This window comes from Macrosteles quadrilineatus, unplaced genomic scaffold (genome assembly GCF_028750875.1).
Source record: "Macrosteles quadrilineatus isolate MER2022 unplaced genomic scaffold, UCM_ALF_1.0 Scaffold_6__1_contigs__length_79288215, whole genome shotgun sequence".
NCBI lineage: Eukaryota > Metazoa > Arthropoda > Insecta > Hemiptera > Cicadellidae > Macrosteles > Macrosteles quadrilineatus.
In genome coordinates, this window is record NW_026542599.1 from 47568208 (window position 1) to 47712386 (window position 144179).

At 32.6% G+C, this 144179-nt stretch overlaps 2 protein-coding genes and 1 long non-coding RNA gene across 3 annotated transcripts; 1 reads left to right on the forward strand and 2 right to left on the reverse strand.

The window, feature by feature from the left end:
* The first annotated feature begins 34764 nt into the window (after nt 1-34764).
* On the forward strand, nt 34765-39267 carry LOC128997509 (uncharacterized protein K02A2.6-like). The gene is made up of 4 exons (XM_054423148.1): nt 34765-34868; nt 36021-36255; nt 37162-38569; nt 39254-39267. The coding sequence occupies exons 1-4, from the start codon at nt 34765-34767 to the stop codon at nt 39265-39267; spliced, it is 1761 nt and encodes a 586-aa protein (XP_054279123.1).
* A 12065-nt stretch (nt 39268-51332) lies between these two features.
* Nucleotides 51333-63054, reverse strand: LOC128997510 (uncharacterized). Its single transcript, XM_054423150.1, has 9 exons — nt 62967-63054; nt 62505-62609; nt 62043-62147; nt 61735-61839; nt 61350-61531; nt 60758-60919; nt 54550-54684; nt 53295-53508; nt 51333-51466 (listed from the first exon to the last, which is right to left on the reverse strand). Exons 1-9 carry the CDS (start codon nt 63052-63054, stop codon nt 51339-51341), a joined length of 1224 nt encoding a protein of 407 aa, XP_054279125.1. The 3' UTR covers nt 51333-51338.
* A 3101-nt stretch (nt 63055-66155) lies between these two features.
* LOC128997053 (uncharacterized) lies at nt 66156-79092 on the reverse strand. The gene is made up of 3 exons (XR_008491084.1): nt 78980-79092; nt 67206-67282; nt 66156-66304 (listed from the first exon to the last, which is right to left on the reverse strand). It is a non-coding gene; the product is annotated as an uncharacterized LOC128997053 (long non-coding RNA).
* Nucleotides 79093-144179: the final 65087 nt, after the last annotated feature.

The window sequence follows — 144179 nt, forward strand, 5'->3', positions numbered from 1 at the left end:
TCATTTTCTACAAATATTTAAAATACTAACAATGACAGTTCACCAGCCCACTTGCAGCATGCTCACAAAACAAGTACTTTAATATAATATGTTATTATCAGTGCAAAGTATAATTAGATTATTTCTTCTCAAGTAAGAAGTAACCATTAACTTGTTATTTACAGTAATTTTATTCAAAGCTAATAATTTAAGTTTGACATTTCAAAACTGTATAAATAACTTAAATGACTAAGTTTACAGTGAAAGTTTTACAAACTTGTTATAATTGAGAAGAACATTAAAAACGAAAAGGATTATTCAATTCAATTGCTTTATGAGAAGTAACTGATGAAGCATCACTATCACTACTGTTTTCAAAATCATGAACATTTGTCAATTGACTACACATACTAAGATCTAGATACTGAAACAAGGGTTTGAAAATACACCTATCACACCAACTGTTTGGATGTTTCATTATGTGACTTACAAAACGGTCACAGCTCATTTCATAATGTCTGGTAATATTGTAAAATTTCCAATGTCTCTGCTCCCAGTAGGAACGGTAATCAAATTCAAAGTAATCATGAGGTTCTGAAGGAATACTAGTTAGTTCGAAACAACTTTGACACAATAGGAAAGTGTTTTTGCTACACAAATTTCCATAACTAAATTCATAGTAATTAAAACTTACATGAACAGATTCCATTTCAAATGGTAAAAACTCTGGGGTTCGATCAATTGGGTGATTTATCAACATCAAAAACATGTCTCGACTTAAAGAATAAATATCAACAAATCGATAGTCAAAGTGTTCAGGACTTGCAGGAAGGCTTGTCACTGAGAATAGTATAGACTTTAACGTCTTTTTTACATCACGTTGGATACTAAAAGGAAGAGCTGATATTGCAAGGATAAAGTCCTCACTTCCATATTTTATGCTACTGTCTAGATATTGGCTAAAAGCCAATAGGGATTTTTCATACAATGTATTCATGTTATTCATTCACTGAGGATTGTGACGAGCTAGACCTCCGATGCTCGATGTCTTTTAGTTGTTTGATCCTGTAGTGTCCGTGGGCGAGTGTAGAGTATCCATTTTCTAGTATGTATCGTTTGTCATCGTTGAATGACAGCGATCTTTTGTGGACAGTTGCCAAAGTTAGTGCAAACCTTTTACATTTTATCAGGTTAAATGTAGCTGAAAAGTCTCTCTTGTTGAACAACGCTGATTTGTAATCCGCGAAGAGCATCTTCTTGTCCACAAATGAGGTTTTTATCCCTTTACATTTTTTTACTTCATCCTTTTTGGTGGTTGTCTGCGAACTAAAACGATGACTGTACATCTTACTCTTGAGCCCAACATGTTCAAATAGTGCTCTGCCTCTGCACTCGTCTTTGAATTTACCTGCAACCTGCTTGTTCAAATCATTCTTCAAGGGGTGTCCTTCGGGATAGTTTGAAAGATCGAGATGTTCTTCTGTAATGACCTTTAGAATTTCATATACATTATCTTGAGTTTCCACGAGGAATATCAAACAATCGGTGTCAGTGTAGCATAGGTAGATACGACAGTTTGGTGGTCTGAACAAAACCAACAGGACGTTGTACCAAAAATGGTACATTAGAACTTTTGAAAGATCCAGTGTTACACTTCCAACAAAAATAGGTCTATCCATTAGAATTGAATTCTTTCTTAGAAAAACCAAGACGATACCTTCTTCATCACCATGTTTTAGGATGGTTCTGTCTACGAAGCGCGCTTGTCTCACATATTTCTCAAACTCCTCCTTTGTCGTCACAAGACGGACATCCATATGCCTCCTATTATTCTGTAGGCTTTTGCCAAAACAGGCATTATTCATTAACTTAAAAAAAGATTTTGAAAAATTATCCGTAGCCTTGCTTCTTAAATCAGAGTTGAAGTCGATGTATTTCTTCATCCAGGGGGACTGGGCAAATTTCAGGATCCTATAAACTCTTGTCACTCGGCATCCAAGTTTTTGCGCTTGCTTTAATATCGTATAGTGAGCGATGTACCGTTCCTTCTTGTAGAGGGTGGCCATAAGTTTTTCAACCTTACTACCTGGTGGTTTCCTTCGTTCGGGTAGTGGAGGGAAGTCATTTTATCTATCATGCACGCTATCAGGAACCTCAATATCACATTCAATGATATATCCAAAGGGTGAGTCTGATGGAAGGTTTGACCAGTCTACGTTGTTTGGATTTTCTTCCCACTTGTATGAGGAAACTGGTAGGTACTGGGATAAAGCCCACCCATAGAGATTATTTGCGTCGTAGTAAAGTAACCATGATTTCATTTTGTCTGGATCATAGTCTTCAGGATGTTCCAACAGCTCGTTGTTTGCCTGGGCCCATCGTCTGGAACTTTGCACGAGTCCTCCTCTGATAGACGCCTCCACTAACAGTACCATGTCATAGTCACACATTAACTCCAAAACAATACCAGTATGCTTGAGCATAGCTTGCCATGTTAAGGATGGGGCGGTCCAGAAATGCGCAACATCCAATCCGTAGTGAGTATAGCATAGGTCTCTGAAGGAGTTCAAGACATCGGTGAGTAGACAAACATCGAGTGATAGGTAAAAATCATGGTAGCAACCAAAGTTTGTAAATTTCAATTTCGTCCAAACCTCTTGAGCGTATTTATAGTCTTCTTCGCTCACTTCAGAATCATTTAGTTTGTTAGCAAAAGCCTCTCTGGGAGGTAGACTGGTTTCTTCAAACCTGGATTCAGAGTTGACATAGTCGTACGGATAACATCCTTTGCGATGCACAAGAGATATATGCTCTTCGGGTACAAGCTTAGCACTTTGAATAAATTTACTATGGGGGAGATTTTTAACTAGTTCATCAAGGCTGGCTGACATCATGCGGTAGCTGTCGAGAAATCGTAGCCATATATCTCCAATTTTCACCGATATAGCTATCATCTTTTCTTTGTTGGAGGGAATCATACGAACTTCACAGCCCTTCAGTACATTTAAGTTGCTAATTATATAGGCTTGGTCATAGTTGGATAGGTTATGAATCCAAACCGGAATAAAATTAGGGATTTTACATCTCAAGTTACATTTGTTACACAGTGAGTGTCTAAATTTTGAGGTAAAGTGATCATGATCGGCACATTTTACAGTCTCTGGGGATGCATCGTCAAACATTCTAGAACATAGTTCACACTCTGTAGCCTCTTCATGTTTTTTACGCTCTTCATCAGTCATAATCAATGGTTTGTTACACGAGTAAACAGTTTTGATTTTAGTGGCTACATCTTTCAAGTGTTCAAGAAACTTCACTCCTGCGTTTGGTCCTCTATAAATATAGGGATTTAGTGAAATTTCGTATTCTTCTAACATTGAACTATCGTAAATTGAGGTTATTTGAGTTGCAAAACTATTTGCCTCATGTTTCTGATAAGTACTTCCATCACTGTCCAAATCATCTTCATCAACTTGTCTTAAATTGGATTCAAAATCTGCAGTAATAAAAAAGGGGAGTTTGATCTTAGTTTCAACTTGTTGGAATTTCAAAAGGTTGTTCTCAGGCGAAGGTAGTTTGATTTCCGTCGGTTTATGTTGACCACACAAAGTCAGATGATCTCTTAACCACGCACTTGCATTTGGCTTACAGTTTCTCACTTCTTTATATTGGGAACATCTTTTACAAACTACCACTTTATTGGAGCCCTTCGCAATTTGTTTGTGTATCAGCTTTTCAAAACTTTGAATAAAACAATAATGTGAAGTATTGTTTTTTCCTCTAAGTAAGAGAAGATCACAGTGGTCTTGTAGCTCGTCAACAATCCTAAGTGGGGCGATTTTGTTTTCAGTGTTAATTTCAAAAACATTTACCGAAGCTGATGGGTTATTTCTCTCAAAATATTTAATTTGTTTTATATCTACAGGAAAGCTCAAGTTTTCAAAATTGTACAAATGCATCAAGTTACTGAACGATTCTTCTGTTAAAATTGAATTTGGGTGAACATTGGCGACATGTTTGGTCAAAACCGCATAGGCAAAACATTTATCGTCTGTATTTTGGACATTTACTACGGCTTTACGTTTAGCTATTGATTTAGGCAAAGGCACGTAGCTTGAACCACTAGGTTCCTTATATGTAAATTTACTTATGCGTAAAGTTAACCATTTGATATTTAATAGAATCCAACCTGATTTTTCATCGCTGGCTTCGTCTTCCTCTTGGAGCAGCTTGGCACCATCACTGTGGAGCAGCTCGTCCAGGTCGTCTGATTCAGGAAACAGCATACGGGAGCGGGTCTTGAAGTTTCTCGTTGCAATCGTTCCATCTTCGGGATGTTCGTAACGAGCTTCCAAAACCAGGTTGTACTTGAGTGATCTCGAGATGTCCAGCTCTCTGGTGAGGATCCAATGTCGTAGAGTTTTAGTAGATACAGTACTCATATGTATGTGTTAGAATTTAATATTACATTTGGATTTGTACTGAAAATTAAATGTTGTTATTTTTCTATCTTTTACACACTTGTTTTAAGTTGAGTGAACATATCACACTATTTTTATACTGAATATTTATGATTTTTGTACACATATCTTCGGTTTATAATAGCTATATGTAAATTTTTATTTACTACGATGATTTTATATTATATGAATATAATTTATGAGATAATACTTACTGCTTTTCATCAGTTGGTCTTTGCAAGGCATTGGCCCTGCCCCATACATAAGAGCCAGGATAAAAGCTGTATCCTCAGCTTCCTCCACCTTCATAGGCCCGGCTGTAAAGTTGATGTAGACTACTGGTGAAGGTGAAGTCATGCTGCTGGATTGACTGACTTGGTGTTTGGTCCAGCGGCTTTTATATTCATCGTTGAAGGGAAAAGTGTTGCAGAGAACTAACATTCACTCACAGTGTTTAGCAACAGATTGATGTTGATTACTATCATAAAAGGGTGGAGTTTGTAGTCCCAGTTGCGACATGTAATCACCGGTGTCAAGTATCATTATGGCTGGAGATTGAAATCACGGTTGAAGCATTATTCTTCGCTGCAGAATGCCATTACGTGCACCTTTCACTTTTGGCACAGAATAATACGCTATCAACTTCAAATTGATAGCTTGTGCAATAACTACGTAAAGGTCTACAGACTGCTAGTTTTTGATAAAGCTTGGAACTTGTGATCAGTACTCGGTTTACCATTATTTAATACTTTAATATAATTAATTGATGATATAAGACTTTGTAAACTCTGATTTCACTCAATATACACTTAAACTAAAAGAAAGGATCATAGATACAATTCATAAGATAAATTTTTTCATATATTTGTACACTGACAAAACTTTACTATTAAATTTTTAGCTAGATTATTATTTGATATGTTTTATTGCTTGATAATATTTTCTCTTGTTGCTTTAAACTGTTGAGCTACACAGGTATATTGTATTGTACATATATTTAATACACCACATAAGTATTTTTATTTTCACTTTCTGCTCTAAAAAACTGCTAGGAATAATCAAAATCTTTTAAACTCGTATCTGGTATTATTTTTATCTCAAAATCTTTTAAACTTTGATCTGGTATTATATTTATCTAGTATAAAATTGTTTCCATAACATATTGGTCCATTATCATTTGTTAGGTAAGAATCCCAAATTACTTGTAAAACGATATTTTTACTCTCACTAAATGAGCAAGGTCATGAGCGGGCCGCTGCCGAATACACTTTCTCTCGTCACCGTTACTTTAGCGGTACAGCCAGTAGCCAGTCTCGCTATAGGAGCCTCGGCGCTCGGGCGGCTGGTGATGTCTCGCGCTGTTACAAGGTATGTTGAACTTATAATTTTGTCTATATCTAGCTTGTTCTATTATCTAGTCACGTGATAATATCAGGATCCCCCTACTACTAATATCACTTTGTTTATATAATATTTTTATCTGTTATATATTTATTGAGAGTAAAAATCGAACATCGGCTTCAATGACTAGAGGGGAGAAAAATTCTATGTGAATAGTCCTTAAACGAAAGATCATGAAAATGTATCTTATTTTTGTTTAATTGCATGCTTTAACATAACAGTTATTATTTCAGCGATTAAATGTCTGTATGTGGTGTGTAATAAAGATTTTGTTCGTCAATTATAAAATTTCTGTTTACAATATTGTTTTATTTTAATCCCGATTAACTACAACCGAGCAAGGCTCGGTCCCCTTGTACTAAATTTTAACTGGCGAATTCAAGTAGTATATATAAACGAAGGGGAAGTACTAAGAAATGTGTTAATATCAATATTATGATACATGTAAATTCTATTAAATGATAGATGCTCTAATTAATTATTTTCAAATTCATTAACACCTAAAGTGGGTTTACTCGATACCGATGCAAAGTGTCAACTAACAATTAGTCAGTTTAAAATATTCTAATTTATTGAAATGAAAAATCAATCTTGGATCACTTTATTTTTACAAACCTAATGATCTTGCTTGGTTGGTATGCAATTGCTCTTAACAATTTATTACTAGGTCACACGTTATTAGTATTGATGGATTGTCATCTCACCATGCTCATAAATCCAATACAATCAGCTTTATTTCCCTAAAACATGTCCCACTTAGTATGGTAAACACGTCATTTCCATATTGATCCATGCTAAAACTTGAATGGCAATGAATCATTGTACCACTACTTTGTCATATTTACTCTCCAATTATTGTATGATTGAAGAGCTGAAATTTACCTTTTGCTACAATACAAGCAAATTGCTTCTACGTACAAATTATTTATGATTTTAGTTACGTGACGTTTGAAAAGAAAATGTTAACTATTGGGATTTTTGACCAGAGGTAGTAGGCCTACGGATTTTTATTTGTTATATTGTTTATCTGAAACTATTTCGAGGCCTGAAATCGTAGATCAAGATTATGTAAAGTTTTAAGATAAATGTAAAAGTATTTAGATTATTCTTGACCAAATAAAACTATGATAACAATTATTTGATGAAATATGTATTTAAAATAAGGTTTTAACATTTTTGGGTTCTTAATTATTTAGTACTCATTTAAGACAGACTTTATGTTAGGGAAAATTTTAAAATCAGTAATGTACGAGTAATACTAAATCTTAAGGTTTAAGGTCAATAATAATTTTGAAAAAAATATGACGGCTTAACATGCTAATGTTCCTGGACATGTCTCTACGGTACAAGCTCTCAACATTCTAAAACCAATTTGTTTCCAATGATTGTTTGCTTGTTGTGCTCTTAACGTATCAGCTTACAGTGGGTGGAGCAAAAATGATATTTAACTATTTTAAGAAGTTAAAGTTGCATTTAAAAAAGACTAATTTACGGATTTTCTAAATGATTTTGTACACACTTAAAGAAACAATTACAAGGTTTCAGTTCAGTCAGTGCTTAGTTTGGATCTTTCTGAATTTTTTACAGTTCATCTCAACATGTCAAACACTTAAATAATGACAGGATGTTCTTTTTTGTAGGACCATATTTACGTGCTAAACAGCTGTTGGGTGGAACCCTCTTGACTTGTAGTTGGATTTATTAAAACAGATACACAATATGTATTTTTATGTTTTAGATAAAACCAAACAGATGTCAATATCCACCAGATTGTGAATTGTGATGGTCGTTGTTCACCAGTGTTATTATAGATTGCTGTAAATAATTCAGAGGTTATGTCTATTTTTTCACATTTTTGAATGGTGTTTTACATATTTTTATTTATAAAACACTTTTTCATTTATTTCACCTTAGTAAAAGATAGTTTAGTTGTAGTAAAAATATTCAAGTTGTTTCAATGTGGTGTGACATCAGAGTATGCATATTGATTTATAAATATATGCGTTCGCTATATGGCTTAGTTTTATTTGCCATCCGTGTACGCATTAATTTTCCTATTTTTACACATTTTTTATACGTGTTTAAAATTTGATCTTTATGATATGATGACAGCAGTGTAATTTCCAAGTAGGTAGAGAAGAGCTCCTAAGGCTCTATAATACAAGGAGATATTACAAGTAAGGAGATAGAGCGAACGTGTAAATTGGCATGTTGACGAGTAGGCCTACTACATAAAACTCCCGCTATATTTAACTAAAGGCTCCTTCATCATCAATGATAATCCCACTTGTCTCTTGTTAACAAGTGTGAGTTCCATTGGAGAGATTTACGATTTATTTGCTCAAATTTGTGTAGTGGTGTGTAAAGGCAGGGCAGAGTAAGGAATTTCAAGAAATGATTAAAAGTAGACATGGAATGAGTGCAGCTGGTATACTGAGCCGAATGTGAAAAAAAAAACAGCTAGTAAACTATCCTTGTACAACCGATCCTGCCGACAAAGACTACACAATAACTACACGATAAATATTACTTCAGCTGCACAACATTTTAATATTACAATAATCAAATCTGTCTTAAATTTATCATTCACGTAAACAAATTTTTAAACACAAATCAATAACTTTCAAATACAACTTCCTTTGATATTATTACATGCAAACAAAACATCATAATCAAGTATTATAATTACAAACCAAGTAAAATATTAATACGAATTATATGTATAGGCCGACTTAAGCACTTCTTAAGTAATTTATTTTTATTTAAGTTTTTTTGGTACTGAAGAAAAAAAAGTCAAACACAAAAGGTCTGCATCAGGAGTTAGGTTTGCTGGCTTGTCTATTTCTCATTCGATTAGTCCTTTAAAAACACAAAAATCCCAATGCATTGACTTTGATTATTTTTACATTTGTAATGACAAAACAAGTAACTCAAAACAATTCAGTGGATCCTACATTGAATGCACGACAAAATAGGTCAGTGTTGTGTAGGAAGTTTAGTGTTTGTAAACTGTCAAACTACACGTAAACAATGTCAATGACATTGCAGAACATGTCCCATCCTCGACAGAGTCGACAAACCACTTGCATGCCTAACAGCTATGTAAAAAAATATGAATTCGAGTAGATATCAGCTTTATCTTCACGTAGCTTTACAAAGATATCATATAGCACTTATAATGTAGTACGTTCATTGGTTTTATCCTAACAAGTAGGGTAAATATAGGGATTCTATCGCATCAGCTGATCTGACCATATGGAAATAATTGCTTTAAAAAGGCGGAAATGACGTAGAGTTGGGTTTTATGCGGGTGGTTGGGGTCCTACGTCACTTGTGACGTATGTGGGTAGTGACGTAGGTTGTTGAGATCATTTGTGTGTTTAAAAGAATGGGAAACTACTTTACACTTATAAGTGTAGGATAGCTTCTTTCTTTTGTTTATTGGTTATTTATAGAAAACACAGAACCTTGCAGGAAAAAGTATCAAAGATACGATTTGGATTAGTTTCTCGTAATACACTGTACTAGTAGAAAAGGATTATGCAAGACTTGTAACATATACTTTGGTGAGATTGTAATTACAAGTCAAAACTGCAGACTTTGAATGTATGCTCAACCCAGTGCAGTCTAACAGCAGTGAAGAGGACCATACAGGAAAATAAGATTTCGATTAGTTTCTCGTGATTTTGTTGTCAGCTCATGACGACAAAAGATTCGTTTGTAATGGTGGCATTAGGACTTTGCTGTGGGGACATTACAAAACACCTGAGAATTAAAAGATGTAGAACGAGGTTAAGTTTGACTAAACTCGAGTGTAAATGGAATAAGTCAGAAATAGAGACTTGAGTGTAAGATTGGAAATAGCTGAAAAATTGATTGCCAAACCAAACTTTATAGATCGAACAGTGTACAATGAGGTCTTGGGAAGGTCATCTTTTCTTTTCTTTACAGAACAACTGGCAGCTGTACATATGAGTAAGACCAAACTTCTATTCAACAAAGCAATCTACATCGAGTTTATTTGATTCACCCACCGTTGGTGTTTATTGTTGTTTATATCTAAAATTTGGTACTTTTAAACAATTTCCAAATTCAAACTATCCCCCTTAACTGACATGTTTACGTACCGTACAGAGAAGTACTTGACCATCTGTCTGTATGATGTACAAACGGTTCTATTCAGTCTGTGTGATAATCAGAAAGAAAACCTGAGCTCACTCACTGTGCAACAAGTCGGTAGAGCAGTACTTGGAAACCATCCAAGTCGGCAATAAAGTACACTACTGTTGAATGCAAAAACTGGAACCCGCATTAATCGTTCTGTTGGTGGACACACACACACACCTGCGGGCGGTGTCGAGAAATATTTGCAATCCATAACAAGTCGGGAAAGCAGTACTTAGAATTTGAACTATCCAAGTCGGTAATGTAGTATATGCTAATAATATTGTGCCGGCATCTGTGTGGAGAAATATTTCCAACTCTAAACATCCATGATCACAGTTTAGTATTACTTTTAATTCTGTAGGTTAATTCTGCTCTGTAAGCGGTAGTTGTTTAATACCCGAGATCTGGAAATACAATGACGGAGACAATATTCACCAAAAGAAGCCCCTCGTTGCCCCCCCCCTCCCTCCCTCCTTGTATCGTAGTGGGAGTAGCGTGAGTCGTTGATCTAAGAGGTTTGCGGGTTCGATCCTTACCAATCACAAAAAAATAAATTTTTTTTATTTCGTTTTATACTTATCTACTTGCTGTAGTACATAACAAATGCAAAACAAATGATAATTCATGTATCCAATGTTAAAAACAACTGAAAGAAGGCTTAAGTGTAACTTTACCGTTGAGTATAAAAAATGGCCTTTGTAAAGGCCACCAAAATGTTGGATGTTAAATTTACATTTCATAGATGTTATGTACTCTTGGGATGATGGGTGGTCTGAATTTATGTTTCTTCCTAGTAGTTGGCTGTGTATGAGCCAGAAGTTCACGGGTTCGATCCTTACCAATCACTGAGCCGTGACATGCCCACCAAGCGTCCCACCAATGTCACGCCTCAGGGTTTTTTTTTGTATAGTGCGAGTACTGGCTTTGCGCCGGAACTCGTTCAGTTTGGGTCGGGCAGCAAACCTGCAACCCAGAGTGAATGTCCGCTTGACTTGTGAACCAGAAGACGTGCGGCTGTCATAGGTTACTGTCAAGATTTGTGTTTGTCATGCCACTTTTATATCTATCTACATCTAGTCACCTTTGGTACAGTTTTTCATGCAAACCTATTTCTTGTAACATGTAATTAAGCGGATTGCTGAACGTTGGATGAGGTCCCAGATGGGAGGCTTTTTCCTGCTGCTTCCGGAGAGGGTCGCCCGGGGAAACCTTACACCTTCTCCCTCTTCGGGCTGCCAGTCGCCCTGCTTCTGGAACCAGTAGGACACACTCCGCCTTCAAGCCGCCACGCCGCCTACCGCCAAAGGAACTATTGTGCCTTCAGACCGCAAGTTTTATTTTGTTATACAAATTTTTCGAAGGACTTGATACTAAAAGGGGCCCCCAAATCAATTTATTATTCGTTATTTATGTTTATAGTATTTATTATTTATTTAATTGTTAATTTTTTCAAAGTTTAAAGTAGCCTATATTTACAGTTACCATCTTTAATTTATTCATAGTTAGGCCTAACTTTTCCACATTTAAGTTACCAGTTATGTAAGGTTTAGAAGGGTAAATTTAAAATTCTTATTTATTACATTTTTTCAGAAAAGAGATTATTAAATTGAAATTCTTTGGATGGGTAAAATCATTGTTGTTTGTTGTTATTTGTTGATTTTGATAAATATATAGGCTTTTGTTCACAATTCTTTGTTTTGCTTTGATGTTCACCCACGGCCTTTCACTTTTGTTAGGGTTGTGGGGCGACCACTCGCACTGTCACTATGGGGGGCATGCTTCCTTCAGTTGTTCGTCTGGGGGCGGTGCGAGGGGTCGGCTCAGATGGTAGCAGAGCGTGGTTTTTTGTGCTCTATCCACGAAGGGCCGTGGTTGGATTTGATTTTTGGGTGATGCTGGTCTGGCAGTCTTAGGAATTTTTTGAAGAAATGTTGTCGTGGTGGGGTAAGCACACTGTTGTAGTTTTTTATTAGGAGCTCGCCCTTGGCCGAGTCACCGGGTGGAATCTGGTTAATTACTTGCATCCTTTGGGAGCAAGAGTGTCAAAAGCATGGCCAAACCCAAAATTGAAACTGTGTGTGTGTGTGTTTACCTCATCACACAAATGTTAGGTGTTGTTGTTTAGTGTATGTATGTTGTGTGTATGTCGTGAGTGTAAGTCCGTGTTTTTGTTTTGGTGGCTTAGGCGGTGTGTATGGGCAGATTCTTCTGTTTGGGACCTCATCTGACTGTAGGCATTTCAGTCCAGAGTCTTTAGTTAGTTAATTTGTGAATTGTTCGTTGTAAAATTTTTTGTGTGTGTTTTTAAGGTAAGTAGGTCGACTGACTGAGAGCAAAATGGGTTTGTTTGCTCCACTGCCCAATCCCATTGCTGGGGTTTTGAGCGACATTCGCCCGGTTGATGGTTTAGAGGTGGAACCTTTGTTAGAGTTTTTGGGAAAGGTGTTGCACCTGAAGGAGTTCCCAGGCATGGAGGACTCAGTAGTGTTGGAACTGCTGGTTCCACTCTGCCTGAGACCTCTTGGTGACAAATTGTTAGACTGTTTGAAACGGGGAGTAAATTTTGACATTTTTCACAGTGAAGTGCTTGAGCTCTTTGTCCCCTTCAGGGTCATGGAGAGATTGAAAGTTGAGAGGGTGTTTCGTCCTCAAAAATTGGATGAAACTCTCAGTCAGTATGTGGGTGACATTTGTGGCGTGTGGCGTGTCCTACGGCTGGACATCCCTGAACCCCAACTGGTGGACATTGTCTTGCAGGGATTGAAGCCTGAGGAGCGGTCCAGACTGATTTTTGCTCCGAAGCCTTCTTCTTTTGCAGACTTGGATAGGCTGGTCATCCTTTCACGGAGCGTTCAAGACGCTGATTGTCAGAGGGAGCACGTTGCGGGGCATCTTCCCCGGACTGGTCCCCATCCCGCTGTAGCATCCGTGTGTCGAGGTCCTGAAACACCGCAGAGACAGAGGCGTCCTATTGTTTGCTTTGGCTGTGGTCAAACAGGTCACATGAGACGAGAGTGTCGTCAGAGGGTTAATCTTGGGACTTTGTTCAAAACCCTGAGTAGCTCACAAGGGGAACCGCCCTGTGAGAAAGCTGTTTTGGAGAAAGTCAGTAAGAATTTTGTTTCTGTGAGTACTGCCCCTTCTGGGAGTGCTGGGTTCGGGGAGCCTCTGTCGCGGGGTATGAGGGAGCTTGCATGCATGGGAGTGAAAGCGGCGCGCTCAACTTGCCCACGACTCAACATCTTCTTAGGTAAAACGGTGCAGAAGGCCCTTGTGGATTCTGGGTCAGCCCGTTGTCTCATTTCCCTTTCCCTGTTTGAAAATCTAAAATCTTCTGGGCTAATCAAGCAAGTTGAGCGAAGTACACACATCTGCTGGACTGCATCGAAATCCCCACTTCCTATCATCTATGAAGCCCGTTTGAAATTCAAGATTGAACATTTTTCTTGGGTGTGGAGTTTTTGGGTAGCCAAGGACCTTTGCATTCCTGTCATTTTGGGAGCGGATTTCATTAAGCATTGTGGCCTGATTTTGGATTTAGGCAGAGGCCAGTGCTTCTTTCGTTTCGCAAGACGGGTGCTCATTCCTTTCGCGGATGAAATTGTGGATGGTGCAGCTTTGGTAGAGCCTGAGACACCCAGCAAACCAAAAGTTGATCCTTTAGGGCATCTGACTCCTGGTGAGGCTGAAGCAATCAGAACATTGTGTTCTCGTTTTCCTGAGGTGCTGACGCCAAAGCTTGGAGTCACCAATCTTTTGGAGTACGAAATCCGTTTGACTGACACCCGTCCTGTTCGTTCTCATCCTTACAAACTTGCTCCACCCAAGATGGAAACACTCCGTGGAATCATCAATGAGCTTCTTGAAAATGGGGTAATTGAGCCTTCTCGCTCAAGTTACGCAAGTCCAGCTTTTCTAGTTCCAAAGCCAAATGGCAAGTCTCGAATGGTTCTAGATTATCGCAAGTTGAATGCTCAGATTGAAATTGACTCTGTCCCTCTCCCTGATTTGCACTCGGCGTTCGATTGGTTCGGTAAGGCCAAGTATTTTTCCGTCTTTGATTTGAACCAGGCTTACCATCAGATTCCTTTGAAACCTGAATCTCGACCTCTCACTGCCTTCTGCGTTCCGTGGAACTTGTACCAGTTCACACGTGTTCCCATGGGCCTAGCTGTGGGGGCCCAGACCCTCACCAGACTTCTGGACTCCATCTTCCATGACGTCAAGTTCAAATTTGTGTTCAACTATCTTGACGATCTTTTGGTGTACAGTGAGAGCTTTGAAGACCATCTGGTTCATCTTGAGGAAGTCATGAATAGGTTGCTTAGGGCTGGCCTTACCGTAAATCCCGAGAAAGTTAGTTTTGCTCAGGCTGAGATTTCTTTCCTAGGTCATCTAGTATCTTCTCGAGGTGTCTGTATCGATCCGGCTAGAACCCAGGCTATCAGGGAGTTTCCTCCTCCCCGAGATGTCAAAGGCATTGCCCGTTTCTTCGGCATGGTGGGTTTCTACCGGCGCTTCATCCCCAATGTGGCTGAGTTGGCGGCTCCTCTCAATGAGCTTCGGAAGAAGGGCGCCAAGTTTGTTTGGGGTGAAGCACAACAGATGTCTTTTGATCTTCTGAAAGAAGCTATCATGCAACCTCCGGTCTTGGCGATGCCAGATTTCAGTCAAAAGTTTGTTTTGCAAACAGATGCTTCCTCCGTCGCAATTGCGGCTGTGTTGTCTCAAGAGGTAGATGGTGTTAGGCAGCCAATTGCGTATGCCTCACGCACTTTGAACCCATGCGAAAAGAAAAGCTCTTCTGTGTATGAGTTAGAGTGTTTGGCTGTCGTGTTTGGAGTGAATAAGTTCAGACGTTTTTTGGAACACAAAGAGTTTTTGCTGGAAACCGACAACCAAGCGCTCTCGTGGCTCCTTGCACATCCTCGCCAGCTTGGGAAAATTGGTCGTTGGGTGGTCCAAATATCTTCCCTCAAATTCCAAGTGCAACATGTTCGAGGCACGCAGAATGTGATTGCTGACACTTTATCAAGGATGTATCACTCACCTGACGACCAACCTTCTGATCAGGAGGAGCACACTGGGTGTGCCGTGCTCCTGGAGTTTCCCCTTGCCTTTTCTGAGTTCATCCCACATCAGTTAAAAGATCCCGAGCTGGCTAAGATCATTGGTGAGCTTCAAAATGGGGGAGCCCACCCCCCGTATTTTCTGTCCCAGGGTGCCCTTTGTTGTCGAGACCGACAGCGAGGTAAACCCAAGATTGTGCTGCCTAGTCTTCTTGTACCCATGGTCTTTGCGTACTTTCACTCTTCCCCTGTGGGTGGGCACTTAGGGATTCACAAGACCATTGCGAAGGTTAGGGACATGTTCATCTGGAAGGGTATGGACAGGGACATTGCGGCACGAGTACGTTCTTGTCAAACATGCTCGCTAAGCAAGCCTGCTCAGAATACCAAGTATGGGTTGTTGTCATCTGAGGTGGCGGAGAGACCTTTGGAGAAGGTTTTCATAGACTATGTAGGGCCTCTCCCACGTAGCAAGTCAGGAAACAAATTCTTGCTTGTTTGTGTGGATGCCTTCTCCAAGTTTTGTTGGCTTTTTCCTTTGAGGAACGCCACTGCACAGCTCACCGTGCAGGCACTTCGTACCCATTTGTTCCAACACTTTGGAATACCCGCCACCATTGTTTCCGACAACGGAACTCAGTTCGTGTCTCACCTTTTCAAAAGAATGTGCTTTGGGCACGGTATCCGCCATGTGACCACTTCTCCTTACTATCCACAGCCTTCCCATGCTGAGAGGTTCAACAGAAATCTTCGATCCGCTCTCATAGCTTTTCATGCTGACAAGCAGACCACCTGGGATCAGGAACTTCCTTGGATTCAATTTGCTTTCAATACTGCACACCATGAGAGTCACAAGGCGGTCCCTTTCGAGCTGTTGTTGGGCTATCCACCCAATAATCCCTTGGCAAATGTGTGGAAAATTGGCGACCTTCTGCCACCCCCTGGTGCGGCCAATGTCAAGGCAACTTGGCAGGCGGCTAGGAGGAACTTGATCAGAGCTAGGGAATTGGTCCGGAGGAAGCACAATCGAGGTCGGTTGGACAATCCTTTCCAGGTGGGGGATTTGGTTTTCTGTAAGGCTCATCCGGTCAGTTCGGCCGTGGACAAGAGAGCCGCAAAGTTGTCTCATCGGTGGTCAGGTCCCCACCGCATCTTGAAGTTCTTGACTCCTGTCTCCGTGCGGCTGGGAGATCCGCAGACTGGAGAAGTTTTCCGGAGGGCTCACATTTCTCATCTGAAGCCTTTCCGGGGAACAATTCCGTAGGTCATCTTTCTTTACTCTTGTGTCTGAGTGGGAAGTGCACTGGGCCAGAGAGCTTGATCACCTCTTCTGTCCCTTGTGCGCTGCTGAAGATTTTTCCCTAGTAAATTTTCCAGCACTGGCCAGTGCAAACCCTGGGGGTGAGTAGTCCCTCCAGTTGAAAGACTTTTGGCGTTCCCCACTTCAGACACTTGAGTTGATCTGTGGTGTTGAGATCTTCTAGAATTGGGAGAGGTTGTTTTCTTTTTTTTGGAGAGGAAGTCCTCCTTTGGGGGGGGAGGTTGAGCCGTGACATGCCCACCAAGCGTCCCACCAATGTCACGCCTCAGGGTTTTTTTTGTATAGTGCGAGTACTGGCTTTGCGCCGGAACTCGTTCAGTTTGGGTCGGGCAGCAAACCTGCAACCCAGAGTGAATGTCCGCTTGACTTGTGAACCAGAAGACGTGCGGCTGTCATAGGTTACTGTCAAGATTTGTGTTTGTCATGCCACTTTTATATCTATCTACATCTAGTCACCTTTGGTACAGTTTTTCATGCAAACCTATTTCTTGTAACATGTAATTAAGCGGATTGCTGAACGTTGGATGAGGTCCCAGATGGGAGGCTTTTTCCTGCTGCTTCCGGAGAGGGTCGCCCGGGGAAACCTTACACCTTCTCCCTCTTCGGGCTGCCAGTCGCCCTGCTTCTGGAACCAGTAGGACACACTCCGCCTTCAAGCCGCCACGCCGCCTACCGCCAAAGGAACTATTGTGCCTTCAGACCGCAAGTTTTATTTTGTTATACAAATTTTTCGAAGGACTTGATACTAAAAGGGGCCCCCAAATCAATTTATTATTCGTTATTTATGTTTATAGTATTTATTATTTATTTAATTGTTAATTTTTTCAAAGTTTAAAGTAGCCTATATTTACAGTTACCATCTTTAATTTATTCATAGTTAGGCCTAACTTTTCCACATTTAAGTTACCAGTTATGTAAGGTTTAGAAGGGTAAATTTAAAATTCTTATTTATTACATTTTTTCAGAAAAGAGATTATTAAATTGAAATTCTTTGGATGGGTAAAATCATTGTTGTTTGTTGTTATTTGTTGATTTTGATAAATATATAGGCTTTTGTTCACAATTCTTTGTTTTGCTTTGATGTTCACCCACGGCCTTTCACTTTTGTTAGGGTTGTGGGGCGACCACTCGCACTGTCACTATGGGGGGCATGCTTCCTTCAGTTGTTCGTCTGGGGGCGGTGCGAGGGGTCGGCTCATCACCAAAACGTTTAATTTACAGTTGGAGTAATATGTTGATTTTTTGTATGATATTGTATCGTAGTGGGAGTAGCGTGAGTCGTTGATCTAAGAGGTTTGCGGGTTCGATCCTTACCAATCACAAAAAAATTATATTTTTTTTTCTTTTATTTTATACATATCTACTTGCTGTAGTCCATAACAAATGCAAACAAATGATAATTCGTGTATCCAATGTTAAAAACAACTGAAAGAAGGCTTAAGTGGAACTTTACAATTGGATATAAAAAATGGCCTTTGTAAAGGCCACCAATGTTCGATGTTAAATTTACATTTCGTAGGTGTTATGTACTCTTGGGATGATGGGTGGTCTGAATTTATGTTTCTTCCTAGTAGTTGGCTGTGTATGAGACTGTGTATGAGCCAGAAGTTCACGGGTTCGATCCTTACCAATCACCAAAACGTTTAATTTACAGTTGGAGTAATATGTTGATTTTTGGTATGATATTGTTATCGTAGTGGGAGTAGCGTGAGTCTATGATCTAAGAGGTTTGCGGGTTTGATCCTTACCAATCACAAAAAAAAAATTATATTTTTTATTTTATTTTATACATATCTACTTGCTGTAGTCCATAACAAATAATAATTCTTGTATCCAATGTTAAAAACAACCGACGAGAATTATTTAAAGGCATGGCAATTTTTTTTACTAATTTTACTGGTCTAAGTGGTCAGCAAACTGGTTTTTAGTGGACGGTAAACACTAAAACAAATGCATTTCGCTAATGCAAGTGTTTCATACTAGCACAAGATGCTAACCTTGAGTTAATGAGCTTTCATCTCATCCCACCATTCCTAACTGTCCAAATAGTATTAAAAAAAACAGCAGGGCTAATAACTGGTCACTGCTTTTAAAGATGTAGATAGTGTTATGATGCTTAATCGTTAGTATGATTTCAAAACTCCAAGATGGTTTAACTATAGTGAGTATCCAATATGTTGTAAGATTACCTTAAAAATACACTATTGAAACTGTACTATTATAATATTACTAGCACTGATGCCCACCTAGCGGTGTAAGCAAAGAGAAATGTATTGTTTAAGGGCAATGTTGGACCATTGTGGAATATTTAAAATTAAGGTAAGCTGAAATCAGAAACAAAAGTAGATACAGTTGTCAAGTTAATATGCTGCTCCTGTTTGAATCAAAAGTATTTCAACATCATTCCAGCTCATCAATTTCCGGTTCTAGTCTGAAAAACAGAAAGGTTTGTTTGTATTGTGAAAATTTGACACCCATATGAGACAATGCATCTTTGAGCTACCAGATGTTTACGTCGAGGTTCACACAAGGCCACGCTCAAATTTATTCCCTGGAGTGCTCAGAGGGAGCCGAGAAAAAAATCCAGAGGACGATACGAAGTTGCCATGGCTTTGACTGATCAATTTATTAAAATTTAAGCGAAGATTCAGAGCTCTAGAAGCGCTCAGGAAATCCTGCAGACGCTCACCTTCTTCAAAGTGTTTTGGATCATTTTGCCTAACTTTTGAATGGCTCTGTAGGGTCGACTAGTATTCAATCTTAAGTCAATGTGATATGGATACCCGTATTAAACCTTAAAATAATTAACTAAAAGCTCTAGTAGAATTAATAAAAATTCCACGATCGAATGAACAAAATCTAGAATAAAATTCCTACAGAGTTGTCGGGGTCTAATTAATATAATCGAACGGAGAATTTATCGCGATATGGTTTAAAACCAATTTTATATTAATATTCGTAGCTGATTGTTCGAATCAACCTACTCTTAAGACTTGGTTCTTTCACCCGCAAAAAAAAACAAAAAAACAACGGGGTTTAGAACTCAGATGACGAGTCTCGGGGTATTAAAACAACGAATTAACTCAAATAAACGTACGTAACAATTATTCGTTAAGCGAACGGAACAAATGTACTTTCGTAGCTAATTGATCCAAACAAACCGAAATATATCCACCGCTATTTCACTGGCAGGTAGGAACTGGTGGGGATTTATACGAGTCGGCGAAACTAAGTTACTAAAATCTAGATATTGAAAATCTAATTTGGAGCGGGTAACATAAGTGGCAGATGAGTATGCGTAAGTTATAACGGAAAATAAACGTAGCTAACCTTCGTAATAAAATCGTAGCGTTATGTTGCGCGTCGTCGTATACTTCGTGTGAGAGGCTTGTTCGGAGCTAGTCGGCGGTCTGGATGAAAGTATGTGTCAGATTGCTGTTTATTTGAATTTTGTTAACAATATTATTTTTGAGACGGTTAAGGAAGTGGTATTTAACATGTCGCGTGACTAATTGATTATGTTGATTACTTGATTACTTGACTACGCTATTAAAGTTGGGAAAAGCCCTGTGGCCAGATTTTTACTATTACTGATTTATACCTTTCCAATATCTGCGCTTAATTTCGTGCAGATTGCTCCAACCGTTCAAGAGGAGTATTGTAAAACTCTGGATGAAAGTATGTGTCAGATTGCTGTTTATTTGAATTTTGTTAACAATATTATTTTTGAGACGGTTAAGGAAGTGGCATTTAACATGTCGCGTGACTAATTGATTATGTTGATTACTTGATTACTTGATTACTATGATACTTACTTACCGTTACTTTGATTACTATTAAAGTTGGGAAAAGCCCTGTGGCCCGATTTTTACTATTACTGATTTATACCTTTCCAATATCTGCGCTTAATTTCGTGCAAATTGCTCCAACCGTTCAAGAGGAGTATTGTAAAACTAAACCAGAAGTGTAGTATAAGAGCTTTGTTCCGCTCAAAAATAATAAATATACAGGACCACACACCTGGACCTTACAAATATAAACGCCGGCAGCAACAGTGGTTGACCGGGCTATAGTGCTGGAGTTGTGAGGGCCCGTGGGACGGATTCCTGAGAGATTTTTTTATAACACCATATTGACGTTAAATAAAAACACGGGATGCCAACATGGCGTTTTTTAACGCTATGTTGGAACTCACCGATATGGTCTTTACCACCATGCAAAATTTGTAAACGATTGCTTCAGCCGTTTAGGAGGAGTTTGCGTATTACGAAATGCATAAGAGTATAAGAGCTTCGCTTGCTCTGCTCAATAATTTGCTATTGCAACTGAGCTCTAGTTTCAGTTTTGAGGTTGTACCATGTTTTGAGTTTGTTTCATGTGTTTACCTTTGCAGAAATAGGTGGGCAGAGTACACGGCGTTGTAGAGTAGACTTTGGTTTTTACGTACATATTTAACCTGGACTGGACGACATCATGTGCTCGATCAGAACGTTTAAACTAAGCGCCAGTTAAACGAAAAGTGATTTCCGTCAACTGATATTACATGTTGATATTACATGTTCTTACACCATAGAACTCTTAAATTTAGGATATACACCGTGACGTTTCCTCCTAATCTTTGCAAGATTAACAAATTAAGGAGATATCTTTTAAAATAAAGAAAATTGTTATAGAAATCACATTATAAATATAAAAAGTCAAATAATTAAATGTAAATACAGTATTGCATTAATTTTGTGTTTCTTCTTTTCAATAGTACAGGTATAAACAGTAATAATCAGTACAGTATGAATACAAAATAAACATGTGGATTGTTCTTCAAAATCTATATATATAATACGCTAAGCCGATTTTTGTAAACAGAACTCCTCCCTCATTTTTGGACCGATTTTAATTATTAAAGTGTCAAAAAAATTGCCCTGATCTGTAGTTTTGCAAAGTGTTTTTAGTTTTTTGATATCTTTATTAGTTTGAGCAGGATCTTCCATCAAAGTTGGGGTTTCTCCCATAAGATTGACATGGGAAAATCTAAATGTTTAATTGGAAACTTTGTCTCCACTAATTTGAGAGAACGGTTGGGTAGAAACTTGGTAGAGGTGTCCAAAGAAAGGTCTTGGTCTGTAGATGAGCTATCAAAAGAAAAACGAAGTAAATTCGCGTAGGGCTCTGCCCCAGAAGCCTTTAAAGATCCCTTTACAGATTTGTTTACATTTGGCCATGTTGATAATACTTTTTAATGAAACAGCTGTTGATTTTAAAATTGTATTTTAAACAACACACATTTATAGAGATCGATGATTGGGAGTTACTAATATTGTCCAAAAGAAGTATTTGCAATGTTATTTTCTGATTTTAAAATTGGTTTTCTTCTGTATCATGTCATGTTTTGCAATATAACGTGTCTTCTCAACAAACAGATATTTTTTCTCAAATAAGATCATAGATTAATCTTTATTACACTGATGAAATCGTGGAAGTCTTTAACTACAAAAGATCCACCATACGATTTTAATACTATTTAAAGGTTCTTCCAAAAGAAGAGATACCAGTTAACATACTAATAATGACTCCGATGAGGAAATATTTTATTCGTATGGGAAATATTTTATTCATTGTATGACTAAACATATTTGGTAACTAACGCAATTAATATCATTATTGTTTTTAAACTTATTACTCTTTAAACAATGCTAATGCTCAAAAAATGTATAATTTCACTCAATTTATCGCATTTATATGAATTAGCCTAAGCTTTGAAAGTAACCGTCGATTTCGACGGGTTTCACCTAGTATGACAATAAAACATTATCTGACAGTTCTGTAACTTTCTTACCTACGCGCCAAGAGGAAGAAAGTTCGTATGTTCGTTCATACTTCTTTCTTGATTTTTATAGGTAACAGATTTAATGAAACATGTTTTCAGTTTCTACTATTTATGGTCTACCATTATATTCACAATTACTTTCACTGAGTTCATTATTTTTTTAAACATGTTAGGCCCACTTATAATACATCTTTCAGGTTGTGTTCAAACCAAGCGTTGAACGAAAATTAACATAAACTATAAACACGAAATGACAGGTTAAATCGTAGGTATGATAGTCAATCAGCTGATCATAGTATTATTATCTTTAAGTGTTGCCAACCTATTTCAACAGGAATGGTTGTATGAGACTGAATGTGATATTTTCTTTAAGTTTAGGAATTATATTTCTATACTTATATATTTATTAAGTGATACTGGAGTCTAAGTATGATTTACCTATATCAGGCAAGCAGAAGTAGCCAGCAAACTGGTTTTACTGGGCGGCAAACACTAAGCCAAGTTCATTTCGCTAATGCGAGTGTCTCGTCCAGTAGTTTTTGTTGTCAGCACAAGATGCCATCCTTGAGCTAATGAGCTTTCATCTCAACCTACAATTCCTAAGTGTTTAAATAGTGTTAAAACAATAGGGCTAATAACTGGTTAACGCTTATACAGAGGTAGATGGTGTTATGATGTTTAATTGTTAGTGTGATTTCAAAACTCCAAATGAGTTACCTAGGTACAATATCACGATCAATCCAATATGTTGTAAATCAGTATTAACTTAAAAGCTTTATTGAAACTCTATTATTACCATAGTATTACTAGTTCTGATGGAGGCTAGGGCTGTATTTAAAAATTAAAGTGAGTTGCATTACTGCTCCTTTTTAATCACAAGTATTTCAACATTATTATAGTTCATCACAACGCTTAAAACAGTTAATACGGAATAACTGGTGTTATATTGGAAAATGTACCAAAGAATAGCATGATGTATTCCGGTTTGTGAACTACTTTGTCAAAGTATGTAGTATTTCTAACGCTAATGACTCATATCCTAACAGTCCTTAGGTTTTAGGGAAATCCAAGGTTTTTTTGCAAACTGAGTTTTCAAAATTTTAATTTGATATTTGCTGTTGTAGCTGAACATCTTGAGTTTTTTAGAATAAATTATTTTTGGTTGTGATAATTTCATGATAGGAATATGCTCGAAATCACAATGTGTCTGGTTTGCCCGTATCAGGGGAACAGAGGTGGGAAGCAAACTGGTTCCCAAACATTGGCTTGACATTACATCTTACTTGAATACCATTTTTAATGCTAGAACGATTAGGTGTTAACATATAAAATTCTTATACTACTTAGACGATTCAATATTTAGCATGGTGTTCATAATGGTCAATAAGTACAAAGATTATTTAGCTCTACTTTTAAGATGACCAGCTGCACCTTGAATTGAATGATAGTGTTAGTAGTTTAAAAATTATAATGTCATATTTACCATAACATATTAAATCTTTATGAGTGATATATTAAAATTAGTTTTTACTTCAAAACACTGGTAAAAATTTATAGAACTGCCATATGAGACTGGTATTTTTCATGATGTTTATGACTTCTAGAGGTGGTTCACTGTACATAATAAGGTTCCTTTCATCAGATGTCATCCAGCCTACCACAAGACATTTTACACTACTCGAGGTGGAACAGTTGATAAATAACAGGAGGAAATCGTTCTAATTAGCAATAAAAACTGCGTCATTGCAATAAAAACGTCTAGACTTTGACGTTTCAGTGACCGATGATGACGTTCTACTCAGAAGTATGGAGATATAAAAGAAGTTAGCCAACTTTGTGTGAGTTTCCAACATTAAATCGAAAACGTCGTGAATGATGAGTATATTACATCTTTGGGTCATATTTCTCTACATAGCATTTTGTAAAGTCTAAGGCAAAGAGAGTACAAATAGTGGTTGATAGCAACATATATAGGTACTTATTATTTACTTGATCTCACATCTTGTGAATTTTGGACAAAAAATATTCAGTAATAGAAGTAAATAACACACGACTAGAATGAACCAAAATTACAACAAATGATACTATAACTAGGTGGCGTTCGCAGAGGCATCCACAAAATTGAGCGGAGTCATCAGGGTTCCATACATATATATATTGTTACTGATCTTCATAATTATTTTTACCTACAATAATTGTAGGTAAAAAATAATTATTATTGTTACAAAAGTTATTTTCACATTTGCGTTGATTCAACCGTTTAAACCATAACCTATGTAACCAATATTACACGTTAATAATTTGTATAATCAATCAGAAGGTGATCGAAGACGAAGAAGCCGCCGAGTTTTGGCCAAAAATTGCTTTGCTTCTTAGTCGTCCTTGTTGATCTTGACAAAATCGAACTATGTGCTACGTAGCAGCATTTCGTACACATCATGAAATCCACAATTATTCAAGGAATCTATTGATATGTAAATTTTGTTAATGTGTATGGTTTACATTCAAACTTATGCATCATTTTTTTATAAAAGCTAATATTAAAAATTCTGTTTTTCTCAAGTAAGCTAATCACATAAACAATATCAACAAAGACACTATTATTTTACAAAGCTGTATGTTTTACCATGTAAATAAATAAACTTTGTTCGCATTAAAACACGTGGTTTTGTTATTATAAACCTCACAAAATTCATATATTAACTAAAGAACCCACGCTGCTCTGCAGCGTTAAAATGAATACCATATCTGAGAAATAATTAATTTTATGATTTTTTGATTGAGAAATACAGAATCTTGAACATAGCTAAATCAAACGATCATGAGCTCAAATTAAAGTATTGTTGATTCTTTACCTTGCGTTTGCTTAAAACTTGTGCAAATTGATTAACTAATAGCTTAAATAAAAGCCGTTTTTTCACTGAAGGTTCTTACACAGAAATATATAGGATTGTATAATTTATAATTGGCGAAATACATCTTAATTAAAGTAAGAATTCGAAAATAAATTAAATTTATGTGTTTTGCTCGAGTAATACAGTAGATAAACATCTACCGATACTTGATGTGAAATCTGTGAGTGCATACTTTCAATTTGAGACCTCATTCTAACCATGAAAATCGGTCGGGTAGAAGAGTCAAACAAACTCGGAAAAGAATATCCAAATTGTTTAAATCATAAACTAATTCACAAACCAATTCATCCCTAATATAGGGGTTACTCAAAATATTACATAAGGTTTCTCAAGTAAGCCTAGAACAAGCCTCCAAATACAACTGGTAATTTAGTTCGATGGACTCAAAGCAAAACATGTTTGTTTTATTATTCAAAATGGAACTGTCAATAACGTCCAAACAAGATGTTAAGGCGTTTAGTATACGATTCAGGCTAGTGTCGCAATTTGATTATATTATTTATCATCTTTACCGTTCCTGTTCTAATATCCGTGGAAAAAATTCTATCAGCTATTAAAATTGCTTGATCTACTTTATTCAAAAATCACCAGCTGATCTTATACCTTTGTTTATGTGTCAATAACAATTATAAATAAATAAAAAACATTATTATTCTATTTCTTCTCCTTCGTGATGTTCTATGACTTTCCTATGTTTCCATAGTTTGCAAATCGGTTTTTTTCAATGATAACTAAGAAATGCAGCACAGTGATAATTCAGTTTTCTGTTTAGTACATATTACAAATTATAGAGGCTCTTTCTCGCGTTTATTCGTTGTAGTATTTACGTCAACCCAAATTCAAAAAGTAAATATTTCATTTCAACCAAGTCGGTAAATGTTTGTAGAAAACTGTTAAAATTAGCATATTTATTGTCTGTTAACAATTAACATATGTTCTTCTTCTCACTTTTAATTTTTGACAACAACTGCAGTTTTATAACAATTTGTGTTTCCCATGTTAATCTTGTGGAAAAGTTTGAAACTTTAAAAGGCTTCCCAGGCCCTCGCTCTCTAGTTATTTTCCTAAAAAGAAGGTTCATGCACAACTTCACGTTAAGACGGTGACACACTATCGATCTTTTCCCCGAACAAGACCTCGAACCGAGCAGTGAGAAGGGAGGTCAAAGGGAGCATGTTCGATAGTGTGTCAGGGGTCCGTTGGTCCGTACACCGATCCAGACGGTGAACAAGACATCAGGCCGAGCAGGGAGACGAGCGCTCTGGAGGCGGCTTTTTGGCGAAAGATCAAAGAAAAGATCGGTCCGATGTACGGAGTGAAGTACGATAGTGTGTCACGGTACATTTTTGCCCCGTACGCCGCGCCGTCGCGAGCGCCGCACCGAGCGGCCGACTGTGTTGAGTTATAATTTATTATGGCAATTAGACCCTTTAATTGGTAAAATAAATAAAGGTTGGGTAATATGTTGCCGTTATATATTATTACCATTTAAGATGTTATGTTGTGGTTTGTTTGGTCAAGGTTGAAAATGTAGAAACCGTTAAAATTAATATAAACATTAATATTATTAAAGTCAATTAAAATTACCATTCTGTAACGTTAACCAATAAAAATCAATACATATAACTAAGCATCCTTTCTAGAATATTTTATTTTTGCGACAAGTTTTTAAAAAGTGACTTTTAACGCGCTCTCACTCGCACACACTCTCCATCTCTCTCTCTAAACTCCCTTTTGCCGCGTTTGGTAGAATTTGTCTGGTCTTGGTCTTGTTCGGGGTAATGTTCGGAGTGAAATTTTGCTGATATTTATCTCCCTTCTCCCTTCTCCCTGCTCGGGTTCGAGGCCTTGATCGGGGAGAAGATTGATAGTGTGTCACCGCCTTTATTCTCTTTCCAGTGACACCTAAAGTTGAAAACTGCTCTATTCCAAGCAACCACTGTGATTTCTAACTACACAGCGGGCGAATTAGAAACCGCAGCGGGAGGTCAACCGCTATCGCTATCGCTCTTGGTGCATAAACAGCCCCATTTTACTCAATGGTGTTAGAAATCGCTCCCGCTCTTGGTGCATAAACGGGGTCTAAAACATGTCAATCGGTCCAGTAGTTTCGGAGTAGTAATCGTCACAAAAACCTGCTTGCATATTAAATAAATAAAGATATCTATTTTGACATTTAAGTAATTAAACTATTTTTCCCGCCATCACGGGAAAGAAATTATTCACAGCTTTACAGCTGCACAGTGCCCACCTGCCTGGTAGAGGCAGGTGAGAGCCAATTACATATCACAAATGCAAAACAACTTTATAATCCCCTCCACAAAATATGGGACCGGCACGGCCTTGATGAAAGTCAGAGGACACATGGAGCGGTGAAATCGTTTGTACGGATATCCGTTGTAACTAGACGTCGTGTGTGCCACGACCACGGCACAGACCAATGTGACTGTCACTATATCAGTGTGAGAGGCGCTGGCAAAGCGACTGCATGTTGCTCCCAACACACAATGGATTTCGCGCTATATGTGTTGTGCAAGCCGAAATTTACTCCAACTCAGGCACCGTAGTCCGGTCAACCACTGTTGCTGCCGGTGTATATCTGTAAGCCCGAGGTATGCGGTTTGGACTACTTAAGATTTTTTGATGCTGTTAATTTCCTATTTTTGAGCGGAGCAAAGTTCTTATACTAACCTCTTCTGGTTTTGTTTTACAATACTCCTCCTGAACGGCTGTTGCAATCTGCACTAAATTAAGCACAGTCATAATAACCAACCATGGTAAGGTAATACTGTAATAGTACAAATCAGGCCACAGGGTTTTCCCAAACATTAATAGAGTCAAGTAATCAAAGTAATTAATTAGTCATGGGCATGTTAAATACCACTTCCTTAACTGTCTTAAAATAAAATTGTTAACAAAATTCAAATAAACAGCAATCTGACACATAATTCCACCTATTAGCTTGTGAACAACCTATATCGCAGTGGGAGTAACTACGATAATCAAACTACAAAACGGTGTGGTCTTTAGCTCTGTATACATCAACACACACGTACAACAGCCTTCAAAAACACGTACATCACTGCAAACCCTACTTTTTGGGTTAAGAGAGGTGCAAATTTGTTTATACGGTAAAAATAACACACTTATAATAATCCTTTGAAAAACAATGTACAATTACATATGAAAGTTATGCTGTGTGTAAAATCTTGGTTTGTATGTTATTTATTAAAATGAAATAGGCTTGGTAATCAAGTGTTAATATGTTACAACGGTAAATCGGAAATTTTGCTTGATTGTAAAAATTGTTTGAAGCATTGAAATGTTTCTATAGGATTTCCGATTACCTTAAACGCTTGGACATTGAAACGTCATTGCCTGATTGAACGTTACCGGTACGTTTAGAGTTAGCTACATATGATGAACATTTAATTAAAAACTTAAAAGCTATTGATGCTTAAGACGTGGTGTTGTTTCAAATAATATACATTTCCATCTCAAAGTCAATGTGACTATCTACTTTAAGACTCAGATTGGCTTTCAACAATACTGGCTACGTCTTAGTAACTAATAATAACTAACTAGTAATTAGTTTATCAATAGCTGCGTAATCTTAGTTTTTGCAGTAATGTGTAGTAATTAAGAATGACAAAGTATAATTAGCTATAATCAGTAAAAATCTAGTTATTTTGAGTAATCGACTGTGGGTACTGATAATCATAGACTTCAATGTTCACAATGTCCAGGTTATGTAAATCACAGCTGTATTTTCATGTTGAAACATGAATAAGTATCTTATTGCAAAAACTACGATATTTTTTTACAATGATACAATGGTTATTCGACCAATCAACAATAATTGCAAGATTAAACGTTGACACTAAAGTTTAGCTTCAATAGCAAATATTTAATCGTGTCAGGATTATAAGTATTGTTTGTTGTGGTTTTTCGTAATAAGTGTGTCCTATAAGTGTGTGCTTCAAACACTGAATGTGTTATTTTAACACTCTCAATATCAAATTAATCATACCTAACAATAACAACAGTACATCAATGTAAGGGTTGTCAAAAAATAGGATCTAATAAAGATACTCTTATTGCTCGTTAGAAACTTGTTACAATTCAATAAAATAGTGTTTTCCTACAGTCACCCGACAAAGTTGGCTTTCTTGTACTGTTAATTGTACAGAAAGCTGCTAATTGCTGCATATTTATTTATACTTTGTCGTACGGTTTAAACTTTGTTGTACAGTTTATACTTTGGCGCACATCAGGATTCCAACCAAACAACATAAAACAGCGTGGTTTTGTTATGCACGTAATCCGTGTACGCTTCGAAAATAGGTTGGCAACACTTAAAGATAATAATACTATGATCAGCTGATTGACTATCATACCTACGATTTAACCTGTCATTTCGTGTTTATAGTTTATGTTAATTTTCGTTCAACGCTTGGTTTGAACACAACCTGAAAGATGTATTATAAGTGGGCCTAACATGTTTAAAAAAATAATGAACTCAGTGAAAGTAATTGTGAATATAATGGTAGACCATAAATAGTAGAAACTGAAAACATGTTTCATTAAATCTGTTACCTATAAAAATCAAGAAAGAAGTATGAACGAACATACGAACTTTCTTCCTCTTGGCGCGTAGGTAAGAAAGTTACAGAACTGTCAGATAATGTTTTATTGTCATACTAGGTGAAACCCGTCGAAATCGACGGTTACTTTCAAAGCTTAGGCTAATTCATATAAATGCGATAAATTGAGTGAAATTATACATTTTTTGAGCATTAGCATTGTTTAAAGAGTAATAAGTTTAAAAACAATAATGATATTAATTGCGTTAGTTACCAAATATGTTTAGTCATACAATGAATAAAATATTTCCCATACGAATAAAATATTTCCTCATCGGAGTCATTATTAGTATGTTAACTGGTATCTCTTCTTTTGGAAGAACCTTTAAATAGTATTAAAATCGTATGGTGGATCTTTTGTAGTTAAAGACTTCCACGATTTCATCAGTGTAATAAAGATTAATCTATGATCTTATTTGAGAAAAAATATCTGTTTGTTGAGAAGACACGTTATATTGCAAAACATGACATGATACAGAAGAAAACCAATTTTAAAATCAGAAAATAACATTGCAAATACTTCTTTTGGACAATATTAGTAACTCCCAATCATCGATCTCTATAAATGTGTGTTGTTTAAAATACAATTTTAAAATCAACAGCTGTTTCATTAAAAAGTATTATCAACATGGCCAAATGTAAACAAATCTGTAAAGGGATCTTTAAAGGCTTCTGGGGCAGAGCCCTACGCGAATTTACTTCGTTTTTCTTTTGATAGCTCATCTACAGACCAAGACCTTTCTTTGGACACCTCTACCAAGTTTCTACCCAACCGTTCTCTCAAATTAGTGGAGACAAAGTTTCCAATTAAACATTTAGATTTTCCCATGTCAATCTTATGGGAGAAACCCCAACTTTGATGGAAGATCCTGCTCAAACTAATAAAGATATCAAAAAACTAAAAACACTTTGCAAAACTACAGATCAGGGCAATTTTTTTGACACTTTAATAATTAAAATCGGTCCAAAAATGAGGGAGGAGTTCTGTTTACAAAAATCGGCTTAGCGTATTATATATATAGATTTTGAAGAACAATCCACATGTTTATTTTGTATTCATACTGTACTGATTATTACTGTTTATACCTGTACTATTGAAAAGAAGAAACACAAAATTAATGCAATACTGTATTTACATTTAATTATTTGACTTTTTATATTTATAATGTGATTTCTATAACAATTTTCTTTATTTTAAAAGATATCTCCTTAATTTGTTAATCTTGCAAAGATTAGGAGGAAACGTCACGGTGTATATCCTAAATTTAAGAGTTCTATGGTGTAAGAACATGTAATATCAACATGTAATATCAGTTGACGGAAATCACTTTTCGTTTAACTGGCGCTTAGTTTAAACGTTCTGATCGAGCACATGATGTCGTCCAGTCCAGGTTAAATATGTACGTAAAAACCAAAGTCTACTCTACAACGCCGTGTACTCTGCCCACCTATTTCTGCAAAGGTAAACACATGAAACAAACTCAAAACATGGTACAACCTCAAAACTGAAACTAGAGCTCAGTTGCAATAGCAAATTATTGAGCAGAGCAAGCGAAGCTCTTATACTCTTATGCATTTCGTAATACGCAAACTCCTCCTAAACGGCTGAAGCAATCGTTTACAAATTTTGCATGGTGGTAAAGACCATATCGGTGAGTTCCAACATAGCGTTAAAAAACGCCATGTTGGCATCCCGTGTTTTTATTTAACGTCAATATGGTGTTATAAAAAAATCTCTCAGGAATCCGTCCCACGGGCCCTCACAACTCCAGCACTATAGCCCGGTCAACCACTGTTGCTGCCGGCGTTTATATTTGTAAGGTCCAGGTGTGTGGTCCTGTATATTTATTATTTTTGAGCGGAACAAAGCTCTTATACTACACTTCTGGTTTAGTTTTACAATACTCCTCTTGAACGGTTGGAGCAATTTGCACGAAATTAAGCGCAGATATTGGAAAGGTATAAATCAGTAATAGTAAAAATCGGGCCACAGGGCTTTTCCCAACTTTAATAGTAATCAAAGTAACGGTAAGTAAGTATCATAGTAATCAAGTAATCAAGTAATCAACATAATCAATTAGTCACGCGACATGTTAAATGCCACTTCCTTAACCGTCTCAAAAATAATATTGTTAACAAAATTCAAATAAACAGCAATCTGACACATACTTTCATCCAGAGTTTTACAATACTCCTCTTGAACGGTTGGAGCAATCTGCACGAAATTAAGCGCAGATATTGGAAAGGTATAAATCAGTAATAGTAAAAATCTGGCCACAGGGCTTTTCCCAACTTTAATAGCGTAGTCAAGTAATCAAGTAATCAACATAATCAATTAGTCACGCGACATGTTAAATACCACTTCCTTAACCGTCTCAAAAATAATATTGTTAACAAAATTCAAATAAACAGCAATCTGACACATACTTTCATCCAGACCGCCGACTAGCTCCGAACAAGCCTCTCACACGAAGTATACGACGACGCGCAACATAACGCTACGATTTTATTACGAAGGTTAGCTACGTTTATTTTCCGTTATAACTTACGCATACTCATCTGCCACTTATGTTACCCGCTCCAAATTAGATTTTCAATATCTAGATTTTAGTAACTTAGTTTCGCCGACTCGTATAAATCCCCACCAGTTCCTACCTGCCAGTGAAATAGCGGTGGATATATTTCGGTTTGTTTGGATCAATTAGCTACGAAAGTACATTTGTTCCGTTCGCTTAACGAATAATTGTTACGTACGTTTATTTGAGTTAATTCGTTGTTTTAATACCCCGAGACTCGTCATCTGAGTTCTAAACCCCGTTGTTTTTTTGTTTTTTTTTGCGGGTGAAAGAACCAAGTCTTAAGAGTAGGTTGATTCGAACAATCAGCTACGAATATTAATATAAAATTGGTTTTAAACCATATCGCGATAAATTCTCCGTTCGATTATATTAATTAGACCCCGACAACTCTGTAGGAATTTTATTCTAGATTTTGTTCATTCGATCGTGGAATTTTTATTAATTCTACTAGAGCTTTTAGTTAATTATTTTAAGGTTTAATACGGGTATCCATATCACATTGACTTAAGATTGAATACTAGTCGACCCTACAGAGCCATTCAAAAGTTAGGCAAAATGATCCAAAACACTTTGAAGAAGGTGAGCGTCTGCAGGATTTCCTGAGCGCTTCTAGAGCTCTGAATCTTCGCTTAAATTTTAATAAATTGATCAGTCAAAGCCATGGCAACTTCGTATCGTCCTCTGGATTTTTTTCTCGGCTCCCTCTGAGCACTCCAGGGAATAAATTTGAGCGTGGCCTTGTGTGAACCTCGACGTAAACATCTGGTAGCTCAAAGATGCATTGTCTCATATGGGTGTCAAATTTTCACAATACAAACAAACCTTTCTGTTTTTCAGACTAGAACCGGAAATTGATGAGCTGGAATGATGTTGAAATACTTTTGATTCAAACAGGAGCAGCATATTAACTTGACAACTGTATCTACTTTTGTTTCTGATTTCAGCTTACCTTAATTTTAAATATTCCACAATGGTCCAACATTGCCCTTAAACAATACATTTCTCTTTGCTTACACCGCTAGGTGGGCATCAGTGCTAGTAATATTATAATAGTACAGTTTCAATAGTGTATTTTTAAGGTAATCTTACAACATATTGGATACTCACTATAGTTAAACCATCTTGGAGTTTTGAAATCATACTAACGATTAAGCATCATAACACTATCTACATCTTTAAAAGCAGTGACCAGTTATTAGCCCTGCTGTTTTTTTTAATACTATTTGGACAGTTAGGAATGGTGGGATGAGATGAAAGCTCATTAACTCAAGGTTAGCATCTTGTGCTAGTATGAAACACTTGCATTAGCGAAATGCATTTGTTTTAGTGTTTACCGTCCACTAAAAACCAGTTTGCTGACCACTTAGACCAGTAAAATTAGTAAAAAAATTTGCCATGCCTTTAAATAATTCTCGTCGGTTGTTTTTAACATTGGATACAAGAATTATTATTTGTTATGGACTACAGCAAGTAGATATGTATAAAATAAAATAAAAAATATAATTTTTTTTTGTGATTGGTAAGGATCAAACCCGCAAACCTCTTAGATCATAGACTCACGCTACTCCCACTACGATAACAATATCATACCAAAAATCAACATATTACTCCAACTGTAAATTAAACGTTTTGGTGATTGGTAAGGATCGAACCCGTGAACTTCTGGCTCATACACAGTCTCATACACAGCCAACTACTAGGAAGAAACATAAATTCAGACCACCCATCATCCCAAGAGTACATAACACCTACGAAATGTAAATTTAACATCGAACATTGGTGGCCTTTACAAAGGCCATTTTTTATATCCAATTGTAAAGTTCCACTTAAGCCTTCTTTCAGTTGTTTTTAACATTGGATACACGAATTATCATTTGTTTGCATTTGTTATGGACTACAGCAAGTAGATATGTATAAAATAAAAGAAAAAAAAATATAATTTTTTTGTGATTGGTAAGGATCGAACCCGCAAACCTCTTAGATCAACGACTCACGCTACTCCCACTACGATACAATATCATACAAAAAATCAACATATTACTCCAACTGTAAATTAAACGTTTTGGTGATTGGTAAGGATCGAACCCGTGAACTTCTGGCTCATACACAGCCAACTACTAGGAAGAAACATAAATTCAGACCACCCATCATCCCAAGAGTACATAACATCTATGAAATGTAAATTTAACATCCAACATTTTGGTGGCCTTTACAAAGGCCATTTTTTATACTCAACGGTAAAGTTACACTTAAGCCTTCTGTTTAACCTCTATGGTTATTGAATTAATATTTAACCATATGATTTTATTTACTTTTCTTTAATAATATTGTCTTGTATTAGTGTCTTCATTAAAACAGTTTAGTTTCTTTTGATCTTTTAATTCTTATTTAAATAAGAAATAGAACATGGCGCAGTCGAATGAAGAACCCGTATCCCTAAACATTAAGCCTCCTGAAGCCTTTTCCTTCAATCCTCACGACTGGAAGACATGGAAGACTCGTTTTGAGAGGTATTATTCCCTTAGTAATTTAGCTCTACATTCTGGAAAGCATCAGATTGACATGCTTATCTACTGTATGGGGGAAAAGGGAGAGGACATACTTAATTCATTCAGTTTAAATGACAATGACAAATCTAATTTCAAAGCTGTTATACAGAAGTTTGACGATCATTTCCTTCCTAAAAAGAACTTAATTTTTGAACGGGCTAGGTTTCTAAAACTTACACAAGGTTCCATGCCGATTGAGAACTTTATCACAGACCTTCACAATCATGCAAAAAACTGTGATTGGGGTCAAATTGAAGAGGAGATGATTCTGATGGTTTTGATTATTGGTATGCGGGACGAAACACTAAGTGATCGTCTTCAACTTGAACCCGAATTAAAACTAAACACAGCTATAAACACTATCCGTAGATCTGAAGAACTATCAAGACAGAAACAAACTCTTAACTTGACTGACATAGCATTAATAAATAAAAATACTCAACATTTCATTAAGACAAACATTATTCCCGATAAATCAAACAATGATCAAAATTTTAAGCGGATTAATGACAATAAAAGCCTGTCCCATGTCGAAAAGAGATGTTTTTGGTGTGGTTCGACAGTTTTACACAAAAGATTCAACTGTCCAGCTAAACAATACAAATGTGGGTTTTGTAAAAAAGTTGGTCATTTTCCAAATGTTTGCAAATCAAACAAAGTCAGTCAAATTGAATATGATGATACTGACCTTGAAACACCCATTGAAAATGTTTGCTCTCAGTACATAGACCCTCAAACATTCATTGGCATTGTAGGAAAAAACTTGCGTGATGATCCATGGTCTGTAGTGTTAAATATGAATGACAGTGATGATGTTCTTTTCAAAATTGATACAGGAGCAGACGTAACGATTTTGCCTTCCGACATTAAACTGAATAAGAAAATCAGGCTCACTCCCACGTCCAAAACATTTAGTGGCGCAAATGGTAAAGCTCTGTCAATTTTAGGAACTGCTACTGTAAAATTATCACATAATCACAAAACATGTTATGAGACTATATATGTTTCTAAGGGCACTTCCCAGCCACTTCTAGGTAAACCTGCAATAAAAAGTTTGCAGTTACTTGCTCGAATCAACGAAATACAGCCATCCAGTAATGACTGGTATGACAGACACCCCAAACTGTTTGAAGGCTTAGGTTCCATTGATGTCAAATACAAAGTAGAACTGAAAAATAACGCCAATCCATTTGCAATCAACACGCCTCGTCGGATTCCTCTTCCTCTTTGGGAATCTACTAAAGAAGAGCTTGAAAGAATGGTGTCAATGGGGGTGATCGCTGAGGTACACCATGCCACAGACTGGTGCTCTCCAATGGTTGTTGTGCCAAAGAAGGACTCTAACAAAGTTCGCATTTGTGTAGATCTTACTAAATTAAACAGATGCGTCAAACGAAGATACTATCCTATTCAACCCATCGACATAACACTTGCCCAAATCTCAGAAGCAAAATGCTATTCTAAATTGGATGCTAATAACGGATTCTGGCAGATCACATTGGACGAAGAATCCCAAGATTTGACAACGTTCCTGACACCGTTTGGACGTTTTAAATTTCTGAAACTACCCTTTGGAATAACATCTGCACCAGAAGTGTTCCAAGAATGCGTGAATCGAACCCTTAAAGGTCAAATGAATGCACTTGCGCATATGGACGACATAATTGTTTGGGGGAAAACTCAACAAGAACATGACTATTTCTTAGAAGAAGTACTTACCAAACTTGAAGGTGCTGGCTTCACCCTAAACAAAGACAAATGCTTGTTCTCTCAAACCTCGCTAACCTACTTAGGTCACCATTTATCTGAATCAGGAATCAAAGTCGATGAGACCAAAGTCGAAGCTATACGAAAAATGGCTCCTCCAACAGATATTTTAGGAGTTCAAAGGTTACTTGGTATGGTGAACTTCATTGGCAAATACATACCTAACAAAAGCCGGTTACTAAAACCCATTACCGACCTACTAAGTAGAAAAAACGAATGGTGTTGGGGTTGTGAACAACAAAAAGCATTCGATGAATTGAAAGAATTATTGGCTTCTCCACCTCAACTTGCATTCTATGATAAAAATAAACCGACTATGATTTCTGCTGACTCTTCTACACAAGGCCTGGGTGGAGTACTTTTACAACAACAATCAGATGGGAATTGGAAGCCTATTTCTTATATTTCACGCACTCTGAGCGAAACCGAACGAAACTACTCTAACATTGAACGAGAAGCTCTATCATTAACATGGAGCTGTGACAAGTTTAAAGACTACATTGTGGGCAAGCACATCACGCTAGAAACAGATCACAAACCTTTGGTAAGTATTTTGACTACTAAAGAGATCAATGATATGACTCCCCGTCTTCAAAGACTAAGACTTCGTCTGATGAGATATTCCTACAATGTGACATACACTCCTGGCAAACATTTAGCCACTGCTGATTGTCTCTCAAGAAGTCCTGTAGCAGCTAATGAGAGTTATGATTTAGATGAGGAAGTTGAACTGGCCATCCACACAGTAACAAGAAACATTGCCTATGTAACTGACATGGTTCTTGATAGAATTGCATCGGCACAGCGGGCTAGCTCAGAACTCAGGGTAATTAAATCTTACTGCTCAACTGAATGGCCTGATAAAACTAAGATTCCCGATAATCTTAAGCCATACTTCACAGTTCGGGATGAAATCTCTTTTTGTGACGGACTATTGCTTAGAGGAGAACGTCTCATAATCCCGACAACTCTTAGACAAGAAATGTTGACAAGAATACATACAGGCCATCTAGGCATAACGAAATGTCGACTTAGAGCCAACAATAGTATGTGGTGGCCAGGAATGTCACTTGACATTGAGAAATTTGTTAATGATTGTCCCAAATGTACTGAACATAGAACACAACATCATGAACCCCTTTTGCCCAGTGAGCTTCCATCTCGTCCTTGGGAAAAGGCAGCGATTGATCTCTTTAAACTTGAAGGAACATGGTTCGTAGTAATCACTGACTGTTTTTCACGTTATTTTGAAATAGCTACATTAAAGAACCTGTCAACTGCTGAAATAATCGAAAAATGCAAATCTGTATTCTGCCGTCACGGTATACCAATTGAGCTACGATCTGATTGTGGTACACAGTTTGCTACCAGATACACTGGTCTTGAAAACTCTGAATTCAAAAAGTTTGCTCAAAGCTATAACTTTAAACTTGTGACGAGCAGTCCAAGCTACCACCAAAGTAACGGTGCAGCTGAAGCTGCAGTCAAAATAGCGAAGAGTGTACTAAAGAAAAACAAAGACGACCCATATTTAGCCCTCCTAACCTACCGCAATACACCTCTATCCACAAGTGGATACAGTCCTGCTCAGCTAATATACAACAGATCACTGCGAGATAACCTGCCTGTTTTACCTAAAAAACTTGAAATCAAACCCGATCTCTCTCAACTAAAGGAAAAAGAAGATACTTACAAAGCATCTTACAAGAGAAACTACGATAGGCGCTACGCTACAAAAGAACTTCCATCGCTGCCTGTAGGTAAAAAAGTATGGATCCAAGACCTAAAAAGAGAGGGTATTATTATCAGCTTAGGACAAGAGCCAAGGTCATACTGGGTTAAGACAGGAAACACTACGTTGAGAAGGAATCGACACCACCTTTTGCCTTACAAAGGTAATACAACCAAACCGAACAATCCTATTCCTTTATCCATCAAAGATACAACGTCAGATCCTCTGCCATTTACTACTGTTACTCAAAACAACTCTTCCCTATCAAATAATGCTGAAAGAACAACTACTACACCATCTAGAATAACTCAAGATAAAAGTAAACCTTTTTCACGATCAACTACTCCCAATCAAGAAGCTGCAATAAAACAATCATCAAGAGGCAGAATTATAAGACCTACGAAACGTTTTCCTGACTAACCTCTGAAAAGAAACTCAAAGGGAAAGATGTTTAACCTCTATGGTTATTGAATTAATATTTAACCATATGATTTTATTTACTTTTCTTTAATAATATTGTCTTGTATTAGTGTCTTCATTAAAACAGTTTAGTTTCTTTTGATCTTTTAATTCTTATTTAAATAAGAAATAGAACACTTCTTTCAGTTGTTTTTAACATTGGATACATGAATTATCATTTGTTTTGCATTTGTTATGTACTACAGCAAGTAGATATGTATAAAATGAAATAAAAAAAATTTATTTTTTTGTGATTGGTAAGGATCGAACCCGCAAACCTCTTAGATCAACGACTCACGCTACTCCCACTACGATACATGGAGGGAGGGAGGGGGGGGCAACGAGGGGCTTCTTTTGGTGAATATTGTCTCCGTCATTGTATTTCCAGATCTCGGGTATTAAACAACTACCGCTTACAGAGTAGAATTAACCTACAGAATTAAAAGTAATACTAAACTGTGATCATGGATGTTTAGAGTTGGAAATATTTCTCCACACAGATGCCGGCACAATATTATTAGCATATACTACATTACCGACTTGGATAGTTCAAATTCTAAGTACTGCTTTCCCGACTTGTTATGGATTGCAAATATTTCTCGACACCGCCCGCAGGTGTGTGTGTGTGTCCACCAACAGAACGATTAATGCGGGTTCCAGTTTTTGCATTCAACAGTAGTGTACTTTATTGCCGACTTGGATGGTTTCCAAGTACTGCTCTACCGACTTGTTGCACAGTGAGTGAGCTCAGGTTTTCTTTCTGATTATCACACAGACTGAATAGAACCGTTTGTACATCATACAGACAGATGGTCAAGTACTTCTCTGTACGGTACGTAAACATGTCAGTTAAGGGGGATAGTTTGAATTTGGAAATTGTTTAAAAGTACCAAATTTTAGATATAAACAACAATAAACACCAACGGTGGGTGAATCAAATAAACTCGATGTAGATTGCTTTGTTGAATAGAAGTTTGGTCTTACTCATATGTACAGCTGCCAGTTGTTCTGTAAAGAAAAGAAAAGATGACCTTCCCAAGACCTCATTGTACACTGTTCGATCTATAAAGTTTGGTTTGGCAATCAATTTTTCAGCTATTTCCAATCTTACACTCAAGTCTCTATTTCTGACTTATTCCATTTACACTCGAGTTTAGTCAAACTTAACCTCGTTCTACATCTTTTAATTCTCAGGTGTTTTGTAATGTCCCCACAGCAAAGTCCTAATGCCACCATTACAAACGAATCTTTTGTCGTCATGAGCTGACAACAAAATCACGAGAAACTAATCGAAATCTTATTTTCCTGTATGGTCCTCTTCACTGCTGTTAGACTGCACTGGGTTGAGCATACATTCAAAGTCTGCAGTTTTGACTTGTAATTACAATCTCACCAAAGTATATGTTACAAGTCTTGCATAATCCTTTTCTACTAGTACAGTGTATTACGAGAAACTAATCCAAATCGTATCTTTGATACTTTTTCCTGCAAGGTTCTGTGTTTTCTATAAATAACCAATAAACAAAAGAAAGAAGCTATCCTACACTTATAAGTGTAAAGTAGTTTCCCATTCTTTTAAACACACAAATGATCTCAACAACCTACGTCACTACCCACATACGTCACAAGTGACGTAGGACCCCAACCACCCGCATAAAACCCAACTCTACGTCATTTCCGCCTTTTTAAAGCAATTATTTCCATATGGTCAGATCAGCTGATGCGATAGAATCCCTATATTTTCCCTACTCTAACATATTAATATTTATTATTTGTTAATAAGTAGCCTTCAAAAAGTAATGTTTACGATGATAAAATAGCCTTACGTACATTGCGCAGAAATATTTGTATTTATCGACGATAGTAAGTTTAAAAAATCTTTGTATTAAGCACGTTAATTGATTTTCATTCCTACACAGTATTAGGAATGGTTGGGCTCTTATTCTTACATAGATTTGTGTTTATAGTTTGCCTTAAATAATTGTTAGAATTAAAATTGAAAAAAAAATTCTTATGGGTTTTACATGAAATAATGTATTTAATCTGAAAAAAATACGTTTAAATAAAAAATCTTTGACAAAAAAAGATAAAAACTTTAGGTATTAAAGGATTACAGAAAGTCGATTTTACCGATAGTCATTAGGTAACGTTGGACGTTGGGCTAGTCCTGCAGGAATATCTACCATTATATGTATTTTAGTACAAATAATGAGTAACAGAATTATTGAATCTTAATTATGTGCAGTAATTGAACTAAAAGTGAATGTTAATGTTATAACAGATCGTTTTCCATTAAAATTGGTCTAAAGTTTTAAGTAGCACAAGGCTAAACTAACTAGATTATTTTGGATTTAGGAACAGTGGCACACATAAAGTATATCAGCATTCTGACGTTAAAGGAGAAAAGAAGACAAAGTCTTACAGATTGTATAATACATATAAAGCCAATGTAATAGTAGGCTTATCTACGAATGTAAAGATAATAATGCCTTAACGTTTATGACATGTAGTAAAGCAAAAATCAATGAATCTTCGACCACCGAAGTGAGTAGATGGACCACGTTATCGTTGAATCCCATAAACCGTGTTAGCGATTGGCAGGTCTTAACTTTCGCTTCCGCTGGAGTATAAAAGCTGTTTCTTCCACCAAGATAACTTCGTACAACGCTGAGCTTCAAACCCCTACAACGTTAAAACTTTAATTTCAAAAGGAACAATTCTAACTGCATTAATTAATAAAACTCCTGAGGAGGTGAAACCTCTTGTATAAAATAATGGTAATTATATTTAAGATTTTACCAAGAGTTTAACAGCCAAACAATGTAGAAAAGTATTGGCGAAGTAAAATTTCATGTTTTCAGTCAGGCTGATGATGCTAAAAAGTTAAAGAGGAATATTCATCCATAACTGGCAATTAATTTGTCTTCTCCCAGAAACAAGTTTGTATTCGCATTTCGTAAAGTAACTTCGTAACTTCGTAAAGTAAGCTTTAGGCTACGACTTGTTGTTTGTAAAATAACTATAAGCTATACAAATCACAAATATCAGTCTTACCCTTATAAGCTTACTTATGTTAAATATCTTATGTTATAGTCTTTCTTTATATTCAATTTACTGTTCAACTATGAGTTTGATAACGTTATATTCTAACTAGAATATAAATTGCAGTTTGGATGTCAAGTTAACCTTTATTTTCTAATAAACACTTATAAGAAAGTATCACATTGGCTCAGTTAAATAGGCCTTAATCAATAGGATTTAAATAAAAATGTCCCCACTTAATAAAAAAAATTCATCGTAGTATAAACACTACACAAAGAATATAATTCAATTTCACACTAATTGTTCAATCATAAAGCAGATTATATTTCACATCGTTGATCTTCTACGGATAATAATGCAATGGCAATCTACAATTATTGACAAACAATTTATAATGAATGGTGATAATCTATTTGCTATAACCGTCAATTTATAGTTTCAATCAAGCATTTACTAACAAAAACAAGCTGTAGATGACGAATCTCCATGATGATGTTTTAAACGTAACTCAATACATTTCGTAACTATATAAGTTAGTAAATTAACTAAACTTTTTAACATTTAAAATTAATACTATTTTATAATGATTTTCCCTTCAAGAACCTAACCTAAGTTCGCATAAGATTTATTTCAACTCTGTAAAACAACTTAATTTTAGTTTATTTTATTTTTAACGAACATTCCATTTTGTTTGATGTGGTGTTATTTGTTTACAAACATTATCTGTATCAATATAATAGTTATGCAATGTGTACAGTTTCAAGACGGCTAATAATAAATAATGATACTAAGACATAGACAACAAACACAAATAAAAATAATATAATAACTAACAACAATAACTAATAGCAAAAACAATGACAATGACGATCGCCCTATGTACCTACCATAATTAAAAAGGAAAACAGACACGTTAAAAAATAAAAGTTAATTAGCTTAATAAGTAAATAGTACCGAGGTCAATAGCAACATAACAAAATCAATCTTTCTGACTAAAGAAGAGCAATTATGAAAGAGTTTGTTTAATATTTGCAAGGAACTTGGAGAGTAAATAAATATAATTTTAAAAAGAGACGATAAAAAAACAATTTTGTATTTAATTAGATTTTTATCAACAAGGATATTAAAAAAAAAAAAAAAATTAATAAACAGAACACTCACGCACTATCTCCCATGTATACTGTACTTGACATGTTTATTGCTAGTATACTGAATAGTTAAGGACCGTTGTTATAAATTCAGACCAATCAGCTTTATTCCCTCAAAACACGTTCCGCTTAGTATGGTAAACATATCATTACCATGTTGATTCGTTCTTGAACTCGGTAAATGTAAATGATCTATAATCCTATTGATTTAGGTTTATTTTTTTCATTAAAATTTAAATTCCTGATTTGACTCTGGTGTATTTTTAACTATTTAGAAAAGAAGGAGCTAGATTTGTTAATTCTTTTTTTAATATTAAACTGTTTGAAATGAATAGAGTTTTGAATTCTTACCTTTATTTTACCGTATGCTTTGTACAAACCTTGCAGTAAGGTTATAGTGAACTGTTTTCTTTGGTCTGATTATATTATATACGAGTTAATCTTACACAGCTTTTATAAATTTAACATTGTTGGAGAATCTTGCAAAAACTACGTAAAGTTAAAAATATGAGAAAGGAGTAATAAAAACCTTGAAGGTTTTTTTTTTGAAGATGCTATATTTTTAAGAACTATAAACACTTGGTTAAAAATGGAGATCAACCAAAGTGCTATACATTGAAAATTTACTACTTCGGACTCAGTGGTTGTGGTGTTTTTGTTTTGCTTTTTTATATTGGTTTTAACCTGAAAAAGATTGCTGAGCCAAACAATAATAAAATCCTTGCTGTAACGAATTGATAATTAAAAGAAAAGAGTATCTCTCGATAAATATAGTGTTAATAGTTAAAGTTTCAACATAATGCCATATTCCACATTATGTGTACCACAGTAGGTTTTAGTGGTTTACCCCATTATAAAACATTACGCAAAACCTGAAAATGTTTTTGAAGAGTGAAATATTACTGTCACGTTCTTGATAAATGACATTAATGTTCTTAGGTACGACAATTTTAAGGCGAAAACTCAACGAAGATAAGTAATACAGATGTTCTTCAATGTTTTCTTGACCGTGCTTGTTACGAAAATACAATACAAACCAAATTAACTGGTAATATAAGCTAAGTTTTACATTCATCCACTTATTCCTAATACTGTCATATTTTATTTCTTAAAGTAGAGGTTGTTCTTTATATTTAACGATGAAAAATAAAACACACACGAACATTTTGTTTGCAAAACACATTACGCATACACAATTGTTTGTATATAAATAATTGTTGTCATTAAAAGTAAATATGTATAGTTTTTGTAGGAATATAATTTGAATTGTGAAAGAACTCAATACATCTATTGCGTACAAGTGCGTACAGGTTATTGATTACTATCTTTTTAACATAAATATATTTGATACAAACATTAATGCAGTGAAATTGATATAAAGGATAGGTGTGACGATTATTTTTGATGTTAGGACACCAAAGTTAAATTATGTGTACTGTGAATTTTATTGGATATTATCGTTTTATTTTAGGTCGTTTTTATTCAGACCTACTGGAAATTGTGTATAGTAGTTGTATTGTGGTGATAGTAATTATGGAAGAGGCAGGTATGCTATGGAAGGTGGTATCGTTGACTAGGTCTATACACTTCTCAATTGACTATTACTCTCTCTACTGTAGGCTACTTATAATCAGTGTGCGTCTGTGCGAATCGGCTGCAAATCTCACTTCAACGCTTTTCACATCGTAAAAATTGCAAAATTAATTGCTGTTTTATTGTAAAATTATCGGATTTAAAACGCATATCGTTCCCTATGATGGAATAAAAACACATTTGGTCACACAACATTTGTTTAAAGACGATTTTTCACATTAAACTGCAAGAAACTTTGTCTTTATATGTGTAAACTAGCTGATCTGAATTGTACACGAATTCCCGTACGTAGGACGGGCTAACACCTCGTTATAATTTATTTTGAAAATTAGTTAATCGACTGTCAACATTCTAATGGAAACTTACTTTAGCAAACTGTATGTGTGTGTGGTAAGTCTACTCTTTTCATCCTCGGTTTTATAATGGCTATCGCCATTGACTGTACAGTCAATGCTATGGCTTTGCAGCAAGAAGGGCTAACGGAAAGAAATGGATCAGTCCGTTTTTTTTCGATTTTGATTTTACTTACTTTTATGTTGGTAATCCTGTAGGCGAATGTGAAGCATGTGTAAGTATGGGAAATAACAAGTTCATTCCTGAGAAAAAATATAAATAAAAAACACCAAAGCTGAAAGAACAAACTCATTTCGGACTTTAAAAACGCTCTACCGTAAGACTTCCCAAAATGGACTTAGCCACTTCTTTTCGTCAGCCCTTCCTGTAAATATTTAAAAGTTTTTTTGCATGCAATATACTTCTAAAATCAGTCATACGAAAATAAAAATTAAGAAAAGTAACTAAAGATAAAATTTTATCTATCTAGTAGACTGAAAACTTAAAAGCTACAATATACCTGAAGTGTGCATTTTCTGTAGCATATGTCAGTTATTATTTAGTGAGGAATCAAATCTTAACTGATCCACATATAAATTAAAGTATCAAAAATCTAAATTTAATAAAATCTTTGCAAAATTATTAGCTTTGCGTGTCATAAAGTGTAAAATTTATTAAAATCGGTTGTTTTGGAATTGCAGAATCAATAAATTAGACAGATTGTCAACTCCAATCCAAACACTGTGAGTATCTTTAAGGTTGTCAAGGAAACGAATCAACAGTTAGTTACCTTAAGAAACATCACCCCAGAACTTCGGAAACCCATGGGGCAGAGTCGAAGTAGAAATAGTCTTACTTTGAAGTAAGACTATTTCAAGGAGGACAAGGGCAATCTATTTCTATAATCATGAGAGGGTGGCAATGGGTGGTCACTGAGGAAACGAAGGACATACGACAACACTCATTCTGCTTTTAGTATATGTATATAATATACTTGTATGGAATAAAATGTATTAACTTTTTTGGCACTTCAGAAAAAGCTCTGTTTCAACATCTCATGGGTTTGAAGTGCGATGTACTCCGCGCCTTGGGAAAATAGTTCATTTCATTTCAATATCTTTATTCAATAATTGTACATTGTACATTGTACAGTGTCAAATTCCTTACCTAATAAATACAGTTATAAGCTAACATTCCATATATTTCAGCAATCCCACACCTTAAACATTTTTAAAGGTGGTTTGTTGTTTATTAATATGGAATAAATGGCTTAGAAAGGTTTAAAAGAAAAGTCCCGACATTTCATATTTACCTGATAACATTTAAGGTCTCAATAAGGAGTATCATGTTTTTTCTTTATATTAATCATTAATTTAAACGTTTTTTTATTTGTTTTAAAATACGTTGGATTAAGATTGCTGATGTGATTTCAAATCAAGACGAATATGTCAAACATAAGCAAACAATTCTGTCTCAGAATGTTTATCTTTTTCGCTGATGATGAAAACTAGTAACCGAGGAAGATTTGGCGAAAAGCTGGCAATTTGTCTTTTTCCGGAAACAGGGCTGTATAAGCATTTCGTAAACTAACTAGCTTCGAGACTTCTTGCTGCTGTTCTTAAGTTAAAACAATAGGAAATCGAATAATATTATTTTATTGGCTTTCTTACATTTATTCTTTTGCATAAAGTAAGTTCAATGTTTATTATTGATTTTTTTAGTTTAATATTATTACTGTATACTAATATTACTGAACTTTTTTATTTTTCGTTTTAATAGGTGAAATATATATTTCTTCTGAACTCTACATTAATAACTTGATAACCTTTTGTAATAGGAATGTATATAAGATATTCATAATTGTGGATTTTTCATTTAGTACATATAGTTATATTAAAAACATTTGTCTTGATGAAATTATACCCAAAAAAGACTGAAAAATAATAAACAATGAATGAATTACCAATAAGTAACATCGACGCACAACCAGAAGACTATTGAGTAATTACGGACTACTTTTGACAAACAATAATAGTGGGTCGCTGTCCACTTGTACCGGTGTCTGGGAATTCTTTTTTTCAATGGCCTATATAATTTCATGTCAAACAATTTGAAAATCTTCAACAATTTTGTAACAATATCTTGGAAAGAGTAACAAACAAAAAACTAAAACCATAATATATCCAACTCCGCATAGTTTTACTGAAATAGAACAGTACTGGATTCACATGCTGGATGTTCACATACTGGATTGAATTCGTGTCGACAACATAATATCCCTATCGTATCCCTATCGGAATATTTCAAATGTATGCGCAAAATGTGGATCAAATAACATGTTTTGTGAAATTCTATCATTGCATATTTGATGTGTCAATAGCTTACCAGTAACTAACCAGTTTATCAGCTCACCAATCCTATAAGGAAACATAAATCTCTTATATTTATATACTTACTTACTGCTATGGCCACTGGTACCCTAAAGGGTACTTAGCCTCCCCAACTCACCTCCATATATCTCTACATCTTGCGTCCTCCTCCTTTCTTCTCAGTTTTTTAGGGCCGTTTCTACTCGGTCCTATCATCTCAGTTTTGGTCCACCAACGGGTATTCTTCCTTCTGGTTTGTTCTCCAGTACTTTCAATGGTAAACAGTTTTCTTCTTTTCTTATGATATATCCTGCCCATCTCATCCTTCTACTCCGTACCTCAAAGTATATACCTTGGCGTATGTGTTTAATAAAGTTTTTATTTATTATTATCATGTAATTTACAATACACATAGGTGACAAATTTTATATAGCATTTCCTTAAATTGATATTAGTGCAGTATTAAATTCAGACCAATCAGCTTCATATCATACCCTCGAGACACGTTCCTCTTAGTATGGTAAACATGCCATTACCATATTGATTTATTCTCAAGCTTAGCGAATGTCATCTACCACGGTCTCTATTTATTCTGATATATTTATTCTCATATTTTCCTTAATTTGAATGCTTGATTTTGTCCAACCGTGATATTAATAATACAAAAAATATATATAGATGGGTTGTTTTTAAGTTGATCATCGTCTTTTAATTTTTTTTTTTTTTACCCAAAACCTAAACTTAATTTGTTTAAGGCATCGTGATTTTTTTAATACGCAACTACCTGTATATCTTTGTATTTTATATAGTTTTAAGTATGTGAGACCATTTTGCACAACTTGTTTAAGAAACAATTTAAATTCTTACAAATTAACGCAACAAAGGTACCTAGATTAATTACCTTCTTTATGAATTTAAAAAGAAAAATATATATTTTTATTGAATAGAAATGTTGAAATAAATATTAGTTTAACTTATGGCATGATCCACGATGAGCAAATTGTAAATCACTATTCCTGACACTATTCCTTTTTTCTGATATGTAAAAATTATATTTTTTTATGGAATACGCAAGGAAATCCAAATTCTGCACACCTCTATATGGAATTAATGTAGGTCAGGCATACATCTTTTTGATGGTATCACTATTTTGTCTCGAACCCCAAAACGGGTTATTTTGGAGGCAACTCAAAAGTTAAAACGTAAAGCCTTACTAATTTACACCTGGTATTTTTGGAATACTAGCAGTAAACAAATATCAGTGGAAACTAAAGACCTTTATCCCAAACCATTAGGCATTGGCGGTATTTCAGCCCCACTTTAAAATATACCTAAATATCCATTATCACCTGCATAAAATATTAATCTGTACTTTTTAGTTAGTATCACAATGCCCTATAGAAACCCAAAATTGGGCATTTTTGGAGCAGCTAAAAATGCTAAATGCAAAGCCCGTATATAAAAAAAAAACTGCCACATTTTCGTACTGGATTGATATAGGGACCTGATCTATGAAGATGAAATATCTACCACCACAGTGTCCACAAGTCAATAGTTAAAGTTACAAACTTAATTTATTTTTATATTTGAAAGATACTTTTAGGAACATTTTGGCTACATAATTATATTCACCTTTTGATGTTACATAAAACGTTACTCTCAGTATTTCTAAATTCCACGGTTTATTTTACAGTACCAGTAGATTTTCTGCTAATACCAAAAAACAACGATGGACAAATAATTTTGGAAAAGTAATAATTTGCATTTAGGCCAAACAAAATATTTTACGTAAAAGGTCAATATACCCTGTATATCTTAGTGAATCCTTTGTTCCTCGAATGAACTACACGTTTCAAAGTCGTAAATACACGAACAAGAAGAATAAATATTCATATTAAGACTTCTTCCTATTTTGGAAAATTCTTAAGTTTTTTTTCTTTGTTGTTGTTGTGATGGATACTTAACTACCACAGTTTTATGAGTAACAGAATTATTAAAGGAAAATTACTCAAAACATGTATGCGCAGCGTGTCTTTGTGCAGTACTGTTCTTGTTATGAAAGGTTTCTCTAAAATTACAGTTATTATCAAAATGTACCAGGGCCACATAAGTGTACGACCGTGTATAAAGCCAAATATGCCCTGCAAGCTCAGAACACGAAGGTCTGCAGGCTAAGATTAACAATAACTAATTACACTTATGCCCTCTTAACTACTTCTGCTTGGCACAATGTGGTAAGTGTTACACTTTACACATAGTTTGTTTTATGAATTGTTGGGATCTTAACTTATTTCCATATAATCTGTGTTTAATAAATGGAATGTATGTTTTATACTTTACTCTTAGAGTTGTTAACTTAACATATTGTTATTTATAAGAAACTAGGTATAAAACAGTACTGTTAAACATATTGAAATAAAAAAAGAAGAGTAAACGTGTTGTGTATTCAAACAATTATTTTCTCTCACAAAAACATTAAAATTCTACAAGTAATGTACCGGTAACTCTAAAGATTGGATAATCCTTTTCAATGGAGAAAAAATACCAAAAACCAAACAATTTTGGGTGTGGTATATTAATATATTATGGCAAAACAATTAATTGTATGAAAAACAAATTTCGACCGAAATGTATTTCCATTCTTTTGTATTAATTTTGAATATAGGCTACCTATTCCTTATACAAACCCAATTGTTTATCTATTAGTTTGATTAACAAATTTAAAACTATTTCTTCATCTAATAAATCTGTGGCTTACAGATTATCTTGTTTTTTCTTAACTATGAGATTCAATACTTTAAACGGGTGTAAATGGAGGTATTGATCTACAAACACTGTTTATTTTTTTGTTAAAAAAACCGAGATAATGAAATTAATAGTTAGCCTTTATTTCCTTTTTGTTTATATTGTACCCTGGGATTGCATCGGACATTCTTGAAAATAAAATCATGCTATTTTATGAATGTAAACCATTCGCCAACTCAGGTCTGTTAGTGTAATTTACAAATGACAAATTAGCACTCTAGGCTACACATGGCAATTAAAGTAAATTAAATTTCAGACCGAAAATTCCGGTTTTCCTTTGTAACCAACTGCGTTTCATTTTTTTTTGTATTTTGTTTTTTTTACCGCGTTTTTGAATATATTATAATTGTTTTAGGATTTCAATAAAGTGCCGTAGCTTTCTTTAATCCTAGTTTATATCACGAGAATTCCGGAATATAAGAAACGTTTCGCAAAATGATGTTGATATCCTGTTGAAATTGATGACAACAAAGTCGTTTTGTTATTAATAGAGTATAATAGAATGTTTTTCGTCTTTTTTTATAACATAAAAATACGAACATAAAAAATAACATAAAAACATACCATTGTTTGCAATCCGGTACTTGTAATAGCCAACAACATTGGTTTAGGAATTATTATAATTCATTTAGAATTTTATGGACACTTTACAATTTACCTGGAATGTAAAAATGTCAAAATGAATCCTGTAACAAACCATTAGTTACTTTATTATTTATGTTCTGTTAAGGAAATAAGAAGAACATTTTCAAATTTACATTTTTCTTTACCTCAGGCTGGAAGGTAAAACATAACTACATTTGTGTAGGTTACAATTTCTCCCACAGTAATAAAAATATTCATCCGGCTGGATAGTCTTTTTCTTTTACTCTAAACGTTAATAAATTCATTACTTATTTGAAATTTGATGTGCTAATGGTAAAGCATATAATATGTAGGACATTATATTATATGGTACTACTATTTATAAATATGTGTTGAATTAACTTAATTTTTTTAAGGTAATTAAAATACGACGAGCAATCTAATATTTATAATCAGTTGTACTTGTACTTTATCAGTTTTTTTTTTAGATTAACACACTGATATTATTAACTTTCTACGAGTTATATCATTGATATATGGTAAAAAATAGACAATTATAATAAAATATTTTATTTAAAGTGGGTCCGTAGAAAAGTGTTTATATTAAGTTATACAAATTGGTAAACAAAATGAAGAAGATTGAAAAGAAAGCGAGGGACGATCTTCGCAGTGGTCTAAAGTTACTTGCACTGTCAGGCCGCGAAATTGCAGCAGTGTTCTCACCTTCTGTAAGAAATACAAAGTCAAAATCATTCAACATAAACTTAAAATACCCCCGCCGCAGCAAACCTGCAGACTAAGCGAATTTCCATTTGCCTGATTGGATTTACACTAAAATGTCTCCTTAAAAATATCACATTTATTCCTATATTAAAATTAAAATTCTTATATTATAATGTTAATAAGAATGATAATAATGTTAGTAGGAAATAAAAACATTTTCAAAATTTGGGCAAAAAATGTTAATAAATAAGCAAACTACAACAGTTTACTTATCCTCCATAAGAATAACATAGGAATTTTAAATTTACAATTTTTTTGAATTTTCTCCGTAACCATTAGGCGCATTATAACGCTTCAATATACTAAATTATTTGTTTTTTTAAGCTCTACAAAACAGTTTGGAAAGAAATTGCAAAAAATTAAGTTTTTTGGGTCAAAAATGGGAAAACCCATTTTTACCCCATAAAAGCCCTCATAAACCCCCGTTTCCATGGTCCGATCATGATGGTTGGCGAACTCGTTAGAATAAACGTAGGTTTACACGTTTGTACCAAATTTCATCAAAATCGGATCATTTTTGCTCGAGTTATCGCGCTAACGGACACATATATATATATAAATATGTATATATACATGAATTTGAACGGATGCTATTTTTGGCCTCTAGGGACCTCAAGACGAAAAAAAATCGGTCCCGGGTCCAGGTCTTACCATGAGTACTACGGTAATAGCTTATTCCCTATAGGAGAAATTCGCTAAAAAGAGTTTCGTAATCTTAAATACAGATTCTATAACGTTAACAACAATAATGAAATTTAACAGAGCATATTTTTATTAATATAATTTATTATTTTAATATGAAGGTCTTACTGCGAATAAACTTTAATGTAGGTTTTTTTAGATATGTTGTTTTTTTTAGAACTGTACGATACCATAATGAGGCATTTAATCTTACAAATTCCTTATATCTCTTAGTTTTAAAACGCCATAACACAGTGTTTCAGTACAAGGAAAATGTATTTTGGCATTTTTCTTACCTCTAAGACATTTCTCATAAGCTTAAGATTGGAATAAATTAAGTTTTCAAATTTTTGTAATAATATTTACACAATTAACTTAATTAAATATTTTTAAACCTTTTCCTGAAAACAAATTATTTGGCATCATTTTACATAAATATTGTATATTTATATTTTAAATTGCAACAGTGTTTAATACATTATCTAATTTGTATACAAACTGCAAAAAATGATCAAATAGACTTTAAATGAATGACAGAGACAATTCACCGGCCACATTATTTTTTAATTCAAGTTTAATATTAAAAAAATATATTTTTATACAATGAGGTATTTAAAATTAAAATGAATTACACAACCAAATAAAACGCAATTAGGTATTTGGTATCACTTAACCTTTGTAAATCAGGCAATTTATTTTTAATTTTTAAATACAATATTTTATTATTTTAATTTATATGTAACACATGGAAATTGAAATATCCTTTAGCTTAGCTTTGGTTTTAGGTGTAATCATCTTCATCAATTTATTCAAATCCTTTACGAATATAAATCAAATTCGTCTTCTGAGAGCCTAAGAAATTATTTTTTCACAACGAATATTATTGGGAGAAGATTTTGTCCAATAGTAGAACGCAGGGTTGCAGTCACTGTAGTATCGAGTTCGGATCCCACCAATCACCAAGTGATATTTTCCATGTGATAAAGGCACAAACTGTCCCGGTCGTGCTCATATTACTTCATGTGAGCATGCTTCCTAGCTGGAACCTACCATCCTAGGATTTAAATGTGTAACAAATTATAAACAATACCTTTACTGACGAACACGTAGATGGTGTCAGGATCTGTGTTTGGAGCTCTGCAGGTGTAGTTGCCAGTGTCCGCTGGGGTAGCCTTGTTGACTATGAGTCTGCTGTGTGTCTTGGGTCCTGGCTCTGTGTCTACAGTGACTCCGCCTCTAACTGAGTCGTAGTTGACCATCTTGTCGTTGTGGTACCAGAAAACATACTGTGGTGGAGTTGGGCTCTGTAACATGTACAACATAGTCACACATAGATAATATAAGTTTAGAGGATGGAGGATATGGCATAGAAGTAGAGTAAGATAGTATGTATAAGTCAGTATAGATTTTAATATATGTCAATCACAAGTGTTGTGTGAGTCGAACTGTTTTGAAGCGACTTTCATTGACATAGTAAGAGTCCTCATAGCCGGCCTCATTAGCTTGTGGGCGTCAAAGTTAAAGAAGAAAACTTTTTTGAGAACATCATTTTATAATAAAAACGAGATTCACTGGAATAGAGCTTTGAACGCAATATCAAAAGACGTTGGGCCACTAGTCTTATTCGTCATCTGACTGGTGGATGAATCGTGGCTATAAAAGAATTGGCTTTCTCCCGGGATACCTTAGGAAATATCTTTGTAACTTCTACGAGTGTGAAAAAGCCCCTAAACTCCTTATCTCTACGGCTGGTTCTGCCACCGTAGTGGGCTTTGTGGAGGAGATTCGTCGAATATACGAGATAATGATAATTGCTACCTACGTTAATTTATCCGAAATAAAATATGGGTTTTACAAATATCCCATGTAGCTCAGGCATAAAGTCCTAATGTTAGGTCTGCCTGTTCCCTTCCCTCGTAAGGGTTTCAAAGTATCTTACGGTGATCGTATATGAGTCTCAAACCCTGCATTTCTTTCTGTGATTGAAGATTGTTTCATGGTACCTTTTGTGAGATGTAAGCGTGGAGTATTTCTTTTTAGAGTCGTGGTTACACATTTACACTTCGAGGTGCCAAAAATCATTAATGTCTCAACTACTGTTTTGAGAGAAGAGATTCGGGCTCAGTTAAAACACCTCTTATATATTTTCATATTGGAGGAATATAAAATTATCTATTAGTTACATAAAAAGTCCTCATGTTTAGACATCCAATCAAAGTACCAAAAACGAATTATAATTATTTAATCTATATACAATTTACTTTACTGTCAAGATAGAGATTTTTTTTTTATCCAGAAATGGCAGCTAGTAGTGTACTACAGTTTAATTTTTGTCATTAACTTACATTCTCTATGATACAGACGAGGCTGATAGTGCTGCCCTCCCCAATATGATATTCTCCGCTGCCCAGGATGAATGCTGTAGGGACGATTACATGGAGGTTGTAGTAGTGTGAGAGTATTCCAAACTTGGTCCCAACCTGTGACATAAAGAAACGATTAGGGTAACCCTATATGATGAAATAAATCAAACTTATAGAGATATGGAGGGGAGAACATGTATATCAGTATTTGAAATTATTTTGATTACTAATAATGTGAATTAATGTTTCACTCGCACCTCTGCGCATTTTCTAGACAAAACTACTGCCAAGGTAGTCTAATAAAATCGCCCACCAGGTATGGAAGACGTGCTATAGGACTTTTCTCTTTGTTAACATGGTAAGTGATTTTTGACTTTGCAGCTTGGTGTGGCACGGCCTCGGGATGGATTTTAAGTGCACGTGTTTCACCTGCCACATCTACCACAAAGTGTAAACAGTATGTAGTTTACCATAGTGCATAGATAATCCACTCGCCTACAAACAGAAACTGACTGTGGGTAGTATGTTGTCAATATAAATGCATCATGATCCAAATTATTCTATAACCCGGATGCTGTAACTATATTATAAATCATAAAAAGGGGAGTGAGCTGGCGTAGTGGTTATAGCGCGGGACTTCAGTCCCTGAGGTCCCGGGTTCGATCCCCGCCACGTCACCAATGGATTTTATCTATGTGATAATGCCGTAACCCCTAGGTCTAGCCTGAAGTAATGTGAAAAACAATCCAAGGCTCGTGCCTATCATCCTAGGACATAAAAAAACTATATTATAAACCAAAACAAACCTTCGAACTTTGTCTTGTAATAAATACAATGTAATGTATGCGAGTCTGTCCCATGGCATCAGTGTGACTAGCAATATTTGTTTACTACTGGCTAATTTTTAAATGTAATGTTGTTTCTTTTTTTTATTTTTATTTATCGTTTCTGCCCTCGTAAGCTAAAAGGCAGTAACTACAAAAATATCACATTTTGAGGTAAGTGCAAATCTTTATGTTTTGAAGGTCGAGGAAAAAGGTGATCATGCCAGTATCTCGAGCTACAGACCTATCTCGATACTACCTGTGATTGTGATAGAGACGGTGATGAAGAATCAGTTGTATACATACTTTGAAACACACCAGCTGTTTTCAGACTCACAGCACGGTTTCCGCGCAGGGAAATCTACTTCGTCTGCGATTGCCAAGATTGCAAGAGAAGTTGGCGAGGCCTTTGAAGCTGGGGAGTCGGTAATGTTAACACTCTGTGACCTCAGCAGAGCCTTTGACTGTGTATCCCATGATATCCTGCTCAAAAAACTCAGCAGATATGGCGTTGGTAGTGTGGTTCTCTCCACCTTCAAGAACTACTTAGCCAACAGAACCCAGAGGGTGATACTCGAAGGCGCAAGCTCTCTAGAACTGGAGGTGAACCAGGGGGTTCCCCAAGGATCTGTGCTGGGCCCTCTTCTATTCCTGGTCCTCATCAATGACATCGACGAGACCAGCAGCTCTATACTATTTGCGGATGATACCACGCTTCTCACTAAAGGGCCAAACCTACACCACACTAGGGATTTAGCCATAATCCAGGTCCAAGAAGCAAAAGCATGGTTCCAGATGAATAAGCTGCAACTGAATGGAGACAAAACCCAGAGACTCCTTTGTACCCTCTCAAGAGACTCCTCGGACGACATGGCTGCAGTTAAACTTCTCGGTTTCCAGCTGGACAGCCGACTCGACTGGAATGACCATGCTGCCCATGTTGCCACACGGCTTGCGAGAGTCAACTGCCTCCTCAGGCGCCTCCGGAAATGTGTCACGGAGCAGTACCTGCTCATGGTATACCATGCCCTGTTTCATTCGCACATTGCGTATGGACTACACCTTTGGGGTCATGCGTCGGAAGTGGAGGAAGTCTTAAAGCTTCAAAAAGCGGCAGTCCGTATAATCTCAAGGAGCCCTTTTAGAGAACACTGCAAACCGATATTCAAGAGACTTGGAATTCTAACCGTCTGCAGCCACTACATCTACGCCTGCCTGGTTGAAATAAAATGCAGTGTTCCTCTTCTCAACACCAGAAGCCACATCCACGCCCATAATACCAGAGCTAGGCAGGATCTCGATGTTCCCCGTGCGAGATTGAGCAGGACGCTCAATTCCTTCCCTACATCAGCCATCAAGTTCTTCAACAGACTCCCTTCCAGCATTCGATGTCTGGACGACCGGAAGTTCAAGAGTGCTGTGAAAGACTTGATGATCAATAGACCATACTACAAAGTAGAGGACTTCTTTACGGACAATTTGGAGCGGGACAATTAATTTTTTGTACCGCCTACTGCCTGCCCGCCATGTTTAATACACAGTTTTATTTTATATGTGCGTGTAGTCTTAGTTTTTGTGTCTTTTTTTCTGTATTAAACAACGACGCAGTCTATTCCCTCACCAGAGGGTCAACGACGAAGGCTAATGAATATGAATGAATATGAATATGAATATCCAAAAATGTAGGCGAAAACACCGTATCTCAAGCCGTTTTTGAGATATCAAACTAGTTATTTACCGTATCTACCAACAAATGTGCAAATACTAAGTCAAAACACCGTAACTTTGGTTTACTTGGCCAAAAAACAGTAAGCAAAAAACAGTTACGGCTTTCTGGAATAGTATTTCTGCCTTACTGTTTTTTGGCTTAGTATAGTCTCGCCCAAATCCAATTACGGTTCAAAATTTTACCATTAAAATGCATAGGAAAGCAACACATTAAATTTTGAAGACCTTCCTATAATTTCTGTTTTACATACTCTATGCATCACATGAATATCTAGTTGTTAGGTGGTAAATGAATTTTACAAAAAAACAACTTGGAGGGAAAGTATCACTATAGGCTAGCCGGGACTCCCTATTTTGTTGACCCGGGTCAACAAATTCAATATATTTAGAAAAAAACCACTTTGAATGTAGAAATTTACATGAAACTTGGAACGAAGGTATATCCACATGTATTCTACACGTATGTTAAATTTGGTAACGATTAAAAAATATTTACCTATTTTATTAACAAAAAACTGCTGTAAAAAGCTAATTTCATTTTGTTGACCCGGGTCAATCACCAATAAAAGGTACTTAGAATTAAACTATATATATGAAACTTGGAACGAATGTATATCCACATGTATTCTAAACGTATGTTAAATTTGGTAACGATTAAAAAATATTTATCTATTTTATTAACAAAAAACTCCCGTAAAAGACTTATTTCATTTTGTTTACCCAGGTCAATCACCAATAAAAGGTACTTAGAATTAAACTATATACATGAAACTTGGGACGAATGTATATCTACATGTATTCTACACGTATGTTCAATTTGGTAACGATTAAAAAATATTTACCTATTTTATTAACAAAAAACTGCTGTAAAAAGCTTATTTCATTTTGTTGACCCAGGTCAATCACCAATAAAAGTTACCGGTACTTAGAATTAAACTATATATATGAAACTTGGAACGAAGGTATATCCACATGTATTCTACACGTATGTTAAATTTGGTAACGATTAAAAAATATTAATCTATTTTATTAACTAAAAACCAGCCAAAATAGCTCATTTTATTTTGTTGACCCGGGTCAATCGCCTAAAAAAGGTACTTAGAATTAAACTATTTACATGAAACTTGGAACGAAGGTATAACTGATAAATATTTTTTAATCGTTACCAAATTTAACATACGTGTAGAATACATGTGGACATACCTTCTTTCCAAGTTTCATGTATATAGTTTAATTCTAAGTACCTTTTATTGGCGATTGACCCGGGTCAACAAAATAAAATGAGCTATTTTGGCCGGTTTTTAGGTAATAAAATAGATAAATATTTATTTATCGTTACCAAATTTAACATACGTGTAGAATACATGTGGATATACCTTCGTTCCAAGTTTCATGTATATAGTTTAATTCTAAGTACCGGTACCTTTTATTGGTGATTGACCTGGGTCAACAAAATGAAATAAGCTTTCTACGGCAGTTTTCTGTTTATAAAATACGTAAATATTTGTTAATCGTTACCAAATATTACATAACTTACGTGTAGAATAAATGTAGATATACCTTCTTTCCAAGTTTCATATATCTAGTTTAATTCTAAGTACCTTTTATTGGTGATTGACCCCTTTTTACTGTTAATGTTTACTAGTCTAAAAAGCCGTATCACAACCTACCTCCTTTGGGCATGGGAAAATTTTGTTTCTTAAAAAGACATTTTCCTAAGCCAAAAAAAGGTAACTTGAGATACGGCTTTTTGGCCTAATAAACCTTAACAGTAAAAAGGGTAACTGGATTAAAAAATATGAATGTATCATTATACATTAATAAAAATATATTCATAGTCTCCTGCATTGAAAAAGAAGTAGTTTGAAAAAAAAAATTATTGAATTCGGTCAACCGTTTAAATTAGAAATCGAAAAAACATGACTCTGACTGGCTTTGACAAAACATCCATTTTCTCAGATTCGTCATTTATGTTGATACGGCCTTTTTGCTTACCACGGCAGGTTTGTCCTTGTACAGATTTTGTACATTATACATGATGGGGTTTCCAGCTAAGTAACTTTATAATAATTTGAAGAATATGATATTATCTAACTACGAAAACGTCCCTAGAAAAATTTTATTGTTTCGTGCTTTCTGGTGGGAAGGTATGTTTTAAAGTATGAAATACATACTTAAGGAGAACCAAATATTGTTTTTCTTCATTCCTTTTGGTAACCGATTGATTGGTTGTCAACGTCAGAGGGATATTTAATTTTCAGGAAAACCAAAATTGTGCAAGCTTTACAAGGCATAGAAAGTTGAAATACTAATACCTCGTTAATGAAGCAGGAAAGCTTTTTCCACATATTTCTTTGAATTCCAAAACGTCCCAGATATAATAACCCTATCAATTACGATAATTTGGCATATTTTAAGCTTTATGAAAGGACAAATAACAATGATCGTACATCATTACTTGAACACACTTCACCCAATAAGGGAGATTCCTTTTAAACAGTATTATGCTTTTGTCTCTTTGTTTTGCAGACAATAAAGTAATTACCGAGTTACTTGCTGAGAACTTTGAGATAAAGTTTTGCACACGAAATACCCAAGCTCCAGATGCGCTTCCATTTTGCTTTCGTTAATTAACAAATCAGACTTTAAGGATTCCTCTGTAATCATATTTCAAATGGGAAGTTCTATATTCCCCTATTATTTGACACACCGATTTAATTGGAAACAAGCTGATTATTTGAGTTTCAATATTGTTAATTAGAAAGAATGACAACAATAAGATGGAACAGAGCATTAGTTAAACTATGTATTCGATAATGATTTTCAGTTCCTCGTTTACTAGCATTTAATAGGTGTTTAATAGGTGTATTTAATCATTAAATCAACATGCGTTTACCGTAAATATTCATTGATCACGGATGATTGTTTATTATTTAAAATGTTTTCCAGGTCATTGAGTTTACGATTACATTTTCAACATGGACAACATTGAGTTGATTAGATACTTTCAATGTTTTAGAAGTTGTTGTCACTTGCTAGTATAACATATTATGTAAGTTATCATATATACTAAATGTTTAAATGACGTTCCTGAATCAAATTCCTTGTACAAGTAAGGATACTAAATAGTGTTTCAAATAATAATCTTCTAATGCAAATTAAAGTGTAAGTAAAATATGTTTTTAATTTGGTTTGAAATGTATATACAGTGGTTTTATTAAGGTTTACTCCTCAGAACGTATAGCCTAAAATCTTTATGAAACCCTTAAAACCAACAGGTAGTGAAATTCCATGACTTATAGTTCATTTCTAAAGAAATTCTTTATTTTATTAAACAAAACGTAATACGTTAAAAGCTTAATTTTAATAAAACGTTGGCACCATAAAACTATAGTTATATTTTAAATTAAAAACGTCCTTTGATATATTAGAAATTATTATTCACCCTTACAGAAAATTACTGCATTCTATGCTTGATATTCTCAAGCAGTTTTCGCTAAGTGACTATAATGAGTTTAACTTGGTGTGGCGTAATTAGGGAAGTCAACGCCATTGACAACTTTTGGTTAGTGCAAACTACTGTAAGTTACATACCATGTAATCCAACCCAATTTAAGTGCACTCAATGTTATCTTTACCTGGCATTCGTATGTGCCATTATCTCTTCTCTGCACATATTTGATCTGTAGGTCCCAGTCGTCTGTACTGTCTACATGTACGACTTGGAACCTCTCATCATTGGTGTAGGTCATCGTCCCTGAACTTAGGATGTGCCAGTCTCTTCTTCGAACCCATGACACCTGTAACCCAAGGGAATAACATTAATCTTTATGATTTAAAAAAGTAATATTGTTGGACACCGCAACATTTCACTGATGATTATATTATGAATAGTGAAACATCAATGGGTTTGACTTTGATTTGTACTATGAGCTTTGTAGTTATGAATTTGTTATCATACATCTATAGTGCTAGGTAAGTCTTAGATCGAAGATGGTTTTTTTGAACAAAGTCTGTGGTAAAACTGCAGCTTGTAGTTGATTCGATGGCAGGTTTTTAAAACTTGTCTTACAGCATATTTACCGCACCTCTAGTTATAATAGCTGAACAGCCATTGTGACTTTTGAATGTCCTTTAGTTAAAGTAAAATACAGCATGTTTTTTTATCTTAATTAAAGGATCATTAAATAAATTATGATTCGTAGTTTTTAAAGATAGATCAAGCCTCACCCTGTCTTCTCGTGTGTTTCTGACTCTGCAGTAGAAGGTTGCTGTTCCTCCCAATTGTACTGAGAGATTAGTTGTCAGGGACGTGTCAAACACTGGCACTTCGTAGGGAGCTGGAGAACTCTGGAACTCTAATCTCTCATAATCCTCAGGAAGCTCTATGGCCAGCTTCAACTTGGGATTATCTAAACGTTACAAGAAAAAGAATTAGTTAGTTTTTGTACTTGGTTTGACAGGATGTGTCAAACACTGGCACTTCGTAGGGAGCTGGAGAACTCTGGAACTCTAATCTCTCATAATCCTCAGGAAGCTCTATGGCCAGCTTCAACTTGGGATTATCTAAACGTTACAAGAGAAAGAATTAGTTAGTTTTTGTACTTGGTTTGACAGGATGTGTCAAACACTGGGACTTCGTAAGAAGCTGGAGAACTCTGGAACTCCAATCTCTCGTAATCCTCAGGAAGCTCTATGGCCAGCTTCAACTTGGGATTATCTAAATGTTACAAGAGTAAGAATTAGTTAGTTTTGGTACTTGGTTTGACAGGATGTGTCAAACACTGGCACTTCGTAGGGAGCTGGAGAACTCTGGAACTCCAATCTCTCGTAATCCTCAGGAAGCTCTATGGCCAGCTTCAACTTGGGATTATCTAAATGTTACAAGAGTAAGAATTAGTTAGTTTTTGTACTTGGTTTGACAGGATGTGTCAAACACTGTCACTTCGTAGGGAGCTGGAGAACTCTGGAACTCTAATCTCTCATAATCCTCAGGAAGCTCTATGGCCAGCTTCAACTTGGGATTATCTAAACGTTACAAGAGAAAGAATTAGTTAGTTTTTGTACTTGGTTTGACAGGATGTGTCAAACACTGGCACTTCCTAGGGAGCTGGAGAACTCTGGAACTCTAATCTCTCATAATCCTCAGGAAGCTCTATGGCCAGCTTCAACTTGGGATTATCTAAACGTTACAAGAGAAAGAATTAGTTAGTTTTTGTACTTGGTTTGACAGGATGTGTCAAACACTGGGACTTCGTAGGAAGCTGGAGAACTCTGAAACTCCAATCTCTCGTAATCCTCAGGAAGCTCTATGGCCAGCTTCAACTTGGGATTATCTAAATGTTACAAGAGTAAGAATTAGTTAGTTTTGGTACTTGGTTTGACAGGATGTGTCAAACACTGGGACTTCGTAGGAAGCTGGAGAACTCTGGAACTCCAATCTCTCGTAATCCTCAGGAAGCTCTATGGCCAGCTTCAACTTGGGATTATCTAAATGTTACAAGAGTAAGAATTAGTTAGTTTTGGTACTTGGTTTGACAGGATGTGTCAAACACTGGGACTTCGTAGAAAGCTGAAGAACTCTGGAATTCCAATCTCTCATAATCCTCAGGAAGCTCTATGGCCAGCTTCAACTTCGGATTATCTAAATGTTACAAAAGTAAGAATTAGTTAGTTTTGGTACTTGGTTTGACAGGATGTGTCAAACACTGGGACTTCGTAGGGAGCTGGAGAACTCTGGAACTCCAATCTCTCGTAATCCTCAGGGAGCTCTATAGCCAGCTTCAACTTCGGATTATCTAAATGTTACAAGAGTAAGAATTAGTTAGTTTTGGTACTTGGTTTGACAGGATGTGTCAAACACTGTCACTTCGTAGGGAGCTGGAGAACTCTGGAACTCTAATCTCTCATAATCCTCAGGAAGCTCTATGGCCATCTTCAACTTGGGATTATCTAAACGTTACAAGAGAAAGAATTAGTTAGTTTTTGTACTTGGTTTGACAGGATGTGTCAAACACTGGGACTTCGTAGGGAGCTGGAGAACTCTGGAACTCCAATCTCTCGTAATCCTCAGGGAGCTCTATAGCCAGCTTCAACTTCGGATTATCTAAATGTTACAAGAGTAAGAATTAGTTAGTTTTGGTACTTGGTTTGACAGGATGTGTCAAACACTGGGACTTCGTAGAAAGCTGGAGAACTCTGGAATTCCAATCTCTCATAATCCTCAGGAAGCTCTATGGCCAGCTTCAACTTGGGATTATCTAATCTTTACAAGAGTTTAAATATAAGTTTAAATATATCTAGTTAGTTTTGGTACTTGGTTTAACAGGATGTGTCAAACAAACACTGGGAGTTCATAGGGAATCTGGTGAACTTTGAAAATACGATGATATGGTATCTAAAAACAATAAAATAGAAGGGCGATATTAATTTGTAAAATCAAGTATACATTTAAGCCATTTATTTGTTTAGAGCTGATGGCTTGACTACACATTAAGATGATAAATAAGGTAAATCCTCATTGTTGTACACTAGTTCAATATAATAACTTCTTTATCTGCATCTTACATGATATTAAATTACCTGAATAAACAGAGTAAGTTTATAAATATATTATTACAAGTCTTATAAAACATACATCCATGTATTTTTTAGGCTAAACAAAATGTATTATTTTTCATCATCTGTCTTACTTCACTTACTTAGGCATACAAAAACAACGTTAAAAAAGTATATTTTGTATAACGTGCTAATAATGTAAAGACGTCGTAATTGCCATACTTGTATGCTAGTATTTAGTAACTGAATTCTTTTCTCACATCGGTTTGAATTTGTCCATGTTACACCTTCAGATCCTAGGTTTCAACTGGGAACCGTCTTAAACATTAATTCAGGCTAGTCCTAGAGGGCAGCTGCGATATCGCAAAGACAAAATCCACCAGTGATTGGCGGGATTTGAACCCAGGACCTCAGGCTCTGGGGGGCTAAGCTCCAACACTAGCCAGCCCTCTTCACGACGTCAATTTAAATCAAGTTCAAAGCAGCAAGAATATGAGAGCAATTGATCATGATAGATATTAATACATCTATAATACACTGTAATTTACAACATTATTTCAATTATAAAACTTGGCTGGCCCATTTATAAAAGTTAATTGACCCAAATATGCAATATTAAAGATTTTCCCCATTTTTTGTGTAGGTAAAGTGTACAACGGACTTGACCACGAATATGATATTGGCAGAGTTTTTACCTTTTCAACAATTCTGAAGCCCTTTGGACAAACAATGCTGATTAAAACATAGCTGGAGGGCATTACAGTGGTTGGATGTTAGAGGACACCCTTAACTGCAGAGAGCATACTTAAACGTTGCCGTTGGCATTGTCACACTGTTATTTGACTTTTTACAGAACTAGACGGCGTAGTGTGTATTTTGTATTCAACGTAACAGAAATTTTGCACTAATATTTTCGTAAATTCTGACAAGGTTTTAAGCGAGAAAATATGGATTTCTAGAATAGTGTTAATATTTAATGTCTAATATGCATTTTATTTTTACTTAATGTTATTGTATTCCAAGTATACAATTCTAACTTAACTTATTTATTTTATAAATATGAATCATTGACATAATTTATTATGCTATATTATTTATTCTTTATTGGTTAGCAAACTTAAATAGATACTTTTTTGTGAAATGTTGTTAAACAGATCCTAGACCTGCACGCTGTACCCGCCGCCGTGTTGTAATGAGTTGTATGGCCAATGTTCATGCATTTTGAAGTTTTTTGTGCTCGTGTATATGATAGGTGTTTTTTAGACTTTCTCGTCTCCCAGGATTGGTTTTACTTCCGTTTTGGCAATGACGCCATATATGTCGAAACCGGTCGCCCTACAAACGACGTTAGGTTTACTTAGACAGAATAATGTTAACTTAACTCATTGTATACAATTAAAATACAAGGTTTACCCGGATTCAAGATAAAAAACATGTGTCAAGTTATGTGAACCCCATATAATGTAATAATAACTTGGAACTGCAACAGTGACAGAATGTAGTGGCAGATTCAAGGAAAACAATGTCATGATATATAGATGTATAAAAACACATTTTCCTTTCTAAAAACCAAGCGTCGCTTGAATTTTTCTCACACAAATAGATACCAAAAAGAGTATAACAGCTATTAAAGATAAATCATTGAAAAGAAAACCGAAGATTGGTGAGTATTTTCCAATTTAAAAAGGTGGATTTCTTCAGCAAACTTTTGGAATAAATTAGACACACAAAATCATCACACATACAAATAACTGTTTCACTATTATTGAAGCTTTAAAATATTAATATTTTTATGTATTTTAAAATCTTTTAATTCGTGGTCTGCTCGAAACCCCTTTTTGGCATGGCTAAGCTCTTAAAATTAGTATACAAGTATTTTTTCCGCCATACTGCAGTTTTTTAATGCACACTAACCCAATCTAGATAAACGAAATTATTGAATCTCTCATTACTAAACAACTGCTTATTTGCATTAGAAAAATTAAAAACAAGTTAAATTGTGTTTTGAAAGGTTATATTTTCATGAAATTTTTATAAAGTTTCCAGCTTAGTTTCAAAATAATGTTAGAAATTTCGAAAACTACAAGTCCCCACACCGACAAACAGTGAACAGAAAGGGTCACTTTACGCCTTAGTGATAAAATATACTATCTGTTATTATCATAACCTATAAAACTGCTCCTTATACTAAATACGTTGGGCTAGAGTTGTACAAATAGAGAAAAAAAGAGAAAAAGAAAGGTATGTTTCATATACAATTAACATAGCAAGTTTCATAGATGATGAATTGTTTTGCTGTTATAAGGATCCAAACGATCATCATAATGTCAAGAAATAACGCATCTTCATACTGTGATGATTAAATCGTGTGTACACATCTAACACATACATTCTTGTGGCAAAAAATAGGTCAAGTATCGGCTTTATTATGGATAAATAAGGTCAAATAAACATGGATCGCCTACCAAGAAGCTTGGAGTGATCGAAGTCCTCATACTTGGAAATATCCGAGGAATCATTGTAGCTCCAGAAACCAGAAAGGTCTTGCAAGGATCTGTCCTCATTGTCGGTGAATAGAGAAGTTAAGTTGAACGGTTCCTCCTTGGGAAAAGATTTGGGACCTCCTCCTGTAAAAATAAATCAAATAACTTAAATATAATGTAGGGATAATGCAAAAGGTAATACGATCGATACAACAAAGAAAATTAATACAGTTCAACTTATTATTATAAAGCTTAAAGTTACCTTATTTGTATTTCTTAGAAGACTAAGTTGCCTCTCAGTAGTGCAATGACCTTTACTGGACTTTTTAGGTTTCTAGATTAAATAACGTTTTATAAACATTTAGTAACTTGTCAAGAACGTTAAGAGTTTTCTCTCTTTTATGCTCGTGTCTACGTCAGTGGCATTTTTATAATGAAGTAAATTCAAACGCTTTTAAGGAAAAGCGCTCCAAAACCTTGCCATTTTTTGTGGTGTGCTAATGAAATGAGTTTTATTATAATATCAATATAGCTTATACCACCGAAATACCCTATTGGTGTTGGATAACTATAATTATTACATATCCAAAGCAAAACATTTTACAAATATATTATACATAAAAGCAATACATAATGTGTTTTCTATTAAAACTATGTGAACAAAAAAGAGGCAAAAAATAAAAAAAAGTAAATACTGAACTATTTTAGGGTTTATATAAATACTAAAATCCTTCAGTTCAATATTGATGGTGTTTATGGGATGGTGAAATAAAAAAAGTATTTCCGTTTTAAATTTAAAAATAAATTAATGCTGTATCAAGCAAAGTTGTTGGCAGTTGATTGATAAGTCAGTTTCTTTTAAAGTAAATATTTGTAAATACACAACTAAATAGTGTTGTCTTTAGTTATAGCCTTTATTAGTAACTATCGTTGAATATGTATTAACATAAATCTTTATTTGTTTAAATCATAATGCAATAAGTTATGTATATAAATAGACAAAAAGTACAAAAATGTGGTTAAAAGTAAAGCGAACATCATTTACCTGATTTTGAAGTTAGGCAAAGGCCTAAGCTGACAAGCGAATGAACTGTTGCCATGAATCGTACACGTGCACACATCCTAAAATGTATACACTAATAAGTAACTTTGAACATAATGTATAATATAAATGGTATCAGAAATCTGACACATACTTTCTTCCATTATCTTGTCATCAATCTTAAGTGATAAGAGTAACTAAATATGATATTTTATAGGTAAAATCAGAAAAGCTACATTGACTCTTGAACTTCTTTTAGAGTTATACCATTTTGTTTAGAATTGGAAGGGCTACAGCATACTAAATTCTCACGAATATTGTTTGGGTCATTTTCGATAAAATTCAATTCTTCTGCTATGGGTTTTTATGAAAAAATCGCAATTAAAAATAAAAACATCAAAAAAATAAAAAAATAGTGCCTAGATATACCATGGATTAGTACCTAAATACCAAATTTCATCAAAATTGGACCACAGGTGTAGTCTAGTACACATCCACACATGCACAGACACAGACATTATTTAAAAAACGACTATTTTGTGTCCATGGGGACCCAAAACAGATATATCCACTCAATACCCAAACTCGAAAATCTTTACAAAAATAATACCTTCTCTATATACTATGTATAAGGAGAAAGTAAAAATAGCTTATATGCTGTGTTGTTCTTAATGACGTTTTGCATGTTCAACAACCAGGTAAATAGACATTAAGCTTTATCCCACGGAAACACGTACCACTTAGTATGGTAAACAAACAATTTCCATATTTACCCACCCTTGAACTGAACGTATAGAGTTGTCCGTGATCCTATTGATTTATATTTAATTTCATAACACTGTACAATGAAAATGCTAGGGCTTAAATTAATTAATATATTTCTTGTATGCTAGTTTATATTAGTTAGTAAAACGAAACCTTATGTCAAAAATATTAGAACTTCATTCATGAGCAGAGGGTTTTTCTGATATAAAGTTTTGCAAAAGGTTTAAATAATAACGTAGTTTAAGTTTGATCCTTTTAAAAACATTTTAGTATGTATTTGGTGTCAGAAAAAAGTTATTATGTAATGAAAGTCGTCAACTATCTTAATATGAACTATTGGATGATGCTACACTAATGAAAATATAAGTTATAAAAAGCATAAGGCATATCCATATTGAAAGTTATTCACTTAAGTAAAAATATATGTTGGTTACTGACAGGGAAAAAGATCAATACATATCGAAGTAATAGTTATGCCATATTCGTTGGAACTACATGACTTAATCAAGATCAAGTAATGGGTTTCTATAAAGTAAAGCTAGAGTCAGAGTTAAGAGAGGTGCAAGAAATGAGTTGTGTCGGAAAGTGGTTTCGTTCAATTTAATCCCCGTTGCAGAATATTGAAATATCCACTCGGGCTTAATTCTTTCCCAATACTGACTTGGCTTTGTTTATTGTGCAAATGGCTACTTTATTTGAAATCATAGTTAAGGGATTTAAAGGATTACAACTGTTGTGTAAAATATATGATTGAATCTGAATGGTCAGTATTACATTTAATGGGAAATTTAAAAATGTAAGTCCCGTGAATCAATTTTTCTTCATAAAGCCATGAGTATTGAGTATGATCGTAATGCATTGTACATGCCATATTTCCTGAAATTAAAGTTTCAATAATACCAATAAATTTCCTATTCAGCGAATTTACCATATAGGGAATAAGCTATTACCGTAGGTCTCAAAGTAAGACCTGGGCCCAGGGCGTATCTACTTACGTTTTGAGGTCCCCAGAGGCAAAAAACTTAATTCATGATTATGTTTGAGCATCGGAAATGTACATTGTCTTGATAAGCGGTCTTGTTCCTTACATAGGCTTTTTGTCAGTGATCAACCTGAGATTGGTTTCCTTTCAAAGCAATTAAAGGAAAAAGAACAACAAGAGTGCTTTCAAGATAACTTTGTTTAGGAATAATACAAATGTAGAACAAAATATAAAACTTACAAATTCCTATCTACCTTTAAAGTGGTAGGAAAAGTAAGCTATTTTATTTTTTATATTTAGGTGTTTATTTCAATCAACGACGATTCTTCCCAATTTTAGCAGCTAAATGTCACAGGTTCTAAATCAATTCTACTTTGTTACAGCTGACTAGAACAAAGAGTGGGAAAAGACCTGGTGTAGCAATGACACAATTTTATATACGGATTCACAAGTAAAGGTAAACTATAATGGCAATTTTATTCCATTTGTCAATGAATAAAGTAATCATATGAAAATATTGTATTCTCGTGCTCACATATACAGGGTGATTGATATAAGTGTGCCAGCCGTTTTATTCGAAAACCATAAGAGATATCAAAAAAAGTTAAATGGTAAGTGCCTTGGATTTTTTATTAAAAAAATTGTAGTCAAGTCAAAAAAATATTTTAGCCGCCATTTTTCCAATATGGCCGCCAACTTTGATTTTTATTATGGAACACCCTGTATTTTATGATGTATTCTGGTAGAAAATGTGTTTTCAAGACGATTTTATTCTTGCGATTTTTTTCAATGACCTAACAGTTTCATAGATAATAATGGTTAAAGTTTTGAAATTTCTGCATGAGAAAGAATTTCGATAAAGGCCTAAGCAAGCATGCCAGCTGTTATATTAGAAATCCATTCAAAATTTCACAACTTAAACCATTATTATCTTTGAAACGGTTAGGTTTATGAAAAAAATCACACGAATAAAATCGTCTTAAAATTACATTTTCCACCAGAATACATCATAAAATACAGGGTGTTCCATAAGAAAAATCAAAGTTGGCGGCCATATTGGAAAAATGGCGGCTAAAATAATTTTTTTGACTTGACTACATTTTTTTTATTAAAAAATCCAAGGCACTTACCAATTAGCTTTTTTTGATATCTCTTATAGTTTTTGAATAAAACGGCTGGCACACTTATATCAATCACCCTGTATAAACGCTGTTAATAAACACATCTCATCTTATTAGTACTAGAATATATGTATATAGTATTACAAAAATGTATGTGTCATTATTATATGTATGTTCAAATTATTGAATAAAATAATATTCATCCCCCTAGTCATCATATTTTAATCAATGATTGTTGGCGAGTATTAAAACTAAAAAGTATCAAGTGCAATTTACACCTTACAAATTGTTTCGTCCTAACGTATTCAACTGGAGGCCACCAGTGGAATTAATTCTTGCTAATTGTTATACTCGAGCCTTCGTGTTCTGTGGTTACATTGGAACAGTTGGCTTTAACACCACCGTATTACTTCTGCGGCCCTGGTGTACTCTGATAATTGTAATCACAGAATAACCCTTTGTCATAATGCCAAAAAGTGTTAGGCAGTTTGCTAACAGTATCAATCTATAGTGTTATATAAAAATATAATGGTGACTGTCTGAATGTGTATAACTATTTACCGTAAAAACTACTGAACTAACTGGGCTTAAATTTTACAAAAATACAGCTACCATACCAAGTAGTTACAACACTAACTCATCTGTTATCGCTCGTGATCGCGGCAATGTCGTACAAATCAGTAGGCCTACTTAATTGTATTTTATCCGTCCGTATGTGTCTTCGTTTATGTGTCGTCGAGTATGTGAACTAAAATGTCTACCTGACGAAGCTACAATAAGTGGATTTTGATGTTCATGTACTAAGATAGTTTGACAATGGCGTTCTGCCGAAACATGTAACTATAAGTAGGCCTACAAACTACGATTTTGGAACTGCAGACGAGGTAATAACCTTATTTTGGTAAAATGTGGGTCCCCTACAAATACTAAACGCAACTAACAAACATAAAGGCTGCATTTCCGAATGTGATAAGACTTCTTCAAGTTCGTATAAAATATCGTGGACAGTCCCAACAACACCATAGACTAATCCTGCATTGGTCGATAAGCTGTGAACGTAACTGTACATATTTTGGCAATTATAAAAAAATGTTTAAGATATTAGCATTCATCGAAACTAACTATTGCGGCATTAAAGGTTTGTTTGTGGTATAAATGAATGACACAAGAGTTTAGCCAATTTGTCATAGTCATAAGTAGCTAATTCAGCACGATTTCTTGTCTTCTTGTCATGATACGAACAGCGTTGCAATTTAGTGATTTTGTTGGTATTTTTTTTTATGGATTGTCAAGAAAATAATCTTCAGTATAGTCTCGTCGTTCCATGAGCAATATTAGTAAGAGCATTACGAGAATGACTCTCACTTTGGCGGATTGACGCATGACAGTTTTTAGTTGAAAAACTTTTTTAATGTGCTCGTATATGAAACGTCAATGAGTTTTCTATATGATTCCATTGAACAAAACTGATTTGATATATCTGATGGCTTGCATAAAGCTTGATAAAGCTTGATTGCAACGGTAGTAACTGAGCAATATCACCCTAAAAATTATACAATAAGACCCCTAAACACTTCATCTTGGATTTGGTTGTCAGGTTTCGCTTGACGTAAGCGTTTGTCGTGCATTCTTTGACAGTAGCTAGTGGCAACACATGGATGCTTTTTAATTGCAAATTACGACACGGATATTTTTTTACAAATTCTGGAGATTTATATCCCACCCCTCTATAGCTCATTCAGATTTCGTATATTCAATATGAAAGCTGAGTGAATTGTTTGGCCATTACCATTAGAAGCGGATCACTACCATAGTGCTAATACGAGTACACTGCCGTAACCGTAGGTTGATTTAGTTGTGTTTACAATCCCATTTATAACTACTGACTTAACAACCATAAAAATGTTTATTTTGCGAGATAAAACTAATGGTACATTTATAAAAATAAACTTAATAGTTAAATTGGTTTGTTGGTACTAAATATTTAAATATGTTAAAACTGAAACCAAGAATTAATCACGCACCTAAATAGTACTGTACGTAATAAGATTTAACAGTAGGCTACGAATATTATGAGAGAACTAAGTAAACCCCTCGAAATCGACTGTTACTTTCAAGGCTTACGCAAATTCATCTGCGGAAAGTTAGGTGTAGTAGAATATACCTGAAGTGAAGTTTGCTTTTATTTTTGGACTGTTAGAAGCCTCCTCGTTTATATGGTTGTGCGCCTTCGTTGGCAAAATATAATGCCTATTTTTGTGAACAGAACTCCTCCCTCATTTTTGGACCAATTTTAATGGTTAAAAGTCAAAATAATGGCCCTGATCTGTTAGTGTTTTTCATTTTTTGAAATCTTTATTAGTTTGGGCAGGATCTTCCATCAAAGTTGGGTTTTCTCCCACAAGATTAACATGGGGGAATCTAAATATTTAATTGGAAACTTTGTCACCACTAATTTGAGAGAACGGCTGGGCGTAGAAACTTGGTAGAGGTGTCAAAAGAAAGGTCTTGGTCTCTAGATGAGTTATCAAAAGAAACACGAAGTAAAGTCCCTTAGGGCTCTGCCCCAGAAGCCTTTAAATATCCCTCCACGGATTTGTTTACATTTTGGTCATGTGGATAATACCTTTTAATAAAACAGCTGTTAATTTTAAAATTATTGTGTTTTAAACAACCCACATTTATTGGGAGTTACTGAATTGTCCAAAAGAAGTATTTGCAATGTTATTTTCTGATTTTAAAATTGATTTTCCTCTGTATCATTTGTGTTGCAATATAAAGTTCCATTACGAAATCAGTGGAAAATCCTTTTATGACAATAGCTCCTACAATTGTTTCTTATTGAACTATCTTATATCTATTTTACGGGTTGGTGTCTGCCTTTTTCACACCTTTTCCCTATATTTTATCATATTATTCTAGACAGATCATCATAGGTTCATGAGATTACTGTCATACATGCTTTCAATCATTGGAAAAATCTTCAATTGTGTAATACAATACAAAATAATACAAGTGCAGAAGAACACGGTGCCCATTTGAGCCGTGTCCATATTTTGTTAAATTAATAGTGGTTTACAGCAAGTGGATAAAACATTTTACAATATTTATGTAGAAATATGTGCATGATTTAGAAATTCATTAAGCTGGAAAACTGCAATATACTGCAGACTTTTCAGAGAGGTTACTTCGATGTATTCATTAAGCTTAGTGAAAACATAATACAGATATGTATACAAATAAGAACGTGAACTCCTAGAGAGCCTTTGAGTGTTATTAGACTAATGAAAAGGGTTGTGCATGTTTACTAGCGCTACTCAGCAACAAAAACCATTAAATTTATCTCGAAAATATATATTCTTAAAGTGCACTGAGCAGCAACCTAAAAATCTATGTAACTTACCCATATAATATAGTTACAAAATGCTCAAACTCGCATTGTGACATTTATAATTCGGCTTATATTTCTACAACAGAAAATTCATCTGTAGAAGAATTTTATTGTGCTCTTACTATGTCATTCGCATTATTTGTTGCCAATGAAGCTGCACGACCACATAAATGAGGAGGCCCCTAACAGTTCAAGAATAAAAGCCAACTTCACTTCAAGTATAATCCACTACACCTAACATTCCGTGGAGAGATTATATTGACAACTTTATGTAATTGATAAGGCTGAGACAATTAACTGACATCCCTTATGTCAAGGAATTCCAGCTTTAAGAGAAACACCACAACCAATTTCTCAAAACTGTGCTAGAGGGTTATTAATTGGCACAGAAGTACGAATGAACTGACGTGACGTGACGAAGGAAAAATTAAACTTACACTGTTACGGATATACTACCCTTTGAAGTGAGAACGTGTCTTCCCAACAGACAGATATTTTTTTCAAATAAAATCATAGATTAATCTGCATTACACTGATGAAATCACGGAAGTGTTTAACTACAAAAGATCCACCAATACGATTTTAATACTATTTAAAGGTTCTTCCAAAGAAAGAGATTCCAGATAGCATACTAACAACTCCGATGACGCACAATATGGGAAATATTTTATCCATTGAATGATCAACTATATTTGGTAACTAACGCAATTAATATCATTATTGTTTTTACACTTATTAATCAATGCTAATTGCTCAAAATATGTATAGTTTCACTCAATTTATCGCAGTTAGATGAATTAGCGTAAGCCTTGAAAGTAACCGTTAATTTCGACTGGTTTCACCTAGTAGTCTATAATTGATCATTTGGCAATAGTACGTATTTGATAGTTATTTAAAACGCAGGGTTTTTTACTCTGAGTGGGTTGATTTTTCGTTCGAAAATAAAAAGTCAAACTTTACCGAATACGCAGAAAAAATACACTAGGTAACACTCATGATTATAGGCTAAGAATACGACATGTATACAAACGCCATGCTGAATACAACATGTAAAAGAGGTTAACAAGTATAACCTCTCTTACGTGACTTTGGAAAGGGTTTCCTTTTATCCAAATAATTCCAATTGTGATTTCCTGGAACTTTAGCTACTGGAAGTAATACAAATATATTATATATTCCAAGTAAAATGTAGGGAAAGCTTCACCACAAAAACAATTTGCTTTGCTACCTGAAGATGAAATTGAGAATGCAATATAATTTTATCCTTTGTAACTTTACTGAGTTCAAACTTTTACAAACGGTTTTAAATCATAATTAAAATAAAGTGCTATGCAATGTTAGAACAGCATTGTTTTACAAATTCACTTAAACAAGCACTTTGCTTTCGATCAAACAAACATTGTTAAGAGGATTTAAATGAACGCTTGTGCTGTATTTTAATTCCAATTGTAACACGATAGAAACAGAAAAATATCCTTGGAGTTATCTCAACAAATGTTTTATTTGTTTTAAATCAAATAATCGCAAAATATACATGTAAAATTAAAAGTTGTAAATGGATTTTAGATAGTATTATATTAACCTTGGTCCGGCTTACATATTATTTCATCGTTCGTTTATTTCTTAGCATAATATTTTTTTACATTACTATTCGTTATACATATTATTTAAATAGTATTTAACCCTAATATTGTCTATTTGTTCTTACAATAGTAGGTTGAAATAACTTGTTATCACTTACAACAGTTTTTTTCAGCTATCCATAATCTTAGTGTCAAATAGTATATAGACAGACTCCAGGGCTGTAGCATAAGCCCTTTTGTAAAATGATTATTAGAATAACCTATTTAAGTTGTCTAATGAGTATAGTTCTCGCCTTAAGATATGAAAAATCGCCGGGTGAATTCCAAGCTAGATAAATTTCTAAGCCCTCGTACTATTTGTTATTGAGCTATCAGTTAAAGATGTAGTACAATAAGAGGTAGTCGTCAGGTGTTAAGGGCATGAGAGTTGGGATGGTAAGGAAAACGTTAAGCAACGTGAACAGACAAGAAAAATAATCTATAAATAAAAATACTTTTTATAGAAATGCCACGGTTTTAAACGCACTAAAAAGTAGAAAATAATGTATAAATATGTTGAGAGAATAAATACTTGTAATATTTAAAATGAAAAACGTAGGGCGTAATTATCCTCACTTATTATAATTATCTTTTGCATGCACCCCACGTTTTTCGTTTTATATCTTATAAGTACTCATTCTCTCCACATATATATATACTGTTTTAAACTTTTTAGTGCTTTTAAAAACGTGGCATTTAAAAAATATATTTTTATTTATAATTTGTTTTATACTTTTTAGTCTTTAATGTGTAAATATGTTAAGTATATTTTTGATATTTTGCGAATTTTAATAATTTATTTGTTTATATTGTGTAGGTGAAGTGGTAGAACTATATGGATATGGTAGATGGCTAATACTATAGTATACTGTACCGTAAATTTAAAGAAGCAAATTTTATCAAACTGTGTCCTCCCCCATTGCAAATGAAAAACTTGAGTATAACTGCAATAAGCATTCATACTTAATGCCAACCCCGTACGAAGGACGGGTTCTCTGCTAGTATTTTATATGGCCTGTTAATACATAACCAAAACCTTATTATCTGTAATCAGATGTTTCATCCTTACTTTTAAATGTTTGTTGTATATTCAGAAAGTGAGCTAATAAAAACGCGCCCATGGGGCGTAGTCCAAGGAATTATGAAAATAAAATGATTTAATACTGCGTTGTCATCCATTTGTGAGCTATGTTTCAAGTTTCATGTATTTAGCTCATCGGGACGTTGGTTTTATATCAATTGCAAAATTTGTACCGGACAATAAAGCGATCTAGTAAAAACGTTTTAAAATTATTGAATCTCTAGGAAACCATGCTAATCTATAGGTTTTATAACCACTTTTAACGATAGCACAACAAATATTAATTATGTATACTAGTTTTATAGGTTGTATAAATTTTTATCTTTTACAAAGCCCACGTGCTTATAACAATAAAAAAAAATTAACTCTTAAGGCAAGCTTTGATTTTAAACCCGTAATTTCACTATAAACCATAAAATACTATTCCCATAAATATAATGGAAGCTGTTAGAATTTTTATTAAACAGTAATATAATTTAAATTGAAGGCAAAAAAGAATTATTTCCAGTAAAACAACTGTGATTAAACGCTCCAGGCTACGATGGTATAAAGTGATGAAATGTAAAATAATGCCACAATATACGGTACTACCATATGTTTATAAAATAAAACAAAGGTCTATTATATGTATTTATCATTCATATAATCAATACCAATTATATTGTTCAGACATTATGCAAGTAAAATAATATAAAATGCATGTCATAAAATGCACACACATGTACCACAATATGTTACAATGACATTTAATAGCGGGAGTTGGAACTGTGCGTTTTTAATGAAGTCACGTAGTTTTAAGTAGTTCTAAGGAAGAAGAATATTGAATTTATACAGTATACACACTTCTAAGAGCCGTACAATGTTTTTTTTTTTTTTTTTTTTTTTGTATTAAGCCATACTTAAAACGGAATGATCTAAATTACTTACCAGGTCATGGTAATAATAAAACTCAACAGTTCGTTAGTAAAAAACACTGTTGTTCCTTAGAAATACCACTGTTCCTTAGAATTGCTAAATATTCTGTTTAAATATAGTATATTTTTTTCGTATATAATTTTAAATCCAATAAATTATTTACCATAGGCCTAATGATACCTAATATAACTTATATTTTTATTAGTATAATCTTTTGATTGTTTATTTAATTTATGTTATTGGTTTGTTTCATTATGCACATAAAAAGCAAACATCAGATTTGGATTAATTTCTATAAACAGTACTTACTTAACTCTCTGACATTGAAGTGCTACTAATCCCTGGCTTTGATAAGAACTTAAGAAGCTTTTAGGTGGATTATAGTATAAACATAGTTACTTTGTGAGTAGGTAAGATGATAACTTATAATATCCACATAAATGGCAATGTGAAAACATACTTTAAACTGATATCTTTTTAGCTAAACCATCAAATTTCTCTTGTCAAAGAGCATTGTTCATGTATATTTTAATACCCCTGCCACAGCAAACCTGCAGACTAAGCGAATTTCAACTTGTCTGATTACATTTTTACTAAAATATTACCATAAATATGACATATTTATTTCCAATACAAATAACATTCGATTTATTAAGTGCTTAGGTTTGCTGCTAGGGGGAAGGTCAAACGGGTTTTTGACCATAGGTCAATAGTATAGGATGAAAAATATAAATTTGCCAAATTTTATCAACATATAAACAACACACATAAACACAACACATAAACAAGTAAACTAAAACAAATTTCATTTTCTCCATAAGAATAAAATGGGAATTTTTAATTGCCCTTTTTTACGCTTAGGGGTACAACAGCGCTTCAATATACTAAATTACTGGTATTTCTTTTTAAGCTCTAAAAAATGGTTTAGAAAGAAATTTCAAAATCTTTTGTTTTTAGTTACGTTCGAATAAACGTAGGTTTACACGTTTTTACCAAATTTCATCAAAATCAGATTATTTTTGCTCGAGTTATCGCGCTAACGGAAACATATATATATAGATGTGTGTGAATTTGAACGGATGGTGTTTTTGGCATTTGGGGACCTCAAAACGAAAAAGTAAATCGGTCCGGGGTCTAGGTCTTACCATGAGACCTGCAGTAATAGCGTATTCCCTAAATGGGAAATTCGCTAAAACACTGTGTAAGTCGTCGATTCTTCAAATAGATTTGATCGTTTCAACATATTTTTTATTAAGTTATTTCACATCATAATCCACAAAAATGTTTTTATGTTGTAGGAATAAAAAAAAAAAAACATATGTTATATTGTATATTCAATTGTTTGTAAGTATATTAGTCAGGATACAGTTTAAGTCCCATTAATATATCCGATTTAATTTATTGTAAAGAAATTATGGGTAAAAACAATAAAGGTAGACACGTACTGTACATTTAGAAAATCTTTACTTTCATGTATATTATAAATATGTACTCATAATTTTTTTGTATTTTGTTTAAGAAATTTATATAAAAGACAGTAAAATTATTTTTAGAAATATCCTCGCGTGTTTTCTTACATACAAAGTATCACGTTTTATTTAGTCCTATCGAGTAATAAACGTAGTTAAACAACAGTTTTATGTACCAAGTATTTCCTCAATAACGTGTAAGTAAATCAGGAGTTTCCGTCCGGTTTAGTTATATTATACTTAGGTTTGTGAATTATTCATATTCTGATTAAAAATGCATACCGCTGGATAACTGACCAATTTCACATAACGTTATTATTTTTTTTCAAACTTAAAAACGTTTTTATCGAGCAAATTAAAAAATCAAGCATTCTGTACAATTCCCAAAATTAATTACTCATTAGAGTTCTATAAGCAGCAAAAGATTTTACCTTTACAATCAGCAATAATCCTCAACAGGTTCGGTCACATTATATCGTAGATACACTTAGCCCGGTGTACACTAGCAGTTGGCTGAAGCAGTGCTGACTCGGCGCCGCTCAGCTCACTACTGCCGGATGCTGAGCCAGCTTCAGGTGGTGCTGCGCAGCCGCCAACATACTGCATCTCTGCAGCACAGTGCTGAAACTACTCTTAAAGGCTGGCTCAGCATTTTATTTTGGGTCATCGTTTATCCGTTATATTGAATACAAGATTACATTTTAAATTATCATCTTTTTGTGGATTGTAGGATTATATGTTTTGTCTCATGAGCGAGTTTTATAAGTATTTGAATTAATTACTCGTAATGATAGAATTATTATTAAAAAAATTTCGTATTTGTTTTGTCGTAAATTGTGTATTTTATCAATTTCAGTTCCAAATCATCTAACACGTTTTTTAGATCGTAATGAATTTTTTAATGCATAGAAACAATGTTTGATAATTTTTAAATAATCAAAATTTTGAAAAAAGTTAAGTCCATAATGTTACATAATTTTCAGTTAATGTTTAAAACCAAGCTCGAAGGTAAAACTTGCAAAAACTCTTTTACTAATAAGAAAAATTCGAATGCTTGGAATAGTTTTAATATACTATCAGTTAATGGTGTGGCAAAGGGTTGACTTTAGATAGTTACAGGACAAAGGTTTTTAGCGTTTCCTTGCAAAAAAAGTTTAATATTTTAATGGAGTAATACATGAAATTTATATGAGGATTTAAATAGTAAATATACTAACACCCTTTAAAACTCACTTAGGATCATTAATTTATCACTTATCGTGTAACATTTTCCTTCATGTAAAGCAATAATTATTCTGATTATCTTGATGGTTGTGTTACCGTCGTCAGTATTAGTACATATTAGTGCCTGTACTCTATGAATTACGATTTTTTTGTATATATGTAAACGTATATATGGAGTTAAAATTTATAATTACGTTATTAAATAACTAATCATAAATTATATCCATATATTTACCTCACAAACCTAACATATAATATTCACATGCTGCTAAACCAGAATAAATTATCAGTAACAATAATATAGAACAATTTTCCTTTTCTTAAACATATAACCGGTTAGTTGCTTTGGTGATCTATTTTTCTCCAAATGCTTGAAATCCGTCTTATTTTTTCAAATAAATATAAAATTATAGCTGTTTTACAAAACTATGGTTTTTATTTTTTTTTTCTAAAACAATGCAGAGTTTATTTTCAGTCAGCAAAACTCTTAATGTTTTAACTCAATCGAACATGTTATTCATGATAAGCTTATAGTATATTTTTGAAAGGAATAAATTTACCGAAAATTGCATACATTTGATTCTATCTATTCCAACAAACCTAATGATGATAGAACAAACCAACTTTGGTATTCCAATGGGAAGGTAAAATTGTCGTTATATAATTTTAAGGCTAGTATAATTATTCGTACGAATCATGCAGTTTTTAAATTCTCTTCTGTGCCCGGCGCGCAATCAGAATGTACTGGCTGAAATTAATTGCAGCCTGGCTACAACCAGTAGCACCTGCAAAACAAGAACGAAATTACAACAGCCCTAACCTACCCTCGCTGTCGTCCTCACTTTTTGGCCTACGGTACCTCAGAGTCCAACTTCTGCAACTTCTACATAACCTCGATAGGTAATTAGTAAATAAGTAGTAAATTATGTAGTCAGAATTACCAATATGACATAGTTAAATCTTTTGTTAGGCGTTGCCGGGGAGAAACCAAGGGCTTTAGGATGTAGTTTTAAAACTTAATACGTCGGGTTTTCCTCCAAAGGAACCGGCATTCAACTTGTTGAAGCAAAATCACAAATTCACGTGGTTCTAAATTGTTAAAATTATTCCCTGCTGTCAATTCGAGTAATTTATTCCAAATTGCATTACTTCGATCAAGATTTCATACTCCACAGTTAGTTCGTTATTAGTTGTTCATTTCGAAGCAATTCTTACATTTTCAGGTGGAGGTATAGTTATAAGGTTTCCAAGTTATAAATTAGTAAATCACAGCTCATCAGAAGCTGGCTTATGGTGTTTATGGCAATGGGCACGATCAACCTCAGGGTAAAACCTTTCCTTTAAACTAGACGATTACAGCCCTTCCTAATTCCTCAATCAGACAATTATTATTTTATTAAATATTTCCACGTCTATAAATAAATGTTCCTCATCTATCCACCCAACCTTTCCATTATTCCACAGACACACCCCACCAGTTTCAATCAGTAACAACCAGTCGCGAATTCTCATCAATCGTTTCAAATTGGTAGCAAACTCAAATTCCCGTACCTTGCAAAATATGTGTTAAAAAAATAGTTTAAACTACAGTAAAATCGATTCTCTATTAATAAATCAATTATTTAAATCACAAGTTTACGTACATAATCAACCACAGTGAAATCAATCAGCATACGCAAATTTCCAACCAAATAATTACCACTTAATCAGCTTCTGCAGTAATTGAAACTAACTAAATTTTGATTAACGACACGATAACCTCGGTAAGTATGTTATTTTTGGCATTTTAATATGCATTTAACTAATACAGTTATCGACAACATTTCCTGTATATTGAGAATTCTATATAATTGAAACGTGTTCGCTTACAAATCTAAACTCAATCTTCATATTGTACACAATTATGAAATGTTTTTAAAAATAGGTTAATGATTAATACCCCCACCGCAGCAAACGTGCAGACTAAGCGAATTCATATTTTCCTGGCTGAATTTCTACTAAAATATTCCCTTAAAATTATCAGTTTAATTTGCTATTTCAAAAACATAAATTTTAATGTAGAGTACTAAGGTTTGCTGATACAGAGAAGGTAATGAGGTGTTTTTTTTTTATAGAAATTTCGATAGCTTAGTATGAAATAAACAAAATTATTTATTCTCCATAAAATTAACATGGGAATTTTAAATTATAAATTGTTTGAATACCTCTGTAACCGGCATACAATAACGCTTCAGTAAAAACTTATTTAGTTTTTTAATCTCTACAAAATGGTTTGGATATAAATTGTGAAATTTTGTGTATTTAGGGTCGAAAAAAAAAAAAAAAAACAATTCTTATATATTGTATAGAGTATGTTTTTACAAACAAGATCTTTTTAATTTCTTATTTTAACTGGAACAAATTATTCTTATAACTAAAACAATTTTACCATCATTAGATATAAATGATTAAATATAGATAATTTGCTGTACGATATTTATTTAGTGTGTATTGCATTGGGAAAATTATTTAAATATACTAAGTCCAAATTCAATTGATTACATGTTAGTACCAAGGTGAGGTAAAATGAGTCACATCCTCTAATTACTTGTTTTAGTGCACTTGAGTCCCAACTAATTAAAACTGACTTATTTGCTTGTATTTTAGAAACACTTAAAAATACATTACGATACTACATGAATATATGTTACAATATTGTAGCACCTAGATGGGGGAATAAATGGTAACCAACGATTTGAAATTTTTACTGGAGAAATAAAATACAGTAGGATGAAAACGTAAATTTACGGTGTAATTTTTTACTAAAATTATTATATAAATAATAATATTCGACTATTTGTAAACAAATCCAACAAACTGCTATACAACATGTGTTAATAATCAAACTAATTAAAATCTACACGCATAATCTCATAAAGCACACAAACATATCGCGTAATAAAGCATTTAACATCTACTAACTTCGTTACCGTAGATTATTTACAAGAAATAACAATTGTATCAAATATATTATTGTTTTGACTATTGATTTTTCAATTTTGCATTGGACTGGTTGATGGCTAGTGGGACAGGTAGAAATCGATGATAAAAAAAATCATTGTCTTTTGTATTAATTGTCTTGAAAATAATCATAAATTAAGTGTAATATATTTCCTTGTTGTATTGTAAGGCATCTATAATAACTGCTTCTGTAAATTACAACCAATACCTAAAATGCTAACTAATTGGTTTTATGTGCTACTGACCTGCTTTAAATTAATTGGAACCGATTTTATACCTCTGTCTATTTCCATTTGGTCACATGCTTTTTCCTACTACTATATAAGCAGCATGTTTTATTGGTGGTTCTAAGGCCTCATTGTAAATTCTAACTCGCCTAACTACTTGAAATTCTAATTATGCCGAAAGTTTTATCAGGACTAATTGTTAAATGATGATCAATCCTAGCTTAGTTCTTGGCCACGCCTCGGTTCTAAGTATACAATCCATTATGCATGAGCCATGGTCGGCGAGTTGTTGAAGCAGTTAATGCTAGAGTAATAGCCGCTTGTTCTGACTAAGTAATTTCTACAGCTCCGCTGCGGTTTGGTGCGTTGCTGATTTTCCTCATCAATGGCGGATTGTTAAATTTGGTTTGAGCTTATTGCTATATGGAATATTAAATTAAATCTGTTATTAACTAGCTTTTTTGTTGTTATATTCGTGCAAACATTTTCTCGGGTGGATTAAAACAGCCCTATTTACAACACACTTTTCCTGCACGGGAGTTCGCATCTGTTGCCAAGACAGCTCAGCTAACAATGGCTGGATGAAATCCCAGCGTTTGTGATAAGGGAATGCACTAGACTAAAGGTCACATAATGCCGTGATTTCACAACTTGTTTTATATACTTGTACTATATGGATCTTGTTTTATATTCTTTTGTTGTACAACTGATTATAGTAATTAATTGGTTTGAACATGGTTAAAAATGCAATGAAAAATATTAAACATTTTACTTTGACATTTAAAAATATCGACAAGCCTTTTTTTATAACAGATTGTAACATTCCCAACCCACGTCAAAGGACATTTGTTTATGAACCTTTTTGTACAACATGTTTGATGTCCACTTAAAACGTGAAACTAGTTTACCAAACATCGGATCAGCTCAACGATGTAAAGAACATAGATGGTTCCGCTGTCTAGGCTCCAGTTTCCTTACATGTCAATAAGAAAAATTCAAGTCTTTGTGACGAGATTCGACCACAAAAAAACATTTTTTTTTTATAAATATTACTGTATGAACATATGTAAATGATCACAGCTGTGGGTTCAGGGTGTAAGTATATTTACCTGAATCTGACACACAGCCGCACCATTATTGATACAGTAATAATATTACAGTGTTATTTATTAGTAAAACGTATGTTTGCGTTCGTATCTTGTTTATGTGTTGTGAAGACTGTTTTATGACCTCCAAGGAGTTACAACGACGTCTAGGTTTGACAATGACACCTTAAGCGTGACGAAACCGGTAGCCATTAGACTACCAAGGAGGTATTTACACTCTAGAATAGTAAGTTGGTAAGTAACCCTCAATAAATTTTACAAAACCTCAAAAATTATATTTAAGTTTATACCATGCACTAATTATTTTAAATTTATTATTTACACATTATTTACTACATTTATTTTACTACGCAAAAGGTGTTTAATGAACAATTAGTATATTTGCATCATTTATTTATGTTCACACGATTTATATACTACAGTATAACTTATAGTCTAATAAAGGTAAGATGTAATAGGTTGTAAATAAATCAAAATTGAATCTTAAAAAAAACTAGTGTCAATTTTTAAATTGAAATATTGGTTAAAAAATAAAAACTTTTTAATGTGAATCATAACAAGATAATTACACATTTACTTTATTATACACATATACAGTACTCCAAACTGCATAATATAATTGTAAGTTAGCGGTGGTTTCTTATTAGGGACCAAATAAAGAGTTGTATTAAAATAAGGAAGTGAAATTCTACAGAACCACTTCAAAACTTGTCAAATTAAATTAAAACGTACAAAAGCATCAACAAATAAAATTACAGCTTAGCTAAAGAAAACATCCGGCACAAAGATTAACCTAAATAAACAGTGAATTCATAAAAATATGAAACAGGGGTGGTTATATTGTACTTAATAACATTTAAACGGTTACTAATGAATATTAAAAACCCATATTTGGAAGAAACATGAGTCCTTTATACTTTTTTTGAATGACATATTAATTAATGACAATTAATTGAATGACATACATAACATATTAATTTATTCTAAAATAATCGATAGCGTGACGTAAACAAAAATGTATCCAAAGTAAAATTAGGTATTGATAATTAATTATCGAAAATGTTTAATTATGGGCAAAATGTTTGACACTGAAATAAATAATAAACACAATTGATTGTGAGTTGCATGTAATCCTCTTTTAACATACAGGATAATATGTCCGGATTATTAGTTATAATTGATTACTTAGTACAGTTTCCGTTTGAATTTAAATTGATAACAGTTTACTCGTACAGTAGTTTAGTTTTTTATTACATTTTAACCTACCTAAAATTATGTGTAATTGTATCGTGCGATTAAAAAAAAGTATAATTTTCTAAATTGTATCACTGATTATAATGTAGTTACATTTTCATGACCTAATGGATAACATAATTGATGTAGTAAATTTGTACATCAGGCAAGACTAAGTGGTCTTCATCGTAGAAGACAGCTTTTCTCGACCAACAAAACGTCAAACTGTCAAGCTCCGTTTTTAATTACTTGTCCACTTTATTTCCAGGCAACCTTCAGTACATTAAATGTTGTTCAAGCTAAACAAACAAATCATCCATAAAATATTTTAAATTATTTGTAGTTATTTTTGCTAAAACATCTTGTCCATATTATCAGGAAAATAGAACACATTAGAAAATATAGTTTGGATTTCATTCTTTCGAACTACTATTCTAATTGTGTTAATGTTTAATCAAGTTTATTGAAAAGGTGATATTTTTAAAGCTAAAACCATAATATTAGGATGCAAATTATTTTAAATATTCTATATTATTACATCGCAGTTCTCATAAATAACCTTATTGTATTATAAAAGTGACAAAGTAATGTCCGGTATTAATCCGTAGTGCTTGCAAGGTACAGAACACAGGTTACAAGTGGAACAGTGTGGCAGGGAGAATTGATAGTGCAGCAAAGATCATGCAGAGTTTAAATGGGGGTGGTAGGGTAAGTATTTAGCACTAGCGGGAAGGAAACAGGCCTAAAGCTTCCAACCAAGGTCCATGACAGGTCTGTCCCGGCATATCATGTGTTGTTTAAAAACACATACCTACGTATACAGCACTAATAACAGTGTTCACTGTGGCAGTGACAGTAATAAGTTTTCAAGTAAAACTATTATAAACAAATAAACTCGTTTAAATAGTTGACTTTAACTAGCATTCGCAGTTAAATGAACAAATTCGAGAAAATGTAATATACTGTATTTTAACCAGACAAATAGTCTTGCGAACCCCACTTATTTTCTGACCACGGTTTCATCTCTCTCTTTGAATGTAATACATTTTATTTAGAGTTCTTGTTGACTTTAAATGAAATGTAGATTGATACGTAAATTATATCAAATTATTTATTTGTAAACAACCATAAATTATGTCATTTAAAAAGTAAAATTATAGATCTATCAGTGGTTCATGACAAATATGCCAACGTAGTAGCTTGATGGTATTCCATTTGCAATTTGTTTTTTACTTAAAATATACCACACACCTGTAAGCAGTGTTAAATTTAATTTTACCGATGTTTCAATTCAAATATAACATTTTTAATCCCTTAATGGTCAGATTTGAGGTTCATTTTACCTCTGGTCATAGTAAAGCAAAGACAATGTTTATATAATCTGTGATACAGACAAATGTCTATTTTTACCTTAAAGTGTGGTACTCTTAAACAAAAAAAAAAAACAATTCTAGGTCGTTTCTTTACTGTTTTCTTTAATCCACTTGATGTCGCGTTAGGTAAACTTTATAATGAAGGTCTAGATCTCTTGATACTCTTTACTTTGTTACAAATGTCTTTAAATCGGTTGTCCTTATTTTAAGTAAAGTTTTAATCCATTCATACATTGATTATACATTCAATCATCCTTAAACTTAAAATGTTTTTTTTTCTAGATCTACCATAACAAGAAACCTCTGCTTACATTAAAACAACTTTAACATGATAACACAACTACGTACAGAAACTTTTGCTGATTTATTAATTAAAATACTGTAGATAATATATCAACTAAACATTTCAATTGTTATCATTATAAGGGAGCTTAAACTGTCATGTTGGTTTGAGTGATTAGATATCAACTCATAATCCAGCCCTTTGATTAGAGAATAATAAAATGCCAAATTTGCGACGTTTTGAAGCTGTTCCAATATTAATTTTGCTTACGGACTTGTTTATATTTGTTTGAAACTAAATGGTAAATATTGAATCAGTCTGTTACTTAAACTTGAGTAGACATTCATTGGAAATAAAACCTTTTGGCTAATTCAGCATTAAATTTCAATTAAACTATTTAGTTACTTATCCATAAATATGTATCAATATAAATATGTATGTATAAATATGTAAATATATTGCCTAATTTATCACATATAAGGTCTATAAAAATAAGCTTTAAATAACAATCTGTTTGTTTATATAATTGCACAATGGTACCGTATTGATACCGTACAGCTGGTATTTGGCTAGTCCAAATATAACATATTGTTTAAAGTATTAAACACAAAAACGTATAAATATTATAAAATGATTAAAGACAACATTTAATAATATTCAAAAATTAAAATATATTCAATTTGCTAAGTTAATTCTATAGTAATTACCATCAGAAGCGGCGATCATGTACAATAACTGATTTAAGAACATTTCAAGCAATAAGAAAACAGTTACAACTAATCAATCAATACTAACTGATTATGGGGATTGAAAATCTATAGGCAGGTTACTAAAATTTGTGGTAAATAGTAACAATTTTTTAAATTAATTTTATTTATATAGATAGTATCCGATTTACTAAGTGGATACTATTAATTTATATCTTAATCTTACTAATATCAATATATATCTTAAGACGGGATGTAAGAAGCCATCTTCAAGGAAGAAATAAATCTGGAAAATTCAATCAACATGTGTTAGCTAATGACCACTAATCCGAGAAAATTGTGAACCGCCTTTTCTGCTCTGCATTACTCCTGAAAAATTAGGAATTGGAAGATTACATACATGAATGTGTAATAGTAAATATGTGTTTTAAAAGATTAAATAAAAAAATTGGAATGGTTAAATAAAAATCGCGATGAACGTTTTATAAATCAATTGACGTTTTACGCATATGAACAGATTTTATGGTGCACTTACACACTGTCATTTTAGTAGGTAGGCCTATGGGATGTTTTTTTCATTTATCTTTTCATTCCATATTTTGATATACGAGTCGCCATGTGAAAAACCCGAATCAATAACACAACCAATAAAGATTTACAATACAACATAATAAAATATTTGAACTTTGTAATTTAAATCTTGAATATGACCAAAATAGTTTATTCGTAAAATGATTAAATTTTCTTGAAGAAAGTGGAGGATAAACATGTTTGTTTCTGTTTAGAATAAGATTTTATGATCATTATGAATAAAAAGTGTACTATACAACGGATCTTTAAGTATAAATAAAGCTATAATTATATTATATAGATAAAATGTTTGTTCCAGCCACACCAACACAAGTATGTCAAGTATTCATGATATACGGCGGAGAGGGATGCGTCGCAGCGATAAATATTTCACAGAGCTATCACAAACAAGGACAATGATAACGCAGGTTACACTTGCCACGGTTAAGAAGAGTGTGAAGTCTTTAACCTTAAAATTCCAATGGATTGATTTAATTTGTAACATTAAGTGTTTTTGGATTGTAGTTGGTGGGAACATTTTTATAGCAGCCCAATTTTTTTATTTAAAATTAATTTTAATACATGTAACTAAAAGGAAAATTCATAGCCAAGTATACAATATTTTAAAAATTGAATTAATTAGTTTATAATATGTTGGTTTACCTTTTCAAATAAAAACTTAATTAACAAGTATATACATTTCAAGACAGGTGAATATATATATATATATATATAAATAATTGAAAACATTATAAAAACATTAGTACCCTTTTTAAATTCATTTTTAATTAATAAACGACATGTTTCGACACTTAGGTCATAGTTATGTTTACATTTACAAAAAATGTAAATGTAAACATGACTATGACCTAAGTGTCGAAACATGTCGTTTATTAATTAAAAATGAATTTTAAAAGGGTACTAATGTTTTTATAATGTTTTCAATTATTTATATAGTAGTAGCCCTAATCACAATCATACTTATTATATATATATATATATATATATATATATATATATATATATATATATATATATATATATATATGATATAAATATGTATATATACACGTTTGTATATAAAAACAGATAAATTTATATTTATCAATTTTTATTTTGTATCTGGACAAATGTTATGGGACTTAAATATATATTTCACTACACACTATAGTCGGCCTTTGAATCGTAACTATTCATGATTTAAAAATCAATAAATCACACACGGTATCATCTTTAATAGGTTTTTTATATTATTTGTATAAACAATTGTGTTGGTAGTTATTTAATTATATAAGTTTGTAAACAATATGTTATTATAATTACAATATTTTTAATATACTAGACTTAACTATATAGGGTGACAAAAAATTTTGGAAACGGCTTAATATCTTTTTAACTAAATCCGTTAGAAAAGCCAACCTTACACATCAACTTACATGTAAAAAAGCTACTTTTTCCAAGCATTTTCATGTTTTTACCTCTACCAATTGGCGACCCATGAGGAGTAGGCACATAATCTTAAATGTAAGCATAGGTTGATATGCACAACATTTAAAAGGTATGGTCAATTGGAGTTCATTGCAGGAAACCGCGTCTCAAAAGGTTCATCCGTTACAAAATGGCGGCTGTTGAAAGTTCTTGTGGAATATACCTGCACAAGCCTTAATATTGGTAAATACTCGTATTAAACATTAACTTGAGAGCTGAAATTGTATTTTAAAGTCAACTAGCTCATAGACTAAGTTTATTCAATCTTCAAAAGAAATTTTACCGGGTTTCAGATTTCCCGGCTAATTTTGACTATGAGTATTTACCATTACTAAGGCCTGTGCAGGTATATTCCGCAAGAACTTTGAAATGCCGCCATTTTGTAACGGATGAACCTTTTTTTGCCGCAGTTTCCGGCAATGAACTCCACTTGACCAGACCTTTAAAATGATGTGCATATCAACCTACGCTTACATTAAAGATTATGTACCTACTCCTCATGGGCCGTCCCCTGGTGAAGGTACAAAAATGGTAATGCTTGCAAAAGTAGATTTCATACATATAATTTGATGTGATAGGTTTGAATTTTCCAATGAATTTAGTTAAAAAGATATCAAGCCGTTTCCAGATTTTTTTGTAACCCTGTATATTAGACGTTAATATTAAAATGCAGGTGGAAAAGTTAACCAGAAAAGAGGTTGACGTTAATGTTATACCGTTTAATGGTTTATTCATTAGTCCACTCCCATTTTATTGAAATTTTGTATCATTGTGCAGGGCTGGAAAAACTTAAATGAGTCCATGAACCAGCGAGATCTGCTAATCGACAGTAAGTGTAATGGGGTTATCAAGTTTTTTACAAAACATTTTATTTCCATTATTATTTGTTTAACACTTTCAACTTTAGCCTAGCATTACAATTGTCTTTTCTTTTTTTACTGAAACCACCCTGAAGAAAAGTCACCACGATTTAAACCCCCATTATGTAAATCCAATTTGAATACATGCATGTATTTAATAGTTTTATTACGACATAGAATACTTATTTAGTAATAGACAATTATAAACAATTTCAAATATTTGCCAACAATAACTCATCACCGAATCCCTTATACCTTATATCAATAATGACACGTTTGTCAACAATATTGTTATAATATTTTATGACTCCAAAACATAACTCTACATCCAAAATGCAACAAGTGGTGCCTCTATTTTGTCTCTAGCAATGCGATAACAGATGGCGATGACATGCACAATGATTTGTAGGCATAGTAGACATAGCGAACATTGTCTACCTTACTAAAACAGCCTGAGATAAAATAAAATCAATTTTATTCATAAACAAAATACATAGTTTATATCAAACAAATATAACGGATCATTATATAGTGTAAATAAATAGTGTTTTCAATAGTTTTTTGTTAATTTCTAATATAAAATCATAAGCTGTAGAAATTAAATACAATTATGAGTGCTAAATTACAAAACAATATTAAAATAACTTGTATAATTAAATAACATATAAGTCATAGTGACAATTTATCCCACAGAGAGTTTTACCAACAATATATTTTATTTGATTCTAAAACACTTAAATCTTCAAAATATATATTTGTTTAAAATCTATTCTGTTCACGTCCAATTTTACTTTGTAATAACAGTTTTTAATGATTTTATTTTATCAAAACACGGGAATTCTGGAATGGATAATTTTGTACTAAGAGGCCCCTTACTAAACTATCTTTCTACCTTAATCACTCACTTAAAAATCCCAACAAAGAAATCAATCGAAGATTCAAAAAAGATTTAATAAAACATTTATGAGTAATTAAATTATCCTCTCGACTGCTTAATTAAAATAAAAAAACAATTTAAATACACTATAACACGCTTAAATACACTACGCATTTTATTATCAAATCCTATTGAACAACAGCAGTTCCCAATGGTTTGTGTAGATTGTTCATTCATCCAAGTAAAAATACAAAATATTTAAGAGTATAAATGTTCAACGTGGTAATTCCGTCTCAAGACCACATACTTGGAATATATGTTAAATTGTGTGTGTCCTGAGATGCGTCCCAATATGTGACTTCTGCATTAAAATATCACAAATACACGAAGTTAGCAATTACATTTTGCAACTTCCTTGCGATTATTATACTTTATTATCGTATGTGTTACTATTTTCATTGCTTGATAAAGAATCATACTTTTATTATTAACCGTAGTATACGGTTAATAATTATCAAACATTAAGATATAACTAATTGTAAAGTATTGGTTAATAATCTTTTGACTGTTGTAAAACTTATATTTATTGCTTATGATCTAATAATATATGATATAATATTATAACCCCAACAAACACTGAATAAATTTATGAAAGCATATCACATTAAAACTAAAATTAAATGAAATATAAATTGAGTATAGCAAAAATTATTCCTTTGGAAAACCAAAATTTCTATTAGTTTGCGGAAATTGCAAAAAAGTCACATAAAATGGAATTGTGATACGAGTTTGTTTAACTTATTAACACCATACATATTTTAAAACACGGTTTAGATTAAATGCGGCATTCTTTCGAAATACATCGATTGACAGTGCATGTCTAGAGAGTAGTTTTTTTTTTATCAGTGAGATTATATTTTAAATAACTTCCTGTTCAGCATTGTACGTGTTATTAAGTTTACGGATAGTAAATAAAAGATACGTCTTATAACGCTTATGGTTGTTGTTTAAGTGTTATAAGACGTATATTTTATTTACTTTCCGTAGATTATATTTTGTCATGGTTATGTTGTCAATATTTTAAAAATAAATCATGTTAAATGTGATTATGTCAATACTTATATTATTGTTAAGACACATCATATAAATTGTCAATAATAATATGTCAAGAGTGTAAGCACAACATGATGATAAAAATAAGAAGACTGTCGAAATGATAAATGTCGTAAACGATCGCTTATCCCTCGTCTTGTATTCAGGACAGATCATACAATATTGATCTCTTGTGGTTAGCCCAATGTACCACAGGCTCCGTTTAACATTGTCACTCTACATGTAAGAGAAATAACTGTTATAAGACAAAGTTTAAAACTACAGGTTTAATACTTTTACACAGTTTACAGTTTGTTTAGTTTGGTACAACACAGCGAGGGAGATGTAAACCTACGGCAAAACGAAATATTTACCTCATAAAATCATCCACTTAAACACCTTTTCCATAGTCTATTCATGCTGATTCTTATCCCATTATTAAAACAGGCTTACACGTTTAAGCAAATGTTTTCAAAATTTAATCACGTTTACTCAAGTTATCATGTTACCGGACACACACATGTCTGTTCATGTGTTCGGAATCCGTTGTTTTTGGGAAAAAAAGTACATGTTAATAAATTAAATACAATCAATGAACCGGCTCTCATTACAGAATCATGATCAAAAAAAAAATCAAATAATAAAGAACTTGAGTATTATAAAAATAATTTATTCGGAAAACTTGACAAATTTAAAAAGCTTTGGAATTACTCTTTGTGAAAACACATAAAAAAGACAGTCACTAACCCACTCATTTTTACCACCTTAGTCACCTTGCCATTATTGAAAAAAATAATCCTGAGTAAAAAAAAATACTTAACCTCTTTAACATTCGCTAAGATGGCCGCACCAAATGTTAACAACAGGCTCAACTAATTTAGTGTAGTATCAGAATCTTTCGACATGTTTAGTACAGAAAGGCCCGTTAAGCAGGACCAGTAAGTCATAAAAATTCCTAGATTTCCAGCGAAGGGGTGGAGACCAGCCAGCTTCCCCCTTTGGGTTAACCTAGCCTGATATGATAATTTTGTCCCCTTCAGTTAAAATAAAATTATTTGAGAAACCGTCCTCCTTTTGGCTAGAGATGATTATGTCGAGTTTGTGACCGTTTCGTGTTCTGCGACGGAGAGAGAGTTTGTCTCGAAAAACGTATTTTTCCTCCAATCGCAAAACGGCGCTGGTAACAGACCAAGGGAAACGGAACGGCTGGCTCGTACGGTCGAGGTCGTTGCACCATGTAGCCGCGTGGCGCTATAAGTCACAAGTTCATAAGTGACTTGGCTATATACAGTTAATGCATCATATGCGCATTAAGAAATGCCGTTAAAAAAGAAAACAAAGTTACAAGAGTTTATTTTATCCTCATTTTATCTTACTTCACTGTTATTTTTATTTATAGACTATTATACTTTATATTTGACATGCTATGTGTTGGTGAGTTTGTTTAAGTATAACTTTACTTTACATTATCATGATTGTCATTATGTTAAGCTATCGTATTGTAGAGGATTTCAAACCTTTACCCATACATAACGTTATGTTATGATCTTGGTATTGATAACATAATATTAAAGACAATAACGTAACCTAACAATACAATAAACGTAACCTAAATAAATATGTGTACGTTTAAAACATCATAAATAAAATTAATGGTTGATGGAATCGTTCAATTAATTTTGTATAGGCCATTTTCTTAAAATATACAACTATCACGCTCCCATTACTTAACAGACACAAGTTTTAAGCTGTAGTAGGATCAAAATCTTTTTCAAAACATACAATTAAAATATAAATTTGTCAATACTAATCATTGCGGAAACATTAGATGTTTCGGCCAATAATAAAAGTTAAGAAATTATGCCAAAAGGGAACTAAAATAGTGAATAAGGCCAAAGGGTAACGACCGTTCTTTGAAGGTAAATAGACGTATGACCATTAGCATAAAGCAATCGAGCGCAGTTCAGGAAGACATTAATTTGTCAATTCACTTCTTAATTGAACATAACGGTTGGTTTTATTGCTGCTTTAAATACTTATACAGTATAATGCTAGTGTACATAAAAGGTAACATTGGTAGTTATTCAATGGAGTAGGTAAGATTTATTAGATAGTACATGATAATATATAATAACAACGTTGAAATGATTTTACAAATAGTAAAACAGTTAATATAAAAAGTAAATATAATGATCTAAGTGTTTAACTTAGATAGATACATTTAGGATTATCTTGTTAAGTAAAATGGTTCTTTGCAGGAATTGAGTAAATTTCGGTTGACAAGCAATATTATAGTGTTTTCGATTAAATTTAAAAAGGAACTATGGTAATGGCGATGAGGTAGAGTTAAAAAAATTATCAACCTTCTACACTAAATGCACTCAACTGAATGTAATTAGTTGTAAAATTACAGTTCACATTAAAACCTGCTAAAGCAAGTTAATCAGAATTATCTGGACCGTCCAAAGAATCCTCTAGAATTAAAAGAAATGCTGAAGGGGTGAAAATATGAAGAAGACTATTGGCGACAACTCATCACTCCACTAGATGATAAGCTTTGAAAATTCATCAATCATACAAACTGGTCAAGTGTAACGGGTGAAAAAGAAATTTAAAACAGAAACCCCATACTGTTTTAAGTATACAGAAGATAGAAGAAATATATGTTTGTTTATTTGTAGTGATTTCCGTTATAATGCTGGTAGGAAGTAAAAATTACCACTCTATATCATTGTATTACTTTTATAAATATGTTAGTTTTTCAGTTAGGTGTCTCGTATGACTGACCATATTAATTTACAGTAATTAATGGTAGGCTACTATTATGAGAAGGGTGAATGCAAGGCAAACTATTATATGAAGGTCTACCATATAATATATATTTAATATATAATATACATTTAATTAGTGAAATTAAATCTTCATAACCAATTTTAACTTCACACAAAAATAGTTTTAATAATACCCCTTTTTTTATAGAGATTTTGGTTCTTACAATAATGTCAACGTGTCATTCTAGCACTGAATTAGCACAAATTGAACTATAATTAGTCGTTAATCGTTCAATCGTCGAGCTGATGAGTTGCACATTGTCACGATAATTAAGTTATTCAATCAATTATCGAGTAACAACAGTATTGTGACAACGAGGATAGCAAAACAGTCACAAACAATCGTACAGATACTACTTTATGTTGGATGTACCCTAGTGCTCATATGACTAAATGGTATATTACAAGTTTATTGTATATGTGATTTATGAGTATTTTTAGTCATTTCGATAGCATTGACTATTTTTTTGTATACTCACGTTCAAGTTAGAAATTTTCCCAGTGGGATTAACTTTAAACGAGAAACAATTATCGGCATATTAAATACATTAATATAAATATAGATTTTCCACTTTCCGGTCTGACTAAATATAACACATTACTTAGGCATCAAACTAAAAAGAAATAACCAATCCACAATTTATTGCATCCTTTTCATTCACAAGTGACCTACATATACCAAAAAATTGCAGTTACTGTACTTTATAGTAGTTAAAATATTCCGTTTATATATATATAGTTACTATTATACAATTTAGGTGGTGTGTGCCTGTCTGTCCGTCTGTCAGCACAAAGATGGTCTACATTTCGAGAAAAGTCATAGGCCTATTCACTTCCCTGAGTTCCTCTCAAGCTATGCCCCTCGAATGTACATTATTTTGAGGTAATGTATTCAAAAGTAAATATTAATTGGTCTCCATGGAAGCATGAGCACATTCACAATGTTTACCTTTGCATTGACACAATTTCAGACAGCTGGCTTAAAGAAATTTAATGTATTTTACACAACTATGTAGTAGAATTAGTCCATCTAAAACTGTATCATAGATTATTATTTATAAATATAATTCAATGATTATGAAACTGATTTTTCTTACCGATGCAAAGTGCGGGTAGAGCAGCTAGTTTCAAATTAAGATACACTTTAACTTAGCAATAAACACACATATTGATCCTATGCTAAGCCCGCTGCAGATATGTCGACCGCAGTACATGTTCTGTAGAACTGTGTGTTTCAATCAAACACAGACCAAACCACAGCATCAACTGCAACCACCTTGAAGGTTAACAAAACCAATGTAGTGAGCTTTGACTTAAATTATACATCCGATTAGGAATTTTCAATCTTTTTTTTGTGCGTTGCTTATGTATCGATTGGATATAAGCTACAGTTTATAAACGGTATAATACACATCGAAGAAAGGCCATTATTATTTCATATATATTAGAAGGGTACATATTATTTCTACAATAGTTGTGTTATGATAAAATATCAGTAAACTTACAGCATTAGTTTGGTAAAGCAATGGACGATGGGATTCAAAGATTGAAACAAAATGAATGAAATTTTAATGCTTTGAACGCCTAATTATCAGGTAGCGATAACCAATTCAAATGTCAATCTGCCGATTTCCAATGGAAACTAACACATTCTTCACTTTACGGGAGGTGAACTAAACGATTTAAGATATAATTTACTTTATTTTTGCTTCTTTTCATCAATATTTTGTAAACCAGTTTTAATACATTCAGTATTTCAAAAATATATGCAATATTCTTTTCTACCTGTACCTGACACTATACTTATAGTAATAATGCTGTTAGCAACCCATTCCTTGGAAAATTTGCAAAAACGAGTGTAAGGCGATGAAGTCATGTACTTTAAATACCATATTTTTTTGTAATAGGCTTGTAAAATGCATGGTTAAATATAGTAGTGCAGCAAAACTGAGTTAATTTAGGATACTTGTTAATACTATATAACAGTACATTAAGAGATGTTAAAGTGTAAAATCTTGCTTAGTAACTTGTAAAGAAGATGTACAATTTTAAAAATTTTAAACGAGAATTTCTTAGTATGTATATTGTATTTCGTTTAGGTGTGGATATCGTGAATTTTACTAGAATGATATTAAACCCCACTTTTATGAAATCTTAAATCAGCTTGATGAGGCCTTATGATCTTACGGTTTCACAAAAATTGTTCCAGTCCTTAAATAAACGTACGAATAATTTTAAAGAGTAAAATTATTACAGTAGAATAATGATGGTTTATGCAAGTTAAATATACTTTTACTTTTTAAACTATATGCTTTTTACTTATACCTAGGTGTGCAAAAGATATAACCAATACCAAAGTTGGCCTATCCAAGATCTAATCGACGGATTCATTGGAATTTGGTATTTATGGCTTTTACAGTTTTATTGGTAGGTCATGAAAGAACGTTATATTCAGTTGCTAGGCTTATATGTAAGTACATTTTTAAAAGTTGCTTCTTCCAAGGCCAAATTGTTTGGAAAGTATCAAGATACCCATTCTAGATATAAGTAAAAATTAACCTGAATTTTTGAATATTTATTGTTTGATATTCTGAGAACCAGGAAAAAACTATACCACTCAGCTTCCCAGCCGCAAAAATAAACTTTCATAAACATACTATATTGGGTTTCTTTTCACTTATCAACTCTCATACAGACCTTTACTGTTTTACATTCCTAAAATCCGCTCATAAACCAACCATGTAATCTTTGTGGCGTATTAAATTAGCGATGGCGATTTCAATGGACCAACCAAAGAGAATATTTTATTGGCATCGTATAACAGCAGTCCAGACATTTGACATGAATATTGAAATACAAGTCGCCATTTCGGACTGATTTTCACTTGTATGTAACGGAGCTTAAATTTTTATTTTTATTTTTACAAAACCACATGCCATTTCACTAGTACGTTCGTCATATTTGCATCATCAATTAAATTTACAAACACTAAATTATGTTATAGGTAACCTAGCTAATTTTACTTGGATACTTTCTTCCTTACTTGGATACTTGGAGAATTCCCACTGGTATCGCATCAGCGACGTGGTCGTCAGGTTTTTTTTTAAACAGGATATTTTAAAAGACAAATGTATGAACCTAAACCATAACAATAATAAGTAAATCTAACAAAACAGTATTTATGATCATGGTTAGTAAAGCATTGTTATAAATAGGAGGAATAAAGAAATGCATTATTTTACTAATAGGCTATCTAACACTAAACAACAACTAAACTAGATCTTCCACTTCAAGTCTCTTGATAAATAGTTGTCATTATACTGCTTTAACTACTTCTTCCTTGATGTATATATATATATATATTACTTTATATATATTTATAATAATTTATGTTTTTATTATGTCTTATATCGTGGAGTGGAAAAAACTGATGAATGAAAACTGTTTAATGAAATAGCAATACAAAACAATATTTCTATGCTGCTGTTTAAACTATTACATAAATATCAGTTTTATTAAACGTAAATTTCTAACAGTACTTTTAATTGAGAACTAGTTGAACATTATTAGTGCACATTTGATAATAAGTATGAAACACTGTGCTTCATAAAAGTAATTAATGTTTAAGTTGTTAAGGCAACGGAATTCGTTGATAGTAAAACATTTTGTGATCTCACCACAGATGTTTATGATATCATTTAACTGTTTTATCATACAAATTACCTTAAGGAAATATATACAGTAATTTGAGTAGTAATTATTGTAAACACGAATGTCTAACTACCTTTAGGCTCCTCAGTAATCACCAATGTTACTCTCAAAGACGATGATTACAGACATCTTGTTGACGTAACTGCAGCGCACATTGTGGTACACCCTATACTAAATGACTAGTTTTACTCATGGTTCTGTGATTTTATACACAATACAAATTAATATGCCTAAAAATTTAAGCATGAAAAGTTAATTATATATAGTATTAAAAATATTAAATTCATTTATTTCCATTTCTTCTTAAAGCATATCTAGTACAATGTATTGGAGGGGTTAACCTAATATTTGATTTTTTGATACAGCCAAGTAAACAGTCGATATCCATATTATTCCCGAATTTGCAAAATAACTAACAGCAAGAAAAATTTACAGAAAATAGATTAAAAGTTAAAACATCGATAAACATAAAGTAATATTAAATTAAAACAATTCAAATAAATGGTAGTATATAAATAACCCCTATTGTTTTCAATACCAGCTCTAGATATAATTTATAGATTTCATAACACCCTGATGTCAAATGATGTTTTTTGTGACTTTGGTATGCATCTTTTCAAGAAGTTGCATTTTTCTTCATGCACTTATATATTATACGAATAACTGTTCCATTCAATAGAGCAACGATGACAAAATATTTACTATTTTCCAATATTCCTTAATAGCTTCTGTAGTTTTTTATAAAAAGTAGGCCTATTTCATATTATGTTTAATCGATTGTCGCTGTACAATTTTTTTATACGCGCATTTAGTTCTTAAGTAGATCTAGGGATGAAAAGTCCCTTAGCCACTGGAGAGTAAAGTTCTGCTACTATAAACTCAATTGTAAACTTCGATTGTAAGCAATCGCATAGATTGAAATGATGTATCGCTTGATTTAACATGTTATAGCTTATTGTTCATTATTATCAACAGTTTAAAATATTATTATTATGTACACTAAACCAAGTATTATGTAAAAGATATTATTATGTACACTAAACAAATCGTAATAGATGAAATGATTGAATCACTTATTTAACAGCTTCTTACGAAATTTGTATACAAAAGTTGCTTTGAGAGGTTATCTTTACTTGCAAAGTATTTTCATTTCTTACTTCGTTTGGTAAATATTCTTGCAATATGACGAGTATATATTTGATCACACCGACAACAATGTCTTTTTAATCCGCGCTCATTCTCAGGCCTACGCTTCCCCTGCCGTAAAACTTAAGCTCGGGCCTACCATTTGACGCCCTTAGAATGAATTATACTAATTAATCTCACTTGTTGGTATTTTATAATACATATGAAACATTGAATAATTTAAGCATGCCCCCCCCCCCCCCTATTTTAGACACCACAGTATTATTTAATTTATTTCAGTGTTTTGGAAAATGTTTTGAATATATAATTTACTTTTATTTTTATTTTCTATTTTATTTCTATTTAAAACCCTATCTTATAATCTTGAGGTTTTTTACATCATATATGTTGGAAATTTATCAACAAATTGTAATTTTTGTCATCTTAATCATAGATACTCTATAAACTTAATAGTTTAAGCGTTTTACATTACACTGTTCTGATACTGTTTTGAATCATCCACTAATATAACGTATAACATCTGATTTAATCAAGATATCAATCGGTACTCTAAGTTCACTATACGGTCGGTCTGAACACAAACTACATGAATAATATATATAGAGCTTAGTTTTGAGGTTTGCAATATTAATGTGATTGCATTTGACAGTTTCATCAATTCATAACGTCTGCATGTAAAGTTTAGCTGTTTCGCCTCAAACATATATAATTACTCTGACAAGTCGTCTATCAGAATGATTTGACAGAGATGAATTAATTGTCATCATAATATAAACTATTACACTATATACACAAAATAGACTTGAAGCAAAAAACGTGGTGCAATCTGTTGAAATGGTCTACCAACTCATGACAATATTCTGTGTGAAGTGATAAATCAATCAGCTGTTTGATATAATTATAATTAATATCATAGACTAACCAACACAAGGGAATAGTTTTATCTATGTTAATATTTAACTCGATACAGTACACACTTGTGAGTTGGTCCTGAACTTCATCTATTTTCTTGGCTTCAAATTTTCACATTACATGGAAAGTTTATTCTGTGTTAATTCAATGGTGGTACACGATACACATACCAAATCAAAGTGTTGAGAATTGACGTTCAGCGCTGGCGAGGGTCCGCGTGCTATCCTGTTGAGATACTGGGAGAATGGATACAGTTAAGAGAATAACTTACGTTCGAGTTACGATTAGCGGTGATTTTAAGTCCGTGGAGGTAAGATACATTATTATAATTGGGATCGGAGACTGCAAGAACGTCCGTCTTTGCTGGTGATATGGAATCAACCAGCAAACAGCGTTATCTTTGGTGTTCGCTGGAAGCATCTCGTCCACGTCACTTCAACTATCCGATTGTTCATGACAATCAGTCAAGTCGTTGGGATTGGTAAAATTTAAAATGTTCGCTTTAAGATGATTGTGTCACCTATCGTGATTAATCGTAACTAAATATTTTGGTTGCATGTGACTGTATTTAAACATTAAAATTTCTGAAACATAAAACAAATATGATATTTTCTTCCTTGTTTGTGGTTATTTAGTAGTTATTGTATTGTAAAATAATATAAACATTAAATCTTTTGTAGCTCTTAAATTCTTTCAAGCACGTTATAGTTAAACTATTAACAAATACATAAGAGTGTTTTAAATATACCTTAAAGCTATAACAAACTTCTAGAGGTTAATTGGTAAAAGTTTGATGGTCTAGTTTTCACTTCAAGGGCAACGGTAGTCTGGTGATTATTGCTCATTTTTAGAGGGCGAAGTTAAAATCCAATAAAACATTAACGCCAGTAATTATGATGTCAATCCTGTGTTATTTGGAGCTGAACTTGATTAGTAATTAAAGTAATAACAGATTTCTTGAGTGAGCAAAACTTAGGTTTTTGTAAAACTGTTTCTAAATACAAAACTCCCTACACTAATGAGATACACTTGTCAAAGCATTTCTGATAGTAAATTACAATCTGCTGTACCTCTTGCATGTTTAATTTTAATAATTTGTCTTTTATAAAAAGTAATTGAAAACACTTAAATTTTCTTTGTCTCAAAGTAATTGTGAGAAAATCAAGAAATAATTTAGTGCAGTGCATGATAAGGATACTACATGAAACATTAAAGTAAACTTTATTACAGCTAAGTTTTATCATGTCAACTACAACTGTCAGGAAGTTTTTTTTGTTTTGTTTTTGTTTTTTTTCATCTTGTAACCTTGCCTTTGCCCGTCCACATAGACTAACTGCCCGTGCGTGGATCGTATACAGCAAAGCAAAGGGCGATCCGATACAGTACGAAGGTGAACTGTACTGATATAACGTTTACGGTAGTGACAAGGATTCGAACCCACGACATCGCTGCCTCGGGCCCGAAGTCCGTGACGCTACTGACTGAGCCATCGACTCACCGTGAGCGATATAGGAACACCATTAACTTTGCATGATTTTTATTTTAGTCGTTTTAGTTAATAGTTTGGTACTTAATTTGTAACCAAACTTGTATAGAAGCTTCTACATATATTTTTGTTCAAAATATTCTTCTGAAGTGAGTCAATAATGATACCTTATCAAATATCCTCATAATAAAACCTGTTATTCAACCTTAAAACTGTACAGGTCTACTGTCATCATATAGATGAATAAAAGAACGTTAAAAAATATAAGTCGTTGATATATTTTTTAATACCAAATAAAATATAATGCTCAAAAAAATAGTTTTAATGTGAAATTAAAATGGCTTTTTTTCAAATAATCATACAAAAGTTTAAATTAGAACTGTTTCACGCCACGATAATTAATAATAAAAGAATATTATTAGTTGTATGTAATTATGTTCGTATTATCTTGTTGTATTTAATCAAGGATATGCCGTATTATCCTGGATTAAATTCAGCAGGACAATATTGGATTATTGGTTATAATATAATTACTAAGTACAGTTTCCACTTTAAATGTGATTAATTAACTTTAGAGAGTTGTATTAATTACTCAATCTATTAACACATTGCTATGTAATGGTCCATTTATTATATTCATACTGATAGTGTAAATGTGATTGTATGTAGGTTTGTTGATTTGTTTGGGGTTTAATCACACATTAACTATTGGTTAGATTGAGATGTAATTTGGCATGATGATAGCTCACATTTCCGATTAACATATAGGTCTAAACTTATCTCAAAAATGCATAAGCCTCAGTGGCTCTTGTAGACTCCCACGTTAACGTTATGAATATTCATATTTAAAGAAATAAAAGAATGTTGTTCTCTAAAACAATAATCTTGAATACTTCATGAGAGCACCTACATCGGCCAAAGGGCATTTATGGTTTAAAAGGTCAACATGCTCGTAATCCAATGCATTGCAAACACCTGATCTGCTCCCTTTGTTTAAGTACGCTCTTCCTCAATGTAAAGGTACCGTTCCACGGGTCAAAATGCGTTACGTGCCCACAACTCTAATTTTTCCAATTACACTTCTATAACTCCTTGAAACCTTTTATAGGTAATAAATAATGAAAAATGCTATATTTAGAAAAGGTTTTTGTTCACTGTTTACATAAATTTGGAGAAAACACACAAAATAGTAAAATAACTACTGCAAATTTTAATTTGTTCGAGAAGTTTGGTTGGTAATGTTAGGTTATATGGCACCGTTCTAACCTAACCTAACACAACCAAACTTTTTGAACAGCTTAAAATACGTTTATGAGTAACTGAAATAAAATGCATCGTTATCTCATTCTAACAAAGTACTCTGTCATTGAAACACTACGTTTTGTACACTTTAACATGTTAACAAGTTAAGGAGTTGTGGGCACGTAATGGATTTTGACCGTTACACGATGTGGGACTGGGAAAAAATATGATAGTGACGAGAGTATAGGGCAAACATCTGCCTCTCTCTACCTCCACTTAACTGCTTCCCATTTGAACGTGTTACTTGAGTGGGTAAAAAAGCACAACAATTGTGATATCGAACAGCCATTTTATCTTTGACTAATAAAAGAGAAACCATTCCATTCCTTCTCCTATAACAGTGAATAGCGTACAAAAGATCTTTCAAAATATATACTTTTTGCAAATCCTTTTCCAAGTCTTATTGGTCTTTTAATACAGTCAGGTTATGACTTAAGACATAAGACATACGATCAATTTATTTCCTGTAGAACTTACAATAGACAAGTCATTGGAAAACGTCAAATTCTACATTATAAAATACATTAAAAAATATACATTAAGATCTATAAATAAAAAGAATTCCTTCAACATTATACAATTTAAAGGAAATGCATACATAATGTGACCTGTAACTCACCATGCAAAGAATGAAAAAGAAAACAAAACAGCACACTCGGCAAACCATCAGTCAAAAAAAGTACATTAATATGTCAACTATATTAAATAGTTTAAATTGCCAGGCACGAACTATGTATTGAATGTAATTGTGCAGTATCGTTGGTTGGGGATAGTTACAGATCATATTTTAACGCAATAAATATTATTTGAAATGAAATAGCACAATTAGTTGGTTTAATCAATATTCTAATTATGTTAAATTTATATATATATACTAGCTGACCCGGCGAACTTCGTATCGCCTAAGTTATAGGTTTCCCCTAAGACAGACCGATGGAAAGAAAGTACCGTTACGTTTAATTTTCAAGATGATCTCGTTCGCATCGCTCAATCACGTCGTGGTTGAAGTTCGTTCGCTACGCTCACTCACCTTTGGGTTGGAGCTCGTTCGCTACGCTCACTCACCTTTAGGTTGGAGCTCGTTCGCTACGCTCACTCACCTTTAGGTTGGAGCTCGTTCGCTGCGCTCACTTGCCTTCAGGTTAGCTCGTTCGCTACCCTAACTCGCCTCCAGGTTGAAGTTCGTTCGCTACGCTCACTCACCTTTTGGTTGCAAATTAGCTGTTGTCATAAATGTAAAAGAAATAATAGTGCTGCACCCTGTTGGTAATCCTTGTAACTTTAATGCTATTGAACACACTGAGCTATAATTCTAACTGGAGGTAGCACTGAATGTCAAAGATGCGTGTCGCCAGCCGCCATGTTTGCGTGAGGTGGGTGTCCATAAGAAGCCATGTTATTGCTATGACAAAAAAACTCACTGCTATACAACCTAGTTATAAGAAGCCATGTTATTGCTATGGTAAGAAAACTTACTGCTATACCAACCTAACAAAATCAGCGACTCGCTTTTGACAGACTTTTGCCATGGCAGTGCTACCTCCAGTTATAATTTTAGCTCAGTGATTGAACATCATAGAACAGAACCAACTTGTTTAATTGAAACAGCTGTTAAGATTCATTAATTCCATTTCTCATAAGGTTAACATGGGAAACTCTAGAGCCACTGACTGGGGCGGAGCCCTTTTAAGAATTTCGAAACGGGAAATAGTTTACGTCCGATTCGCATACCTACAGAATTTACACACCAAATTTCATAACTATCGGTGAAGTCGTTCCGGAGGAGTTTGCAGACAAACACTGTGACACGAGAATTTTATATATTAGATATTCTGTTAAGTTTATATTGATTAGTTTTTTAGTCTACTTTAGTACAACTTCCTTTATAAAAAAACTCAATGCACTTCTAATGAAATTGACTTGTTAAATAAAAACCAATTTTAGGTGACCCCTGCAATAAATATATAATTTATAAATATAAAAATATTATATACAAAGCATATTGTAAACAATGAATAGCTAAAATAATGAGGAAATAGCAAATATTTTGAAATAGAATATTACAATTTAGAGTCTTATAAATCTATTCTTTAAACCCTAACTGAGTAGCCATGAGGTTAACCTACCAAATAAGCTTAACGGTTGGATATTGAGTATTATTTATAGCTTGCCCTAATGGTCCCAGCAGATCTCGAACAATCAGATTTTAAATAGTTTTGGACTTAAAACAAATATCCTAAGAAAAAGGATGTCTTAGTTCATAAAAATTATATTAAAGTTAATAGTATTTATGAATAAACAATGTAAAGTATAATACAATTATGTAAAAATAATGTGTGTATCTACAAACGTGTATTTGATTATTAAAACACGTAATATACTCATTAAATATGTTTACACATTATCGTTATAAGTAGGATTAAGCTGTCATGTTAATTTTATTGAAAACATATCAACTATAATCCAGCAATATAATTAGAATATTATCAATCGTTGAATTTAGGAAATTTTTCAATACCGTCAAAACATTAATTATGCTTGTAAACATGTTTGAAATGTGACACAATACTGTATGGTAATTTGTTATCTAGTTTGTTATTTATACTAGATCGACCCTTAGTTTGAAAGAAAATATTACGGTCTGAACATACAATTTCAATATAATCCAAACGATAATATTTAATAAAACATTTTGTTAGAATAGACTATGATATGTTTATGGTGTTCAATATACGATTAAGTATCATAAAAGGTTTTATAATTTATGAAATTTGTTTTAAAATAATTATTGGGTAAGTTTATATCGGGTATTAATTAATTATTTTGTATAAATAAAAGGTTGCCTCCACTCCAGCCACACCATGACGAGACATGTCAAATATTCATGATCTACTGTGGCGTGGGATGCGACGCATCGTATAAATATTTCACAGAGCTATCACAAATACAAGGACAATGATTACAAAGCTTTTACCCTTTCCATGGTTACATCAAACATACTTATTAGTTTACTAGATAAAACATAAGATGATTTAAATTCAAGTTTTATCGCCCTTTTCCCTTTTTCAAAATTTTGTCAAAGATATATTTAATAGGAAAGTGAATATAATTTAACTATATATTATAAATATGATAGTGGATTTAATATTATGTTTGGAAGAATTTGTAACATTACAATAATATTATAGCTAGCATATATGATTAATTAGTCAATCGGAAATTCTTAAGATAGGAAAGTGGTAAAGAATCATTTTGCGATTTTTCTATATTTGCACATTTACAATAAAGTTCTGTCCTCGTATTAGTGTACACTGGACGTAATACTCGAACTATAAAAAATTAACATGCTTTAAACCAAATAAAAGCGCAGCTTAAAGTTTTATATACATAGTAAATTTAAAATATCTATTGTATACATCAAGGCAAAATGTTTAGATTTTAACAGCATTTTAATTATTTTTGCCGATTCAATACACACTTTATGACTCATTCTCTTGCTTAAAGTCTATTACGTAATAGTTAACTAGCCATACTGGTATCGTGCATAAACGCCCCCCCCCCACACACTCAGGAATAAAATTATACTTAAATATAACTACTAATTACAGAAACAATCAAATCATGATTTTCGGTATCATGACTTGGTATCATTGTAAGTAAAAAAAAACTTAAAAGATTGGTTATTTGTTTCATTTACTTGTAATTCGCTTGTAGTATAGTACAAAGTATAACTACATGAACTTTATCTTGTTTTTATGAGCTTTTATGTCGATTTTATAGTTGAAACTTTGGGTTATTTTGAATCAAAGGTGTGACCAACACTGCCCCAAACTTGCATGTAGCAAGTGTTAACATCTGTTGATGACAGTGACAATGATTTGTAGTCAAGAAACTTTGTCAACACCACTGATAGAAATTGTGATCAAATAACCATTACCATTCAAGGGCATCAAATTAATAATTTATTAAAATAGCTATTAAGGACAAGCTATCTTTAACATAGTTGTAAGGGCTATGGGGGATTTTATTTATTGGTGATATTAAATGATATAATTTTTACCACTTCAAATTTGTACTAGTATGCTTTTGGCTTACAAATAATATGTCTAGATCACTAAAAAAAGGCTTTATAAAATAAAATATGGTTAGAATACATCTAGTTTAAAATTTTAAATAAGTAAATTTAGCAAGTTGACAAATAGTGCAGTAAAAATAAGAGAAAATGTCCATAAACCTAAAAAAAATTGCACAAGCGGGGAATTTGGTACAGATGTTGGGTGTACCTACCTTTTGAACATACTAAAAGTCCCCTAAAATTGAAGCAGTGCTACGGCCGCCATATTGGAAAATAGCGGAATGTTTTTGTATTTTTGGCTATAGCGACTTTATTATTAGAGATACAGGAAAAAGCTAAATGTATAAAACGTAGTCCATCTAAATATATACATTTGTTTGTATTTATCATCTTTCTTTAAACCCAACGGGGTTTGAGTTATTTGTGATTAAGTATATTAAGTTTTTTCTATTGATCAAAAATAGGCAAAACCCATGGAAATCGACAATTACTTTTAAGGTTTACGATTATTCATCCCATTTAGTTAAATAGTGTTATACTATAAAATCTTAAAATTTTACCCTATTTTATAAGTAAAACAACTCCGCCACAGCTAACCTGTAGACACAGCAAATTTCCATTCGATTGGATGTTTTATTAAATGTTTATAAATAAAATTTGGTTTAACAGGTACCTAGGTTTGCTGCAACAGTATAGTGTGTTTTTTGTGTGTAAAATATCAATAAATTAGATAAAAAAAGTTTGATTATAATAAATCTATTGACAAGCAAACTACAACAGTTAACTTATTCGTAAGAATAGCATTGGAGTTTTTAATTAAAAATTTTAAATACACAAATTTTGGTTGTGTTTACTAAAAAGATGGCAATTATTCGTCACAATTCAAATACTAACCGAAGGGGTTTTCAAAAGGAATGAAGCAAGTTATTTAAGTACAGTAGAACCTTGATAACAAGACTCTAAAGGGAATTGTAAAATAAGACTTGTTATCAAGGTTGACTTCTTATAGAGGTTTATTACAAACATGTGATTAGGCGTAAATAATTTTAAGGGGGTTTGAAAATTACACTTATTATCAAGGATGACTTGTTATCGAGGGTCTTCTTATCAAGGTTCCACTGTAATATTAACTCGTACCAAGTACCGGAAATATTTTATGCAGTGAGGTAATCAACCATTACCTGTTTTCTGTACAAAAGGATCAACTTGGTAGTATGAAGTTTTGTATGACATTTTACAAAGTTTTGTTTGATTTAATTTTCTTTAGCGATAGTTTTTTTTCCTGTAACCATCATCAACTTAAATTTTTTTCCAAACAATTTCTCCGAAGAGATTTTAAGCTATTAGGCTATTCTTCCTAAAACCGCAAAGGCGTTAACTATTATTTAGGTTTATTAATTATTAATTTATATTGCTGTTTTGTTAACACAAATTTTTGTTTAAACATATACAGTTTCTTAAATGTTATTGCTTTGTTTAACCTTAATAAAATGCCACATAAGCTTAGTTTAAATTATTAAATGGTTGTTAAATTGTTGTTTAAAGAGTTTTTTCTCTGACCTAATCATCGTGTAAGTTATTGTCAAATACATTGTTTAGATGAATGGATGTATATAATTTCATATTGTAAAATAACATTACGTAATCAGTGCAAAATTAGAACTTGTCAGTATGCAAGTATACGGCTTGTCAATGTTGTAAACCATCGCTTGTCCCTCATGGTGTATCTAGGACAGATCATACAATATAGATCACTGGTGGTTAGACCAATGTACCACAGACTGCGGCCAACATTGTCAGTGTACATGTACGAGAATGATCTGTTACTTGATAACGTAGAACATACATGGTAGTTCAGCTCAGTTTATAGTTTATTCATCACGTATGATTTTTGGTAGAGAGGTGAACTATGGGATCATTGTGCATTTACAGTTCAATAGTTATAACTTTAAACGAATTGGTGAAAGTTAACTATGCCGGGTTCGTATATTATACTTTTGCAATACTGTGCATATAATGTGGCTATTAATAAGACTTATTAAAAAGATTTTACCTTTAAAAATGTTTTTAATGTCACCTTTGAGTCATTAAAAAACTAAAATAAACACTTTCAGTTTGTTGAAAACATTTAGGTAAAACGCAACTTAACCTCATTACCACGCAGTAAGTAGATTGGACAAAGTAGTTAGTAACCATTCAACTTATGTTTCTCCGTTAAGCAGCTTACATGTCATTTTCTAGTTTTAATTTGTTAACAAGCATTACACAGTTATTTAAAAATAAATAAGTAGATTAATAGAATTATAAGTTAATGCATTATAAAAGATGAACATTTCAATAAACAAATAAGATAACTATATCTTAAAAAGAGTTTTTCATAAAGCACATACTAAGGTTAAATAATTAATTATTTATTGTATTATTTGCAAAAAAAGTTCTTATGTAGGCCTACCATAATATAATATCATACAGCAAATGCACAACTTATAAAAGAAAATTAGTTATTTATTCACCATATTATTATAGGTAAAAGGAGTCCAGTCTATTAACATTAAAATAGTATCTTATAATTTAAATGTGGAATATCGATATAATACTATTAAAAATATCAATTAACTTAATTACTACACATGTGAAGTAAGACTGTTACAGCTTTTAGTTGTAATTTCATTATAAAATGGGTTTCCAAATATATTATTTTTCAACTGATGTTAATAAAAACTAGAGGATTTCAAAAATATTTTTCGCACCACAAAAATTACACCAATTTGTCCTCATAAACTAAAGGATATAGCGGAAATGTTATTGTTATTACTGCAGTTCTGCACCGGACGCTTAAATTGTCTCTGAAAGTCTTTAAAACCCTCTGTAAAATAAAAATACACTGAAGTTCGGGTTTAAGTGTGATTGATTCATTTTAGTTTTGTTATGACGTTATTTTGTAGCAGTGGATAACATAGGCCGTGGAAAACTGTTTGGCAAATTTCAATTAAATTTTTAATCTTTACTGAAAATATTTAAGGTTATTTTTAGCCAGGTTATAATTTTGAAAAAAAAGGCTGTTTAACCTAGATTTGGTCAATCTTTGGCTGATAATTCAGAATGAATTTAACTATAAAAGTTGTATTGGTGTGTGAAGGCTAATCGGCGTGTTTCGTTTGTGTTATTCTAAGGTTATGTTAAAGTATGTTTTAAGGAAAATGTCTTAAACCCTCGTCCTCTTATACTCCAACTATAACATATATTATGATTAGTGTAACACTGTGTTATGATACCACTGTCAACTTTCAAATGAATTTTATACAGATATAAGAAAATTAAAGATTTTACTTAACATTATTCTGTATTAACAGGATTAATGTTAGAAACCAAACGTTTTGGATTAAAGGTTTTCTTTTTTATCACCAATAAAGACAAACATCTTGGTTGAATTCTAATAATGTGATTAAAAACTCAAATCCAATCCACCTTTTGAATTTATTAATTTTCCTTTTTTTTAAATTAAGGCTTGTGCCTTAAAAATATATTTTAATGAAAATAAAGTCAAATACTTAAAATAAAGTACTTAAAATAAAGTACTTAAAGAAAGAGATAGTAAATCAGTGATATACTTTTGTATTATGTTAGATCAACAATATATTCATAAAACATAAGCGGAAGGTCTGCTGATTAAATGATAATTTGAAAATTTTGAACTTAGTAAAGACAGCAGTAGTAGATTCATATAAATGATAAAACCATAAATAACTATAAAATATATACACACAATCAAACATTTAAATAACAATAGTAAGAAATTTAACTGGTTGATATTGTATTCAAGAACATTTTAATTCTTACTTAGTTTGACTTAAAAATAGCTGAAAATTGAAACGAATATTTAATAACAACCTTTTAAGCAAAAGAAAATAATATCATATGCGTGAGTTAATAATGAAAATATACAAATTTATACAGTTTGTAGTAGTATAACAAACACTGTCATTTATTCTTAAGGATTGACCAATTCGAAAGAACCTTTCTGTCCGAAACATGATAAAACTAGTGTTTGTATTTTCACCCGGTTTTGAGAGCACAATAAACACACTATCGTACGTTTCGCAAATGTTTTGAAGCCCATCGTAAACAAAGTTATGTCCTTGCAATTTTTTTGTAACCTTTAAATGCAGACAAAAACATATATGTTTATTAATAATCCGTAATTGATACTGTAACATTGCAATCGTGTTAATAATGTTTGGTTAAAATATTCCTGAAAAAATATTTTTTCTTAATTCAATATAAAATGCATTTCCAAAATATGAATTGTTTCATTATTTATACAAATAACTAATGTAGTTACACAAATAATTTATTTTTCCTACAGTTACCTGAAAAAGTGGGCTTCATTGCACTGATTATAGCACGCAAAGTAGCTAATAGCTGCATTCCACACTAGTGCCAATTCGCACACTCTATGCACAAATAACTATTAATTTAATTTATTATTTTAACTATTGTTTTATTTTTTGTTCTAAAAATGAAAGGATTTTTCCTACAGTCACCCGACAAAGTTGGCTTCCTTGTACTGTTTATAGTACAGAAAGCTGCTAATTGCTGCATATTTATACTTTTCCGTACGGTTTATACTTTGCCGTACGGTTTATACTTTGCCGCACATCAGGATTCCAACGAAACAACACAAAACAGCGGGGTTCCATTATGCACGTAATCCGTGTACGCTTGGAAATAGGTTGGCAACACTTAAAGATAATTATACTATGAGCAGCTGATTGACTATTATAACTACGATTTAACCTGTCATTTCGTGTTTATAGTTTCGGTATTTCTGAACTTTCTGGACTTTTCTTTTAAACGTTTTTAAAACCTTCCTACGATCTTAATAAACAAGAAAATACCTTTTAAGCATTTTTTTTGGCGCGGAAACCACTTCAAATTACAAAAAAAATACCGAACTATATTCTCAAAACGCGGAGCACAATTCTTGCCGAGGAAAAATAGCGGAGTGATACGGACCGCGGGTACTACTTTCTCTAGGGCACCATTTGTGTTGCCAGCTGAACTTAAAAACGTGTTGCATAGTGTTTGAAAGACTAATTAATTATATGCTTTATAGTGACTGTAGGAAAAATATAATGTGTAACACGAGTGAAAAAGGCCTTTGCTGCACTCGAGATCATTCCACACTCGCCTGCGGCTCGTGCGTAAACATTGCTCTCGTGTGCAGCAAAGTGCCACTTTCACCACTAGTTACACAAATAACTATTTTTAAATTGTTACGAACAATTACCTTTAATCATAAAAAATTGGGTGAAGTAGTATAACTTGCTTTTAATTGTTCTTAGTTATATAACTTATATATATATATATATTTATATTTATTTAGTTAGAAATAGATTTTACAGAACGTGCTTCTAACAAAAAAATTTTTAAAGTATTTTAATGCTTCAAAAAAAAATATTTTAAAATAAAACCTTAAATATTTTTAATTAACTGTAACTTACTCTAAGAGCTAAATACTAATAAAAACGGATTGATTTTTAATACCACTACCGGTAAACTATTTTAGAAAGTAATAAAAATAGAATGAGTATGTACGTAAAAAGGTATGGAATACTGTGAAATTATCTGTTTTTGTTACATGCAATCACCTGCAAAAATTCAAAATTACATTGTTTTCTACGGAAAAGGAATGTTTACAATCTTTTTTTGTGTAGACAAACAAAGATGTGTTATTTTTTGTCCGTTTTTTTTACTTTTCAAAACTGTGAAACCAAAGTAAATATTGACTTTAAATTAAAAGGTATAACCTAAAAATTACTATGAGTTTTGTTGTGCTCCTAACTGTAATAAGAAAATATCCAATGCCTGTTTTAATTAATATAGTAATAAGTCTTTGTAGTGTAGTGAACAGTGGCGTACAAAACACGAGTGAAAGTGGGTCTTTACATATTTTTTACTATTTAAAGAGCTCAATAAATCTCGCCCTTTAAACATGGTCTCAAATATGTAATGACTCACTTTCTACAATGGTTATGAAATATACAATCCAATAAAGATTGTGTCACATATTGTTCTATTATTATTTTTAGGTTGGTAAATGAAGTATGATTGTGCAAAGACATTTTTTTCAAACTATACGGCAATTCTGACCCATACGTTTGAATGGACTCTATTTTATAGGCTCAATTTGAATTGGATAAAAAAACTCAAATCAATCATTGAAGCACTTTTGATATATTTTCAGTAGTATCAATCATGTTTCAATTTAATTTGGTGCGGCTCAAATATTATACCAAAGATGCTAGAGCCAATAGAAAACAAATGTTTCAGTAGATAAAATTTCGTTAGGTAATAATTTGGGGTGGATACATATTTTAAATACTTATTATATGTTTTTAATGTTAATCGTATTTTTGAAAAGCATTCTATAAGATGATATTAGTTTAAATGAAACCTCTACGTTTAAAATCATACTATTAACTAACGATTTGGAGTTATAGTGTAATAATCCCATTAACATTTTGTTTTTGAGATTTAAAACGAAGTTAAGATACATGATTGCTTGGCTTCATGGGTTGTTAAGAAATTTTAACATTTACGGTTACTATATAGCCTAATGCATTGCAATATGCATTTCAATTAGTTTTGAACACAAGAGATCACGATTTGATCTGAACTAATTATCATTCTACCAAATCCTCCATCGCTCCTGCATATGTAATTGTATTGCAAATCCCTCATTTCAAACTTTGTAATACTAGCGTATAATACATCTCTCGATTGCTATCCACTACTAAATGTTTCGAAAACTAAAATACGTTTGGTTTTTTAAAGGACTCCAACTTTGTTAGTAATGTCTAGGTTTTCACATCATTAGTAACAAACTTGAGCGAGCAGCAAAGTAAATGAGCAGTCACTTAATTTTCAATTATAAACAAACTTTATCAGGCGAGTCTACGAAGCCTAAGGTCTTATCTAATTGGTATTCGTATTAATTGAACAAGTTTTCCTCTCGGTTTTCATTTGAAATTTAAATGAACTACAATTAGTATAAGGTTATTTTATGTTGAACTGGGCTTCATTTAAGAAAACCTATTTGCAGAAAAAATTTAAAGGTAATTTTATGGCATCGTATAAACCCTTACATTGTTACTTAAACATATTTTGTAAATTTCATTTCTAAATGAAATGGAAAATGTAAATAAGAAATATGAATAAAAAATTATGCACAATTAGCATTGAAAGAAATATTTAGAATGGATGACATTGTGTAGGAATTGTGGTAGATGGTGTCTTATAAAGTTTAAAAATTAAATAAGTATTTCAGTGGCAAATTTTTATGTAGGGCCTAATGGATTGTTTTTTCGGCATGTATTTATACCTTTTTAATATTATTTCGCAATACGGAGGCTAACATCTACAATGAAGTTTCTTAAAGCGTTCTAGTCATCACGTCTCCATGACATAAGTAAAAATAGGTTTGAAATATTAGCGCCAACAAACGTTTTATTATATAATTATGCTACCATAAATTTGTCTACAGTACCCATTGAGGATACATAAAATGTATGGTACTGTAAACAATGTTTGGAAACGCAGCTACAAGCTCAGTAAAATGGTGATTTAGGCCAAAAAGGTAACGCCAGTTTTACAAAGATAAATACGGGCTGGCCATTAGTCTACTTCATCGGATGAAGTTGAGGAAAACATTTAATGTTTAATGGAACTCATAAATAATATTTCCTGTCGAGTATAACATATGAATGTGAAGAAGACTATGTTCAACATAAACCAGAGTTTGAACAGTTCCAATACAGAATATAAAAAATCCAAATGACGTAGAAATACAAATAAAAAGGCTGGCAGTTTGGTGTTTGTGCTATTTGATGAATGCGTCGTTCTATTAATATACAGTGTTAAATTAAGTATTGAAACAAATCTGTATTTTTTAAACCGAAATAGATAGAAATATACGGTTGTCAAAAAAAAAACACAATGATGCAAATCCGAGGTGGATATCTCAACCCTTGCCAAAATGGCAGGTATTACAAAATTTGTTTAACTGTATGTGATAGAGCACCAATTTCACAAATGGAAACACATCTATATTAAAAAAATTGAAATAGATAGAAATATTATGTTTGTGGAATTGATTGTTGACATAGGTTCCGCAATTTTTTAAATCAACAGTATTGTTTCAACCCCTTTAACTGGGTGAAGGGGGCTGACTTATTTTTTTTATAACAACCCCTATTGAGTGACCCCACATTATGAAGGGTTCGTTAAAAGAAAGACAATGACGGAAACCCGAGATAGATATTATACCCCTAGCCTAAATGGCGGGGATTCCAAAATTTAATTTATATGAAAAAGCACCCATTTTCGAATACCCACCATTTTGGCTAGGGGTGAAATATCTATCTCGGGTTTCCGTCATTGTCTTTCTTTTAACAAACCCTTCATAATGTGGGGTCACTCAATAGGGGTTGTTATAAAAAAATAATTCAGCCCCCTTCACCCCGTTAAAGGGGTTGAAACAATATTGTTGATTTTAAAAATCGCGGAACCTATGTCAACAATCAATTCCACAAACATAATATTTCTATCTATTTCAATTTTTTAAATATAGATATGTTTCCATTTGTGAAATTGGTGCTTTATCACATACAGTTAAACAAATTTTGAAATACCTGCCATTTTGGCTAGGGGTGAGATATTCACCTCGGATTAGCGTCATTGTGTTTATTTTGTCAAACCCTCCAAAATGAGGGGTCACTCAATATGGGTTGCTATTTGAAAAAAAAAGTCAAGGGGGTAGGCTACCCTGTTAGGGGGGTTCGAAAATACTTTTGGTGTAAAATATTGCGGAACCTTTGTTAACAATTATTGCCAAAAACAGAAAATTTCTATCCATTTCGGTTTTAAAAATACAGATTTGTTTCAATTCTTAATTTACACATTGTATAAAACACAGCAACATACCTAGGAAATAAGTTTAACAATAATTATTTAGCCGATAGTTTATTTAAAATAAATAAAAAGATTAGGCCTACAGTACTTCCATACATAACGTGTTATTTATGTGTAAAACACATATTTTCAGACTAGTACCGTACCAAAGAAATGTAGACAAAATGGAATAAGCAGCTTGTGTTTGAAGTGGCTTGATATGACTCAATAAAACAGTTTTCTCTCGCTGAAAAAGTGCCACTTTACTTAATAGTTGCACAAAAACATCGTTTTCGCGGAATTGTTAACTTTATAATAACGGTGACGTGTCATTTTACTGCATTTTCTAATATGAGATAATTAGAAACTAATTGGGTGTTAATCGTTTGATCGCCGGCCCTGATGATATGCACATTAGCACGATAGTCGAGTTATTTGACAAATTATCAAGTTACGATATTATAAGGACATCATTGATACGAAAACAGACATAAGCTATTGTATTACATGGTGTGTTGTGCTGAAACGGCTAATTGTTTTAGTGGATTACTCGGAATAAGCATTCGTTATTTAAAGTATATATTTATTTATAGAAATTATATAATCTACTGATTTAATAGTAAGGTGTAGGTAGAAATTGTTTTATTATAATATAAAATGTGTCGTACAGAAAAGATCAAATTTGTTAAACAAAATCATTGAAGAATAAACTGATAGAAACGAACAATTGTTTTTCTTATTTAGTATCAAAATTGCACATGACATAGTTATAAAATTTCAACGCAGCCTCACGAAATATAAATAACCGTTCTTTATCTCCTTTTTGTTAATTTCAAACAAAGATATTCTTTAACGTACCAATGGTAGAACATATTGACCCTATATCAAGCCAGTACATGTTGTGTAGAACTGTTTGTGTAAACACTCATCACACAGACCAAATATCAGCCACAACTGCAACCACTTTGGAGGCAACCTAAGTCAATGTAATAAAGTTCTATTAGAAATCTAATTAGGACTGATCAAACAGTTTTTCACTGATGTGGTTTAGGTATCAGGTTTAAGCTAAAGTTGAGATACGCCGAATTCACAAACAATCCAATGGAATTTGTGGTACATCTACCGTGCTCTAAGCATATAGTTTTATCATTAATGCTTTTATTATTAAAGATGTATTTTTAAAATGTGAAATTATAAAAGTTAATTCATATACAGTTTATTTATAAGACAAGAAACAATGCTGCGTATTTTAATCTAAATACACATGCTAAGAGTGCGTTTTTGTAGATTTTTTACTGGCGGATCATAATCGTAATGTAGTGAAATTTTCGCTAATTAGTGACAGGAAAAAATCAGTCTATGTTACTAAGCTGTAAGAGTGTTTGTCTCGTATTATTTTAGGTAGAATGTTGTCACACTCAAGACTTGTTAGTGATATCACCTTCTGTTGATTCTACACACTATGTATGTTAGTCTGTAAGGCGTGTGTGCCTATGAGAGTAAACATTTAAAGACTCTGATTGCAGGAAGTATATTAAATAAGGTAATTGTTTGGTTTTATAAACGTTATTGAAATGTATTCTTAGTTATGAACAGCGCATCCTTTGAAGTACTGAAGTATGTTTTATGTATATATATATTAGAATAAAGACATCCACGTGTATATGTACAAGGACCTATAATTAGTTTGTTTAGCCTGGCATTTAAATAAATATGTATAACTTAAAATAGATCTTCATCTTAAGATTATTGAACAACCAGGGATATATGGGTACAAGCTATAAATGCTTGTAAATATGTTTAAGGAGAAATAATTGTTGAAAGTGGATTCATCTCTACTTTCAAAGTGCGTGGCTAAGTCTTTTGAGTAATTATTAGTCTATTCCCATCATCCGATTATTATTCTCAATTTTCAGAGCTATTTAATTAATTTATTTGACTCCTCAACAGATAACCCAAGCAAGGACTGGGCTAACAGTTAGTAACCTAAATAATAAAACATATAATAGTTAAACATTCTTTTGATTAAGCTTTGATTTATTCAATACACTTTTAAGAAACTTTTTTACAATAAATCAAATTTTAACTTACCACATCCATCAAGACTAAGAGATGTATCATTGTTTATAAGAATAAAGTTGTTATCATATTACAATTATTAATAACCAATTAAATAAGTTGTTACCTGTATTTTTTTCTTTAAAATTCAAGTAATCAGCCATTATCGTGAAAATTACTTAATAAATTACCTCACCAAGAAATGACTGTAACATTAAAACCCCAAATAAAATTTTTGTTTAAGATTTAAACGATAGTAGGAACCATATTTTATTGTAATAATTTCCTTAACATTTTGAAAATTAGAGAACTAAGCCTATAAATTTTTCATCTTTGGGTTAAACACATAAAAGATTAGAGTTATGAAAGTTCTCTCTAAGTTAAAGTAAAGTGTTACTAGAAACTTTCCAAGACTAAATGACATAACAAGTAGGTCGGGTTGTATTCTTTTATCTTTTGTTCTTAGTAAAGTGTTTTCTGTAGAGTAGGAAGGACATATCCTATATAACTCTTTTAGTTTAGTTTTAGGTTTTAGTTCATAAAAACAAACTCCCATGTATAAAACTAAAAAAAATATGCATCCTTTGTTAAACAACATCTGGGAAAATATTGTTATTTTGCAAGGAACCTACGCGGTTTTCAACACAATAATCGAGAAAGCCATTTAAAGCTAAATTAACTAAAGTTTAATATACTCCTTTTATCATATTTCAATTTTTCTTGCCAAAAGTTTATAAAAAGTTTCACGTTTATTTCATCATAATGCATTTAGTTTTCGGTTGGATTAAAGTTATTTAGCCTGGTAAAACATTTTACCATTTAGTCTTGTTACGAACATACAATAAGTCCGTGTTATGTTATTCCCCTTTTGTACATCCATAAAACAAAGCTATATAGTTTCCTGATTAAATTCAGCTTAAAATTGTATTTTTATTTTTACAAATAACGGATATTAAATCAATAAATTGATTTCATACTCATGATTTCATTTCGTTGGAACGAGATGATGTAAAATTAAAGATTCCTATAAAGCTATATATTGGCTTATGATCAAAGTTAAATCAACATTATTAGTCTTCGCACACTGTTAAGTACTCAAAATATTATCAAATGTAACAACAACTTTATTAAAGTTCTTATACAAGCTTAGTAAAGCTCCAGGCTCTCCTTATGTTTTCTAAATACTGTATTACTTCTCACAATTATATAATCATGTCTAAAGAAATTTTCAGCTGAAACATTACACTTTAATTATACTTTAAGTATGAAATTCATAATATTAGGTTTACTTTTATGTCACAAGTACCAAACAGAATGTTGAACTACTTGAACTCGAGAAAAGTGATTTTTACCTTATTATTTGTAGGCTCTTATTTAATGAATTGTGTTGTTTTCACTTGAAAATATCAAGGTTGTATTGAGGGAAATGGTCAATAATTGTCCCTTTGGATCTTCAACTTTATTTAATTATTACTAATTTAAACCTAATTATATGCTACAGAAAACTTAAAAGTGTATAGCGTATAGCGAGTTGTGTAAGTAAGTAGATTCTATATAACGAAAGTTAGTCATTTATACGAAAATAAACTAAATGGTAGTGTTTGATAGTCTTGTTGAGTAAAAGTCTTAACTCTAATCCTATATTTTATTTACTCAATAGCAATGCTTAGTTTATTACATTTTACTTACTTACTCTTACTACTATGGCTATGTAAACCTCACTAACAATTACATTTTACGCTGTAATATTTTTTTTTAAGTTTGATGAAGTTAATAATGTTAAAACTTATACTCTTAGTAGTATAGAAAGTTTAATTCCCTAATATAATAGTCAAACCCAATATTCGTGAACATTTTTCTTTTATCTTGTATCACTAATCTTTTGAAGTAAACAATAGCCTCATTTATTAGTAATGTAAACAAACGAAACCCCCATAATGGATGGGAAATTTTAGAGCATGTTTAGGCTATCATAACTAAATCGTACAAAAATGGAAACACCACTTAAAAAGTTCTAATAAGTCAATTCTTGCAAAGCCAAAATATACATAAATATTTTTTTCAATTGTTTTAAAATTAAATGGAAACAACCAGCAATTAAATTAATTGGTTGTTTCCATAATTTAATTTGGAAGATATACTTTCAATTCATCGTTATTTTTTAGTTGTGAATAATAGCTAATTTAAACTCAATACATACAGTACTCAGAGAGAAAAAAATAGTTTGTAGATTTTGGATTTAAAATTTTCTCAAGCGAGCAAATAATTTAGATTAGGACTTAAAATTTTATGAGTAATAGGTAATTTGTTTTAATCAATCATAACATTTCTTGTCAATGAAAACATTTTAAGAATTTATTCTGGGGTTTCTTCGTATCAATTAGCAGAACAATACGTTGAAAGGTTTTGCCAAGTCTATTTTCGTAATTAAACGTGTTTTCTTAAAAAAAATGACCGCACCTTAATGCGTCAATATTCAGTTGCGCGTAGCTTACTTAATGTTTAATCCCCCATTAACCATCTATGACAAACTACAACTACCATTGACTTAAAAAAAAAAATTTAAAAGTCTGAAACAAAACTATATTTATCACTAATATTTCAATAATGTGTCTAAGTGCAAATGTAGTGCCCATCTAAATTAAACATATTTAATTTTAATTGAGAACTGTAGAATAACTAAGCACGCACTTGTTGTACCATACGATAGAAGAATTCACTAGAAAACAACCACTAGAAAGCAACCACCCTATAGAGTATATAACATTTTGAATTCAAATACAAGTTCCTGGGTTGGTTGAGGATAAAAAATGATAACAGAGAAGTTTCCCCTCTGAACCAAGAACACCTGACTTGTATTATACTTGCCAAGTATCTGAGTAGATAGGGGTTGGTATATTTATAGGCTCCCCTTCTCTTGTAGTGAAATAGAGCTGTTATCACATACCGGTGTAAATGGAACAAGAAAGCAGTTTTTATCATTTGTGGTGGAACGAGTATTGAAAATTCGATATATTTTTACTTAATACAAGTTTATAAACTATAACTAAAAAAATAACTATAACTATACAGGTTCATATTCATTATGATGAATTTTGTAGCCATAAACTTGCTTAGGGGTTTGTGATTTTATTTTAAATGGAATATATTACTATTACACATTATTCGTGAATACTTTAATCATTTGATAACTTAGCTTACAATTTTAGTAAACATGATAATTTAAATAACAAACCACAAGGCCCGTGTCGACATGTGGAAATTTTGAGTGAGTAGTCTGATCGATTCAGGAATCCCACACTATAGGATTCCACCAGTGTACGTATAAGCATATTTCCTCCTCCCCGCAGACAAATATGTAGACAACATTTTAGCTAAAATCAATTCTGGTAGTTATACATTAAGAAGAATGGCAGGGATGTGCAGTGAATCCACTCTTAAAATTATTTATTATTCATACATTCATTACACATTTCGTTTGGAATTTGTCTGTATGGCTCATATAAATTATAAAATTTAGATAAAATACTTAAAGAACAAAATAAAGCAATTAGAATAATAAAAACCCTACATCCAGGTACATCATGCAGGAAACATTTTAAAATGCTAAACATTAACAGTTTATGGTTAGTTTATTTTAGACACTATGATATTTTTAAACAATAAGAAGGATACAACTTTAGAACAAGAAATACAACATTACAACACGCGAAAAAAGAATTAAATCATACGCACTCACCATAGACTTGAATTTTACACAAAGAAGCCGTCTTACGACAGAGCAAGTTATTTTTAAAAATTACCAAAAGAATTAAAGTGTCAAATAAACAGTTCCAAATTTAAAACTAAAAACTTACTTAGTTTGCAAATTATTATATTCCATAGAAGAGTATATGAATAACTAAGCGAATGTTAATTTATATAGCTAAGTTGACACTATTCAGATGTACTAACATGTACTTGTCTTGTACTAATAAAGATATTTTGATTTTATTTGATTTGAAATACAAAAAAAGGAATTGTAAGAGTAAAAACTATGTAACCTAAGCTAATGTTATACAGTTTGGTAAAAATTATTATTAGAAAAAAAATTGACTACATTCAATTACTTAGTTAAATAAACTAATAAATACATTTTATGGGCGAGTAAAAATACGTAGAAACAATTTTAACTACCTCCTTGGGCAAGTTGATTGTAAAATTTATATTTATAAGTTCGATCATATCAACTTATTATATTGTGAAGATTTTATTCCGTAAACAACAAAACTAAATGTAAACACTGATGTTATAAAATGACATTCGTTCACTGAAGCACGTAGGAGGTTTCTACAAGAGGTCGTTATCTACAGACACTTCAGGTTTAATGACAAGACGTTACTAGCTGTACTATGTGTGAGGTGTTATGCTGTAGCGATAAAATATTACGATATATCACGATACTATGCAAACAGTATTCCTGAAAGAGCGTTTCTGAAATTTTTTTATAACAATTTCTCAGTTTGTTTATCTAACTTATATTTTTAACTACTAGGCACGTTTTTTAAGTAAGGACCGTTTTTAAATTTCTTCGTTCCAGCACTGCGATTGGCATTTTCGACATTTGCGTGGTGTATGTGCATCTATTGGTAAGACATAGCCGGAAATTCGAGAAAAATCAGCCGTTGTTTACATCCGGTTTCGAGCATTCAAAATGGTGCCGCCAATTGAGACTGCCGCCGACTGTGAAGTGAGCGCTGTAATTAGATTTTTAAGAGCTAAAGGTGTGAAAGCTATTGAATATCATCGAGAGATTAGTGAAGTGTATGGCAAGAACATTATGAGTGACGGAATGGTACGCAAGTAGGTAAGGACATTTTAAGACGGCCCCACCAACGTTCATGATGAGCAACGCACTGGTTGTCATCATGGGTACGGGGACAGTAATGACGCCGCCCAGTGCGTTACTCATCATGAACGTTCGTGGTACCGTATTTCAATTCCCATATCCACTTCCATACAATTATGACACTCATAATGTTCTCGCCATACACTTCACTAATCTGTCGATGATTTTCAATGGCTTTCACACCTTAAGCTCTTAAAAATCTAATTACAGCGCGCACTTCACAGTCGGCGGCAGTCTCAATTGGCGGCACCATTTCGAATGCTTGAAACCGGATGTAAACACGGCCGATTTTTCTCTAATTTCCGGCTATGTCTTACCAATAGATGCACATACACAGCGCAAATGTCGAAAATGCCAATCGCAGTGCTGGAACGAAGAAATTTAAAAACGGTCCTTACTTAAAAAACGTACCTAGTATGTTTAAATTTCGTGTCTCATGTTCATTCTTACTCTGTAATTATTAAGCAGGCTAGGAACTCATTTCGATTTATTTGCCTGAGTTGAACTCGATATGCCAACTTAATCAAAGTATTTTTTGTACAATGGTGTATTACGTTGGGATAAATCAATAAATAAAGTTAGGTAAGGTTGTTAGTTATATCTTAAAAAAGATTCTGTAGACTGTTAGCCTATATAGATGTGGGCCCTTGTTGAATGTCTAATGGAACTTCAAGAGTGCAAAACTGTGATAAAATTCCGACTTGTTAAGGAATATCAATACAATTCACCTTTGTACTGTACCGCCTCACCCCTTGCTTTGCTGGATACGTTCCACGCACAGATCTGTAGTCTATGTGGACGGGCAGATGCAAGGTTAAAAGAGGCCGCCAACCTCTTAAAAAAATAAAAATAATAATAAATAATAAAACATAGATATTTGTACCTGAAAATAAAATTATAATTTGATTGGTGAAATATCTTGAGGGTTTTTTAAATGAAATTTAAACATTAAACTGCAATTAATATATCATGCTTCCACACATAACGTCGTAAAACCTTATTAAACTGTGCAAGGAACTCAATAATGTAAAAATATTTCCATGAGAAAATAGGAGTTGTCATTGTCAATTCATTGCTTATCTTTTGTAGGCTTATGTTGTTGATTAATAAAATACGACGATTTGACAATCAATAAAGCCTATGGTAGTATATTATTTATCTAATTAAAATTCAATATTGACCAATACAGATCTTTAGGAGTATATAGCTTTTATGTTGGTAGGAAATAGGTTCTATGTTCTATGTTGGTTCTTTGATTTAGTAGAGATATTTGAATTTTTATTTTGAACATTTAAGGCCAGGAAACTGCATTGTTATCTTATCAGTGAAAAAATTATAGATTTTATTAGTTACTGCTTATTTAATAAATAATGGGTATAATTAGAATAAGTTTAACATTTTGGAGAATTTTTATATTGAAACATCATAAAACTTATTTTTTTACGTTTACAACAACAACTAAAATAAAGTAGTATTTTTTTCGTAAATAATATTTTAGAAACTCTATCTGCTAACCTTTAAACAATAAACACAACAACTATATTTAGCAATACCAATAAATCATTAGAATCTACCAAACAACACACCTGACTAAAATACACTCATTCAATTTGTGTATTCTAGCTACGGATATACCACATTTAAAGTTACATCTAATAATATCTAAAATAAAAACTGTGTTTTAACGAAGAAAGACTCCGCAAGAAGCAAAGGCCTTGTTCAATTTGCTAAGCCATTACGTAAAGTCAGTGTTAGGCTGGAGGTCTTACGCGGATATACGACTTACAATTTCCGCTGCAAAGTCACTGTCTCTTAACAAGAAAAACATATTTTAATTTTGTTGTATAGTGTGTTAAATATAAATAGGTTTTCAGAATGTGTATATCTAGAAAGATCTTCATATAAGTAGTATTTACAAGATAATGTTGGCAGAACAGTGGTAAATAGTTTAGTGTTGCATACATTTAAATCTTGTATCTTAAGATTATGTTAGCGAATAGAATCATTTTCTAGCAAAAAAAAGTCATTTGAAATATGTTCCGACTGATAACTTAGTTGGAAAATATTTCAAATGTATCAAAGGAATATGTATTCAAGGGGAATTTTATTGCTAGGTACGAAAGTAGCATTACTATTCTATTCGATTCTAAAAACAAACTGAAATACAAGTGGTACTGGAGAGAAGAAAATAACTTAATGATTCAGTCAGTTTTACTTAGTCAGTGGGAGTGATAAGACAGTGCTGGCTATCCTGTACAGTTTGAATCAGAATTTTATATTTTAACTATTATATCAAGGTGGTAAGTTTCAATATCGAGATTGTGTAAGTTTTTTCTAATAATCGATTTACATACCACAATGTAGTAAAACATTGATGATGTGGTTGCATACAAAACGACCTGATGCAGTTCTAAGGAACGAAAGCTAGTCGTCATACCAACAACTGTGGTTGGATAAGGTAATCATTTTATTTTATCAACAAAAATAGCATTATAATTAGTACGAAGTATTAACAAATAGTTATTATGAACCATAAAATGATAGCAACAGGATTACACATAAAATACATTAATGTATGGTGTTTAATTCCGTAGTAAATATAACTACCACATAACCCCTAGGTGAGCCAGTGTAGTAGTAAAGCGTGAGCTACGGTGCTTGAGGTCCCGGGTTCGAATCCTGCCAACAAAAAATTTCTCCGTATATGCTACTGCTGCACGTATGGCCCTAAGTACATGAATGTGTAGAACGATTACAAACAAGGATCTATTGATTGTCCTAGAATGCTAGGGTGAAACATTAAAAATAAAATTAATTTACCATACCATCCTTTAAGATAAGAAGTAGTAGAACATTTCAACAACTCACACCACTGAATATTGTAAATTGGAGTGTGAAGTTTGTTGCTGACAAAAATTATTTAGTTTACAGGTAAACAGATTTTATATTCTATATGATTCTACATAAAATAATTAGTACCTGGGGACCGAGCTTTGCTCGGGAAATCATTAGTATTTACTCTGAGAGACATATTTGTTCAATGTTATCTATCAAAAATTATAATAGTAATATTGTAGTTGACTTTGTTTTTTAAGCAAAATTGATGATTCTCATGTAAATAAATTTATTCTATCTTTAAAAAATAAAATATTGTAATTTATTTTGCAAAAAAATAAATACATCCTAATTTGGCTACATTGTAGTTGAGTATAGACAACATGGCATGCTATATAATATTGTAATTTAAGTTCTAAGGATTTCCACACAAGAATGTACTGTAAGCATCTCAATTCAGTTTTCCAAACAGTTTTCTTATACAAACACAGATAATATCACAGTAGTTACAATTAATATCACAGACTGAGATTAGGCTGCATTAAATTTATTATAAAAACATGAAAACTACAAACATTAGAATTACACAATGTAAATGATTGATACTGAGATAGAATTTGTAACAACTTACAACCAACAGATGACAATGATAAATAATACTGAGTGGATGGTGGAATCCTAATAATAATCTATACTTATAAAAAGCAAAGCCCTCACTGACTCACTGACACACTCACCACTAATTCTCCCACTTACCATTTCCCTAGCAGGCTGAAATTTAATACATTGTTTCTTTAGGCAAATATGAAAACTAATTTGTTTTTATTCTGATCGGACTCTCGGGCTCCGCCCCAGTGGCTCTTGAGTTTCCCATGTTAACTTTATGATTTTTTCACATTTAAAAGGAATTAATGAATCTTAACAGCTGTTTCAATTAAACAAGTTGGTTCTGTTCTATGATGTTCAATAGCATTAAAGTTACAAGGATTACCAAGAGGGTGCAGCACTATTATTTTTTTAAATTTATGACAACAGCTAATTTGCAACCAAAAGTTGAGTGAGCGTACCGAACGAACTTCAACCTGGAGGCGAGTTAGCGTAGCGAACGAGCTAACCTGAAGGCAAGTGAGCGCAGCGAACGAGCTCCGTAGCGAACGAACTTCAACCAGGACGTGATTGAGCCATGCGAACGAGATCACCTTGAAAATTAAGAAGTTAAACGGGGCAAAGCCCGCGGGTACAGCTAGTCAACAAATATATAACAGTTGAATCAATCTGCAAATTGATGACTTGATTGATTCATTGATGAAAACTATATTTCCATTCTTAAAAAAACTCTCTGGTTACAGTATTGTAAAACTTTATACAATTGTTTTTATAGTCTCAATAATTTAAAGTTTATCTTAAACATCATACCATGTTTAAAGTGTTATGCTTAGATCTGTTGTAAAAGTCAGAGCTGTGTTTTGATTCTTGTTGAAATAAGTTCCATTTTACACAAAAGTGTAAAAATCAAATGACAAAGGCTAAATATAATAAAACAACACCTCAGTATCTGGAATTTGTAACGTGCTTTTCGGTTTCAAGGTAGCGAGGTCCTTTTATCGATGTTTATAATCTGCCGTTATTATTTAGCTAGATTGCGTTCTTTCTCATAGACATTGTAGCTCAGTGGCTAGGGCACTGGTACGACATATGTGCGAACAGGGTTCGAATCTCGACATGGGTACAAACATTTCATGCTCGTTATCCAACGAGTATTAATTTTCTTTTACAACTATTGTTAAAATTGGTGATAGGCCTATATCAAATTTTATTTTGTGATCCGTATTTATTTGGTAGGCCACATTTAATTTTGTTCTAACGCCACATGTGGCAACAAATAGCCTACTTAACTTGTATAAGTTAAAATTATAAATTTGAATAGGCCTAGGCCTAAGAAGTTATTTTAGCGAGGCTTTTTAAATAAGAAGTATATTATTGTTGACGATTTAAAGGGTTCTTTGTAGTAATTGTAGTTAATAACTGTATACACAATTAATTAACTTAAGAAATGACGAAGCAAGAGGCTCGATCAAATTTCATTTTTTAATTGACACAGAAAAAAAAGCAGTTGGAGTAACTTTGATCAGACAACCTTATATTTAGACTAATTGCTAAAATATCTTTTGAACTTACCTGTAAATGTAGGGCGTTGTCAATTTTTGTGGACGCTCGCGTTTCATCTTTTGTAGGCCACTCAGCATCAGCACAAAAGCCTAATTGGTTATTCATTGTTGTAGACAGCCTCAGCAATAATTATTAATGTTTAATCTTTTGGCATTTTAGTCAGCTGATTCAAATTTTAAAAGCATAAAAAGACATACCATTGAAAACGATTATGTTTATTGACACATATAATTTATTATAAACTTGCAAGTATAATTCTAAATAAATCGCTGTAATTTTTGGTAAAATTATTTTGACGAGCTTTCCACGAAGAGTGTTGTAGTTGTGATTATTTAAGCTACTGCATGACTTATATTAGAAGATTCATTACAATAGGGAATGTAGTGAAATTACACGTGAAATAATAGTTAAGTCAAAATAAATTAAGCACAAATATGCCACTCAATAAATATAAAAGGAGGTGTATGAGTTAAAGCTAATTAAAGATTATTCCATCCTCTCATTAATTTAACTACCTTACTCGACATTGACAGAAATTGGTTTTTCAGTTGTAGTATAATATGCTCAATGGTATAATCTGATTGTTCATTTCTTTTGCTCTATATACACATTGTTATTTCCTTTTGGTCTGTGTAAACATATGCTACATATCCTCAGAAAGTGATTCAAGAGCTTTCTGAGCATGCGCTAGCTGAGGTGCCCGTGGGTACAGAACGTCGAGTTATGTCTTAAAATGTAAACAAATGACAATAAGAATAAGAATAAGAAAGTTTATTGCCATTGACCAAGTTGTACATAGGAATAGGCATTGTCAAATTACATTAAATAAAATATTACTAAACATGTTCATATTTATAGGTAACAAAGATTGAGAATAATGATTGAGAGTTATTGATTTACAGTATGAATGATTTGGCTTTAATTTTATAATTCATGAAGTCCTTAACTGAGTAAAATGGGTTAACTACAAGCCAGTTATGAATTTTTGACTTAAAAAGAGGAAGAGAAAGGCTGTCTGCCTGAAGAGGCTCAGGCAGCTTATTATAAAATTTCACACAATTGAGTTTGAAAGAATTACCTGTGATGGCCAGCCTGTGATGTGGTATATCCAGTTGTTCCTTATTTCGTGTATGGTGGAAATGGTAATTCTGCCTGGTGGAAAACTCATTGAGATTAGCTTTAGTGTATATAAGTACATTGTAGATGTATAAGTTAATGATTGTGCAAATGTTTAGTCTGACAAAAAGTAGCTTGCAGTGCTCCGCAGGGCCAGCCCCCGACATAGTGCTGGTAGTATTTTTACTATTGGTACTACTTTAAACAGTCCAAAGTAGGCTAGTTTGAGATATTCGATGTCAACAAAAGACTTGAGTTTCCAGAATAGACATAAAACTATCGATAGTTTTTTGCTTAAATTTGTGATGTGAATTTTCCAATTTAATTTACTATCAAGGTGAATGCCAAGAAGTTTGACTGAGTGGTCTAATTTGTTTGAAGAGAGTGAAAATTCTATTTTCTGGGTTTTAGATTGGTTACAGATAAGTTTATTTGTAGAAAACCAGTTCAAAACACTGTTTTCTGCATTAGAAAGTGTTTCTGAGAGCTTTGTAAGATCTTTATCAGAAGTGAAAATTGTGGTGTCGTCTGCATATATAACACAGTCAATAGGGATGTTACATGGAAGATCATTGACTGCGATAATGAAAAGAAAAGGGCCCAGGACTGAGCCCTGCGGAACTCCTGCTTTAATTGCTTTAATTGCTCCTGCTTTATTTGTCAATGTTGAGTTTTTACCCTCCACACTAACAAATTGCCTCCTGTTGGTCAGATATGATTCAATTATGTCTATTGAGTTTTAATTAGGTCCATAAAATTTTAGTTTTGTCAGCAAAATGCAATAATGCAATAATGGCAATAATGGCAACAATGGTAGAATGTTTTCTCATAAGGCCCATGTTAAATTTTCATAAGTTTGTACTCATATTATGGCGAAAATAGATTTTTCCTGGCTATACCACTGGTCTAGAACTTAATTTTGACCCAGAACTTAGTTATTCCGTAAATATAAACGTTTTTGTTAGGGCCGATTCCCAGATCGAAGTAACAATTATTCAAACTTTACTCGTATTATATATAGGATATGTATTAATTTTGTTATGAATATACACGTAATATCAATGTTTATTATAAATTCTAAATAAATTAAAGGTAAATTAGTAAGCTATTTAGCCTTTATATTATAAATACGTCCTCATTGAACTAGCTATTTTTTATTTTTAAGAATGTTTGTCTTGTATTATGCTAGGTTCAATGTTGTCCCTCTTAGTGATATCACCTTCTGTTAGGTCTGCAAACAAACTGAGCCTTAATCTGTGAAACCTTGTGTGTTTTGAGAGTAAACATTAATTAACAAATTTAAAAAACTCACTCGCCTGCGACACTTATACTTAAACATAAATTCACCCCCATCTCCTTCATTGGATAATATTTTTAAATAAATTTGAAATAACAAATCAAACACGCAAGAGAATTACCGGCATTCGTATTTTGATTTCGATAGGTCAATACCTTCCTATGTGAAAAATTAAAATGATTTTTCCTGTTTAGCATAAATTAAGACATCGTCACAAATAAAAAAGTATATACAAACTAGGCTCATAGCGAAAAAAATACACTTTAAAACAAGCACACATGAGACGCAGTCAAAATCAAACTATGCACATCAACTAATGACAAAAATCATGCAATTACATGCTACTTACATGAAAAAAACTTAATTTCTGGCTTTTGGAATTAAAAAAAAAACCCCACTGATCATATAAAGTGGAAAAGCCAATAACTGTGTTTAGAGGTTGCTTTTAAATTTCTTGTTGGTTTACTTTCAAGCTTAACAAAGAATGTTGTCAAGTACCGGTAGCTTCATTCTTAGATGGTTAGAATATTTCTTGAAGTTGTATTCTACCCAAGATATATTTTATCAGTTATATTCTTATTTTCGATATTATCCATCACCTCTATACCCTGTGACTTAGTGAAGAACACAATTGTTCTATATCAGTAAGACATGATTGATTTTTGAAGGCCCCCTCCCCCCCAGTCTGAGCCAATACAAAATGATGCCTCGAAAAAAGCTAAGCCTTTGTCTAAAAGTTCTTATTCAAACAACTAAGCATAAAAATAGACTAAATAAACTAATTGAAATACTATTTTTTTGGAATTTTTATTATTTAAAAAACCGTTACTTGTAGCATTTTACAGCAACAAACCACAGTTTTAACTAAACCAAATACTCGATGGTAATAATATGAATTAAATGATAAAAAATGAATTGTTCTTACACATTAACTACAAACAAATAAAAAAATACTGTAGTTCTAAGTTGTAATAAATTTAATGATATGGTAAATTGAAAAACATAAATGGTCTATTCAATTTGAATTCTGTCATTGGTGATACAATGAAAACGGACTATTTATTAACGAGAATAACAGTTGAGTAGCAATTAAAAATATTACTTTTGCCATCTGTTTGTTTTAGCGAAAAATCATTCTTTGACGTAAAGTAATTGGAGAATCTCAATTAAAAAAGATAAATAAAATGAAATAACTCTAAAAGTTTTCTTTTGGTTCAGGCTTTCTCTTGAAGGTAGTTTGAACGCTTCAAAAACTTTTATATTTTAATGTGATTTGCAATTCAATAACTAGGTTACAGCAAGTTGTATTTGTTTTAGTACTGAACTAAACTTGTCACACTAAATGTTGCTTCTACTTTACCATATTAAGCTATATAGCGTACTGGGTATGGTGTGATTTATTTTATTTGTTAAGTGATTACAAGAAGGTTACTATATACTAAATACTTAAGTACTACTGCATGCTACCTGGGTATAATTACGTGACTTATTGTTACAGTGGTAAACTTCTATTAAGGTATGTTATTTTTATTTTAACCACTACTGCGCATACACGCCATCAATAAATTACTGCTTGAGTAGTGTTCGATCTAAAATTTATTTGCTGATGAAACCAATCTAACTTTGCTTAAACATTTTTAAAGCAAGGATATATTCGATTATTTTTTCATTGATTAAACTGGTATTAGTAAAAAATATTGTGAATGTATTTACTATAATCACTAAAAAATCGTATTAATGCATTTTTTTATTTGTTGATTAATGTCTGGGATTAAACTTTGTATTTAGCCCTATTACAAAAAGTCATGGAACAGTCATGTGTGCTATAAACATTGGTTTACTTAAACCATAAATCCTATGAATTATCTCTTTGAATATCTAAAAATCACCTTTTTGAGTGATTATGAAGTTTTAAATGTGTTGCATGATCGTTTGCCAGATTGAAAACAAATATTTTATAAAAATAAATAATCATTCAAAGTTTAAACGGATTGTGTATCTAAATTAAAGCTGTATAATTGATTTTAGGAACTATGGTGTAAATACGCGAATATACGTAAGCACTTAAATCAGAAAGTAATATTGGTCCATGAATGTGCATCGTGCATTGAAGGATGAGTGTGCATTGTGATAAGCGTTAGGTTTCTTTCCTAGAACACTTATTAGTCACAATTGACATTAAAAGAAACAGAAACATTTCACTCCAATCCATGTTGGTTTGTTGGATGAAGATGGGAAGAAAGTACAATATAATAAACGCGATTCCCTTCAAGAGCAAAAACACCTGACTTGTATTATACTTGCCAAGTATCTCAGCGGATAGAGGATCTGGTATATTTATAGACTTACTTCTTGCTCAGGGAAATGTAGTTGTTATCACTTAGTGATTTACATACTTAGGTGTGAACAGGATTTATAACCTGTAAAGAAAATATAAGCTAATTTAATTATCAATTCCCTTTCAAGGTTTACTGTACGGAGTGACGATTAAGTCTTAAGACGACTTTATGACTTTAAAATTAAAGATATATCACAACCAATTTTGGCAAATCATTACTGGTAATAGTAAGCTACATTTTTTATTACATAATGATATAATGTCTCCAAAGGGGGGGGGGGGTTTGGAGTAAGTTGAACATCTTAAGGTAAGCATAGGATGTACATCAAATTGTAGATCTGGTTGACCTAAAAACAATGCCGCAAACCAGACCATAAAAAGGACAACAAAGTCAAAAATGGCAGCCGTTCAAATATGTTTTGAATCTGCTATTATAAATCTTTAAACGGCTGCCATTGTTTATTTAGTTGTTCTTTTGTGGCCGAATTTGCGGCATAAAGGCTTCTAATAAAGGCTATTAATTTGATGTGCTTATCAACCTATGCTTACCTTTATATTAAGATTTCATCCAACTTACTTCCTATGGGCTATCCCCCATAGGTGACGTCCTATCACCCTAAACACAAAAATGTAGCTTACCATTACCAGTATAGATATGTCATCTTTGGTTGTGAAATCTCTTTTAGTTATAAAGTTTCAAAGACGTAGTAATAAAGGTTCAAATCGCCCAAAGACTTAATTGTCATCCTGTGTACTGTACATGTGCGTTTAAATACCCCCTTCTAAATTAATTCTGTGTTTTCTAAATTAATTTTTACTAACAGTTTTTTTTTTATTGTCTTGAAGACAATTTTTAAAATCTAAATACGTATAAAAGAGGTAAATTTACCTTGTTTTCGTCTAGTTATTCCTAACACCTTCTCTGTGGGTGGACGTCGATCTTTTTGGTGACTATGTAAGATTATGTAAAGATGTCTCATCATTCTTTCCTTCAGCATTAGAGGAAGTATAAGGAATCTGTAGACAAAATCAAAACAGAATAACCTCCTATTTGTAAAAATATATAATATATACCAATTAAAATTCAACATGTAAACCTAAAAATTTGTTCACTTTAGCTTCAACTTAAACCTCTTATCCCTCGTGGCTTATACAATAGTACACACTGCTTTACAGAACAATTGCACCAGCAAATAATCTGGGAATATAATTTTGGAATTTACAAGTGTACAATTTATTAATTGCAGTTAATGTTCTAAATATTTGTTTTATAAGCCCATACTAATCTTCACCCCATATTCAGCCAGGCTTAAATGCAGTTTGTAAGTTTGGCATCATTTCAAGAAAGGTCATTTCAAGAAAGGTCTGGCAAAAAATATGCCAATGTTAGAGGTTGCTTTCAAAAAGGGTGTAAAGAAATAACCGGTCTTTGGCAAGTAAACTTTACATGTAATATTTGACATGATCATTTTTAGATAATATTGACCCATAATTAATGGTAGAAGTATACATTATATGTACAAAGTTACGTGGTTGCTGCAATGGAAGGTATCGATTTGCTGCAAAATAAACAGTTGACATTAAAGCATCAACTAAAAGTGTCTTTTGAATTGCTAAGACAGCTTTTATGGTAAAAAAGGCTCTTACATATCAAAGAGCTATGTAAATGACGATGTTACCAGAAAAGGGCGGAACTGCTGCATAAAATATAGGACTCTGTGTATGACGGGTTAATATTCACCACCTGTTTAGAATATCAATTTATTAAATGTTTAAGTACTTATTTGTTTGTATAATGTGTGGAGCCAATTTTTTTTTAACTACTGTTATGTGTTTTTTTTTATTTGGTTGTATTAGCAAACATGAAATCAAATGCAATAGTAAACTAAACTATGTTTACCTAATCCACCTAGAATTATGTGGAACACAGATTTATTTGTAAGTCGGATCGTATCTACTCCGATAAAATTATGTGTATACAAAATAATATTAGTGATTATAAAAATAGTAGAGGTATCCTATAGGTAAATAAATAATAGGATAACCCTGAAAATTAATTGATGTTTCATAATAAAATTCTACACAGTCAAAAATAAAATAAAAGTTGTTTATAGACATTTTTTAATTTACATTATTTACATTTAAGTGTAATCGTAATTTGTTTCAATATTGTATTTTTTGTGTACTTCAATGCCATAGCAGTACAGCTTTAAACCTAAAATACCACCACACTAAGGTACATAGTATATACTCAACAGGTTATTTTCCATCCAATAAATAAAATACATGTTATAGCTATCGTTAACACGGACTAATATTGAATCATTACTAATACATACATTAACCGTTTAGGAGACCGATGGTCATAATTGTTAAAAGCTGTTACTCGATGTAACAGGTAGTTTACTTAAGGTCACATAAATGCTGGTTACTTCACTGAACTAGCTGTCGAGGGGTAAGGTGAATAAAGAGGCAGATGAAATGTTGAGTACAATACGTGGCAAGACTGATAACGAGATAAGAGCACAGACTGCATTTTAGAGAGCTAAACTATCTTGAATTGTGAATATACTGTTAAACACTAAACGATAGTTGGGTATAGTCTTGGACTTATTTTTATTGCATAGGAACCATTAGTAAAAATTAACTACCTATTATTACTATTATCATATTAATAACAAATGATAACATTATTATAACATTGCGTTACGCTATAATAACATTCTAAGCACAATTTTAAGTAGTAGCATACAGGTTTGCCATAAGCAAGGAAACTTTAAAAGGATAAACAGGTTCAAACGACTCAATATAATAACATTTGACAAAATATTTTGATTAAAATACAAACAGCTTCTAATAACAACCTACAATTAGTGATAATAATTTGGAAAATACAACGATTGTTTTTTTATTATATATATTGTACTCATTACATTAAGAGGACTGAAGCTATTGATACTTAGCTTAATTCATACACACTTTCCAAAATAAAAGGTTTTAGATAGTTTTATATGCTATAAAACCAAGAATTTTTTTATAATTTGTCAATCATGGAATTTATAGTATTATAAGAAAACGTTTGCCCGTCACGGGTCACGTGTAGAACTAGTTCCCGTATTTAATGTTTTATTGAAAAAAATGATTGAACATTTAAACATTGTACAACATTGAACAACAATTGAAAAACAATTGGACATTTATTTGTTTAAAGTTTAACCACTTATTTGGTAGAAAAGAGTTAAGATATAAAAGTGATTACGAACAAAGTTGTAGTTAGTTATAGTTAAGATAATGGAGTATTTTAGTGTCCATTTTTAGATCGGCCTAACCGTGTGCTGTTTTTTTTTTTTTTTTTTTTTTGAGAGAAAATGCGTTTTCAAATGTCCATTATTTAAAATTTTCTAAGGTTTAAGGATTTAAACAAATATTATATTTGGAATTTTTGCATATAATTTAGATCCAAGTACAATTTACCAAAATTTGAGGTCTCTAGCACGTTTTGAAAGGGTTCACATACCCATACCATAACCAGTCACTTACAATGTTATTTCCCATAAGAAATGTTATTTACATGGGGGAACTACTATCATAACTGCTCGTTCTTTGAAGTTACAATTTATCAAGGTATTCTTAGAAATTATTGGCTTGCCTTACCTCTTCTTGTTGTTTTCTTTGGTGTTTTTGTTTTACAAAAATAATCATCTCTGCATTATTTCAATCAGCCAACCTATGATCGAATCGTGAACTTGCAGCAGTGACATTGCATCGATAAATAACCGATTTGCATATCTTAACATGAGAAACAAGTCAATGTTTATGGTATCGACGTCAACATGTCATACAGGCACTGAGTTAGAGATAATTGGACACTAATTGTGTGTTCACCATTGGATCACCACGGCACTGATGACTTGCACATTGTCATTATAATTGAGTTGTTTGATCAATTATCGAGTTGCAGCTTTATTGTGACAACTTGGATAGGAAAACACAATTAACTATCTTGGTTTCATTGGAAAGGCTGTCCATTGTCAAAAAGCAGAGGACTATAACAATTTTGCTAATTGTTCTATAATATAAGATGGGTTGTAAATAAATGTTCAAATGTAGTTTATTTGAATGTAATCGTATTTAAATTATTCCAAAATTTATGTCTGTATTGTTTGGAAATTGTCCTGGTATTTAATGAGGAAGTGTTTATTTGATCCAAATTAGCTCAAATCGCTTCGAATTTCACAGTGGTGCGGGTTTAAAGTCGTTAAGAGTTATGTTCGTAAACACTTGGCTATGTAATTCATTTACACACTTTTGAACAATCCCACTCGGGAGTTTATTTATTTTTTTATGTATTTATAAGACTAAGAAAAGTTAAAAACACTAACCAGTCCATTTTTATCGACTATTGGAATTTTAAATTATATACTGAAGGTACTATACATATACAAAAGTACTGTACAGTACTGTACTGTACATACTATATACAAAAGTACTGAACACGTATTGTATTTCAGTAGTAATGTATTGTATGATACAGTACATACAGTGATACAGTGATTACAGTAGTAATGTATTTCAGTAGTGAGGTAGGCTATTGTAATATTTATGCCAAACCCGATTAGCAATAAGCCGAACCCCAAGAGATGAATATGGTATTGAATCAACTGCTATTCAGTCAGTGGGCATTATGGTGTTCCACGTAACAATGTCAATCAAATATCAAACCAATGCGTAGTCAATATTTTCTGAATCACATCTTTTGTAATGACTTAGTTATGTTTTTACAAATTTGCATTCTTCTCAAAAGTATTTGATCGTAATTCAAGTGCTTCTCGAAATACAATATTTTTTTACATTACTATCCTAAATTTCTACCAAAAATAAATGGAAACACAATTTTAAAAACGTATAATAGTTTAAGCGGGCTAACGAAAAGATTGTTGAAGCTATTCAAGAGATTAATCCACTCAAAGCCTCACTTTCGTCCTAGGATTAGTGGGTTTTAAAGTTTTTAAACGAATTATAATCTTAGAAAAAAGCCAAGGTTACAAAACGAGCGAGATCTAGAAACGATCCTTAGTCACTGTGTTTCATAAAACATTTCATATAAACTACGATGTAAGGTCTAATTTTACAGAAGTATCAAAAGTAGGTTACTCACAATTACAAAGTTTGAAGGACATGAATCATAAAACACAACTAACATACTACTAATACAAATGATAAAATGAAATAAATATGCAAGATTATTTATGAAGTTTTTTTTTTTAGTTCAGTTTCATAATAAATACTAAAATCGGTTTACTTATAACTTATAATTTACATTTACTAATGTATTGTGGTTATATTTTTTTACTGTATGCATTATAGGATTAAAGACAAATCTGAAAAAAAAACGGCAACTTGTAAAGCATATAACATATAACACACCTTGTTATGTTTAGTTAACCTTGGCGCTGTATTGTAATAGTTAGCGCGAATTCCATGCAATTCAATACAAATAAAGGTTACCATCAACACTTTTTACACGCTTTTAAAATACAAGAATAAGGTTAAAAATGGGTTAATTTTGGTTTAAATGTATTACTAAATAAATATCAGCACACTTGACATTAATTGTTTTGTCTAATTAGTTTAAAATCTAATTGTGTTTAAAAATGGCTCTCCTAGTTGTCACCAACACAAACAAATTGCTTTGAAAACACATTGAATGAGAAAAGAGTTCGGTTAAATAGTTGAATTGATGTGCCGAACATGTTTTAAATTGTTTAGCTTAAATTCTTTTGGAATAAAAAATACTTTTCTCATTTTTAGTTTATTTAATTATATAACTGTTTGATGGAAGAGAAACTTCTTTCAAATTTACTAGTTCCTAAACGATTTACAGTTTTTATAGGTTAAGGCCCAGTAACATATGATTTATTTTCATAGTATCATAGTTAATAGGTGTTGGTGTTAGTAAAAAAAATTACCTCGAGACATATTACTGTACCTTTACACTAGCCAAACTATTGCAGTACGATTGATTATACAATGATATACATATAAAAAGAGCTTCTAGTTTATGTATTTGTATATTATTTACATTCACATGTAGTTTGGCCATTTTTACATTTGTGCATTAATTATTGCTCTTTCTCTGCTTGAAAATCTTTCACTGGCTTATGTTTAATTTATAGTTATTTTCAATCATATTCCTGAAAAAAATAATATAATACCAAGATTCTTAAAAAAATACAATGATTCTCTTTCTTTCTATTAGCATATTTGAAAATATTCATATGCTAGTCGAACAATACTATATATATATAAGTCGAACAAACCTCTAACAAACTTTATAAAAATAGAATAATTCAATCAATAATTGGCTAACAGTAATTTGTAAAACGTTCCAGTAATGTCCTTAGCAAGGATGAATATGAAAAATTAAAAAATTAAAAGTAAGACTTTGTTAGCACAATCACAAACTTTTTGAAAACATTATCGATGCGAACGTGACTGCTTCAACCTCATTAGAGCACAGATCTGTGCTTAAGAGCTTTCTTGAATAATATAGCTTTTCCGTCTCAAACTACAAGCGAGCTTTTGTAGTTAGGTTTGAAAATTATTTTGTTTCCACATATTGTTGAAATTTAATTTCAAAGACTATATACAATAGCTGTTTGTGTATTAAGAGCGCAATGACTCTTTGTGCTTTTAATACACACAAAATACATTCCACCACCATAATTATTATATTACATGGATTGACTTTAAGGTTGTATGCAAAATGTAGTTTAGGTTATGTCTGTTTTTAGGTTGTAATCAGACTTCTTGTAAACCCAATTAGTAAGATCTAGACTAGTAAAATCATATGGATCTTTTTTTAAACGTAATAGCTTGAGCTCAAAATAATACGTTTTATGTCAATATAGTAATACGGACTTAATTCAATTATTTAGAAAATTTTTAATCCAAGATTACATAATTTACATTATAAAAAAGTCCCCTTTGTCGTTTAATTTTGTAAATACCAAATTATCAATTAACATATTTTCTATCCAATATAATAACGATTTAATCCGACGTCCTAATATGTTAACGTAGTTATGTGAAACCTTTTTTCATATAATATGAATTAATATTTTTTACAAATTAACCCGTCATATTTATAGTAACAGGAACACATAACTTAACATTATATGTAATGTTTTTTTTTTAGTTTTAACTAATATAGGAAACTTCTACTGTCATAAAAAATGTTCATTTTTAAAAGTTTTAAAAGAACTCTAGAATCAAGTTATACAATTTTCTTCATTGCATTCACACAATTGTTGTTAGAAGCCCTCTCAGGAAAGATGGTAAACAAACATAAAACTAGGACATTATATTGTACTTTTATGTGTTTCAGTTTTATCCAAGTGTCTTCTATATAGAGCACATATTTTTATTTACTTTATAAAAAGTAAACTGCACAAAAACAAGCTTTGGCATGTAGAATGAAAATTTATTTCACCCTGGCCACTCAGTTTTTAGGTTATTAGTTTTTCGTTGCACGATCAAATAGAAAAAGGTTTCCTAAAACAAACACAACATAAAAACATCAAGTTCCTGAAAAAGGTTTAGTTATAGATGTTTTTTATCACTTAATATCACTTTTTAGGCTTACTTTTGTCAGTAGTACAAATTACGTTAGCACTAAAATTATTTACAGCTAACACAATAATAGCTGGGTGCCAGCTGTAACTAATTGAAATGTTGACGTAATTAGGTCTACTGACGGAGTAAGCCTTACTTTATGATCTTTTTTTCACACATTTTAACAAAGTGATCTTTCAACGTAATGTTTCGCAGAATTTAGAACGATATATTTGAAAAAAATATTGTAAATAAATGAGCAATCTTAAACATCATTCTTCATTTCCTAAATGAACGCAATTGCATTAAGTTAATGCTTGCGATCCAAAAGTTTTTTGAAAATTAAATGTAAAAGATTTACCAGACAGTGTTTGAAGGTTAAAACTAACATTTTTGTTAAGGTATGTCCGGTTAGTCTCCATAACAGATAAATATCTGGTATACTAAAATACCATAACGATATATATGCTATATCAAGAAAATTTGTTTTGTAAAGTGTCAGATTTGTACACAGAAAAAAATGGTACTTTCCTGTTAAAGGGAACATTCATTATTATTGATCTGATTTTTTCGATATATCGATATTTTTATTTTCCTTTACGATCCATACTTTCTGTTTTAATATCTTCAATCACATTTATATTACAAACTGACAACTGATCTTGTTTAGGCAAAACATAAATAAGTAAAACTGTTCCAAACTAACCTAACATAACCAACCAAACTTTGCTGGGTTTGCCGTATCATTTCAAAATTTCGTTTGATAACAGAAAAGGCATGTGAGTAATATGAAACAGAATTTGTAAATTATACAGCAAGTTTGGTTGGCTAGGTAAGGTTAGTTTAGAACATTTCCTTTTCAATATAATATTTTTAAATTGTTTGTTGATACTGAACAATATTTACTTATCGTAGTTGTCAGCTGACATCTCGTTTATCATCGGATCAAAAATAGAATATCGATGTAAAAAATTCATCAAAAGAAATCATCGATAATAATGAATGTTCCCTTTAACAGAAAGTACCAAAAAAATACCATTCATTATTAATTGAAAAAATTGTATGCATACAACGGATGACTGAAACGTTCATTTTGCCGCAACGTTCATAAATTCAACAACCTTTCACGAGATTTTCATCTCCAATGTATTTTTAAAAACAGAGTTACAGCAAATGTTTTTTCACTTCAGACAGTAAAGGAGGCAATTTAACTTTTACTTCCATTTTTACTTACAAAAATAAATATTCTATTATTGGTCACCAGTAACTTTTCAAGCTATTTTATATTTCATCGCTCAATTAAAACCTTCAATATCAATTTTGAAGAATTCTTTATATAATTAACATATTTTTTAGGGTTTGATTTGGACACAAAGTCTCTATCAATTTTATTCTTTTATAGGAGATTCGTGATATCCTTCTTCTATTAAATCCAATATTATCTGAAAATTAAAAATTAAACATCTCAATAAATATTTACCTCAACCTACAACATTTCGTAAATAAATTTAATTACGGTCTGAATTGCATTAAAATATGTACTTCCTTACTAGATTTACATTCCAATAGCTGTGATATGATTAATATGTAATACGATAAGTATTACTTCCTTCATTTACAGCAGTTACAAAAAACTGAGGTAATTTGTGAGAGATGATATACTATGAGGAGCCATAAACTTTTAGAGGATGTCATAAACATATGTTGCAGGTTTGTCTGTTACATACAGGTGTTTGTTTTAAGTTCCCCGCGACTAGCAGCGTTAGGCCTATATTCCATATTATTAAAAAATAAGGTCATTTCTTACAATTTATTGATAATAATTAGTGACTCAAAACAAAAAACTTTACTCCGATCCCTGATTTACTTGGCCGCTATCGTAATCCGTAAAAATACCTTCATTTCTTATTAGGCCAAGCATACTTACAGGTTTTTACAACTGTTTGCAAAGGAAATAAATCTTAATTCATGATAGGATTTTCTGAAATTATTTAAGGTATATCACAAAGTAATTTGCATGTAAAATACGGTCTTGAACTCATATTTGCCTTAGGAACCATACCGGATGATTTTATTTCATCCCCCGATTCCAGCTAAAAATCGGATTATAAATAAATTGACAACTTAAATACATCGTCATTTTTGAATAAATGAATTAGAATGCATTTAAAAGTAAACAGGGTTAGCAATAATACCTCCTATTATTTCGTAGTAAGTGTGATTAATTGTCTTGTGACCTAGCACATTTTAAACATTTATGTGTGGTTCAAAAACTGTAAGAAGAATAACAATAACGTGTATTGCTGCAGTCATGTAAGGAAAGAAGCCGTAAACGGTTTCAAACACTGCACCATTTATGTGTGCTGTTTTAACCGCTGTAGTTTGCATTAACTTTTTCCCTCTATGTGAATAAAAATTAATATTTATTGCATAACACTTTAAAATATTTGTTCACCATTTGTACAATAATTTGTTTACATGGATTTCTACAAAGTACACGCAATGACGTAATGGCAAGGACCAGCGGAAACTAGGATGACGTGAAAGCTTCTAGAAATGGTCTTCAGTAATTTATACTCCATGCTCTGCCAGATCGACCCTCTTTCAAACCAGTCTTTAATATATTAAAAGTAAAATGTTCAGCGATGGTTTTTTTTTCTATATTTTATTGTGTTTAAAACCCCAGATTTTGGATAGGTAAATTCGTTATTCTTATTACTTGTTTTTGTCTCGAGACAATTGGAGTTATTTTAGTTCTGCCTTTTCAATTTATCGATTCATAAACATTATATCATGAACATATTGTTTCATTATTATAATTTTTTTTTTTAGTTCGACGAAAAATTAAATTAGTTTTATTA

Coding starts and splice junctions, on each gene's coding strand:
- LOC128997509 (XM_054423148.1), top strand. CDS start 34,765: ATGGCGCAGTCGAATGAAGAACCCGTATCCCTAAACATTAAGCCTCCT. Junction 34,869..36,020: donor TGGAAGACTCGTTTTGAGAG/GTATTATTCCCT, acceptor CTGGTATGACAG/ACACCCCAAACTGTTTGAAG. Junction 36,256..37,161: donor CAAAGAAGGACTCTAACAAA/GTTCGCATTTGT, acceptor AGCTGTGACAAG/TTTAAAGACTACATTGTGGG.
- LOC128997510 (XM_054423150.1), bottom strand. CDS start 63,054: ATGGCCATAGAGCTTCCTGAGGATTATGAGAGATTAGAGTTCCAGAGT. Junction 54,685..60,757: donor ATGGCACATACGAATGCCAG/GTAAAGATAACA, acceptor TTTATGTCACAG/GTTGGGACCAAGTTTGGAAT. Junction 51,467..53,294: donor CTACGTGTTCGTCAGTAAAG/GTATTGTTTATA, acceptor TATTTCTTACAG/AAGGTGAGAACACTGCTGCA.